The sequence below is a fragment of the Amblyomma americanum genome, chromosome 7 (genome assembly GCF_052857255.1).
Source record: "Amblyomma americanum isolate KBUSLIRL-KWMA chromosome 7, ASM5285725v1, whole genome shotgun sequence".
NCBI classification, from domain to species: domain Eukaryota; kingdom Metazoa; phylum Arthropoda; class Arachnida; order Ixodida; family Ixodidae; genus Amblyomma; species Amblyomma americanum.
In genome coordinates this window covers 2,569,588-2,712,957 of record NC_135503.1, presented here as the reverse complement: position 1 = coordinate 2,712,957, position 143,370 = coordinate 2,569,588, and the positions used below count along the sequence as shown (strand labels likewise).

The window sequence follows — 143,370 nt, the reverse complement described above, 5'->3', positions numbered from 1 at the left end:
TTTCGCTCTCTGAAAACAAAATTCGCTCATTCCTGAGCGCGGTGTGCTTTCAGGGGCCGCAAGGCATGCGCCAGCAACTGCTAAACCGTTGGTGGGCTTTCTTAGGCCGATATAAAAAACATACGCAATACCTACTCTTAACATTTTAGATTTTCTTTTAACCCGATGTACAAGTTCAGAATTAGCTCTTTTTTTCCTTAAGCAAATAACTGGAAAGTTAGTTAATTAGCACATAAAAATAACAAACTACCGACTGGGCCTTGCTCGTCTTAATAGCACTCACTTGGTCTCAGTAGCCTAGCTAGACACTGCCTCATTTTAAAAGCTTGGTTGCATATAGCTGGGGTATATAGGCTTTAAGTTGTGCTTTTTACGGCGCTTAAACAACTTATGCCGTCATGATTTCAGCAGTCTTGACTAGCCGAATAGCTTGAAGGCCCCGCCTGCCAGGGAACGGGGTCCGCGAGCCGCGATCTCGCCCGATGAGTGACACGTCCACGGTCAGCACAAAAAAAAAGCGGTTTATTCCGGACCAAAACAACGCTTCAAAAAGGCACATCATAGAACAAAGGAGCCAAGCCTGCGCTTCCTCTCGGGACAGAGCAAGGCTAAGGCTACAAGAAAACAGGCGCTACACGTGAGCGCGACAGAAAAAAAATTGGCGGTGGTTTAGCTCTGGTTAAACCTGGAGTGACGCGATAGCTGCAGCTGGCCGATTGGAACTTGCTCAGTCGGATTGCTAAGTCAGTCTTTCGCCGCTGCGTGTAGCGTTTCGCTGGGCGTCTCTCCTCCATCTTCGTCCCTGGATGTGAATTCACTCTCTCCCCCGTCTCCACTCCTCCCCCACTCGGTTTCGCCGGTGCGCCGCGCCGCCGGCAGCTGCCACGGTGGCCACGGCGCCGCCACGCTGAAGGCTCCAAATGCCATCGTAATGTAGGTGCGCGGCGCTCACACCAGCTGCGTGCTCTGACGTCACTCCGCGCATGCTCACAGCTGGCGCAGCGGTGGTGCCACGGCTCAGCGCGCAGCTATACGCTGACCTCGCGAATTGGCTGGCGTGGTGTAGATACCGCTACAAAAAAATACACAGTTGAAAAGAACTGTGCAGAAAGTGCAGTAAGACACGGATGAGAGCAAGCGGTAGTGATGCGGGCTTGAAACGCTACATGAAACCTGGCTGCTTGTGTAGCAGCCGCTCACGCCAAACGGCTATTCCATTCCGGTGCGGTGCCACCCCGCCGTCCGTGTACTACATCCTGCTGGCTCGCGCTGACCGCCGCCGAATCCGGGACCACGCTCTAGCAACGCTCCCGTAGGAATCCTCCGGCGCGCCGCTTCGCTGCCCTCATCAAGGCTTCACCGCAGTCATCTGGCGAGCAACAGTTCTGTCATGCGCAGTTGCGCTGGCTGCGCGCGCACCTAGATGACTGGAAGAGAGCGCGCGCAGCTTAAAGGGCTAAAAAAGGTGGGGAGGGGCGGGGCGTAGGGACCTACAAGCTTTCAACGTTTTTTTACAGACGGGGAATGTTATTTATCGGCCGTACAGCCTGAAAGAGACCAGCATCTTTAAAGCCACGAATTTAGAGCTCGGCCGCGGACGACCACCGTCGCCGCAGTTTCAGCTCGAGAAAGGATTGTCACGGCCCATCGACTACGGCTAGGCGTAACACGGCTATCTGCATTCCGCTCGTAGGAGGGACCTCGCTGAGCCAGCAGCACGCTTCACAGTGTTTATGGATCTCTCTTTAACCGCGATTTCGATGCCACGTGAATTTAACAGTTCAGCCGTAGTGGCGTCATTGCGACGAAATTTATTTGGACCTGAGGTCTGTACTAACCTCGCCGTCTCAACGTTCCCCAGCTGCTAACTCGTCGTTTGTTCATGAACGTATGGAGCCTATGGGGAGCGATAATAACAAAAATAACTCCCGGTTTCTTTGCCGTGTCCTGTGAAGAAATAGCGGCGACAGCAACACACATTGTTTGTACGCTATGCTGCATTCCAACCACACACAGCCGGACCCATCCAGGATGTCTGTCCCCGAACCGATTCTCCACGCAGAGTATAGCAAGTCAGCGAAATTGAACGCCTGCCGAATTATCTGCTTTTCACTGAAATAGCTTCACTTTCTCTCTCACGCATCCGAACCACTAGAATCCATCCTCCAGTGTGATTTAAAATTGTCCCATCTTGGAACACGTTCGCAGCACGAAAAAACGGGGACACGAAGAAAACACACACCGCAGTACGAATGCTGCACTTGCAACTTTGTTAGCTTTGTCATATGCTTTGTCAGCAGTTGCAGAGAGCCTGCTACAAAAGAAAAAGAGCATTGAAAAGCAAGATGAGCAAGATCAGAGGTTGGCTACTCCAGTAGTCTTCACAGAGTATCTGATAACTTTAAGAAAGTTGCAAAATGATACAATGTAAATGTGCTCTTCTCCGCGCTAAGCAAGCTATCACAAATTTGTTCAATGATGGCGAAAAAGGAAAAGCCGAATTTTACTATCAAGCACCACCTTTGATACACCCGTGCACTACCAAGATAGTTCACAGCATTCCACTCACTTGTATTTGGAGTGTACACAGGTCAAACCGGACGTTGTTTTAATCAGAGAGCCAAGGAACACTACGGTCAGGTCAAAGACTGGAAAGGTAGTAATCTTGCAATTCACTGCCGAGATTGCAAGTGTAAACCCATTTTTCGGAAAACTTAGTTTCTTGGGCGCGTAAAGGATCAGATTAAAAGAGAGAGAGAGAGTACTGCGGCGTATCAAATCAGAAAAGCGGGTGGTCAATGTGTCAGCACCCCATTCTTGTTTCTCCATGATAATGAAGTGGCTTTTTTGGACAAACACGGTTGACTGCCGCGAGGCGATAAGAGCGCTGAACTTAAGCTTAGCTTTTCTGACTAAAAATTTAGTTGCAAGTGCAGCATTCGTCCTGTCACGTGTTTTCTCTCGTCCGTGTTTTTTTTTTTTCGTGCTGCGAACGTGTTTGAAGATGGATCAACATCAATTAGCCCAAACATCGGCGTTGCTAAAATTGTTGTTTTTGTTTTTAACCGTTTTCACCTGGCCCTCAAAAAAAAAAGCATGGCTCTTGCTTGCTGAATCAGCCAGGCGGGGAGTAAATTTTACCAGTGCGCCAGACACACCACGCGTGAACTGAAGTCTAGAAAATTGACACTGCTACGATGCTTCCGAAAGTTCAGTCCTGTCTGATTATTTTGCAGTAGTTGTCGTCTCGGCGTTATGCGGCACTTTGTACGCCCACTTTCTTCTGTGCGTCCGGATGACGCGTAGCACTCTCAACCTGTTGCCGCTCTGTCTGGGCTCGCTACGCGCGTCATTTTTTTTCCTCGGATTTTTTTTTGCCTGTAATGGACCCTTTGCTCCGGCTCACTTTCCTCTGGCGTTGACCTCTTAATCCGCATTCATCATGAGCTGAGGTCGCACGCCGGCTGCGACTGTAACTGACCGCACGCTTGCGCATGCTGCGATGAAAGCAGCGTTTATTCGCCTCTCTGCGCAAGCGTCAGTGCCAGCACAAACAAACAAGCCGTGCCCGGCTTTCGGCAACAGATGATTAGCGTGGAGTAGGCTTGTTTATTCGAGCTCGAATGGCTGCCGCTCCTCCTCTTGCGCTCTTCGTTGCACATTATTCTTTCTTCGCACATTCTACGCCGACGACATATTACCCTGTGGTGCGAAATCGGATGCCCAGGGGATGTTGGAACGACCCTCCAGGAAGGCGTAGACACCATAGTGAATAACTAGCACAAAGCCGGAGTGCGACCTTCAGCAGAATAGTCGGAACTCCTTGTGACGAATCAAAGACAACTCGAATCTTTAGAAAACTCGAATCTAGAAAACTCGAATCTTTACTCAGCACCCCTGACAAAGCCGTTCCGGGCCTGTACATATACATCTCAAATGAGCGACTTGAACACATTGGCCTTTTTCTCGATCACTCTCGCCGAACTAGCGCAACACAAAGACAGGCAAGCAGCGCGCTCGTCTTGCACGGAGCAGGGATGCAACATTCTGAACCGAGCAGGCCTCATACCCCTCAGCCTGAAGCCAGTTAGCCAATGCCCTCAGCTACCGCGGAACATCGCATTTCCAAACGTGCGAAAAGCTTTACATCACACCTCCGTGACGGTCGACGTCAAGCACATGCTAACCACCACCGCAGAGCCAGCACATGTAGGACGATATACGCGGACGCCACACGGTCTAGTATGGGGTCATACGCGTATGCAATATATGTGCCAGGACAGACAGAACCAATCACCCGAACCGCTGGGCCACTTTCCAACCATGCCAACATAACCGCTCTAGAAACTCACACGATATACTGTGCCATACTGGAAGCATATTTGCTAGCTAAACACTAGACCACTAACATCAACATCTATACCGGCTCCAGCAAAGCTAACCGCATTATGCAACGCAGAAAGCTGGAAACCCACCTACATGACATTCTAGTAGAATCTGTATCATCATCATCATCATCATCATCATCATCATCATCATCATCATCATCATCATTATCATCATCATCATCATCATCATCATCATCAGCCTGACTGCACCCACTGCAGGGCAAATGCCTCTCCCATGTCTCTCCAATTAACCCTGTCGTTTGCCAGCCGCACCCACCCTATGCCTGCAAACTTCCTAATCTCATCCTCCCACCTAATCTTCTGCCGCCCCCTGCTACGCTTGCCTTCTCTTGGGAACCACTCCGTTACCCTTAAGGACCACCGGTTACCTTGCCTTCGCAGTGCATGACCTGCCCAAGCCCATTTCTTCCTCTTGGTTTCGACTAGGATGTCATTAACCCGCGTTTGTTCCCTCACCCACTCTGCCCGCTTCCGGTCGCTTAACGTTACACCTATCATTTTTCTTTCCATGGCTCGCTGCGTTGTCCCTAACTTAAGCTGAACCCTTTTCGTGAGCCTCCACGTTTCTGCCTCATAGGTCAGTACTGATAAGATACAGCTGTTGTACACTCTTCACTTGAGGGATATTGGCAAACTGCCATTCATGACCTGAGAGAGCCTGCCATATGCGCTCCACCCCATTCTTATGCTTCTAGTTATTTCCCGCTCATGATCCGGATCAGGTGTCACTACTTGCCCTAAGTAGACATTACTTTACCACTTCAAGCGCCTCGCTGCCAATTGTGGACTGCTGTTCCCAGCAACCACAATCCGAACATTAAAATCGCCCGGCGTTGGATACGTGCTCATGCTGGGATCGAGGGAAATGAGTTGGTTCATCAACAGGCCCGAGAAATCGATCCCGGGCGCCTTCGATCCCCTGGCTAAACCCAACGTCAATGGAAGACGCCTCAACAAAGCGCGAATACCTGAACACTACCAGAGCACCATGAAAAAAAAAAAACGCACAATTTTACCCTGACCTCACCCGTCACTGAACAAGCACAAGTATTTCGATAAGTACAAACCACGGTGTAAAAATATAGTATAGTATATTCTTACACCCTGGTTCAAACTAACATCCCCATCATCCCACTAATGCTCTACAACTTTGGATGGCGTGACACAGCTCACTGTTTCTACTGTGCAGAAATCAAGGCAGAAACAGAACACGTTCTGTGCCCATGCAACACTGCCATTAGCTCTCCTTATTTCTCTTACCCTCCCCCCTCCTTCCCGCAGTGCTTGGCTTCACTCGGGCTCGGCAGATCATTAGCGAGCCTTGGCGGAGCAAGCACTGTTCCTCACGGGGCCTTCAAATAAAGTTTTCCCTCCTCCTGCTTCTTCACTTGTGGCTTCACTAACGGCTGTCGCCGTAAAAGCATATCAAGAGCGGCAAGAATTAGACGAATGCATCATTAGTTATCAATAGCTTGGCACCAGTTTACCCTATTCTATGGGGTCTCCCCACTGAATCCAGGCCGATCCCCCGTCGTGGGTATGTGTCATGTGACGGAGTCACGGAGACAAGACGGAGTCACGGGTGTGAGGCACGCGAACCCAACACCGGATTTGCTCGTTTTACTGCAACAACGGCTGTCGCCGTAACATGCGCTGCCGCCTACCCGGTGGCTCGCGTTACTGGTGAACCGTGCACCACGCACGCGGAGAAAGGAACATCCGCTGCTTCAGAACGAAAAGAGAGAAAACTGTCGAGGGGCTCGCAGCCGGAAATAGTGCTTCTAGTTGTTCTGGGAAAGAAGTTTTTTATATAAGTAAAAACTGTCTCTTCACACCGCAAGGACACTTCGACATGGCGAAAAGAGCGTGTACCCGATTTTTTTTTCAGTTTTGTTCCCCTGAGGAGATATCAGCAGTAAGTGCGCGTGTATCTGCAGCCATAAAATAAACTTCATGGAACCCGTGACGCAATACTTATAACCCAGTACACGCGCGAAGTGTTGTGGCGAATAGGATCAACACGACACGTTTTCATGCACGCGATTTCGTCATGCTCCTGAGATGGGCCGGAGGATAGCAAGAAATATACACTTGCCGTAAAAGATAGCACCCAATGCACGGCGAGCACATTCTATGGCTCTTTTATTCGTTCCCTTTCTGCAGTACCATGATTGCAAACGCTATACCACGTGTCTTCTGATTTCGAAACGGCATCACCAGAAACAAACTATTTACACACCACATGGCAACCACTGCAGATAGTATTCGTTATTAAAATTACATCTACGCAATCGTGCTGGCTGTCAACTTGCCGACTTCTTAGCGTGCCATAAGCCATCTTCTCCAACCTTTCCCCCTGAACTGAGCAATAACGGTTGACTGAAATAATCTTTCTTTACGATTTTTACCATCTTGTTGCGAAAGAGAGGTTTTCTGGCTGGTGTGTCTGCGTCAAGCATGTACCCCATGCCTTCAAGCACAGGCTTAGCAAGCCTCAGTTCATCGTCAGCAGCCATCATTGCTTGTTCTTCCATAGTGCTCGGTTTCGCCCGGCCCTCGTCCTGACGGCGTTGCTGTTGCTCACGACTCTCCTTTGCCGTCTCAGCGCTTGATTTCCGGTCCGGGGTACGGGCGGGCAGCTTGAAGTTGGTATTGTCGTTGTCACTTCCATCGTAGCCGTTCGCAGGTGATGTCGTAGGAATGCGCTTTTTGGAAGGACACAATCCAGTTACGAGTTTCTTGCTCGCACATTTTCGGTCTTGGCTGGGCGGTTTTCTGGACTGACATGCTCCAGTTCTACATTTTCTGTGCGGATTCTTCATCTGCTCAAAGTGCCTGAAGATGGCCTCAGCTTTCGCGAGGGCAATCTGATTCAAGCGCGACTTTTCAACGGGCAGTGTGCAGTTGTCTCCTTGACATACTTGCAGGCTGCCGTCTAGGTCTGCTTCCCCGGCTTTGGTCGCAGCGGTGCCGTTAAACACATTGTCATGGCCACGTTCTCCACTTTCTGATACTGGAAGCGGTGGCGAACTGTTTCCATCCTCGAATGTCTTGAAGGTGCGCTTTGGTTCAGTGTATTTTTCTTGCTCCACAGAAACAATCTCTGAGGCTTCTTGTATGCGAGGGTAAAGGCCCGCTGCAGGGTTATTCGTCCCGTCGTAACCGTTGGCCGCAAGGGGGGAGTAGCTCACTTGGATGGCGTCCCTAACTGCCGGCGCTCTGTAACTTTCTGGGAGGACCGCCGTACCTTCTATGTATACTGGGTAAGTAGCGGCGTGGACTGCTGGAGAGGTTCCACCCTCCTGACGTGAGACGACCACCGCAGTGTCCACGGCGTAGGGATATGTGAACGGATGTTGGACCGCCTGGTTCGGATATCCGGGAACTTGATCTCTGACAACCTGCGCTGCCGGCTGCTGATGTACGATAGAGGTTGCACCGTTCCCTGAAAAGTGCCGGTAACCCGCAGATTGGAAACTTGGAGGCTGACTTGAAACCCGGAATACCGGCGAGCCCTGGTTCGAACCAAACGTGCCCAGGTAAGCACTTGGCAGCTTCTGACGGCTGTTTTCCTCTGTTTTCAGTAACTCCCTTGCGCTTTGGTCTTCAGAACTTCTAGTGTATGGTGTCCGGGCAGGGACCCCGGTTAACGAGCCAGGCTCGGTGGCACCGTTTCGCTCCGATCCGTAGTTTTCTCGACTTTGTGCAACACCGCCGCTCGTCGAGCTAGATGGAGGGGGTCCGCTATATTCGGGATGGTCGTGGTAAGGTTGTCCCCCATTTTCTGCGGTGTGCGCGTAAGGAACTGTTCCAGGAGTGTCGACGTTCGATGCTGGGCGGTATGCCGGCGTACCGTAATTCACATTAACCTGTGTGCCTTTATCTCCTGATTGTAACACAGGATTTATAGCTACAGCCTCAAAAGACCTTTCGTTATAAATCTGGCGGCCACTAGCAGGTCTTGGGCGGTATGTCGCTAGGCCATAAATGTTAGGAGCGTGGTGCTGGCTGTTGACGTTTATGTTTTGGGTTGTTCCACCGCGAACGTTCTCATGCAGGCCTTTCAGTACTTCAATGGGAACAAAATGCTTCTTTGGCGTCAGTTCAGAGTTTGCGGATCGGTCGCTTGGGACAGTTTCAGCACTTCGACCGGTGTCAACGAGCATGGGAATGTCTCTGGGCGGTTCAACATATCCTGCCGGCTGCAGAGCGCTGTCTTCGGAGTCTGCGTTATTAACTCGGAAATCCGATTGTGCATCAATGACTTGTCCGCCGATAGTGACCGAAGCAAGGTCAGGAACTTTGCTTAGGACCCGAATTCGGATGACCTTTTTACTTCTAGATGCATCACTGTTGTCTTCATCCGGATGCGTGGAATTTCCATTTTCGAGCTCTGCTACTTTATCTGTAGAGCTGGAAAGGTGATCACGTCGTCCTTCAGGGTATACGGAGGATCCCTCAACGCGGTATGTCTTTCCATAGGGGCTCTTCGCATTCTTGAGAATCTTTTCATGGTGCGCCGAATCGTGCACCCCGTGGCTGTAGTGCTCCTTTGCCTTCTTGATGTCGTCGTGTCCTTGCTTGTGGCCGTGTTGCCCATGAGAGTTGAGCCGATGTCCTCTCTCCTGATTGTCTACGCCGTACCCTTTGTCGTGGTGCTTATCTGGAATAAAATTCGCATGCAAAAATGAAGTGCCAGGCATTTGGCTGCTTCAAGCACTATGCCAATAAGGCACGTCAGCAAGAGACTAAATTTTGTGAGTGAATTGAACTACAAATAACAAATTTCAAGCTTTCAAAGTCAGGCATCGAATTCCAATAAAGCTCGCACAAGCGGTGAAGCGCAAAGCTGGGCGAGTCCAACCGGAGTCATGACGGAAGTAGCGTGAAAGACCAGGCGCTTGTGCCGTGTGATACTAACATTCCCATAGTCCTGGTCTTTCGTGCTACTTTCATCATGAGCTCACAGATGTAAGCTAATCTTCCATACTCCGTCCGAATTCCGTACTTAAATGTCACAAAAACAGATGCCCGCTGCGTCATTCGACGCCAATGTTAGGAAGTGTGCGTCCCGTCACAAAGAATCAATCGCTATGAGGGCATCAGGAAACTCCCACAAAAACTTTATATATTCGCTACCTCTGTCGACGTATTCCTTCTCTGCCACGATGCGGTATCCTCGTTCCCTCCATCCGGCGCGCTGGTGTCCTCTGTCCTTGTCGGTGAAGCCCTGGGACCCGGCCTGATGGTGGTACTCTTCGTGGTTCTGCGCGTCCTTCTGGGAGAATCCCCGGCTGCCGCCCTCCACGCCTTCTCTGCCACCTGTAGACGGTGCGCCGTGCACGTACACGGGCGCGTAGCCGACGCCCACGGCTTGCTGCACAGCCATGGGCAGAAACAACGTGCATAACACAGCAATGTGCAACAAATGCGGGCCCAAGCATCTGAAAAAGACAAATCCTAGAGCACTAACGCAGGTCGTCCCTCAGAGGTTCTCAACACGTGCCCTTTAAGACACGGCGCATCTGCACACGCGTTTTGTGGTGATTTCAGTCCGCGCTATCTCATATACGTACGTGGCTTCCCTGTGCGTAGCCGCCACCGAGGTGTCTCTGGTGGCTTTGGTGTCCCTGGGAGGCAAACCTGTCAACGCCCTTGATCGCATCGGTGCTTGTCTTGCTCTGGTGAGCTGCCTTAAGCTTGTCGTGCTCATCGTTCTTGAACTTTTCTGCGGTAAAAAGATATCAGACATTTGTACCCTTTGTAACATAGTTTACATGAGCCCGAGAGGACTGGGTCTAGTTAGGCATCGGGCTGATCAGAAGAAGGTGCTTCCCCCCCCCCCCCCCCCCCAAATTCGGCGACTGCTCGTTCACATCAACTCGATCTCAGCTAGTCAAGACTGGCGCGCTGTTTAACGCAGAGCAGTGCAATGCGAGCATGCAAAGACAGCCTCCAAGATCATGGCACGCAACCGCGTTCTCGGTGGCGCGACAGCGCCAGCACTAAATTGGCTCCCATTTTTCCTCTCCTCTCACGCTAACCCGCCCTTATATGCACCTTGCCGACCGAGAGACACCTACCGCATGCAACTGGGCTCATCCAGCACGACCAGATAGTAGCTTAGCCCGACGCACTAACATTTACATGACCCCAGCAGGCGATTTCGACCCGACAATCCAACTCGCGACTCGATATTGCCGCCTTCATGTAAACGCCCAGAACGTATAAAATTTTATACGGATTGCAGTACCTGTGTCTTGCAGCTACAGCTAATAAGGTGAGTACACAACCGGTCCTCGTTTTTCTTCAAGAGAACATTAAAGCTTTTCACATCGTCTAACTAGTTCATTGTACTCGACAAGAAATAATATTCAGCCGAAGGCGCAACAAACACTGCCATGATACTGCAGTTCTGTGCCATTTCAGCTACATCCGCCCGGAAGTGAGAGAGAGAGAGCTAAGCTCTTTGATGAAATGCAGGTAATTTAGCTTGTGCTGAAATAGGCTGACATGCTAAATAAGGTAAGAAGACGGACGAACATAGCGCTGTGTTCTTCCTTCCTCTCGCCCTTCTTCTTACCTTCTTTGGCCGCTGCGGTTGAAAACTATGAATTTAAATCTACAACGCCAACTAGCCCAACAGCTAACTTTATGCTACTCTGAGGTGGAGAGGGGTTTCGGGAGTGAAAAAAACGGAGAGAGTAGTGTGCAGAAAATGATAATAAACGAATTAAACAATGAATAAATATATGCGGTCACTGAAATATGCTGACAATGATGCACATGCCTGTGATGGACGACAGGGTGAATTCACGGCCTGGCGTATAGCGTCACAGGCGTTTAGTGCGAGAGAAAGCTTATTACCGGCGAATCAAAATTTACCAGCGCGTTTAAACCGCCGACATGCGAATCTTCGCATTCACGAACTTATTAAACACAGAGCTGTTTGCAAAAGTTCGCAAGTTTTCACTGCTGGCGTCCCAAACAGATACCAGCGAGCTTGCTATGGATTACTAATTGTTTCAGTGATATGTGCACAAAGGCAGCATAGAAAAGTTACAACGTAGATATGCTAGGACAGTGTCAGCAGTGAGCAGGTAAGTGAAGAAATTAAGAGTACCTCAATGTAATGATGTATAGTATACATACGCGTATAAGATTTGGAGTCTTCGGCTTTCATTTTTCGAAAATTCAAGGGACATTTTATATTTTTACAGCGATACATGTTAGGCGCCCGTCCCTGGCTTGCGCGTCGCCGTCGGCGTAACCGGTGGGTGCGTTAATGACATCCACCCGGTGGGTCAACCTGGGTCGCATAACCCAACGGGTGGCTCTGTTTGGAACAGTCGCCTGCTAGTACAAGGGTGCATCACTTGGCTATCGCTGGACCACGCGTTACATAGTCGAAACCGTCCTCTGAGTTGGTTCTTGGTTTGCTTTCAGGTAACAAAGCACAATTTTGGTTTCTTTTCCGCGGATATACTTTTCCATAGAACGATTACCGGTTGTTGTTGTTTTTTTTTGTTTGTTTTTTTGGGGTGGGGGTGTCATATGGGAAACGCCTGTGCGATCTAAAGTCACGTGTAGCTTCTCGAGCCTTAATTGTTAGCAACAACAGTTGACGTACCAGCAATTAATGCAAAGTGTTCGTGTTTTAAGCAATTGTTGCAATTTTGAATGCCCTCGTCGTAAAAAAAAGTAACACTGTAGAGCCTAACTGATTGAGCTCCAAGACAAAAGTGTAAGTAAATGTTCACTTCTAAAATCTACGCTGCGCAAAAATAAATACATGAGAAAAATAACAGGTGAAAACAACAGGCAGCCAACACGCGCAATTTCCTCGCTTAGGCAAGGGGAACTAGGAATATCTGTCTAATCTCTTTCATGCCGACAAAACTTAATCTGGTTGCAACAAATTCTTCTGATACAGTGCTCAAGCCTTCATTAGCGCAACGAACTTTCAAAGCAGCAAACACGTCAGAAGAACAAAGCTTCGGACCGGAAAGAAGGAAAAAAAACCCAGAGGGCCTTGGATCGCGCAATCCGAGTGATGACGGAAGCGAGGGAAAAGCCGATGAACAGTCGCGGAAGCCAGAACATTACACTTTTTGGAGGCTCTTTTAGAAACATCGATGTCCTTATGTATTTCTAAAGAATCGGAGCAATGCTCCCAAACCTTAACCGCACTACTTAATCCAACGGTCTCGCCCCTGGATTCTACACTAGGTTAATTTTCTCTTATCACCCGCTGCACTCGTACTCAAGAGCTGGCAAGCTGGGGCGTTCATCTCAAGAAAAGTGACCTTTTTCGTTTAAAACCAAATTTCAAAAATAAATTCGGCGTATGTTATTCTATTTTCGTTGGATTAAATCGAAAACTCCAATATACTGCTCGAGAGAGTATAAAAATGTCTTGCAGAATTCCCGTGATTGGGTCTTCATTCCAGGACTCCCGCGGCCTTTGCTGCCCGGCTAGCCCTGCTCAGCAAGCTAAAGCTGGTCCTCCGATTCCCACGTGGACCGCTCAGCCTTCCACTGCTCCTGAGCGGCGCTGTGGGCTGTGCGTGCTGCTTCTATTTCCTGGCAGGCCCATGCGACGTGGTAAACTATGGGACTCGTGTCCCTGTATTCAACTGCCAGAAGATGGCAATGCGGTCTGCTCACCCCTCTCGAAGTACTCGATCTCGGTGCGGACCCTGTACTTCCTCTCGGCCTGCCCGCCCTTGTCGTGGCCTCGTTCCTTGTGGACTCTGGCCCGGGCGTCCTCCACGTGCCGGTGCGCTCCGCCGGCGCTCTGACGGCCGTGCTGCTCGTGCTGGCGGCCCCGGCCGCCCGCTGCCCACTGGCCGTACCGATAGCCCTGGCTCTCGTGGTCACCGGGGCTGCAAAAGCGCGCGGCCTTTCTAGCAGGAGCTGGTACCGGTCCGGTACCGAGTGTTCAGGCACTGCATCGCGACCAAGTGGCTTTTCTTCCAGTTTTCTGTGCGTGCGCACTTCAGCCGCATAAGCCGTACAAATATCGGATCCCATCTCTGCTGCTGCTTAATTACGGCTTTGGTTTCAGGTAGCCCCCTGGAAAGACAAACAACTGTCTCCTAAAAAGATAAACCCGAATGTCACCAAGTGAGCACCGTTTGACCACATTCAGTGTCTGAAGTTTTCGTGGTCAGAAGCATTTGTCTTCCTCTGACGCTCTTTCAAATATCTGACGTAAGCGTTTGCCACCCAAGACGAATGACGACCTAATTGTCGCCGCACCGAGCACGCACCCTCTCTTGCCTTATGCAGAAAAAAAAAAGGTTTTTCGCTCACTGGCAGCCGCGCACAAAAATGTATTCCGTTGTGATTTTTATTCTCGTTTGCGCTAACCTTACCTTCGCTGAATGCCATGAAGGGAAACATGACCGTGCAAGCTCCCAGCTTCGGATGCCAAGTCCTGAGAACTGTTGGCAGGCGGATGTACAAAGATGAACTCCTTTTGCATTGTAGGCAGCGCTTCCCCTTTGAAAAAAAAAAGCACGCCGTTGGTCAGTACAGCGCAAAATTTTCTGTAACATCTTCGCATGAAAAAAACATTTCTGGTATTTGAAGTTTTCAATATGCGAGTAACATTAAAACCTGAAATGCTTTCTACAGCTACCATGCAGAACTTCGCGTGAGACCTCCCTGAACCGTGAGCGAATATCTTCCTGCCGATCCTTCATAGAAGCCCACATATCACGGTATATGACAGACCTGCTGTCACTAGCAACTAAAACGCAGTTCACGGCAAACAAGATACCTGGGGTGCTGCAAGATATTGTAGTGACCGCTAGCTAGCATGTCGAGAGATCTGTCTGACGCGAAGGAGCAGCGCCGCGTCACTCAAACGTCGAGGGACGGTTGTCGAAGTGGTGAAGGGCCGAGCACGCCTAACGCACAGAGAGGCCACTGCTACACTCCATCGACAGTCCAGTCTTTAGCGCAACAGAACAAATGCTCAGACGAGACGACCCTGCGGATGGCGCTTGGGCATCTGAGGATCATGATCACAGCAGTGTAGAACAACGGAAACTACACTCTCCTGCTTTATCGAACATAAAGCATTTCGTGATTGCAGCCTCCGTCGGGAACCGAGAAAGAGCTACAGTATTTCACGCAGTTCTTTTTTCTCATTCATACGAGCGCAAATGGTTCTTTACAGACGTCGGTTCAAGAAAGGATAGTGCCAGTATACGGGCAGTATTGTCGAGAATGAGAGGAGTGCAAACACTAGAAATGCAATCACAAAGAAAAGTTGAAGAAAAGAAATGAGATTACGTACCGCCTTCCAGCGGCGACTCGTAGACAGTGACGCTTAGAGTCGCATTGTCTTGCGCTCCCACCTTGAGCTCTTTGACGGCCTCCTTGATGACCGGTATTTTGTCCTGGCCGTTCAAGGAGCCGCGAGACAATGCCTCCAGGTAGGGAACCTGGTTCAATTTCTCCATCAGGTGCACCAGGTGGTTTAGAACACGCTCGCCTTCCTCGGGTATCGACGCTGCATTTGAGGATGTCGCGCCTTCTCGGGGTGCCCCGGGAGATGTGACATTTTCCATCCGGGAATTCGAGCTCACAGCTAGGACGGGCGACGAGAATGGCAGGCCAGCAGGAGTACTCGCTGGCGAACCCTGCGAAAGGGTTTAAGAGACATGCCCGTTAAATGTACTTGGACGCACAAGAGTGCAGCGTATACGCCACATGTAATATTCCATGCACAGAACACGGCCACTTTTACAGACTAGCGAAGCATTCTCGCTTGCTGTGTCTTGCATTTCACCATAAGCGTCAGACTAGAACTTTCTTCTCTAACGCTGTTATTGTCGCCAGTAATGAGCTCTACCTGTTAGCGCCACGCGTCCCATAAAATGAACTTAGTGTATATCCATCGCTATACTTCACTTGTAATAAAACTCCTCTCAGTTCTAATATCGCCCCGAGTGACACTAAAAAAAGAAATTCCCTCTTGTCCTGTCCATTTCGACCCTACAAGCATATGTAAGAATTTAATGCACTGCCGGACCAGCGCAGCACATTTCAGAACTACTCAGGTGGGGCTACTCGCACTTTTGGATCGGTCGACGTCTTGGATGCATGGACTCTTGCAGCTTTGCATGATTGATTCGGTGCCTTCCTGTCCGCTTCTGTTCTAGCGGGGCAGTGCACTCGGCTCTCGCGGTTTCTTTTGGGCCTCACAGCACCTTCGGGGGATTCCCTTCTTCCACCTAGGCAGAGGCTGGACTGCTGGACGACGTGCTGTCGCCTTCAGCCGCTCCTTTTCTTCAAACCAGCCTGCCGGTTCGTTGCCTGTCCATCGCGACTGTCACTGTTTCCAGCACCACGGACAACAAAGCCTACATCCGAGGGTTATGCCTAAAACATCGTTTAAACGCTGCCGAGGTTCAGTTGGTTCATAAAATTTGCAAGGTCTCGGGGAAGGGAGTCTTGTCAGTAAATCGTTTCGCATTGTTTAGAAGCAGAGCACCGTGTGAATTTTTCTCTCCGGCTTCGTCTTGCCTGCAAGAGCATGCTTTAAACTTCCTGTACATACGCACACCGCACAGGCGGGTTTCGCGTAGCAAACAGTGCTCCGCTGCACTCCGTCAAGTGACTGACCACATCAGCGCACCCGATCCTCCAGGTGCAGCACCTCACGTTTGCTCGCTCGCGCTGGGCGCGTACGCCTTCGCGAGGCCGGGAGTGCGGCGCCGTAGACCAGCCATGCGCAAAAAGTGGGTTTTGTTGCCCAAAGCCGTGGCTGTTTTCATCTGCCGGGGAACTCAAGCAGCCGTGACAGTTTTCGCTGACGGCGCGTGTCCCAAGCTTTTCATTCGTTTTCCCTGCGCGGACTCATTGGTGCCGTAATTTCCGTGCGCCCAGTGTCGGCTCGCAGTTCTTTTCGTGGCCCGCCTTTTGCTCGCATAGGATCCCTCTCAGCTGTCATGCGGAACAGGTTCGAGCAGCCGTGGGCCCCAACGGCGAGTCTGCATGCCGGTGCTATGTATACCTGCCACAGGACGGCAGCCATGGCAGAATTGTACGCCAGGCCTCCGGCATTGTACGGTTGCGAGCAACGCGCAAGTGCTTAAGACAGGCGAACTTGAAAGTATGACAGGCTGCGTAATAAATAGCCTTGAAGAGAGACAGAAAGTTGTGTGTTAAAAAGGCCGGCAAAGTCCTTCGTGTCCGCTAGGGCAACGCTCGGAAATAAGCTGTAACAAGGCGGAAAGAGACGAACGAATGGAAAAGCAGACAACCTGCTATGCCGTCAGCTGACAGAGGAGCCAAGAGAGGATATATCTACTTAAAATGCTCAGACTCAAGTGTGAGCACTGCTGAAAAGGTTGAGCATTTTGTAAATGAAAGCAGCTTTCCAAACCACGTTAACAAAACTGCGCATAACCGCTCTTCTGCTCATGACGGAAAGTAGTGCGAAGGGACTGCCGGACAGAAACGCAAGGAACGGCGCTCTGCTGTTGTGTATACGCTCTGCGATGCTGAAGCACCTGTATCAGTCGCCATAAGGATATACACAGAAGCGAACGTATAGCAAGTCATTCAAACTGCGGCATGAAACTGGAGGATTTAGGGCGCATAAGTGCGGCAAAATATGCCCAAATAAACGTACTTAACTTGCTAACCTATCGGTGTAGCACTGACGTGAGCCCACATTTTCAGGAGATGTCATGGTAAAAAAAATTGCGTTTCGGACTAATAAGGGACAGTAAGCAAGCAATAATGCGCTACGAAGACGAGAAAAATGCAGGCACGAATGACACAAGCAAGTCGCGTACTTCTACTTTAAAGCAAACAAGCCAAGCTTATTTGTTTGGTGTATATTTCGCTTCATTTTTGAATATTGAACACTTTCGAAGCCACTCCTCTTTGGGCCCTTTGCGTTTCTTGTCTTCGTGGCGGAGCATTGTATTTTTACTCTTTTGGACCAACTGGCCCGCCAAAATTTCCTGCTTGAAAAGTGACGCCAACGTTGCTTGTAAGCTTTGTGCACGCCCGCGCTAGCACCTGCGAGAACCTTTCAACGCCGGGCTGCGGAATAGATTACAGCGATGTTACATGCGACGTTGTTGAACGATTAACCAACCGGTCGAGTTGAAAATACGTGCTTTGAGACAAGTAACAGGGGCCGCACGCTTTGCATGATCTGCCACCCAGCTGCGAAGTTCCCACAGAGGGGAGAATATGAGCTCACCAGCGTGACGCAGAGAACGTCGGCGGCGACCAACAGGGCCAGCATCCCGAAGTAAGCGGTGCTGCATCGCCCGCGCAGCGGTGCTGTCGCGGCCAAGGGACGGAGCTGCGCAGGCGGGACCCTCGCGCCGAGCATGGCCGCTGCTCTAGACCTTGGCTGATTAGGGAGCGCGCTAACGCCGTCGAGGAAAGGGGGTTTTCTATTCGCCGGAGAGAGAGAGAGAATGGCCTTTTTGCGGCCCCTCCAACCGTGACAGGCACAGCACAGGGCTAGGCCACGGGAGTCTGCCTGCGCGCCATCGGAGGACTCAGACAACCTAGTCTGCTTAGGTCTGCTTTCACTCCAAGACTGTAATCACGTTAGGTGGAAAACGTGCTTGGCTAAAGTTGACTTCACAGGAAGAGAACTCCAGTGGTATTTCTGTTAATAACTTTGCAGCGTGACAATAGCCTATACGCACGCGCAAACTTGCTTCCATTTATAACGACGCGTGCTGTCTTTAAATGGGTGTGACTGATGAAGCGTACGCCAGCGAGCACAATGTTCCTCGTTTCGAAACACGAGAGAGCGAACGCACTTTCACCGCTGTCTGATGGGGCACCCCTCTCCCCCTCTCAGGAGGCGACACGACAATATTTTCATGTTCTGACCCCTTTAACGTACAACCTAGCGCATATACAGCATGGGTGCGACCATGCTGTCGTCAGCTGGCAACGCTCAGCTCTCCGCTGTTCCGCGAGGCGTGCAGCCCAGCTTCCTCGAGAATGGATTCGTATAGCCCTTCGTGCTCGGGCGGCTGCCGACCCTTAACGCGCTTCCGCGTCGACGAGTTCACACGGCTGGAGGTGTTGTGCCTTCGCAGCCTGGCTACCTTCGGCGCCACTGGTGAGAACGCCCGGACGAAGGCGTCCTCGGCGGCGCCAGGTCGGCGAGTCGCGCCCAGGCTTCGCGAGGCGGGCGCGCGCGCTCGAGAGGAACCGCTGCCGTTAGCGTGCAGGCTTACGTGTCCATCTGTTCGGTCTCCTGCCGTCACCTACCGGTCGAAGCCCCCCATTGTGGGAACAGGGCCAACGGTGCTCATCCTCGCGCTGCTGTCAGCACAGCAAGTGCGGTTCCAAGCACGAAGATCAAAATAATAGTAATAAAAAAACACCATCTCCCCGCACCCAGCCACGCTTAGGTGGCAAGGGTACTAGGTTTGTATTTAGAATTTAAATGTACGATTTCAAGCCCAAAGCTTTACTGCTCCCTTCGGCAGCTTGTTCGACGTGTGTTTCATATCACGTCACCACCATGACATCACTACGCTTCAGCTGCGCCGTGTTGCCGCGCAAGTGTTGCAGGGCTTGAGTCATAGCCTTGCAGTTGCTACTCTCTCTGCGGTTAGTATAAAAAATAAGAAAAATAAAGCAAGAAAATTGGGGTATACGTGGAAATCGAACCCAGGCCGCCGTCATGCGACATGATGTGACAAGATGACGCAAAATTTACTGAGTGATGACGTCACACCTTTGCTGAGTAACAATCGCTGCCACGTGCAGACACGAGAAATGATCTTGAAAGAAGTTAGGACGGCGCTAAAACGACAAAGACAAAGAGGCACGAACACAACAGGACGGGCGCCAACTTGCAACTGCAATAAACTTCAGTTGCAAGTTGGCGCCCGTCCTGTTGTGTTCGTGCCTCTTTGTCTTTGTCGTTTTAGCGCCGTCCTAACTTCTTTCAAGATATGAACCAACTAGCCCAAATCAAAGTACTTCACGAGAAATTATAGCGGCGCGCGGCGCTAAACCGCGTCCGCCGAAGCGACGACGCTGGTTTGAGCAACAGACATCGCAGGTGCAGACGAAATCCCAGTATGTCATCACTGGTTGACCTCAATGTGATGGCAGTAGTCCAGAATGCACCAGAAATTTGAGCAACCGTTCGTCGTACAGCATTCGGGGTGGTGTCGTAGCATTTCTCTTTGCACATACTTACATGTTCTAGTCAAGTTGCAGGTTAGCTTGCGACAGGGGTTCGGATCAATGACATATGCACCTTCAATTGCATGCTTTCTGAGACTACATTTCCCCCGAAGGTGCGAATGAGGTGTCCACCGCGACGTCGAGATGTGAAATTGGAAGCTTGCAACTGAAGGTGCACATGTCATCGGTCCGATCCCCTGTCGCAAGCAAGTAGTAGTAAAAACCACTTACTACTACTAGCTCGCGACAGGGGATCGGACCGATGACAAGTGCACCTTCAGTTGCAAGCTTTAAGGCGCGGTTCAGGTGTCCACCGAGATGTCGAGATTTGAGTGTTACTGCGCCCTCTCCTTTCCTCAAATCACATGTTTTCCCATTCCTCCACGTAACCAGACTTAAGTGCCCTTAGAATTTTTTATCCGTGAAGACAGGACGACGGCGATTCAGCTCCCGCCAAACAAAGCATCCAAAGTGTAAAAGGCATCAGTGTACGGCCCCCAGCACAGAACTGCTTTTCCCAATACTCACAAGCCTAGCGCCATCCCTGTTCCACTCTCCGACCAGCCGCCAGGCTCGCCCGAGTCGGGCATTTCAGGCCGGTGTGCGAAGGCGCTCCACGCGGAACTCGGGCAGCCCGCAGGACGACACGCGTCCGTTCCAAGTGCGTGACGCCAATCACTGCAGCAGGCGATCAGAACGAGAGGGATGCGCACCCTCGTAGTTCACGCGTTGCCGACTTCAGCTGCGAGCGACCCATGGATGCGTGTCCTGATTCGGAAGTTGCGCGTCGAACATTTGTGCAACTTTACTTTTTTTTCTCCATGCTGAGCATCCTTAGCGCCTCTGCCGCGAAGCTATCGAAGAAGCGCAGCGACTGTACGGCTCGCAGGGGTCTCGGGCATTGCCTTTTAATCGTGCCCACGACGCCGAGGAAATGCGAGGGGCGGTGGTGACGCCCGGCTGCACACACGTCGCTCTTTGAGTCTGCGCAAGGTGCAGAGGCTGGGGCCCAGCGCTTGTCTCTGCCGCGCGGCCATAGAGAGCAGATACTGACCAAACAGTCCAGCAGCAGGTGTTGCTGAGCAATTACGCCTCCTTTTCGGATTTGGATTTCCATTCGGACCGCAGTGGATCATCGCCGCTATGTTACGCTTAGGCACGCAGCGGCAGCGCCTCCGCAAACGAGGGGCAATGCATGCGGTGAATTTCAACCCTGTCGTGAGCAGCGCGGATACGATACCACTCCAATTATTCTATTTTTGTTCTTTTTTCTCTTCGTCATTGGCTCGACAAACTCATGCCCCGGCGCACGTTGGTATTTTAGAGCCTCGCGGCGTATAAGAACGGAACTGACCCGAAGAAGCGGAGCCATGCATTATATACCACCCCAGGTTTGCATGCACTGGCGCTTGGCACAGAGAGAAGTGCCGCCTTGCCTCGAAGTAACAGGAATTACTAGCGGCTTGTCTTGGATGTCCTTCGTCGACGGGCACAATTGTTTTCTTTTAACATTTCTGTTGTATTTACGCTGACTTGCTGTACTTAATTTTATACGGTAAATTATTTTAGAAGCATTGAGTAGCTGTTAGGTGAGTTGCTGGATGGCTTGTGAGTCTTTAAACGAGCACAGTCTGATTCGCCCTCACGAGGTGGTGACAAGGCGAGGAGAACGCGGGCTGTTCGTCCGAGCAAGTGACCAATGGCGACCCAAACGCAGGCGGCGGCCGGCACCGAGCCTTCCTTGTCTGAATCACGTAGCCCTCCGAGCTTGGACAGTCGCGAGAAAAGCTTCCGCGAAGCCTTCGCACTCCGACTGCAGCCACGGTGTGCAGAGGCTGCACACGTCGGTGTCCTCGACACAGTTAAGCGCCGGAATGGCGATCGCTTCCGCAGGCGGCCTCCTCGTCGCGGTGTGCACACTTCCGCTCTGACCACACATTTCCCGCGACGCATTCCTGCGCGGCCCGCGCTTGTTTCCAAACCTGGCAAGGCCGAATTCGCTCTTTCCTTCTAATTTCCAGCTGGCCACTTATAGTATATAGCGTACCCTTTTGTCGCACATTCCCTTGTAACGTAGCGCCGACGCGGTGGCTCAGTGGTTATGGCGCTCGGCTGCTGACCCGAAAGACGCGGGTGCGATCCCGTCCGCGGCGGTCGAATTTCGATGGAGGCGAAATGCTAGAGGCCCGTGTACTGTGCGATGTCAGCGCACGTTAAAGAACCTCAGGTGGTCGAAATCTCCGGAGCTGTTCACTATACGGCGTCCCTCATAGCCTGAGTCGCTTTGGGACGTTAAACCCCCATAAACCATAAACCAATTGTAACGTCATAAGCTTTGCCAAATAAACATTAATGGTAGCCAGTTAGCCGCCATTGATTGCTTAGGTATTTTATTTCCTGTGCGTTCTGCAGTTTTCGCCACTTGTGGTTGTTCATGTGTTACTGTCACGCCCAAATGTTCACACGACAGACAAACAATGCAATACATAAAATGCAACCTTTGACTTTTAGTGTTTTTAGCCGAAGATAATGTTGCAGAGCTGGCTATCAGACAGATGTCCATCCCAAAGCTCCTCTAATGATATCTAGAACGGAACCCGCTTAGGTCTCTTTATACGCGGCTGCGCACACAAGCCGCCAGTTCTGATCCCTAGTGTCACATGTAAAGTTTAGTTTACCTGCGCTAGACAAGTTGTATGAATCAATGTTTAATAATACGTATCAGCGCATTTCATTGTCTCCAAAACTTGGGCACACTGCATGTACTTCACATCTGTGGCATCAATGCCTGACATTTTTCGAAACTATTTTTTATATCTTTGTGCGTATTTTTGTTTTGTGACAACTTTGCATTGCTGTGCGCACTGTCTACCAGATGTAGCAGATTCGGGAACAACACAAATGAACAAATTTTATAACAAGAGCAAAGTAATAGTGCAAGCTTGAAAACAAATACAGGACTTTCCAGGAATGCTTACTATCACTATTATGAATTGTGCAAGACTATTCTGTTGTGGCAAAAGCTTCGTCGCTGTAGTAAGAAAACCTCAACGCGTGACAGACAGCTATGTTTTTGGCTTTCCGTCACCAGCGCTGAAAGGAATGCCGACACCAAATTTTGATTGCATGTTCTTTTTTTATTGTTACATAAGACGTCAGTGCACATGAATTTCTACGTGGTATTCGCCTATGAATAAAATTTTTTTTAGTCGTGTAGTATCGGTTTCAGTTGCAACAGTCGACCGTTGGCTGTGACGCCACAGTTCAACGTAGGTCACGTGAGGCGTAAAAAAAGCAGAGATATCGTTTTTTCTTGATATCGTCGTCATTCCGGCCCTTGGAGCCAGTGGCCTTAAGCGTTGCAGTGAATTAAACCCTCAGTGAAAACCTTCAGTGAAAACACTCAGTGAAAGCACTCGCTATCCCCGCTGCGTAACAAAAAAATGTGCCTCTGCTGAACCAAAGGAGAGTGCGATTGCTCTCGCAGTCGCCGAAGGCAACAGAGGCGGCAATCCCTGGTAATATTAATCTTGGACTCGCAGACTGCCTGTCGGAATTACCTGCCAGGCAGAATTGGCAAGAATGCTCTCCGCGTTCTCAGCCGACGGGGCTCAAGCGAAGAACAACATTCTGTCGTGTGGGCACCACGCAGACGACGCCATCGCTCGAAGACATAACCGAGCGACGGCTGATGCGTTGAGACTCGAGCCAGTTACCCAGACGAGCGGCGACATACTGGAGCGCCTTAGGGGACGGACTAAGGAGGATCTACCCACCACCCCATAGTCAACTAGCAGACTGTGTGTTGGAGGCACGTCCAGACAAAACACATATGCATGCTTAATTATTCTAAACACGATACACCCCACTACATACAGGCCACGGTGCGGAGAGACAGCCACACTGTACCACACCACATGGGGATGCAGTCAGTCCCGGTCATACACAAAGCCACGCCGGAGCAGTGGGACCGAGGTAGCGCTGTCCAGCTGGGAACCCGGTGATCAGCTTGCACTGGCCGAATGGGCCCAAGCTTCCGCTGCCGCCTCGGGAGTCCTGGACCTCCACCCATGAAGTCTCCCAAGACGCTATGAGCAGTGTTTCAACGTTTTGCGTTTCTCCCTCTCTCTCGCAAGGACTACTGGGAGTCTTTGCCCGGCGGCGCAGCCAATAGTAAGGTGGGGCGCAGCGCTGTCGTCTGCATCATTGTCTGCTGCGGATGCGCAAGCACGCTGTGACGGCGGCCAACGTCCGGCTTCTAAAAATGTGAAATAACGGCCTCTCCTAACTTTCACGCCTATACCGAACTTTGATGTCAAGCGATCGTTCAGTTTCTCAAGTCGAAAACGAAACTGCTTGAGAACAAAATGCAACAAATTGCTGCACAAGAGTCATTTCGACAGCTTTCTTGCTCAAATAGATAATTTACCAGCCTTATCCGAATACGACGTGCGATCCACTAACCCTACGCGGCCGCCACACATTCAACCACCATGGCCACCCCCGCTGTCAGGTATGTGGCACCTACCCTGCCAATTCATACATGTCCTATCCCCTATTCACCAGCATCAGCACCTCAGTTTCTCTTTCAGCCCATTATATATCCTTTTGTACCCGTTGACCAAGTTGTGTGGTTCAGGCTCTAAAATGGCCAGGTCCAGAGCGAATCATTTATATCCTTGGAAAATGTTCACCATTTTTCTCCTAATCAACCGCGAATTCTTCTTTGTCGTTTATTCATTCAAGTTCACACAATACGTAAACGCATTTTCCCCGTTTTCAAGCACTTTAATGCGTAATTTTGTCACCCTCTGAAAATCACCCGAGCCACCTGTCGCGGCACGCCGCACCCTGGAATTGTCGAATCAGAGGCAGGTCACTCTTTCGTGGCCACTCGGTGCGAACTGTCCCTGAATGGAGCGGGGCGGCCGGTCAGGGCACCTGGGCAGAGTCTCCCTTGTGGGCCGCTTGTGCGGCCAGCGTGGCTCGCGACTCCTTGACGACTTCGGGGAAGAGCTCGCAGAAGACGTTGTCCTCCAGGTTGAAGCGCAGGCTCTCGCGCGCCAGCTTCTGCTTCTGCTCGGCCGTGGTCTCGAGGCTCCCCAGCGTGGGCGTCTCGTCCACCATGAAGCTGAGCAGGCCGGTGAGGATGGAGGACATGGACCAGGACGGGTTCCACGTCTCCGGGTGGTAGTCGGATATGCTCAGGCACAGCCGGGTGTTGCACTGGAAGCGTCCGTTGGGCGTGATCAGGTAGATGGAGGGAGGCGAGAAGGGGAAGTCCGCGGGGAAGCGCAGCTTGCCGTGGTAGACGCCGCCCTCGAGCGGGGTCTTCTCGGGCCCCTTGACGGCGAAGTGCCACTCCAGGATGTCGGCCGGCAGCGGGTGCGCCGACACGTACGGCACGGGCTCGCGCAGCAGCTTGGCGTACTCGAGACGCAGGCGCTGCATCGCTGTCCGGCTGCCGCCACGATTCATGGCCACTCACGCACTGCACCTCCGCTTCTGCGGGGGAGGGAGAAAGGAACCGAAACTCACGCTCTGTCTCGTCGGCTAAGGCCGGCGCATTTCCCGGCTGCGCGCCTCACTGACGGGTCAGCGTGCAGTGACGCCAAGCATGGCGTCACGAGTGACAGCATAATGGACCCAAGATATTACTTATTTTTGGAAATATAGCAGAGTGCTTGCTTCACCTCTGCCACAGGTTGGCCCGGTATTGCACTGCTTCCGGGATCGGCCTGGGACATTATAGCGCGCGTCTTTTCTATCCTATCTTTCAACTCTCCTACTTTCAGCACGTGGTAGCGATTGTGGCCCTGCTTGAGCCAGCGGGCAGGCCTGTGCACTTTCTTTTTCATTCTTCCTGACAGCAGCAGCATAAGGACGCTACGCGCACTGTGCTTGACAAGACATACAGTTATGAGTGAAAAAATAAGTATATATTCAGTTCATGATGAAAAAATAGCGCAAAAGGTTTGGGTTGGTTTATGAGGGTTTAACGTCCCATAGCGACTCAGGCTATGAGGGACGCTGTAGTGAAGGGCTCCGGAAATTTCGACCACCTGGGGTTCTTTAACGTGCACTGGCAACGCACAGCACACGGGCCTCTAGAATTTCGCCTCCATCGAAATTCGGCCGCCGTGGCCGGGATCAAGCCCACGTCTTTCTGGCCAGCAGCCGAGCGCCATAACCACTTAGGCACCGCGGCGGCCAAAATAGCGCGAAACGAACACGAGGCACGTAAAGGGAGCGACGCCGGCAAGCGCTAACTCGCAACTGGGGTTTATTGCTGAAACACGCAAATTATACAAGTCACTTTTAAAAACACACAAAACAAGCATCCCCCTCTCCTCGGAAGCCCAAGTGAAAGGGAAAAAAAGCGAATTGTAAGCAGCACGTGTCATTCATTGCTGGGGAAGAATGAATTCAGCAAAAAGACCCGTTATCAAAAAAGGTATCCGTGCAATGCGGAGACTACACCGCGGAGTGTACTGCGGAGTGTACACCGCTTTTTACAACAACCTCCGTACTTTTCAGACATCGCGATCAGCTCGCAGGTGAGATTATGGAGCCAGACCATACAAGGAAATGTCAAAATCTGTGCGTCAGCGAGCCCTCTGTTACCATGGCAGACTGGGAAATTGATTTTTTAGTCTCCGCATTGCACTGATATCCTTTTCGATAATGGGTCTTTTTTGCTGAATTGATTCTTCCCCAGCGATGAGTGGCACGTGCTGCTTACAATTCCTTTTTTTTTCCTTTGGCTTGGGCTTCCGAGGAGAGGGGGCTGCTTGTTTTGTGTTTTTTTTTTCAAAATGACTTGTATAATTTGCGTGTTTCAGCAATAAACTCCAGTTGCGAGTTAGCGCTTGTCTGCGTCGTTCCCTTTCCGTGCCTAGTGTTTCTTTTGCGCTATTTTTTCATTATAAACGTTATCCAACTCGCCCACCTTTCGGCTTTGCTTAATATATTCCGTTCACCACCACGGACAGCCTTCGCTGAATCACGTGGTACACAGCGGGCGACTTTTTATACGAGACAGTAGCATTGTTGGGATGTTCTGAGGGTGCGAGACGAGTGCTTATGCTACCTATTCGTCCCGCGAACAACAAAAGAGTGCGTTTGAATGATGGAAATGTACAGCGCAAATAAAGACGAGGACACAAGGAAGACACATGGAACACACGAGCGCTGAATGCGGACGTGGCAAGCTTCAGAGTGATAAAAATCGGCCTATAGTACCGTAAGGCTGAACTGCATACGAGGCTGATTCCGGAGGCAAAGAAAAGATGCGATAATATTTCTCTCCGGCGAAGGCTTCAGTCGCGTGCATTTAAAAACTGTTCCCGGTGTCACTCGGGCCTCGAAAAGAAAGCATCGCGACCCCTGTTTCAGCCTGGCGCTGGGAGAACGGTGAAATAAATCTCTCGGCCCTGCTTTGCCCCAACATATGTTATGTTCCACTAATGGTGAAAACGCTCAAGATTAATTACGAGCGAGCGGCGAACAAAGGAAACGATCATGAGGTTTTAACTTCCCCATTAACCGACACATCGGCCACGAGGGACGCCGTAGTGAAGAGCTTGCGGATTGATTTAGACCACCTATACGGTTCTTTAAAGTGTGCCGGCATCGCACAGGACACGGGCGTTTTTGTATTTCGCCTCCAACGAAATACGGCCACAGCGGACAGGATCGAACCCGTGACCTTGGGAGAAGCAGCTGAACGCCAAAGCCGCTGATCCACCGCGGAGGGTCGCAAACAAAAGAAAGAATATACTAGGTCCAACATAAGGAGGCCATGTCGGAGCCATGTCGTGCGGCCCGCTTCAGCCAGGGATGTCATCTTCATTGGGGAAGTGCATGGCCAGGCACATCTTTTTTTTCTTTTCTGCGGGTACAGCGTACCTTTTTATCTTTCTTCCCGGTATGACAACGACCACAATCTCAGCACACCTTACTGGAAGGTCAGTGTCTTGGCATGCCTTGTGCAGTAATCGAGGGTTAGTATATTGCCGGATTTGAGTTCTGTTTGTCTTTAGCGACATGCCAGAATCACTGGCGGCATGAGGGTTGCGCTGCCCTGCATTTGTCGGTGTAGGTGACCGATAAATGATCTGAGAACTACACAGCTGTTTCGGAGCACCGCATACGGAACAGGCCAGCAATGACGGAACAGCAGCTGTTGCATTCGACACCTCGCCCCTGCACTTAGATGCCGAGTGTACCACTGAACCGCGCCTGTGTGCGCAGCTAAGTCAGTGCTGGGCGGCGCTTTTACTTTTTCCGTGAAGAACTAAAAAAATGTTCGCTTCATTCTTTACGTCTATCGTTTCCAGCCACTGGTCCGCGGGAGAGAAGTTCGTCGATGCGGCCCGCGAGGCAAGCTAAGTTGGAGGGAGCTGTGTTCTCGCGCGCCGACCCTTGCCTTCACGCATGGTGTGCTCGCCTTCGGCCTCGCACTCCACGGCAGCTTGCACAAGGAGTGCTAAAGAAGCGTGGCCATCGCCTCGTGAGTGCACTTATAGAAATAGGCGTATACCGAGTTACGTGCTCGCTGCCTCCTCGCTGAGGGACAAACGGCACCCTCTATCACTGTCTGGGTTGTTTGGGCAGCAGCAGGAATTCGGAAGTAGGCCCCAAAGCGACCATTCGCGGATCCTCCTATCCTATAGCAAATGTTTGACGGATAGACGATGTAACAAAAAAATTCTTGTTCTCTTTGCTCTTACACACGCGCGCACATCAGCGCCGTCTCATTGCTCGTCTCGTACAAATATTCCAAACTCGAGTCCGTAACTCTTTGTTGGCGGTAGCCACAGCTATCACTGTCGCGCGCGACAAGCGATATCACAGGTACTTTATTTTTATCGCTCATTGAACGGCAATATGATGGAGAAGTTCTGTTCACCTCGAACATTCTGCTTCAAAATTGGCAGGAACATAAATTAAATATCGTCACCTCTGCCTCACCCTGTGTAGTGCTGCGAAAGACTTGTTCTGCCTGGACCCCCTCTCTGCTTGAGCGAAGCAGATAAGGAAGAGGCCCCTCTACTTGCTCAACCAGCTTTACGTAGTGGTCGCAAGCTCAGATAAACTATCATCATCCTAACAGCCCAACTACGTCCTATAAAGGAGTAATTACTCATTGGCATCCACCCAAGGAAAGCTACACAGCTTCCATGGCAACTTCGCAGCTGAAGAAAAATTCGTCCTAGTCCGCGGGGTTCGAACCCGGGAACACCACCTCACCGGAGCAGTCGCTCTACCAATTCAGCTGCAGGACCGTATGCTAGCCGCCCTAATCAGCTCAGTTGTTAGAGCGACTACTCCGGTGAGGCGGTGGTGCGTGGTTAGAACCATTTTTAAACTACGAAGTTCCGGTGAAAACTGTAGTTTTCCTTTGCGGCCGTATGGCTGGGCTTGGGTGAATGCTAATGAGTAATTACTCCTTGATTACAAATCTACCCCGCCTTTGGGGATTCCCCAAAACATCGGACCAACTACGTCCAGCGCAGGACAAAGACCCTTAGTGATATCTCCTATTAAGCCTCCACTGCGCAATCTGCGACCACCCTGCCCCAGGAAACTGTCCAATCTCATCTGCCCAATCTATTTTCTACCGCCTTCTGCTGCGTTTACCTTCCCTTTGAATCCACTTAGCTGTCTACACATAGGGAGGATCGGGTATTTGCTGATACTGCATACAACAACCGCAGTAAGTGGGCTACGAAGGGGGGCCCACTGTGGGTCCCATGAGGGCAATGCAGAGGAGCCCCTGTGGGCTGAATGCGGGCGCTGCAACAGGGGCCCACATGGGCCTGAATTGGGCTGCTCACAAGCATGCCGATCAGTCCCATTTTGGACCCATATAGGCAGCCTATGTGGGGCTGACCTCATTTAGCCTGCATTCCGCAATGCAGGCAGCCCGCCCAGCTCCCTCATCGGTCGCACTTTGGAGAGGTGTGGGCAGCCCCTGAGGTCGAAAAATCGGTTAGCCCTTTCAGCACCACCATGGGACCGGCGCCGGTTCTACAGGGGCAAGCCAAATTTGGGCTTACCCACATTTTCCCCGCAGGGGGCCGATACAGGTAGTTTGGGGGCAGCCCCAGACCCAGCTGCTCTCATCGGATCCTGAGGACCCAACATCAAACATTAATTTTTCAATTTTTTATATGCTAGCCCAAACCAAGCAGCCCAAAATACTAGTGCGTGCGGGCAATGTAAGCTGCCCGCACCGACTCCATGTTATGCCTACTGTAGGCAGCTCGTGTGCACGCGTTTCGAAATACAATATTTTGGAGAATCGCAGATAGTTGGGTGCACAGTTATTCCTGAGTATATATGTTCTGGCCATTTTTCACAATTTACGTGAGTGCTAAAGCCATAACATAGTAATTTTTGTAATTGGGTGAAGATGCTCAGGCTTTTTTATACAAATCATCTATAAGAGCAGGTTGAAGCATGTATATTGGAAATTTGCGAAATGAAAGAAGGCATGCATTATACCATGCACTCACGTCGATGTGTGTAGCCCCGCTACGGCCAGTGTGGGACAAACTGCGTCATTGCATCGGCAGTCCTATTTGAGCTTGTCGCTTTTTCTCTCGCATAGAGCCCGCAATTATGTTTCATCAGCCTTCAAGTCGCCGACAAGACCGGGCACGCGCCTTCTGCGGCCTCGCTCCAGCCCATGTGGTACCTACAGCGGCTTTGCGTGGGCAGCCCGTGTTATAGGCTTGAGGATGTTATTTATTTGGCACCTGCTTTCAAATAACCGACGGGGGCCTATAGGCGGGCAGCAGGCGGGAACGCCTGTTTTCCAGCCCCGCTACGGCCGATTGCAGGACCCACAGCAGTTTGGTGTGGGCAGTCCCATTTCGACTTGAAGTTTTTCTCGCATAGAACCTACATTTATGCTGCATCTGCTTTCTAGTACTCTACAAAGGACCAATCTAGGCTGGGTGCAGGGAAGTGGTCTAAGGTAGCCCTATCAACACTGATATGGGACCCGTGTAGCATCAAAAAGGGCACGCCCAATCTGGGCTTGCCCACTTATTCCCCATCGGGGGCCGACGTAGGTATTTGAAGGGTTGTCCCAGCCCCACTTGCCTAAGTGGGACAAACAGGGGCCCCACATCGTGTGATACTTGGGAAGCTGCAAGTCCTATCTGGCATGGCATTTCATGTAAGCCACGTTCAAGGGTTGAAGCAGTCATGCCCTGTTTCCGACAGGAACGAGCTTCCTGGCAACGGCGCCTAACAGGGCTCGCAGACTGCAGAAACGGGTGGTCGGCGCTCAGACGAAAGCAAAGACGCGCTCATGCCGGGGAGCTTATATTTTTTTATGTGAAAGCTTTAGATGGCTCACAGATACGAAAACCCGGCCACGGTCAAAAAGTGGCGGTGTTGCAAACTCGCGATAGGTAGAAACGACGTGACGTTATTAAAGGCGGTAAAAAACAGTGTTAAACTAATCTTTGTGGTCCCAATGGCACCAATAACAAAAGAATAGGATAGAATTGAAATATGATTAGAATAGAACTAAAATGGAATTCGAATTGCGATGCTTTCGCATTAGTGGCAGGTACGTTTTCCCCTGGTAATTTTGTACATCACAAGAGAGGAGAAACTGCCTCAGCGAAAGACGACGAGCCAGTCGTACCAACGCACTGGCAAGAACTGGCCAGAGGATAGCGTGTGCATGATTCTAAGTGGGGTGCGTGAAGCCTCGGCGCCTCCTAGCTGGGCACGACTAGCTGTGCGGTTGCAGCGCAGAGACAAAGCGCATCTCTGTTTTCGGGCACAGTATGCAACAGCTGCAGGCACAAGAGCTGTAGACAAAGCAGTCGTGACCCCTAACTGGAAACAAACAAATGTACCGCAAAGAGGTTTCTGCTCCTAAATGCTTCCGTGCCCATCGGAATAAATGTGCAGGGCTAACTTCCACCGATTTCCCGCAAAAAGCAATGGCCTTCAAAGTTCCAAAGTTTGTTTCCATCTACAAATACAGATGGAGGAATCGTAGAAAAAAGCTGCCCTTCGGCAGCTTGACGAGTCTGCGATCCTAATGATCGGCACAAAAGCAGCAAACCCGAACAAAGTCGCTGAAGACGAAAGAGAGGCAACTGCACTCACGTGTTCCTGCACAGACCGCTGGCAGCTAGCTGCGCCGCAGGGCTAAGCACGTGCTCGGCGGAAGTGCGCCTCGTTGATCGCCATCACCGTCTGAAAAAGTGATTCGTTTAAGAACGCGGCCTCCGATGCGCTCAGGCTCATTGCGCCCCAGCGAGCGCGGCAAATTCGAATGGCCGGTGTCTCGAAGAACGAAGGTAACTGTGCCAATGACGACCAGGCATTTAAAGCGAGCGTTTATTACGCGCCCAAGAAACTGCGACGCTGCTTAACTTAAAGGCAGGTCCTGATATGGCGGCGGTCCTTAACGCTGGCGGCAGTTAAGTGTCTGCGAAATGCTTCCAGAAAAGCGTTACCCGGCTGCGAAGTACAGAAGCGAGTGCACAACAACAAAGAGAAAAGGAAACACAGGACCGCTTACCACGCAGGATGAGGCTGGGATGCTAGCTCTGCGCTCCCTGCTTGCGGCGCCTCGGGGGATGTGCGAACGTCCTTTTTCTCTCAACAGGAGACGCGCGCAGCGCGCGTGGCTCTTTGATATTCGAATAATGCGTGGCTCCTGCGAACGTGCAGACGGTGCCAATTATATCGCTGCTTGCTGCAACTGACTGCACTCGACACAGCGCGACATTCGTGGAATTTTCACACGGTCTTGACGGGGCATACTCCCATATTTTGGTGAGTAAAGCCTGATGACTCATCTTTGCTGTCTGATTTGGTCCCTTCAGTCCCTTAACTGCTCCTTTTCTTTTTTTTTTGTGCAAGCAATATCATATGAAAAGCATGCTAGTCTTTATTTCTTCACGCGGTCTAACTTGAAGCCTAAACTATGATACTTATTTATTTATCTGTTTATCTACTTACTTTTTTTACGTGCTGGTACCTCATGGCCCGCAGGGCATTATAGAGGAATGTTCTGCAGGGATAACGCTAGACAGAGGAAAATAGCTGCTGTGCACAAAAAGAATGAGAAGCAAAATAAAAACTAGGAAAATACATCAAAAGGAACATCAGGAAAACGCGAGTAAAAAAATGATAAGAATGCTAAAAATTCACTACAGAGAAACTATAACAATCATATCAACCACGAAAAACTTCAAGGTAAATAACATGATTATTAGCACAGATATTGATCTCAGTGGATTATAAACCTTCAGACGATAGTTTAGACCTGGTGATAAATGGTTTCGCTCGGACTATGCCTTTGGAATGAATGAATTTAGGCAGGACGTTGTGCAGGGCATTGATAGTTTATGGTTTGTGGCCCTTAACGCCCCAATGCGACTCAGGCTACGAGGGACGCTGTAGTGAAGGGCTCGAGAAATTTCGACCACCTGGTGTTCTTTAACGTGCAGTCGCATATCGCACAGTACACGGGCCTCTAGCATTTGGCCTCTATCGAAATGCGACCGCCGGTGGTGGTGGTGGAAACATTTATTGAAAAATACAGAGGGGGAGCAAACCCCCTAACATGGCACGAGGCAACCATTAGGGGGCTGTCCTTGCAGGGCAAAGGACAGCCCTTGGAGGGCTATCCGCTTCAGGGCGTCGGTAATTATCCGGCGCTGGTCAGCAGCAGCGGAGCTGGCCAGGAGAGTCTCCCAGTATGACTCCGGCGTGGTGGGGGATGGAGGGTGTGCGAAGGCAGGACATGTGAGGAGGACATGAAGGAAGTCTCCCGGTTTCCCGCACAGCTTACAAGAAAGGAATTGATCGGGGTAGCGGGCATGAAGGAGAATAGGGTAGGGAGCAGTTCGGGTCTGGAGTTGGCGCCAGTGGGAGGCCTGGGTTAAGGTTAGGGAGGGAGCCGGCGGTGCGTAAACGCGCCGGGTATCTCGGTAGTAGTTAAAAATATCTTTGAACGTAAGCAGACGCTCCTGGGATGGTGGAGGAGGTCCAACTCCGGGCCCGGAAAGTGAGACCTCGGGCGAGGAAGTGGACTTCCTCGTTACCCTGGTGGCCTGCGTGTGCGGGGGTCCAGATATGAGTTACGGGGTGGGTGGGGTGCCAGAAGCGTAGAAGCCGAGCCGCAGTGCGCGATATCAGGCCTTTGGCGAAATTGGATAGGGCGGATTTTGAGTCGGAGATAATTTTGGTTTCAAAGGTGGAGATGAGAGCGAGTGCAATAGCCGCTTCCTCTGCAATTTCCGATGAGTCTGTGGTGACGCATCCTGATGCGATTAGTCGGGCCTGATATTTAGCGACGGCGAGAACCAGGCGGGAGCCCGACGAGTACGCTGCCCCGTCCACGTAGGCTACCTCGGAACTGTTGCTGTAGAGCTTGTGCGGGGCTTTGGCGCGGGCTGCCCTGCGTTCTCCGTCGTGCTCGGGGTGCACGTTCTTAGGGATTGGAAGGATGATGAGATGGGAGCGTAGGTCTGGAGGTAGGGGGACCCCCTCGGTAGGATGGGTGATCGGGGTGATGCCTAGCTGACAGAGTAGAGTGCGGACTGCCGCGGTACTCGACAGGCGAGTCAGCTGTGCAGTTAGGGTGGCTTCTACCAGCTCCTCAAACGTATTGTTGGTACCGAGGTTGAGGAGCCGCGTAGCAGAGGTGCTGGGGGGTTAGGCAGAGGGCAACCTTCGTGCAGCTCCTGATTAGCGCGTTGATGCGGTCCCGCTCCTTTTGCGTTAGGGGGAGGTAGGGGAATGAGCACGCCGTGCGGTTCGTGATGTAGGCTTGGTTGAGGCGGAGAGTGTTCCGCTCTCGCAGACCCGCGCGCCGGTTCGCCACGCGCCGAACGAGACGGGTGGCTTGCTGGGCTTGGGTCTGGAGAGTTTGGATGGCGTTGCCATGCGCGCCGTGGGAGTGAAGGACGAGGCCCAGGATGCGAATCTTGGAGACCAGGGGAATGGGGTGGTTTCCTTGAGTGAGTGAGATGGGAGGTTTGGCGGGGTTGTGCGGTCTGGAGTGGTTGAAGAAGAGTTTTTATTTAGAAAGGGAGCGGGCTAGGCCGCCTGCGCGAGCGTATCAGTAGATGATGTTGAGGGCCGACCGTAGGTTGTGTTCCATGTCAGCATCACTGCCTCGATTAGCCCAGACAGTGATGTCAGCATAGAGGCTGAAATGTATGTCGGGTATTTGGGCGAGTTGGTGGGGGAGTTGGAGAAGGGCTTTATTAAAGAGGATAGGAGACAGTACAGCAACCTGAGGGGTTCCCCGTGCTCCCAGTGAGACACCGGATAGACGGTGGTCGCCCATGGTGAGTGGGGCTGTTCGTTCGGAGAGGAAATCGCGGACGTAATTGTACATCCGCGGGCGTGGAGGCCTTCTCTGCGTGGGTAACGTTGTCGAAAGTTTTGTTAGGTCGACGCCGAGGATAGCCTTGGTGTCGCCCGCGGGGGAGTCAAGGATGTGGTGCTTGAGTTGTAGAAAGACGTCCTGAGTGGATAAGCCCGGGCGGAAACCAAACATGCTCGAAGGCATAAGGTTGTTGTTCTCCAAATACCGGCTAAGCAGGGTCTGGAGAACGCGCTCCATGAGCTTGCCCACACACGACGTAAGAGAGATGGGACGGAAGTTAGCGGGGAGAAGTGGTTTGCCGGATTTGGGAATAAAGACGAGTTTGGCGTCTTTCCACTGAGGTGGGAGGGCGCCGCGCAGCCAGCATTCGTTGAAATAGTCGGTTAGGGCTTTGACGGAGGGAGAATCGAGGTTGTTGAGTGCCTTGTTGTGCCCTCCGTCGGGGCCAGGAGCTGAGGACGCTTTGAGGCGCTGAAGTTCTGGCCTCACTTCCGCCTCGGTGGTGGGTTGGTCGAGAAGGTCGTTGGGGGAACCTGTGTAGTCAGGGAGGTCTGCGGAGGGATATGCGGGGAAGTAGAGATCACGAACCTCCTCGAGGAGTTCCTGCGGAGAGGCCTCGGATGTGCGTATAGGCTTTATGAGGTTGTGTTTCTGGTGTGTCTTGGACTGAGTCGAATCAATGAGATGGCGGAATAGGTTCCAGGTCTGGGGGCAGGCTCATGCTGCCGTCCAGCTTGCTACAGAGAGATTCCCAATTTTGGCGAGACAGAGTTGCAGCATGCGTCTCAATCTCCTTGTTGAGCCGGGCCAGCCGGCGCCTGAGTGTTCTATTCCAGCGCTGAAGCCGCCACCTCCTTTCGAGAGCCGCCTTGGCCTCCCATAGGTGCAGGAGATGGGAATCCATCGCGTCTGCAGGGCAGTCCTCTGGGAGTTGGCGAGTCACGGCGTGGACGTCACGCTGGAGCTGGTCGCACCAAGTAGATATGTCTGAGATGGTGTGTATATAGTGCGGGCTGCTCGGGAGGTGCGGAACGAGTCCCACTTCGTGATGGTAGCATCACGAAAGGGTCTACGTATTGGGCCTGCTTGTGGGAGAATCTCGATAATGTAGTGGTCACTACCCAAATTCTCCTGGGTGTTACACCACGCAGCCTGAGGGAGGCGGAGGGGGAAGGTGAGGTCAGGAGTAGTGTCTGCGCAGACGCTGTTCCCGGTGCGAGTAGGGGTGGTGGGGTCTGTGAGGAGGGAGAAGCCGGCCTGCTGAGCTGCGGGCCATACCCTGCACCCCTTGGGGGTGTCGGCTGTGTAGCCCCAGGCCTTGTGCGGGGCGTTGAAGTCCCCTACAATCAGAAGGGAGCATTTGTGTGCGGCTCGCTTGGCAAGCGTGAATAGTCGGTCGAAGTCTTCCCGCAGGCACTTCGGGTGGCTGTATACGTTGATGATGAACAGACTAGTATCCCGAATGCACTGCGGCACGAGTTCGATGAGGAGATGATCTATTTCGGGGACTCTTAGGGGTTGGAGATAGTAGTTAGCGCACGGCGTACAAGAAATGCAACCCGAGCGGGTGTAGGAGAAAAGAGGACGATGGGCACGTACGTGGGTAGGAGGAGGGGATTGGAGGGCTCTTGCAGCGCAAGCACGTCGGGGCCGTCTGCCCGAGCTAGGAACTGGTGAAGCAGCCCCCGCTTGGAACCAAAGCCTCGACAGTTCCGCTGCCAGATGGTGTTTTCGATCCCCAGGTGGTCGAAAAGCACACGATGTCAGTGCACGTTAAACATCCCCAGGTGGTCGAAATTATTCCGGAGACCTCCACTAAAGTTGGTTTTAAGGTAAGGAAATGACGTCCGTCTCACATATCTCGGTGCACACCCGAATCGCGCCTTGAGAGAAGGAAAGTGAAATAAAATGGGTTTTAAGGAAAGTAAATGACTCTTGTCTCACATATCTTGGTGCACACCAGAACCGCGCCGTAAGCGAAAGAAAATGAAAGTTAGTTTTAAGAAAAGGAAACGATGCCTGTCTCACATTGCGCCATTTGCTTTCCCCTAAACAACTACTTTTTCAATTTGGCTTTCTGAAATTCTCTGCAGGGTTTGCGCGTCGTTTGGAATCGGAATTTATTTCATATTTCCGCATACAACGAGCAATAATGCAGTTGTAAATATCACGGAAGCTATATATTAAATATACTGTCTTGTGTGAGCGCCTTTAATGCCGTTTCGAAGAAAGCAAGATGTGTAACAAATAAAAAAAGTGCCTACTACTGGTCACAACGTAACGAGGGAGATGCAGCTTTAAGCTTTCGACCAAGGCTAACAAGCGCTAAAATGCCAGCAATTTTTTTTATATCGTTCCTTAGTACTCAGCAGTATTTCACGGTTAATCAGCTGTGCTGTCACATCTATTTCATCTGTACATGCGCGAGTGACGAGACGGTCACGTACTTGGGTTCCGCTTGATATAGACTGTGTTGCATTTTTATGAATAAACAGTTGGCCGTCTGCAGCCGTCGTGTTTTGTGGGGTCCTCGTTGCCTATGTCCTCGTCCTTTGCGCAGTTTTAACATTTCTCAGTTGGCGCATTCGGGTCAAAGTGGCGCAGGATAGGAGGCGAAACCAAAACGCGGCGTGGAGTGTCAAAGGCGTCATCTCAAGCGGCTGTCCAAGCGGAGAGGTTGAAGCTGCCGGCGTGTAGCGATGATCAAGGCGAAATTCAAAATGAAGCGGCGAAAGTACGAGCAGAGTGTGGTGAGGTGCCACTGCTTTTTCGACAAAGTGTATCAAGTGCTGTTTCGTACTGCACCAAATTATTCCTGAATGGGCTTTTATTCGTGGTGCGCGGTGCAGTTGACTTCCAGTCAAGCGCGTAGTTCTCGTTAGGCGTGCCTTTCGCGCTTGCAGCTGAAACGTGGCTTTGCTATGGAGTTGAGCTAAAAGCACGCCTGGAATGCAAGTGACACCCTAAAGCGATAAACATCACCCGCCATCGATGAGACGAGTCATTGGTCGCCTGCAACTCGAAACTGAAACTGCAGCAGCTGTATAACAGGTGGCTCTTCGAGTGCCAGGATTTCCGCGCCATCGTTTGCCTTTTCTTCGCTACCCGAAAATTCGGTTTTAAGATTACCCAACCTCAGCGCCATTCGACTACTGCTCCTTTAAGCTCCGAGGACAAGAACCAGATAAGAAGGTAGTGTTTCATTCACTTATCCCGTTGCCGCGGCAGGGTGAGACCTGCCTGCCTTTTCTTCGGTTTCTCTGTAATACACAACAGACAGCGGACTTTTCGGACATGCCGCCAAACTTCCGGTGGCTTCACTACGTCTACGGACGGCCGTTCTACATAGTCGCCGACCGCTATGCCCTGTTACAGTGTACTAGAATATTCTAGTTCACTGTATCCCTGTGCTGGCTGGCATTCCCGCCTCGGGAAGCGGGAATGCGGCATCCAACCACCTAGTGGAGATCAGGGGTCTCAGTGGTATAGACACATGGGCATAGAGCTTCTTACTATTAACTAGAGGGGAAAGCTTACGGCGCTGCACCTGAGCCACCATGGGCACTCAGAGCAGCATTGGCCGATGAGCTACTTGGTGCGGGACACTAGGTTTTTTTAGGGAACACAGAGTGGCATTACTAAGATATGCCATTTCTTCCACGGCGCACCCCTCGCGCAGACAGTTTGTTTCGCAGCCAATGTTCGCAGCTCCTTATACTTGCCGCTTGCTGGCGTGCCTATCGCGGACGTCGCTGTAACTAACGGCGCTGCAGTCGCGCTTTTCTACACATGTCGCGCGTCGCCCGCTACACCCTCGTAAAGACGGGCGGCGCCGCGCCCATACCTGCGTAAATTATTCTTTTTTTTCCGGCGTGAGCAATCAAGAATATGGCGTAACTGCTGTTGATACGTGGCGAAAAGCTGTTCCGCTTGGAGGGCTGTGTTCCTGGTCTTCAGGATGTGAAAGTGCTCCAGATCAGCATTGCAAGAGTGACGTACTGTGCTAGGTTCCTGGCATTCTGCATAAAGAGAGTGACGCCCGCAGAAGTGAGTGCCTTGTTTGGTGCTGTTCCGCCGTCGTGGGGGCATGTGAAACGCGTTTGCAAACTCTTAAGGTCAGAACTGTGGCGACAAGTAAGGCTATAAACCGACTGGCTACGAGCTGCATGCTTTGCGCGCTACCCGGAATATATCGCGCCAAGACGGTTTCATCACCTCAGAAGTGAAGCTGCAAGACTGACGGAAGTCTGGTGGAAGAAGAACTTGAAATGGATTGTTGGTAGCCAGCGCTGTGTTCGTCCTTCTTCTTTTCCGTCTTCTTTTCTTTGGCTATGTGCCGTTGCGCTGGAATACTATGAACGTGAATCAAGGTTAACAACTAGCCCAAGAACTGACTCTACTGAAATAATGAAGTTGCTGCACGAAAGAAAGCTTATTGATGTGTTTCCGAACCTTTCTATTGCTTTGCGAATGTACTACTTAAGCATACCCGCGGCAAACTGTGAGACCGAACGATCGTTTTACAAGTTGTCGCTGATAAAAAATCGCCTTCGTTGCAGCCTCCTTGACGACAAGGTGAACTCGCTTGCTATCATGTCCATTGAAAGTGACCTCCTCCGCGATCTATCCTTCGAACAGACTATATCTGATTTCGCCAAAGCGAAGGCGCGAAAGACGCCATTTTATAAAGAGGACTGTTTGCGCCATACATGAATAGTTCCAATAATTTCGTTGTGTCGCTTTCCAGCCTCCACGTTGCCAATGAAACGCTGAGCAGTGTAATTCAAGATAGGCAAATCTTCGTTGTTCGTCTCTTGTTTGTTCGTCTTGTGATATTTAGCGTGCTTATAAAGAACAGTATTTTTTTTTTTGATAGTGCCACGTTTACTTGGTGTCGCCCTTGCTTGCCTTACCTTTAACGAAAATATTTTCAAATAATGTTTTGTAATTACAGTTGTTGATTTTCATCTGTATGCTAGTGCATTTTTATGGTGTTTGTATTGCCTTAAGTATTGTATATATCTATTGCATATTTATAGAGTAGCGTGTACAACGATTACTGCAGTCTGATGCTTGCATTTTAATAAAGAATGTTTTGGATACAACCACGCGTCTCCTCACGGGATTAAACTTAGTGATACAAACAAAGCCTAGCTTCAGAAGCATCGACATCTGAGCTGTGTTGTCTTTTCTACGTTCTTGTTCGTCTTGAGTGCACTAAACTTTTTCTTAAAGCCTAGCTTTTGCTGAAAACAGAATGCAGATTAATCTCAAAGTGAACATATGTGTTGGTGTTTACAACAGCACGCGTTTCAAGAAAGTTTTGTTGTTTTCCTTATAATAATAAAAATAATAATGATCCCGTTGACCGCACTTCGCTCTTTTTAATTTGGTGGAATTAAAATGAAACATGGCATATTTCCAATAGCGTAGCAGGCGACGGCGGGGGGGGGGGTCTGTATAGCGAAAGGGGCCTGCATGCGCATTAGCCCAGGGCCCCCATTTTTCTTAATAAGGCCCTGTTCAGGAGCAACCGTCCGCGTGACCTGGTAATCCTTACAATGCATTGCCTTAGTTATCTTCTGATGCACATATCCTGCTAATGCTGATGATACTAATGTATTTTTCCATGGCAATTGTCTAATCACCCTAATGAAGAATGCCAATACATGGCTCGAAGAATTATCGACGTGGTTGCAGCATAGCCAGTTACGACTCAATACAGACAAAACCAACTACATTATCTTTCGGGCTAAAAACAAGGCGATTGACACTAAACTTAAACTAGTCTTCGAGGGGCAAACATTAAACCGTGTTAGCGCTCAGAAATTTCTGGGTGTACATTTCCACGAAAACTTGAACTGGACACACCACATAAACTATTTGACTATGGACCTCGCGAAAACTATTGGAATGCTTAATAGATTTAAGTTTATGCTCCCAGCGTTTTTCAAACGCCAGCTTTATTATACCATGATTAATTCAAGACTGCAATACTGCATACTAGTTTGGGGCACCACTACCACTGGTAATTTGGAACGTCTTCATATTCTTCAAAAGAAATGCATCCGATTCATAGAAAATGCAGCGTTGCGAGAACACACAGCTCCACTGTTCGTAAAAAATGAAATACTTGCAATTACAAGTATATTTCGACAGCGCTTGGCACTGAACATATTCACTCACATAAAAAGTAACCTAAATTCATTTCTTGGGAAGTACCGACGTCAAGAATGCGGCTATAACTTTAGGGCAAATTCATTTGTTAAGAAAAAAGTCAGAACTTCCTATGGTACACAATCGTTAGACTACCAGATTCCTGTCCTTTTAAATTTGTTTCCAGAGCTTATTGACATCGCAGTGAATGTACAGTCACCGTATACTTATAAAGCACGGATAAAAAAAGTACTCCTGGTAGAAAAAAAATGACCTGTCTCCTTGTTATCTCATTTAGGTTTGTGTTTCGTTTGTATTGCTGTGTTCCTTGTTAGATTCTTGAAATATGTCGATACAAATGTTGCTTCTTCAGGCTTTTTAACTCTGTAATAATTTTCTGGTTAGGAGCTAATCTTTTGTTGAGATAAATATTTATGCAACTGCGGTTCTTACCTTCTGACACAATAATAACTAACAGGTTGTGATGTAAGCTTTTTTTGTGAAGAAAATTTCTCTTGTTTTCTGTAGTACTTACGGTTTTAATTTCATATAATGCTTGTTCACAATGCTTCTGTTTTCTACACGTAATGAATGGTACAATATATTTTTTACAACGGCTTTTGTAGCATAGAGAGTGCAATGTATCTCGCCAGGAGGCGAGGCCTTGTCAGGCGTAGATGAAACGCCTTTTGCCTCGTCTTCCTTGGTAGAATAATCCTCTTTTAAACTCTCTTGCTCATGATGTATACTTGCTTTCTACCAGAAATAAAGTGAATTTGAATTTGAATTTGAATTTGAATTTGAATAGACAACCATTTCTTCTGGTCCGGCTCTTTCATATCCATGGTCGCCCAGGTCATCACTTTCACCCGAAAGATAGCTGATGCTAAGAAGCTTCTTGCACAGCTTTTCTTCCACAGCATTACAGAGCTCCGCAGCAGCCTTTGCCTTTTCTCCGAGGCTGTCATGCAGCGACACGAGGACACTTTCAGCGGCTCCAGAACAGTTCTCTTTCACTGCATTGTTCACAGGAGTGAACAGAGAAAAAAGACTATACATCTAGCTGAACTGTATGATCGTGAGATGGTCATCATCGGCGTGAAAAGAGTGAACAATGCCAAAGAATCTCAGAAAAAAAAAAGAAGAAAGCAGGCGAAAAGTTTGTTAGTAATTGCACCCGTTTAAAACTTTTTTTTTCTTCAGAACAGGCTGCCGCTTACACGCTGCTACTTCAAGAAAATTGCGCTCTTTAGAACAGGCTGCCGCTTACCCAGTGAACATTAAAACTCCTATGGACGTCCTACGGACGTTCAGAACGTCCGCAAAATGTCGAAGGGAGTTCCAGTGCCCATTGGGTTATACTCTGCTACTTCAAGAAAATTGAGCTATGTTCACCGTTTCATCATTATGCACCTCCAAGGGATCTTGGTTCAGCTTGGCCGTCAGCAAATAAGGCACACCTGCTTTGTGCAGCTCATCAATTATGTCTAAAGCCGACAGCAAGGTGACTCTTAGAGATTCTGTCGTTTCCTGGGAAGCAAATAGGAGCATGTTTCGATGTTGGTGGTTGTGCTCTGTTTCACCAAGTAGATGGAGGAAGTCCCCGATGACATGTCCCAAGAATACAATGATTACTCAGTCAAACCCTTGAGAAGCAAAAGTGTATATCACGATGAAAAACAACTCAAAGCCCTCCGACTGACATCACATTAAGCAAAAGTACCTGAATCTTCAGCGAGTTCACTCGGATCCCTTCCGCAGGGTGTTTTGTGTTCAGTGCACCGAAAAGATCGTTCATTCTTTTCGTGAAGGCCTCTGTTCCCTCCGTGTGAACGAGTCCAACACCATCTGCCCTGTAGACGTGCAGGCCAAGCAGTGCTCCGACTGAAGAGCTGCAGGGAAAGTAGTGTTTGATGACACCACTCCCAACACTGAACGCCTTGAAATTTACAAATCTTTGTGTATGTTCCCCTTGTAGCTAACCTGCACAGCAAGCTGCACGTTCATTCTCTGCAGGTTCGTCGGTTGTACATGAGCTGCCGCCAGTTTATAGACGACCTTTAGGTGTTTCATTTTCTCCGTCTCGAAGAGCAGTTGATAGTGACTGAAGTCAATATTGTAGTCTCCAGCCTGAAAGTATAGCTGAAGAAATAATCCGTCTCGAAGAGCAGTTGATAGTGATTGAAGTCAGTGTTGTAGTCTCCACTTGAAAGTATAGCTGAAGAAATAAGTCGCAAATACAGATTTTCATCTCGTTACCTTAAAAGAGCAGTGACCCCAAATTTTATTCGTGAGTTGCTTGTTTGGTATGATGTGCTGCATATGCTGCACATTAGAAAGCATGGACAGCCGCGTGCATTGCGTCAACAAGATGATGTTTCGGTTTTCGTTTTCAACAGCCGAACGGCGACTGTGACGTAACAGACGCGTTGAGGTCCAGGCATAGAAAAACTGCTGTGTGTTCGTTACCCTCGTCTATTAATTCGAACAAACTATTACGCAAGCCTGCTCAAGAGTTGGAATCCCAAAAAATGAATAAGCAGCGATTATACTGCAGTTTTTGCATGACTCACGTAACTTCAAACCGTCTGCTTGCTCGGCTGTGGAAACGAAACCGAAACAGCATGAGAGAAAAAAAAACAGTCAGATTATTGAGTTGGCGTAAGTGAATGCCATGTCATGACCCATGTATACTATTGTCTTGCGCACCATTCCGAATTAAAAAAAACATTTAAAAAATTAGTTTCTCTACTTCAGTTGACGTATTATTAATGGAAGTATGTTACTTCATGCATTCCTGCCATATCTGTGCTTGAGCAGATGGTTCCGCACACATTTGACGACGTGAGGAATGTCACACATAAAATGAAGGTACCTACCCTCAGGCAGACAAGGATGTTGAATCTTGTGACAAGGGGATGCAATGCTGCCACTGATTCCCATGTGCTGCCACATTGAACAATTATTTCCAGTACCATATATCGCTGACCACCGATGACAGCTAGTCGCTCCATACCTGTGCAGTTGGATAACTGCCTCCAACAAAAGTTGAGCCAAAATGTTTCCAGGCGCCGCTCCTTTCGTGGCAAAGGTGGCCATAGGTTGCACCCAGTTTTCAAGCACAGGCACAAAGATAAGAACAAGAGCATGGTCCGCAAGCTCTGTGCTTCCTTCTGAAATGTCACCGTAATCGCCAATGCCGTAAATCTTTTATGTCGATTTGCTGAAGTTGTACTCCTGGCGCAGTTTTATTTCATCTAATATCAGAGTGCCAGATCCCTGGCCACCCATTCTCCCACCTAACTGCTTTTCTATTGCTTCCAAACAAATGGATGGTTTGGTTTATGGGGGTTTAACGTTCCAAAGCGACTCATGCTATGAGGGACGCCGTAGTGAAGGGCTCCGGAAATCTCTACCACCTGAGGTTCTTTAACGTGCACTGACATCGCTCCAAACAAATGTAGTTGAACCCAAACTTGAAAGATATGACTTTAAGGACTTCAGTTAGACGACTCATATAGGGCAGAGGCATCATCTTCATGTCATAAATAAGCCTGTATAAGCTCGAGGGCTAAACAGTTTAACAACCACACAGCATTGTAGCGCATGCCACATGCTGACTTTGATTTTTAGCTGCTTTAATGATGTCATGAACGCCAGGCGCTGCAAAAGTGGGAGATCAACCAGTGCTCTTTCAATTCCATGATCTGTAACCTTTGAGAGCACTGCTTTCAGTGTCACGACCTCGCTCTGTTTTTTCTCCCGCGCGGCAGTTGCTCGACAAGCTTTCCTCTTCAAGTTCTGCAGCTTCTGGCCCTTTATAGGTGCTTACCTATCCTGTCTTCGAAAGCGCAAGCAACGCGCACAGATTAGCTACTTCGAAAAAACATAACGGTGTTTGTGATGAACAGCTTCCGACTTCGTCGGCTGTTCATAAAATTTTGTATTTAGCTCCGCACACATATTTAAGCCATCTGTTTCCATAAGAACGTTTTCAAGGTCAGTGACAGAACCTACAGTTTTGAACGGCTGCTTGTGCAGCTTGTTTTAGCCGTTCACGAAGCAGCTACCATCTTCTTCGACGACAACGGCCTTGGGAATCACTGGACAGCTTCCGCTAGCTTTCTGCAGTAGAAAACTACGCACACCTTCCCAGATTTCATCGCCCTGTATAATTTCATGCTGCCAGTCCACAGAGTCGCAGTCACCAGGTCGTCAATCGTCAGTTCAGTAGACGTAGTACTGGTTTCCGCCGAGCGGGAAAGAGGCATATCAGCTCATTCGGGATGACTGCCTCTACGCAAGGCTCGCCTGAGGAGGACGTACTGTCGCTGCAAGGATCTTTACACTTAGTCTGCATGACAGCAAGCGTTTTTGGTGACTTTCGCCTGTATTTCACAATTTTTGGCTTTGAGAATCGGCCTGGAAAGAGTCCAGGGACGGCACCGGGCACTAGCGCCCAGTTCCCACGGGTAATCCGGACCTCTCGCCCGTTCACAACGTGCTTGTACTCCTTGATAATATCTTCATGCTCAAAATGACGATCACATATCTTAGACGAGTGAGAGAGCCGTCTGTCCTTGCGATGAAACATCTGCTTCCACCTTTTAAATTCGCTTTCATCGCGAAGCGGTTTGAAAAAATGATGACCGGTGGCATCGTTCCTGTTAATTGCCGCTTGTGCAGCCGGGCGCAAAGCAGGATGGCATGTTTACCTCTCGCTTGAAGTCACCAAGTGCCCATATTTCACCACAAACACGTTTTCACAACACTAACAGCACCGTCACACGCAAAACCAGCTTGAAAATCTGACTAGTCTGTCGTAACTGCAGCGAGCGAAACTCCCGCGACAGCAGACGATGTAGAAAAGCTCGACTGCATCGCCACTAGTTCCCGCCATAGAGTTTCTTACATTAACTAGAGGGAAAGCTGGCGCCCCGCCTATGGGAGTTTGCATGGAGCTTCCTCGAGACCACCTGTACGACCATGGGCGCTCTAAGCATCATGGGGCGGAGAGCTACCGACTTCAGCACTACAACTTTTGACCAAAAAGTAATAAAAAATAAACGTTGTTCGATAATCAATAATGCACTAGCATTCAATATCCTGTCTATCAATTGCAACATACGAGCAGGAAAGCATGTAAATGTAGTTTGCCCAAAATAAGAAATGGCTGGCTCTCCTATTGGCCAAGTATTACAGACAACAAAAGCCAATATTTCGTGCTAACATGTGCACTTTTAAAAATAAATATATTTGCAGAAAAATTTTGTGGCTTTAACACTTTAAGAATTTTTTTAATGGCACTTCGGAAAACAAAAAAACCTTTTATTGGCGTAGTGTGCTGTTGCGTTTTCGCTACTATTTCTTTTGCGCACTACGTTTGCGCCAAAGTCGTCTCCGCCGTGGACGGAACGGGACATCTCAGTAGCGCCACTCTTTGCTCCTGGAAAAAAAAAACGACTTTCCGGCATCAAGTAGCTCATCGCCCCATTGTGCTTTGCGCGCCCATGGTGGCTCAGGTGCAGTGCGCCAGCTTTCCCTCTAGTTGATAGTAATGGCGATTTCCACTGGTCGTGCTGGAGCAGCTTTTCTTGCTCCGCGACGACGAATTCGAGTTCCGCTGGTCGACCTGGACCGACCGCGCGAATTTCGCTGGTTGTTTGGAGCAACTCCTTTCCATCGGAGCGCACTAGGTTGTTCCGCCGACCAGCGGCGGATCTCACCGGATCTTGTAGTAGGCGGCGATGTCGTCACTTCCGAAGCACACTTGTGATTTTTGGCTATTTTTAGCAAGACCTACTGAACTAAAGACCTGCTGCAAACTTTCGTTAACTTTTTGGCCGTTGAGGGCGCTTGGTTGACCTGTTTGTTTGTCATGATCGTCATCATCGTCTGCTTTTCACAAATGATTTCTCTCCTCTCACTGTCTCCCTGTGTATTTGTCCTGTCTTATTATTTTGAAACCTAGTAATGAACGATGCAAATGTGACATTTCTTTAAATCCTAGCGGTGAATATTCTGTTTGCGCGCATGCATGCCTGAGACTTTCTGGCATCTTTGCTGCGGCGGCTGCGTTTTTATGGAGGAAAAACGCTAAGGCGCCCGTGTGCTGTGCGATGTCAGTGCACGTTAAAGATCCCCAGGTGGTCGAAATTATTCCGGAGCCCTCCACTACGGGACCTCATTCTTCCTTTCTTCTTTCACTCTCTCCTTTATCCCTTCCCTTACGGCGCGGTTCAGGTGTCCAACGATATATGAGACAGATACTGCGCCATTTCCTTTCCCCCCAAAAACAAATTATTATTATTATGGCATCTTTGCTAAGACAATGGATAAATGATGAATACTCAAAACGTAGACAAATGGTAAACTACTGCATCCTTGAAGTCAAGTAACCGACGCCATCTTGCTCGCCGCCCGTAGGGCCCTTCCCTAGCGGCAAAAGGCATGAACTAGAAGGTGAGCGCTGGAGCAGTGCCATGTGTGTAGGTCTCTAGTTCAGTAGGTATTGATTTTTAGCGCGTGCAGGAATGTCAGCGGGGGACACTGAGCGCTGTTTCGCGCGCGCGCGTTTTGCGCGCGTATGCAGTCTTCGTCACTTGCATCATAGCGGTTACAACTCTCTATTATGGCATCGTACGGAATAGCAATAGCCCTGGCGTTGTCTGATGAGAGCTCGTCGGAATCAGGGTCCGCGATCTCGGACAGCAGCAGCGACAACGAAAAATACGTCTTCGAAGCATTTTTCAAGGAACACTTCGCAGAAGCCCCTGCGAAGGGCAATTTCCTCGTTGGAAATTGCCCCGTAAGCACTCTGCAGACATGCGATATATATTCATTTATGAACTTACCTAGAGCTTAACTGTGCTCCTCACTGCTTACGAGGTTCACTAAAATGCGGTGCACCTCAGGCGTAACATGAACAAAGCGACTGGTACGTTCCATAGCGAAAGAAGTGCCTGCCTCTCGACGTCTGCTTACGCGTATTTTGGCGCCAGAATTGCCAAACCTCAACTTCCGGAACCGGTACTTCCGCTGCGCGCCCTACATGTTCCGCTCACTGATCTCCACTAGGGGCTGAATGCCGCATCGGGCGCCCGAAAGTGAAGCCACCGGAAGTTGGGCGGCATGTCCCGGAAGTCAGCCTTTGGCAGTGCATGAAATCGGACGTCAGCAAGTTTTTTTTTTGCCCCGCCGCGGTGGCTCAGTGGTTAGGGCGCTCGACTACTGATCCGGAGTTCCCGGGTTCGAACCCGACCGCGGCGGCTGCGTTTTTATGGAGGAAAAACGCTGAGGCGCCCGTGTGCTGTGCGATGTCAGTGCACGTTAAAGATCCCCAGGTGGTCGAAATTATTCCGGAGCCCTCCACTACGGCACCTCTTCTTCCTTTCTTCTTTCACTCCCTCCTTTATCCCTTCCCTTACGGCGCGGTTCAGGTGTCCAACGATATATGAGACAGATACTGCGCCATTTCCTTTCCCCCCAAAAAACAATTATTATTATTATTATTATTATTATTATTATTATTATTATTATTATTATTATTATTATTATTATTATTATTATTATTATTATTATTATTATTATTATTAAGGTTTTTCAGTTTTAGTTTTCGTTTTCCACTTAGCATTTTGTCTTTTCGACGTACTCGTCTTTTTTCATGACAATGACTACCTGCTGCGCCATCAACTGCATGAAAAGAGCAGCAAAGTCCTCGGGAAAGACGTTTAAAAAATAAGGGTCCATTGCATCGCTATAGGACGACACCAGCAGACGACAGCACGTCGCTACACACAGTACGTACGGAGCCTCGTCTGCTCAGCTCTGTGTTGTCCCGTTGCGCTAGCGTCGCCAACTCTGCTCTTTGTTGTAATGCACGCTGTCGCGCCCTAAGCCAAAGTTATACCACCAGTGAGGGATAAAGTTAAGAAAGAATAGGGGGAAACCTTCATTAGGCAGCTGACTTTGCAGTGCACCATTTTACCGAATTATATTTAGACCGAATCGGAGCGAGGGCGAGGCCACAACCTGGTGAGGTGCCATCGGGGTTCTGCTGGTTCACATTAGCGTGTCCAAAAGGTATATGGTATATATGGTACTGCTTTTTCGACGGAGCGTATCAAGTACTGTTTCGTGCTGTAGCAAATTATGCCTGAATGGGCTGTTATTCGTGTGATACTTGGCACAGTTCACTTCAAACTGCGCTTGTCACATGCGCTGCTGCATTCGTCTTTCTCGTCAGTCGTTTCTCTCGTGCTGTGTAGGTGAAACGTGGCTCTGCTATTGAGTTAGATTAAAAGCACGCCTGGAAGGTAAATGACACACTAAAGCGATAAACATCACCTGCCGTCGATTAGAAGAGACATCGTCCGCCACCAACCCGAAACTGAAACAGTGGCAGTTCGAGTTTCAGGATTTCCGCGCCATTGTCTTTTCTTTGCAACATGAAAATTTGTTTTTAAGATGACCTGGACTCGTCGTCATTCCACTACTTCCCCTAGTTACGCTCGGAAGACAAGAACCAGATCAGAAAATAGTGTTTAATACACGTACCCCTTCGCCGCGAAATGGTGAGACCTGCATTGTTTTCTTCGGTTTCTCTGAAATTACAGGGTTCCCCAAACAATGCACACATTTCTCGCGTTGAGCTTGCTCATTCCTTTGATATTACAGTAGACGTCACACGAAAACAACGCGAAAAACTGAGAACGAACTTCCGGCGGCTTCACTTGCGCCCACTTCGGAAAGCGGGAATGCGACATCGAACCACCTAATGGAGATCAGTGATAGAAAACGAAACCGAAACGACATGACAGAAAAATTTGATTTTACAATATTTAGCGGTAGTAGGCTTCTACCATGCGGTGACTAATACATAGCAGTGTCTTCTGCATCACTGTAGAGAAGAAGAAATGCCACCAAAATTAGGTTTGTATACTCCTGTAGTTTCGCGAACTTCTGAAGTGTTCATCCAAATCCAAATCCACATGGGGAAAAAGTGTGGTGTGGTCGTGTGCTGCTAGTACGAACATAGTACATTGTAGGTCATGCAAGTAGACATTAATACGGTAAAGTGGTTCAGAGGCGTGATAAATTCAGGGTAGAAGGTCTTTAGTAGTGTTCCGTCATGCTCTACCCTGCGCCAGCTGTGCTACTGAAGTTGGTGAGCAGTGTATAGTCATTGCACTCTTGATTCACGCCACGACGTGCAGCCGATGCGTGTCCGCAATGTTCCGGATTTGGCGATCCTGTGCTATTGTGGAGTGCGTGCTACTCCCACAACTGCGTGTACTGCACGGAAAGATCCATCGCGAGCTCGACAACGAATATTTTCACGGAGTTTTAGAAAACTTACCCGACCTGAAAGGCAGCGTGATGCCACAACCAAACAAGAACATCGTGCGTGAATTTCTCGATGCTTCTTACGCTGCTGTAGGCATCTCCGCACGTCGATTCGCCGAAAACTCTCTGCGGGCGGATGCACGCAGTTGCATCGAAAGCAAGTACCTCAAACCGCTCATAGCGGACGTCGTCGCAGACCTGCCGGCGACGTCTTACGAAGGCTTGAAGTGCGTTCTTATTAGCCTTTGCTTGTGGCCGCAGACAGAGTCGACTACGACTCCACAATTTAAACTACTGTGGAACGCACTTGATCGCGAGTGCAGCGTACGATGCGCTGAATTGGACAAACGGCGTCAGCTCCTACTAGCAGACTGTTTCTATCACCTTAAACTAAGCAGGATCACGAACTACAACAGAACCATGCTTCGCGTGTTAGGACGTGTTATCGGCAAGTTGAAAGCGCAAGAAGTGGTCCAGTACTTGTACTACACAAACCTGCAGCGTTGGATGGTCCGAGAGGTAAAACGTGCCATTGAAGAAAAGCTGCTCTCCTGTTTCAATGAGCTTAGCATTGCAGAAGTAGGCATAGCTTGCCAAAGCTTCTTCAAATGCCAAGAGGCAATTGGGGAAAAGAATTTACTTGATTGCATTGTGAAGTCACTGGAGAGGAACGCTGCAAAAGGAGACAGCCCCGTTGTGGGCGCAATTGCAAAAGCACTTCGCTACAGTCGGTCAGGCCACGACACATCCCTATGGCAGAACGCTCTTGCAGCATGCGAGCCATGCGCGAGGAACTGGACTCCCTCCACAGTAGCGCAAGTAACTACACTGGCTACAGCATTGAAGAGCTACTACCCTGGACTTCTGGATGTTGCATTGCAACACATTGGGGTGAAGTTGACAACAGTTCGGCTCAAGGAAATAACAAGGACACTGAGAGCTGTAGCACTGTTCAATCATGACTGTGATGGAATAGAAAGGCACCTTGAGTCCATCTTACAAGAACTATCTAGCTGTCACAGGAAGTCCGAGATAGAAGCTCATCACCACACATTTGTGTCAGCCATGTGGTACCTGGCAGTTATCGGCATATATTCAGATGGCCTCCTTGCAATGGCACTGAACGATGATCAGATGCGAGGCAGCCCTAAGCACATGGATGTCAGTTTTCATGCAGAGGCACTTCAGAGTTCAGTGCAGATTGAACACCCACAGTACATGGGTCCATGGCTGAGTGAGCAGACACTTGAAAGCCTGCGGACTGAACGGCACTTAATAGGGCGAGACCTTGACCAGAAAACGACTGGGCTGGTCCGCACGGAGAGGGCTACATTGGAAATTGCAAACCGCTTGCGAGCACAGTATGGCGATGTTTGCCATGTCACACGTGCACTATCCCACCATCACTACCCAGATATCCTACTCTCAGTAGAGAAACCTGGTGGAGAGCTGAGAGTCTCTAAATGCAAACTTGGCCGTGTTCGCACCGCATGGAAGCCACAGGAAGAAGGCAGTGCCATTCCTTGTGCCATAGTTGTGCATGGGCCAGGGTCATACAGCACCAATTGTGGCAAGCTTTTGGGCATTGAGAACATGAAGCTGCGACAGCTTTCCCGCATAGGATTCCAAGTAATTGAAGTGCCCCATTTTCGTCTCTCACAGATGTCAAGATCGGCATTTGACCACTGGATTGAGCTGCAGTTGCAGGCTGTGCAGCAGGTGTCTGCAGAATAAAACAACCTGTGTAGGCACCAAGGAGCAGTTTTTACATGCATGGTCAGAGGCTTCTGAGCGTATTGGTTGGGGACTTGCAAACTCGATCTATCCTTGCTTGCCAAAGCAACACAACAGCAGTGCACCTCTCACAACACACACACTGACAAAACAGTACACAAGTCATTTTGCAGAATTATTTATTGTCCTTGCCTTTTAAATGTACAATGCTGTGAAAGAATTTTACAATGATCACTGCTCAGCAGACTGGCTTCCCACGCAAAAACAGCCAAGTTAATCTGGCACATGCAAACACCACAAGCACTTGCAGGCAATGCCAAGTTCCACTCTGCTTTGAGCTAATATAAGCACAGTTTTCACAAGATGCATAAAATCATAAGCAACTATTCGTGTAAAACCGTTAATGACTTTCATAAAATCTTTTACAGAAAGACTAAGTAACAGCTAAATTCGGAGAATAAAAGAAACGTCCCAACAGATAAAATCCTGTGCCATTCAATTGCAAATTTGTTATTTGAATGGGTTGTGTGTGAACTGGAAGTTTGTAAGTGGAACTTAAAGGGATAGTGAATAAAAACCTGCTGCAGAGATTTCTGCTCCAAATATAGCTGTGGCACTGAGAGTGACTAAAACAACTCTTTCGAAACAAATGACCAGAAAGTAGTTAACGTAAGATGTGACTTCAGCCTTATCAGTCGCAGGCTATTGCCAGCATGAATCGCATGCAACTGAATGTGTTTGGCATGGTTTTGCTTCATTGTACAGTCCATTTCGTTCAGCTTCCTTAGGTTCATGCTTCCAGATCCTCTGTCTGCATCTCGTGGCTGTATACCTTGGGTGACCATTTGCCCAATTCGGTCAAAATTAGTCGGAAATCACGAACTTTAGTAGCTATTGTGAACCAAAAAAAGCAACATTTTGCAGCAACTGTACCGGTAGCGCCATCTCGAGCCTGCCAGAGAAACGAGAGGGCAGGGATTCCTTTACTGCACACTGCAAAGCCAGCTTGCCTAAGGTGCTGCTGAGGGTAGGCATGAGCTTGCGCCCACCATTTCGTAACCAGGTGCTCTGATAGCGGCCCGGCAGCCACTCACAGAACGGCCAAAATACAGCCATCTGCTTAAAAATAACCAGAATGGTCACTGTATCCTTGGCTAATCGCATCTTACAAATGAAAATCTAGCCCTTTCTCAGTATTTCCAGATTTTTATTCAGTCTCCCTTTAAAAAATGATGGTATGCTATGCATGATGAGTCAACTAAAAGCTCTAGCTTTGTCCATGACAGCTAAAGCCCAATCACCGATCTGCAGTGATTAAAACTAGTAATGTCTCGCAGAAGGGCGACAAAGTACTGCTCCAATATATACCCAATGAGCCAAGTCCAGTGTAGCCAAATCCCATTTTTGACTAGGCCACTCCATTGCAACCAATTTTTCCTTGCACTAGTCTCTCCAGGCCTGTGAGCATTATCTCCACACAGAACCACAAGACAACTACAACATATCGCATCACCTTAGACAAGAAATTGAGGGGACATAAGCTACGCCTTAACGGTATGACGCGACAGCGTTAATGGGTCCCTTCAGCAGCCCGAGATCCTCTGCGTATTAGTTCCCAGACACTGATACGTAGCGCTTAACCTACCGTTAAGAGTAGAATATGATAGCATAAGAGATCCCTCCCATGCAACACTATTACTAGACCAATCTTAGAATATGCAGTAATTATCTGGGACCCTTTTACAAAGGTAAACATAAACTTGAAAGAATCCAAAAGAAAGCAGTAAGGTTTATATATAACACTTACAGGCGAGCATCAGTCAGTGACCTCCACAAAAAAAGCGGCTTACCCTCTATTCCTCACAGAAACCGCATATGTCCCTCAAAGTTTTTCTTTCAATTAATTAAGAACAATTTCAAAGTTGACACCTCCAATATCCTTACTTATTCCTCGGGGTACCAAACTAGAAATCGCCATTCTCTTTCCATAACACACTTATATTCGCGAGTTAATTGTTTTAAATACTCTTTTTCCAAGGACCATCACTGATTGGGATAACCTCGCGGATGATGTCAGGCAGATGTCATTGCATTTGGGAAGAGCACTTGAAATGATTGTTGTTTACGACCTTGCCGCGGTATTTTCTTGCTGAATTTCTATGTGCAATTCTGTTTTGTTTGTAAGTGTCTATTTCTGTATGTGAAAACAATGTTTCCCACCTGCTATGATCTTGTGTACAAGATCGCAGTATCCATAAATGAAAAATAAATAAAAGTACTCCCTCTCTGCTGCCCAGGTTCTGCCTACATGCCGAATTGGCCACCCTCTACATTCATAGATTTCTGGCAGTCCCCATGCCACACCTGGCACGTTGGTGCAGCGGTTCAGCGATGCACCACTGCACCGGCAAGTGGCTCCTCCAAACCCGGGTTGCTCAGTTCTCTTCCTGAGCAACTGCCATAATGGACAGTTTGTTCACAATCTGGCGGGCAGGCTGCCACCTGCTACGATAGGGAGGCTGTGATGATGTCAAGAGGTCCCATGACCTAGGTGGGAGACTGCTTCTCGGGGTTTTTTCACCCACGCCGCTGCTGCCAGGCTTTCCTGCTGAACGGGACCCTTCAAGCCATCACGTTAAAACCGGGTTTATACTTCCGCAGCAAGGAGGCGGCAGTGTGGCACGAGCTCACGCCCCCAACAATCACGAATGACCTTTCACAGTGGAAGGAATCATAACCTACCATGAAGTGCACACAATTCAAGCCATCAGACTGGGTGTTACCCAGCACAAAAGTACAGTGGGCCACTTGTTACACTACGAAGCCAGAGAGCCTGGGCGTCCTATACAGTAGTACCAATCCTTTTTCTGGCGCCAAACACAAAGTACAATCTTTGCCTAGAAGTGATGATACCACTTTGCAACTGGCCCCGTCACTATGGTGGGCCTCCTACAGCCCCCCTGGCACATACCAAGGACCCAAAGGGAGTGAGGTGCCGTCCACTGCATTAAGGGTGCCACGGGAGCCCGAATACAGAAGGCCTTGAACTGTGGTGATACGCAAAGTAGCATGCGGTCCTCACACTGCAACAGTCTACTGCTGGAATGCGTCTGCTACAGTCAAGAACACGGAGGTAGCCTCCACACAAGAGATGCAGCCGCCGAGGCAGGTCACCACTTCTCTGTCATCTGGAGAGTTGCACGAGTGCTAAACATTCAAAACTATCCATACAGTGACCTGCCTCTGCAGTTATGTGCAACTGTGATGCAATACATATGTATACTTGCTACCACCTACAGCAGCAGGTTGTAAGGGGATACATGTTTTTGCGCCTCTCCTGCCTTAAAGCCAGACACATGATGAGCCAGTTACTCCTAACAGTTTTCATGAAACATATGCAAACTGGAGACCTGCTTACTGCATTTGTCTAGCTTTTGTCTTAACATGCGAACCAGCAAAAATAGTGCAGTTTGTGCGAACTACAGCTTTCCCTTTGCCACGACATCACGGCAACACTTTCACAGCATATTTTTCTTATTTTTTTGAACCTAAGAATTTTCCAGTGTTCGGTTGATGGGGCTTAACGCCCGCCAAAGTGACTCAGGCTATGAGGGACGCCAAAGTGGAGGGCACCGGATAATTTTGACCACCTGGCGGTAGTTTAATGTGCACCAACATCGCACTAGCATTTCCTCTCCATTGAAATGCGACCGCCGTGGCCATATTTAGGGTCATCAGTCGAACACCATAACCACCGAGCCACTGTTACTGCTAATTTGACAGCGTGTTGTCTTTTTAGTAGCTAGTAAGCACTGTCATCACGTTATTTATGAAATCAGATCAAGAGCTTCAAAACAGATGCCATTCAGAAACCTGACCACTGATGCCATAAAGCTTGCTCGTGTGGCATGGCTATTAATCGACCCTTTTTGAAAAATATATAGACTCGTACCAGCAGGCAAGTGAAAAATGTCACTGGGATCAAATAAAAAATAAAAGCCAGCCTGGCGCTGTTTGGCAAATCCATATGGTGTCGAGCAAATGCCTCCCACTCACTGGCAAATTAAGTGGAATTACCTCAACTACAGCGCATCTGACTGAGCAGACGCATCAAGGGAGTGCCGACTAGCAACCACATTTATTGAATGGCCAGCATGCTTTTTATACGACCAGAAAGGAGAAACACGCAAAAACATGCACGGAAGGAACTAGGGACAATAGATAACTAACACGCATGAAATTTCACAATCAAGATAGCAGATTTTTTTTTTTTTCAGAACAATGTTACTGAAAGTGCACTTATACGTTCTGCAATCTTACTATCATATGTGCCTCCACTATCTATCGTTAGTGCCTAGCGGTTTATTGGTACGATGCTGCATTCTGTGTACATTGGTTCACAAAGTTTGCTATCATTATCTTCTACTTTGGAGTCTCTGCAGAGTTTGGCTAAATGGCCTTAAGTGGCCACACATGCGACATAGTCACAATGATCTTTTAATCTGATTAAAACAGCAGCCAGTCTGGCTAATGTACTTCTTCCCACAAGACAAGGGCAAGAAATAAACACCTTTTTGGCACAGAACAAAACTATCAATGTGTCTAACTGAATACACCCGTGCAGTTCACAATTCCTGCCACTGACCTTTTTGCACATGCTAGACAATTTTTTAGGTGCTGAAAAGACATCAACTCCCACATAGTTTCAAATTCTTCTGAGGCTGTGGGAAACCTGATGAAGGTATGGCACAATAACAACCTTTCTTTTCTCTCTTTGCCTAATGGAGCAGCTAGTGTTCCGATCTTCTTCTAAGTTTTTTCTGCAAAGCAGGAGATAATGAAACAAAACTCCATGAACCAATGCACTATGATGCACCAGCAAGAGATACTGGAGGCACATATGATAGCAAGATTGCAGGACGATCGTACACTGAAACCTTGTTACAGCGAACTTGTAGAAAATCGTAAAATAGTTCGATATAGCCGAAATTAGCAATACAAAATTTTGCCAGGAATTTGCGCTGAAGAAGCTAAATTTAGTCAGCAAAAAAAGGCAACTGGGAGAGACCTCTTCCGTAGCTTTAGCACCATTTTGAAGCCGCTTGCGGCGCTTAAGGAGCCCGCAATAAACAGAGCGGCAAACACTAGTTAGGTTCGCTTCGTCACACAGCACGCAGCAGGTCAAAGACCAGCTACGGCGGCTTCCTTGCATTGCAGCGGTATCGCGTAAAAAATTGAATGCCATGGGCAAAAGCTCTCACGCTGCTGGAAAGCTACAACAACTGACTGTGTTGCTGGTTCCAGGGCACTATTGACTGGTGCAAGAGGTGCAAACGAGTGTCGCCCACCTGGCTACCAGCTGTTCTAGCGGCTATATCTTCTGCAGCGCCGTTGGCAACTGCCATGTGAACCATGGCACGAATTCTTGCCGCTCCTCCACCAGTCACCCACGTAGTGAGGCAAAGCCTGCCACCTGCCAAATGAGCGGGCACAGCTTGGCACTCGGCAGCTCGATATATCCGTTTTATGGAAAACCGCGTTCGCTAAATAGATTAAGAAATGCATGTGTCCGTTAAGAATATAAGAGAACAGTTTGAAATAGCCAATGATTCGTAAGTAAAATCTGCGTTCGTTGTAACGAGGTTTGACTGTATAAGCGGATCCTCAGTAGCATTGTCCCAAAAAGAAATCAAGTATCTTGATTGTGACATCTGACATGTTTTTGTGAGTTTTTCCTTTCTGGTCACCAATGGGTTAAAAGGGCCTACAGGCCATCCAATAATGTTAGTTGTCAGTCGGCACACTGTTGTGTGTCTTCTGTGTTCCGTCAAATGGGTTGTAGTTATGGAAGTCAAAAGCCAACATGCCCAACACATCGCAGAGTGGAATTACCCAAACCATGCACTCCTTGCCCTGAAGCTAAGTCCTAAGTCAAAACACAACAATGACAATACGCTACTGCCATTCTTCCACAAGCACCCAAGCAACAAAACTTCCCGCTTTAAAAACCAGTACCAAGCTAAATGAGGTTTTCAGGAAAATGGAATAAAAATCCTGCCAGACTGCCTGCCACAGGACATTAAAAGAAAAAGGGGGATCTGAGATGAAAAAATCTCGCTTGCCTAGAAACAAAATATAAGATGAGGATGAGCAACGATGAAGGAGCCCCACAATAGCTGCCTCTGCCCGCTTAAGAGAGAACATGCGGCAGGGGAGAGGCAAGGATTACACTGCGGTCACGTAATCAGGGAAGATGGGCTGTCGGTCGAGGTCACATTCTTTCGATTGCTTTTGGCCTTGGCTGCCATCTGTTTCTGCAGCGTCAGGAGCTTGTTCTGAAAACAAGTTCAAGCACAAATTAGGGCACTTGTGTATCCCACAAAGCAACAGCGATGAGCTTCCTTTCTGAAGCACCTGTTGATAAAGAAAAGCAGACACTGAGGACAACTCCATCCCATTTATCTTCTTGGTGAAAATCAATTCTGAGGATTTTTCTGGCTATGCTGCTAAAAAAATTGCACTTAAAAATTTCCTGCTACTTGATTCAAACTCGTGACATCTACATTCCTCGAGTCCCTCCTTGAGTGGAGGAAAAACTTGAAGTAGCAGTGGCATTACACTGACTGCCGCACCGCTTGTAAACATGGTGGATGTTGCATTGTTTGTTTGCTGTGCGGACTTCGTTCTGCCTGCAGACCAAGCTTTTCATAGATACAATGCAGATGCAGTGGGGTATGCACCAAAGCGTCATCTGACAGACAGCCTCAATCCATTCAACCAGTAATTTCTGGCACGTTACTGTTTTATAGTACGACCGTGGCTAGCCTTGTGATATCCCTGCCACTTATGCCCGCACACGCATAACCATAATCAGTCCCGACTGTAGTGCTGTGGTTGATCGCAGCACTGCATTTCTCCAGAGCAGGCACATTTCAAGCCAACAGTGGAATCCTGTGCAACAATGCTCACGCAGGAACAGTTGGTTGATCATATTTGGAAACGCAGTAGTGCATACGTTTCCAAATATGAAACTTGTGCAATGTTCCACAGTGCATATCACGGCTAATTGCGAGCGAGCGCTGCACGGTGGATTCCACAAATGACAGCATGATTGCAGGGAACAGCGCACAGAAAAATCTCGTTTATCCAGATCTAGTCAACTTGAAAATCTGGTTAACTCAGACTCGCGGCGCAGTTCCGGCAAAACTTTTTACAGTTCAATGGTGTCAGATACTCGTTAGCTCGGAGGCATTTAGTTGCGTTGCGCACTGGTTAACTCAGATAACCCTGGAGAGGGCTATTGCAACTCCGAGCTTCAGAATGCGCATAAACTGCTGACCCTATCCTCTGGCATACTGGCAATATGTTATTGATTTTTTCGGTTAAATTTGATCTTTCACAATTCCTGATTTTTCAGACGTTTTTGCGGCCTGTAGAGAGTCCGCAAAATCGGTTTGTCCACTGTAATCCAACACTGTGAAAAATCCATTAACTTACAAAATCACTTTGCGCAAAAGACTGGCTTTACAAATCGCAAATTCTGCTGCACCCCACGCTCTGCTTCCAAGAGGTACAAGAGTTTATCTGAGTCATGCTTTCGTCATGTCTGCACCACTTCATGTCACAATACCAGACAGAGCGACGTGGCCACAGGGAATACCACAAACGAACGCTTGCGCCACGCAAAGCAAGACAAATCCGTTTCCATAAGCAGCAATGCTGGAAACCCATGGGAAGAGGCGGGCAGAAGTGAGTGCTTGAATGCACCCCTGCCTCGCACAACGAGTGCGGTTGCCTAAGCCATGACGGAGCTGCAGGTGCCCAGTTTTCAACACGGCTGCGTGCCTTCTTTGTTAGCCACCTTGATAGGAATGAAAAGAGTACCATTATCTTGAGTGGCAATGATGAACAATTAGCCCATGTGAGTTTACACTAGGCCAAAAAAAAAAAAAAAACTTTGGTTAGAAAAATGATCTCCGCAGTATTGCTGGCGTCGATTTTAGTGCGAAAAAATTTAACTTTTGAACTCCATAGAGTCCGAAGTATCAGTCATGAATATGTACATAATATGAGGTGCAAGAATGTTTTTCAACAAAGTATGAAATATTGGTGTCCAAAAAATTGGTCGGCTATTATATAAATGTGGTGTAGTTCAACAAATTTTTGCATTTGCAGTTTTTGCTCTTTGCATCTTGAGTTAATTCGAAAATCTGCCTCATTTAAACATTTCTTTTGATCTGATAAAGCAATGATTACAGTCTCCAACCGATTTTTCGGACTCAGCGGGACCCGGAAAATGGTCCAAATAATTAGTCCAAAAAATCCATGTAGTAAAAGAAAAACTTTTCTGCGAAAAACTGGCTTTAATAGAAGTTGCGAAATTCGCTGTGTCCCATGTTCCGCTAGCAAGCGATATATCAGACTATCTGAGCCACAGTTATGCTTTTGTCATGACTGCACCACCTCAGGTCACCATACCAGACAGTGCGACACAGCCACAGGTCTACCGCAAACGAATGCATACGCCATGCGAAGCAAGAACAGTCACAGTCAATTTGCATGGGCAGCAATGCTCGCAAAGAGCAAGGTAACCCACAGGAAGATGTGAGCGCCTCAGAGTGCACACGCCCACACCCCCCATCCCTCCTCCCACATCCACTGGCCCGACCCGGGTGTCCGCGGGTGGCGTCGTCCAAGCTGTGGCAGACTCTGCAGCTATCCCATTTTCAACACGGTCGCAAGCTCTTTGTAGACCACCTCGTATGAAAACGAGGGAAACCAATAGCGAAGCCTATCCAAGCCAGTCGGTCCAATTCACTCCCGTCAGCGCCCGCTGAGTCCTTTTAAATCCAAGACTGCGCCTTTGACGGCGGCGGGGGGTTGGTTGTGGCAGTGATGCCCGCTTGCGTCTATACTTGGCCAAAAACATGAACTTTCAGTGGAAACGCGATCTCCACGGTATTGCTGGAGTCCAAATTAGTCCGAAAAATCGAACTCTTTGACTCCACAGAGCCCAAATTTAGGTTGCAAAAATGTACAGGTTCCCAACAGGGGCATGACTATTCCTTAGCGAAGTCCGAAATATCACACAAGTCTGAATTATTGGAGTCTGAAAAATCAGACTGCTACTGTACATTCTACTGCATTAGCAACATTTGCACACAACTGAACTACAGTGCTTGACCTCAGCTGCAGACATCTGTGCATCAAAGGTTGTGCTTGCAGTGACAGTTGAAACAGGGCATGCTGGTTTAGAGCATACGAACTTCAACTAGCAGTGAGAACCACCACCATGTCGTCGCTCTCAATAAGAGTGAAAGGAGGCAATAGAAAGACCTCTCACCATAAGTTCCTGCACAACTTCAGAGTGCTTCTTTTGCTCCGCTTGGAGTTTTGTTCGAGCATTGCGCTCATCCGAAGACATGTGGGCCTTCAGCTCTGCAATCTGGAAAAAACATTACATCAGCATTTACTTTCTGGTGTAAACAAAAGCCCGAGGTTAGGTTTAAGGGGGTAACGTCCCAAAGCGACTCAGGCTATGAGGGATGCTGTAGTGAAAGGCTCCGAACATTTCGACCACCTGGGGTATTTTAATGTGCATTGACCATCGAAATTCGACGGCTGCAGCCAGGATCGAATCCGCGTCTGTCAGGTCAGCTGCCAAGCGCCATAACCACTGAGCCACCACGGAAGTCAAAAACAAAAGCCCGAGACTTCACTGCAATAATTTCTGCCCACAGTAAAACCTCATTGATTCAAGTCATTGGGACAGAAAAAAATTGGAATTATTTGGGTTTTCTAATTATCCAATCATACCAAGGAAATGGGGCCCAAAGCAAGAAATTTTGTTGTGCCAATGTGGTACCATTATTGGTTGAACTTGCTATTTATTACCTTAAGTAATCGGATGACAGTAATTTAGCCCTCTAACCAAAGCAGATCACATAAAGAAACTACACATGGTGGTTGCATGCAGTCAACCAGTCACAAGTAGAGCTCAAAACTCATCCTGTGGAAGCCTAAAGAGCCATGCATCCTGCAATCGATGGACACCACGCATAACTTGGGCGCAGGCACCTGGCAAGCGCAGATGTGTGCGCAGAGCTTGTATATGCTCGCATCCACCACCGCACGCTGCGCAGGTGTTTATGAGAATCTGGGCTTTGGATGCGCACGAAGTGCAGTGTCATCCCAGAGGAGGTATGCTCAACCAAAAACACACAAAATTCTTTGTACAAACACAGTACAGGGCACAGGACAAGTGCCCTGTACCCCGTATTGTGTGTGTCCTGTGCCCTGTATCGTGTGTGTAAATGTGCGTTTTTCTTTCACACAACTTTACCATGAAGTCATTCACCAACTAGCCCGACAGCATGTTCTGCTTAAAGGTGCACTTCGAATTATTGTTTTGTGCGGCCGATTTCCCTAATTAAATCGTATTAAACGTCCCGGCTCCCGCCTTTTTTGAAAACAACGGGGTAAGTGGGCGGAGTCAACCAACGCATGGAGTGCCTTTCAGACATTTCAGACAGTCCAGTGGTGGCTTTGCTTTCGCTTTTATTTTGTTTTTAGGTTTCTGTGAATAAACAGTTTCAGTCGCAGACAATATAGCAGCAAATTAGGCCCACAGAAATAAAAATACATGTGGACTCTGATTAACGAATCACTCTGCCAATGGCAGAGCGGCAAGCCGCCACAGGACTGGCTGACGCATCGGTTGACTCCTACTTACCGCGTTGAGTTAAAAAAAAGGTAGGAGCCGGGACGTTTCATCTGATTTAATCAAATCAATAGGCCACACAGGACAATAATTCGAAGTTTCTAAGAACGCCCGGAAAGTGCAGATAGAGTTCCCGTGGTATAAAGATGAGTTCAGATTCCTGTTTAGTGCACCTTTAAAGGGACTATGCAATAAATTAATTGGGATTACGTAAAGCAGACGAGACATAGGCATTCGATCACTCGTCACCCCAGTGCAAGAATTTTTGAGCTAGCATCAATAACAGCGATGATACAACGATTAAACATTGCACTCCTCCTCTCCCCCCTCAACTCGTACACGAGGAGCACCAGAAAAAAATAAAAGGAAACAGCTCTGCGACTGGGCCCCGCCCATGAATACGTCATCCGCTGACGTTTACTTTGCAACTTCCGGTTTTCGCTCCTAGCCCCCCAGCAGCAGCGTCGGTTGCGTGGCGGCATCTCTCCGATCTCTTCGCCTTCCTGGATTGCGGCGCGCGTCAAGTTTCTTTGCTTGTCATCTGTGGTAATTAGCAGTAATAAACCCGGACCTCGAGGTGCAACTGCTCGCTTTTACGGCCGCGATGGGCATCGAGCGCTATGCGTGCGCATGAACAGCTGTGCGAGTGGCTTTGGAACTCCCGACAGAAGGAAGCGGCAGAGGAAAATTGTAACCATATGCGCGAAGGCAATGCACTGGCTCACGCTTGCCAGAGAGGGTCGCGCGGCGGCACGAGCAGACGATTTTCACGGCTACTGGAAGTGTGCCCGTGACGTCGTGGCTGCCGTGGCTCCAGCGAATGAGAGCGTATGGTGGCCTGGCGACGCCATGGGTAGTGTGACGTCTTTCTTTCACGATTTTAGTTCCAAAATCGGTCACTACGAGCACACCAATCGGCCCGCAAATTTTAAAAAACACAGTTTTTAAAAGTTCATAATAAATTGCCGGCTCAGTTCTGAAGACTCACACTTGGTGTGAATGCTTCTTGGCATCATTTCTAAGCATTGAAAACATTTACAAGTGACTTTATTCGTTGCATAGTCCCTTTAAGCATATTTGTGGAGTTCCTTCACTGCAAAACCCAATAAGTGAGCGCACTTGCAAAAGCCAGTGTTGTGGCAGGCTCCAGTTTAGATTTGAGGTGTGCTTGGTCGGTCTTGAGGGCTGTTTGGCCCTCTCTTGTAGTTAGCGTAGCCCAAGACACGAGAATGTTACCTCGAATGGCTAGTATTTTGCACTTCCTGCCAGACGCTGGTAACTCCACTCACTCATGATGTCGCCACATATGGAACACCGCAAGCTCAACTGTACAGCAGCCCTGTATTGACGAGTGCTTTTCTTAATGGACACGTCGCCAACACGGTTTTTTTGAGCAGCTGGTAGATTGCCGATAGATCGTTAACTGTATACCGTGTTTACTCGAATCTAGGCCAGCCACGATTCTAAGCTGACACCCAGAAGTTGAAGGCCAAATAAAAAGAAAAAAGCTTTTATCCAATGTACAGCGGCTGAAAAAAACATAAGAACGACACCAGGGAAGCACGCAAATGGCATTTATTTCCATGAATCTGCTCCTGCTCACTCATCCTCGTCATCGCTGACCTCATCGCTGACCTCATCACTGTCCTCTTCACTGTCCTCTTCATACAGCGCATAACCGTCTTGTGTCACCAAATGCACTGGAAATGCTGCATTTTCGGAATGTACGCGCAACCAAGCTTTCTGGCGTCATCCTAGGCTGCGGCAATACAGCTAGCTACAATTCCTAACGACGCGTGCTTGATGGGGCCTGTTGGGGTTAAGTCGCGCATTTCACTGGTCCTGTAAAAATGCCTCGCTATCTTTCTAGCGCTCTCACTTCGGCCTGTAGTAGCACTTCTGTGGTCACTCAAAGCGTCTCTGATCTCCGCAATTTCATGAACTTTGCCAGTGCTGATCCCCCCTTGGAATAGCAGCCTTCGGGCCTGTGAAGAACCTCCTCACTGCAGAGCAAGAAAAAAGTTCATCACGCTGCTCCCTCCAACGGCGAGCATTCTTTTTGTCCATGCCAAAGTCCCTATCGGCTTTTCAGATTTGAAGACTGCTTTTCAGCGAGCAACTTTTCACATGAGGATGGCACTACAATGACACCGTCTACTTGGTGACAAGATGTTGGTAAAAAGCCGAAAGTGAATAACTTTCAATGCCGCGGAATGTGCTCATGCCACCACACGACGAGAAAACAGCCAAAATGGCAGCCAATGCTCATGTGTGCTTTTATTGGCTTCAGCTATGGACAGTAATGGCTACAGTGCTGTCTTCTTTTGGTGTTTCGTGAGGGCGCCACCTGCACGGTACTTTTGTTTAGTTTTTATGTGTTGTCATATTTTACGAGTGATGACAAACTTCTCGACTCTAAACAGATCTAAGAGTTTCGTACCTCACGTTTATAAAAAAACTATCGGCCTAGATTCTAATAAACATGGTATGTTGCCACTGCCACTGCCGGTGAGCCCGCGTCGCCTCGCACATTGCGGACAGTCTGCAGATGGTGCTCAGTCTCAGATATGCAGTAAAACCTCGTTAGATTGAAGTAATTAGGACCGTGAGAAATATTCGAATTAATTGATTTTTCTAATTAACCAACCATAGCGAAAAAATGCACCCAGGCAAAAAATTTTCTTGCGGTAACGCGGCACCTTTACTGGACGAAATTTAGGATTACAGTATATTGCTGCTTAAAAGTCGAACGTCGAATTCGTAGCCTTTGCTGGCCAAAAAGAAGGTTGACTCCAAATATACCCTCCTATACCCTACCCCTGTTTTGCGTGCTTCGTCCCGCCGCCGCATTGTTTTGTAGTTTGCCGTGGGATAGCATCATGGCGCTTGTGAAGTTTTTCAGAACAACATACGCATAACGCACAAAGATGCAATCACAAGGACAGCAGTCCGAAGCAAGTGGAGATCAAAAGCGAAAAAGCGGCGTTCCACTCTGCCACTACATCCATGTGTGGCCCGATTGACAAGTGGCATACTGAACTGCAAACGGTCCTGCAGTTTCGGATTCCAGCGCGATACACACCTTGGAGGTTACCGGAATCGCAAGTTTGCCCTCACGCTACCTATTGCTCGTCTGAGGAAATAACTGCCAGTGTGAACGAGCCAAATAAATGGTGAATTCGAATTGTCGTCGATGGAACAGATTTGCTGACCGATTAGCTTTTTTGATGCACTTCATGCATCCTACTGAGAATGGGCACCGGCACGGGACACGTACTACCTGGAGGCCGTCCAAAACTACCTTAGACCCCGCAAGTAGGCTGGCTCTGCGTTTAAGTTAACTCCGAACTTTAGGATGGTCTTTATTTTTTTGAAGACAGGTTAACTTATACCTCGAACCACGGTGCACTACTGAAAGAAGCGGCGCAGGCCGTCACTGCGCACAGTCAACTTGTTGCGGGCATGTAAAAGGAATGGTTATATCACAGGATACACATTGATGCTGTAAGGGGTGAAAAGTGCATCAATGCCGCATGCAGTGCCTCTGTAGACGCTGCCTTGACCATGGCCAGGCTGGAAAAAAGCGATGAGCGCACGAACCACTGCCTCCAATCCGGCCGTGCCTTGAAACGTTGGGAGTATGTTACTTTGAAATTGGTATCCATGCCTGCATTGCAGTGAAGCACATCCCCTCTACTGCAGGCGTGTGCTTCAGCTGTCCACAAACTGTTCCAAATTTGTTTTTGTGCTGAGAGTACGGGAGCTGGGGCGGTTCGCATATCGAGCATCGGCCTTACTAATCGCATTGCTCTGCACTGCCACTGCGCGGCTCCGAGCGACCGTTGCTTCATTGGTCAGCAGCACAATCTGGATTGGACATCCTTGCACAGCAGTTTAGATCTTCGAAATAACTAGGCTGGTGCACGCCACTGCTTGGAATTAACCGGTCAAATTTAGAAACTACACAAGACTGCAGAAATTTTTAGAATTATCCGGGATTTTGAATTACTCGAGTGTAAGTCGACCCCCCCAAATCGCATGTCCGAAAAAAAAAAAAAACACCAATGGAGCGCTTCAAAAACGAAAATTTATTGCATAGATGGGCTATTCATCCTCACTTGAGTCATCTTCAGTGGTACTGCTGTCGTCGTCGCCGCTGCGATCCCACAGCACATCGTCCTCCATGGAAAGCCCGCACTTCCTGAATGACCGCACCACGACATCGCGTGGAACGGCCGCCCAAGCGGAAATCACCCACCTGCATCACCGCGAGTCGCGGAGCTTGAGGTAGTGTCTATGGAAGGCGAGAACTTTCTCCTCGTAAGCAGCAGGCAGCTTCTGGCATACACTAGTACGCCGACGAAGAGAGAAGCCAGCCCTCTTCATAAATTTCTAAGCCCAAGCCCTGCTGGCTTTGAAGTCTGTTCGGAGTATTCCAGCTTCCGCAGCAAAGACCCGGGCTTGTTGCGTGATCATTTCGCATGTCACTGGAAGGGACCGATCACGTATTTCGGTGACATACGCTGTAAGCTTGACCTCCAGCTCCAGAAAGCGTCCCGACTTCGGCCCACGGAAACCTATTCGCTTGGAGTCGCAATCAAAATATTTGTCTCGCTGCTTCTGCCACTCCCGCAACAACCGTTCAGAAATGTCGAACTTGCGGCCCGCCATGCAGTTGTTGGTTTCTTCGGCGTAAATGACGGCCTCCCTCTTAAGAAACGCTGCAGTGAATGAGCGCCGAATGCTTTTCGAACCTGGAGAGCTTATGGCGAAGCACGCGGCCGGCAGTCGAGTCAAAAGCACCAACTCCAAGCACCCCCAAACAAAGTGTGATCGGTGTTGGGGCGTTGGCTCTTCCAGCAAACATCGGCATTCCCCAGAAGTGCCGCTGTTACGTATTGCGCAACCAACTGAAATAGCAGCTCTTCCATCAGCTAGCAACACTCCCGGGTGCTGGCGCAGACTCCGCGATTGGAACAGCGGGACAGCGGCCCTTCCCGCGAGTGAAATGAAATGAAATTGGTTTTGGGGGAAAGGAAGTGGCGCAGTATTTGTCTCAAATATCGGCGGAAACCCAGTTGTAAGGGAAGAGATAAAGGAGGGAGTGAAAGAAGAAAGAAGAACGAGGTGCCATAGTGAAGGGCTCCCGAATAATTTCAACCACCTGGGGATCTTTAACCTGCTGTACTGACATCGCTCAGCACACGGGCGCCTTTGCGTTTCGCTTCCATCGAAACGCTGCCGCCGCGGTCGGGTTCTAACCCGGGTATCTTGTTCAGTAGCACTGAACCATCGCGGTGGGTAACGGTGTGCGCAGTAAAAATAAAAAATGAAAAATCCTGGCCAAAAATCCCGCGGAATACCTGAATGCTATGCTTGGAGCCGTAGAGCAAACAAAAACTTCTAACATCGCAGTAGCGTCCCTGATAGATTGTTTTTCTTGCTTTTATTGGCAGTTCAAGGTTTCGTTTCGATTGTAAGTCGACCCTCCCACTTTGGAATTTTAAATTTCAAAAAAAGGGTCGACTTACAATCGTGTAAATACGGTACCGAGGTTTTACTGTAGAAGATAGCCTGGCAATTCGGGCATCTGCTTGGAGTCGTTCAAGCTCTTCAGGGCTCAAAGACCTATCAATGCATGTTCGTTGCTGGCTGCTGCCCATGCCATCAGAATTGGCCACAGAATCAGCCTTTGCACTTTCAACCGTCTCCAATGTCTCACTCCGGCCTGCTTCGAGTGCTGCTGGACGTTCCTGCATTGCATCACAACTCTTTAGACTCCTTTTTATCATCTTTTTCCAAACTTGTGCATACTGAGGAAATTGCGGTACAGTCGAGACATGGTCCGCTTCTGAAATCTCACCGACACTTTTCAAAATGGCTACACCTCAGCTGGCAGCAGGAAGCCAAACAAAATTCGTTGGTGCGAAGGCGAAAGCTGTTTGCGACTCATTGCACTGATTTGAATTTGCCGCGGTTGAATTCACTTTTCATGACAGAGGAGAACAGCAGCTGGCGCAAACATGGCAGAGGAAGCGGTGACGTCATGCTGCGCATCGGCAGTTGTTGCTTGGCGCTGGATTCAACGTGCTTTCATCTGATGCAATGTCATCAAGCACGTTTTCTCGTCTTTGGTCAATTTTTACCCAAATTATAGAACTTTCGGTCATCTTAATGTCACGTGACCTAGGCGGCGATGTAACGGATGGACGGTCACCGTGAGTATGAGCCATAAAAGGCTATCACCTTAAAATGGCGTGGGTCAAAGAGAAGCACCAATTTTGACACATGGCAGCCGCAGTGGCTCAGTAATTATGGCGCTCGACTGCTAACCCAAAATACACAGGTTCTATCCCGGCCGCGGCAGTCGCATTTCGATTAAGGCAAAATGCTAGAGGCTCGTCCACTGTGAGATGTCAATGCACGTCAAAGAACCCTAGGTGGTCACAATTTCTGGAGCCCTTCACTATGGAGTCCCTCAAAGCCTGAGTTGCTCTGGGGCGTTAAACCCCCATAAACCATAAACATGATGGTCAATGTACCAAGGGTAAAGCGGGGTTTTATGTTTTGCTTTTCTTTTTTTATGGCTAATAAAGCAATGCTGCATGTGCAGCTACAGTGGAAAGAGGAAAAGACGCTCTTTCAAACGAGATAAAGATTGTGGCATTCTGACGAGTCACTTGAAAATGGTGCAAGGCACAAAATGAGCATCCCTGAAGTACATTTAGGAGATTTTCGGTTAAAATACAGCTGCTATTTCTTGAAAAATATGGGTTTTTCCACCTTGAAACTTCACTCATATTTGAGGTATGACATCGCTGTCATGAGTAACACAAAACTGAAAAATCAGTCTCTTTTTGAGATTATTTGGCTACAAAGACCTGAGTTAAGGGGGGTCACCCCTTTTAGAACTATTTTCTTTATTTATGAACAGATTTACATCAAATTTTCCCTGTTTCGACACTTCCATGTGCTGATTCCAAAACTGCAAAGTTTTCTCTTGCAGCAGACAGTTTTAGATTTATCGTGGAAAGTATGTCTTTTGTTTGGAGGAAGCTTGGTTAATACACAAAAGATCTTACGGAGAAGATTTCTATTTATAAATGATCTAGAGTCACCAAGGAGTGCAGTAAGGCATAAATGAGCATTCCAGGATGACTTGGACGAAAGTTGCAGCTGGCCAAACTTGAGAGGGAAAAAGCTCATTTTGATGACTGACACGGATTTATTTTGAAAAATTTCTTAAGGAAGCAGTGGTTTAAAATTAGCATTACTGCCCAACCTGTGCATTTATCTTTCTAGAACAATAAGAATTGTAGTAATAGCTGATATACAACCGGAGATATCGCTCCTCCAAAATTCTGAATGTGCCGAAAATGCAGTTTTGAAAAATCTGGGAAAAACGTTTTTGGCATATTTTTGTGGTGCCAAGGCTAACTAAAAATGACTGAAATGTGTTCTGGCTGGTTTCTGAGTGGAAACATCATTTCCTGTCGACCTAATTGTGCTTGCAACAAGGAAATTGCTAGAGAACAGATGGCATGGGGTGGAGGCTGGAACCTGAGCTGAGTGCCTTTGCAATGAAACCTCCCCGAAGTTGCGGCATGCGATTGTATAACGACGGCGCTGTGATTGCAGTCAGCCCCTAACAGACGATACCAGTGATACGTGCTCTTTGCTCATGTTGCCCCTCAAAACATTGAGAAGCAAGTTCATTTCGTCAAGGTTTCCGATTCCGCACGTTGCGGGACGCTGTTTCGTGACAGCCGCCGGCGCCGCACTACCAGCGTTATCGGGAAGTTAGATCTATTGCGCCGTTGCTGGCTGTCCACAAAAGCTGCTTAGGTATCGCTTCATCTGCACTATCACGATTACGATTACAATACGAAGCCCAATGGGCTTCATATCTCAAGCCATCAAGCCATTGTGGAGCGTCGCTGATTGTAGACACCAGGATGCGATGATGCAGTGTACCCAGCGCGCTTCGTATCTCTATCTTTTGCTCCCTATTAGTGCTTTCAGCCTAATGCTTGCGCAAATCGAAATATTTCACACTTAGCTGCCAAAGAACCTCACATGGCCGTAGCAGCGGGACGGCGCGACTCACTCAAAATGGCGCTGGGCTGCAAGCGGTAGACTCCGCCAGGCAGCCAAAAGTCGCCATTTTGGTCACGTGATTTGAAAAGCCAATAGCAGAGCGCGTTTTGTTCAATTTTGTTTGCTTGTTTGTTGCTTCCACGGCCTGATCATGGTTGCCAGCCGGAACACGGGAATAGCCTGAAACGCGACCTCTCAAATGAAACCAAAATGGCGCCGGTGGAGTGTATATTTCTCGAACTGCGGGGGATCAAAGTTCGGTGCGATTAGACCTCAATTTAAAAGGCTGCACGCACCGTTTCACATCTTTAAACGCTATAACGTACGAATTAGGTGGCATTTTTCAATGAAAATTCGTAGATAGCTGCGCAATGACCTCAGGATTGCAAAAATGAAAACATCAAAAATACAATTTTTTGACCAATTTTCAGCCACAAAGAGCTGTGTCCCACCTTAACAGAGTTTGAATTATTGAGGTTTTACTAAGTTAAGGTGGGCCACGGCTCTTTGCGGCCGAAAATTCGTAGGTAGTAGTTGGCAGGTAATAGAAATGAAATGTGCAGTTTCTAATACGAACCGCATCTTTCCAAATTTAAATGGGCAGTGAAAACAGACCACAATCATGAATTCCGATTTATAAAGGCTGTAGATTCAATGCAGCAGGGCAAGTTTTGTTCTTATGTAGTGAGAGGCTTTCTCCAGACACCACTGCTGACACTATGCCATCCATGGCTAACCAAAGGCTTACGATTATTACAATAGTTTACATGTTGTTTTGTCCAGTTTGTACCAACCTTTTACACTTCTGAGAAAAAAACATGAAAGGTGCCACTTCTAGCTCAAGACACTAAAAAAAAAGGATGTACAAATCTGTTTTATACACAAAGGCACAATGTTCCCAAACTAACGTGTGAGCTAAGAAAATGCCACATTACAAAATATATAATTAGTTCACTTAAGACATTCTCACAGACACTCAGCAAGCAGGCATTTTTACATCCCCAGTAAAAGCTTGTTAATTCGAACCGACGCCCGGGTCCCGGTACAACCCTTTGTATTTCAAGGGGGGAAAACTCCAAATAATTCGAACAAGTCGGCATCCACTATGGTAAATTAGAACTAGGAGCCACTAGCTGATACAACTACTCGTAGATAGAAGCTGACCCATGGCGAGTAAAACACGCTCCAAATTTACTAGACATGTAAAGCAATGAAAAAGAAAAAAAAAAGTCGAGTGCATGAGGCTCGCGGAGCCCGTCCTCTGGTCCATGCCAAAGCAGGTTCTAGCTGCTGATGCTTCAGTGCGAGCCATTCCAGGTGTTGTTGTGCAGCGGTCATCACTGGGTCACGATCACGTGGTGTACACAACGCAGTTCCATGGTTCAGCTGCCGCAGTGCCGCGAGCTACATGGACAGCAGTGTGGAGCCCTTGCGTGACACCGATATAATTGAGGCCGCATGCTCTCAGCAGATGCCGCAGGGCTCACGTGTGGTGAGGACCGCTGACAGTGATGAGTCCGATGGCGGCGACGAGCCTCTGCGACTGTCAAGTGCGTGTGAAGTAGCATCGGCACTCGATGTTGCAGAATACCATTTCACTGTCAATGAGAACTTTGAGGTTGCAATCAACTCTGACGCTGCAATGAGAACTCTGAAGTTGCAATGAGAACTCTGATGTTGCGCAGGAGCTTTGGGTAAGCGGCAGATGATGCTGATGGAGTCGCGGCAGAATAAACGCAAGCAAATGCACTTCACTGATTACTTTTAACTTTGACAACTCTTCCCCATAAATAAACATATTTTGGAGCATAAATAGCGTCATATATTCCAGCACTAAAGCTCGCTGCTTACGCGGATGCATTCCAGTATTTGTTTCTGACACATACTGGCTGATCGATTTATTTCATTTGCCAATAGGACAGCATGAACTTAATTCTCAGAGTAGCCCGCCACAAACGTGTAGTAGTGCCTTGCTCGCGATAACGAGTCTAGATGTGACTGCTTCGGGTTCTACTCGTGCGGCGGGGTGCAATGACCGCTCGTTCTTGCACCAATTCGATAATTCAAACTTCAATTAATTCGAACAATTTTCCGGTCCCCTTTGAGTTCAAATTAAAGAGCTTTTACTATAATTATATAACGAAGAGCTACTCAAGGGCCAGGAAAAGAACCCATCTTGCAAAGAAAGCCAATATGACCGATAGTCAATTCTCAATTTGAAAATAGAGTTTGAAGATAATTCTTTTTGATGCACTTCACGCTGATGGCAGCAATGCTTAGTGTGAAATGACTGGCAACTTGAATTAAAGGGGGACACAGCTCTTTGCGGTTGCGGCCGAAAACTGGTCAAAAAATCGAATTTTTGATACAGTAAAACCTCGTTACTACGAACCTCAGATTAACGAAATTTTCAGATTTACGAATTTTTTTAAAATCCCCGCCAAAATGCCTATATTTTAAATGTAAAAAACTTTCACTACAACGAATTTCAAATTACCGAATATTTCAGAATAACGTTTGTAATTTAATCTTGCAATCATCGCAGGACGCTTCGTTATTGCGAAGTTCCGTCAAAGTTTCGTACCAAATCCCTGAAGCTGACGCCTATCATCATCATCCGAAGCAGCAGCTATGCACTGGGGAACCCGTTGCAACGGATACAGCCCCAGCGGCATCGGGATCAACGCTAGTGTCGCGTTGAGTGAATATAGGCTAGGCGGCGCAAGCTGCCGCCCGATACAAAGGGTAAGGCCATTATCATCCATCCAGCGTGTGGTCGCATACTGCGCCGTAGTCTTAAGCCTATTCAGTGCAGTGTCACCACGTCGACAGCGAACGGTAGGATCTGCAAAGTTATCGGCGCTGTGATTGTGTTGTGCATTAGCTTTGCTGACAATGAGTTCTCCTGGCCCCCGCGTTAAAAAGAAGCGACGCCAGTTTTCGCTTAAAGAAAAAGCGGACATTCTGTTGCAGCTGAATGTTGGAAAAAAGCAAGTGGACTTGTGCAGGGAGCTTGACATCACACAGTCAACAAATACAACGACGCTCAAAGATCGGGACAAGATCATAAAACTACATCGAGAGTCGCTCCCTCAAGAAAACGTCTGCGGCTGGGCAACTACCGTGGACAGCGACTTTCGAATTATGTGGACAGCGACAGCGTGGCGGCTACATCCGCGGAGCTCACCACCGAAGACATCGTGAATCAAGTGCATGAGCAAGAAGAATGTAGTAGCGACGAAGACGATGCCGACACTGGATCAGCGCACGAAGAGGAAGAGATTGTTTCCGGCTCGGATGTCCTAGTCTTTCTAGAAAAGACCCAATCATTCCTCGGGCGCTGAAAAGATGTCCCCGATGACGTGCACAGGAAGGTCGAGGATGTGGAGGCGTTCGTCCTGCAGCGCTTGTCTACTCGCCAGAAGAAGATAACAGACTTCTTCAAGCAATAAATTGTAGTTAAACTGTGCCCAGCGTTATCGTTTATTATTTACTTACCAATACATAAATCTGCTGCAAAGGTATGTACGTAATTTTAGTTCTTGTGGTGCATTACTGACATGAAAATAAAGGTTTTTCAGTACTACGATATTTCAAAATGAATTAAATTCGGCGGTCCCGTGAAGTTCGTTGTAACGAGATTCTACTGTATTTCCATTTTCACGATCCCGAGGTCATTGTGCAGCTATCTACGAATTTTCGTTGAGAAATACGGCCTAATTCATATGTTAGAGCGTTCCAAAGACATGAAACCGCGTGCATGGCCTTTAAGTTGAGGTCTAATCACTCCAAACCTTGATTGCCCGCAGTCCATCAGCACCATTTTGGTTTTGTCTGAAAGGTCGCGATTTAGGCTATTCCTATATTCCAGTTGGCAACCATGAGCAAGCCCTGGAAGTGGTAAAGAAACAAAGTTGGGGAAAACGCATGCTGTTATTAGTTTTCCCAAATCACGTGACCAAAAATGGCAACTTTTGGAAGGCTGGCAGCATCGGCCGCTTGGTCGCGCCGTACCACTGCCACGGCCAAGTGGGGTTCGTCGGGCACTAAGGGCGAAATATTTCGACTTGCGCAAGGCTTCAGCTAAACGCACCAAAAATGAGCGAAAGTAGAGATACGAAGCACGCTAGGTACGCTGCATTGTCGCATCCTGGTGTCTACAATCAGCGACAACGCTCCACGATGGCCCGATAACGCCATAACCAGCGGTGCTTAGCACAGCAACGAGGAGTGAATACGTGTCCTGAGGGAGTGAATGTTAGAGATCTGAAACGTATTGGGTTTGCTGCATCGTCGCATCCAGTTTTCTACAAACAGACCGATAACTCCGATGACCCGATAACGCAGCCACGTACAGACAGCGTAATCATGACTGTGAAGACAGTGATATCTAAGCAGCTTTCGTTGACAGCCAGCAACTGCACAATAGATCGAGCTTTCCAGTAAACCTGGTGGTGTGATGCCAGCGGCGGTCGTGAAACAGCGTCTCGCAACATGCAAAATCGGAAACCTTGACGAACAAACTTGCTTCTGAATGTTTTGAGGTGCAAGATGAACAAAGAGTTTTGTTAGAGGCTGACTGCGATCACAGCATCGTTGCGAGATACAATTGTGTGCTGCAACTTCGGGGAGGTCACAGTGCAAAGGCACTGTCTCGGGTTCCAGCCTCCAGACCATGCCATCTGTTCGCTGGCAATCTCCTTGTTGCAAGTGCAATTATGTCAACGGGAAATGGTGCTTCCACACCAGAAACCGGCCAGAACTCATTTCAGTGATTTCTAGTTAGCCTTGATACTACAGAAATATGCGATATCTCCAGTTCTATATCAGCTATTACTACAATTCTTTTTGTGCTAGAATGATAAATGCACAGGTTGTACAATAATACTAGTTTTAAACCACTGCTTCCTTAGGAAAGTTTTCAAATATCCTTTGTCTCAGTCATCAAAATGAGCTTATTCTCTGTCTAGTTTGACCACCTGTAACTTTCGTCCAGGTCGTTCTAGAATGCTCATTTATGCCTTACTGCACTCCTTGATGACTCAGATGATTTACAAATAAAATCTTCTCCACAAGACTATCTTTATTAACCAAGCTTCCTTCAAACAAAAGACAAACTTTCCAAGAAAAATCTAAAACTGCCTGCTACAAGAGGAAACCGTTTGCAGTTTTGGAATCAGCACATGGAAATTTGGAGTAAATCTGTCCATAAAGAAAATAGTTCTAAGAGGGGTGTCCCCCCTTAAGTTACAATGTAGAGTGCAATGCCTACAAGGCCTAAGAGTGCAAGGTGAAAAGAAGAAAACAGCCAGTCTGGCCAGTGTAATTACAAAAATGAACTGGTTACAGTGGGTTGGGGAACAATCCATGGGGTATGCAAAGGAACTGAGCTGTGCGGCACATGACACTACAACTGCCCTCGACTGCAGCTACAGCAACCGCTCTTTGGTTCAACACCACCACTTAAGAGAATCTTTTAGTGCGACCAATAGCCAGTTGACTTTGCTCGGAAGCTCCGCTTCAGTTTTGTGGTCTCGATTGGTACTATGTGGCATATAACCTGTCGCACCTGCTTGTCCTTGGCGAGCAGCTGCTGGTCCTTCAGGGTAAGCTGCTTCTGCAGAGAAGACACCTGCTCTCGCAACTGGGTCAGTACCACCACATGGTCGCTGCTGGTAGGGTCCAAGAGGCCACTGGCCTCTGGAGTGCTCCTCAAAGGAGTGCTCCCATTGGCCAACTTTGCTGCAGGGTCCAGCCGTGGCCTTTTACTGCTGCCATGCTCACTGCCAACCCTAGAACACGGGAGCAAGCAAGGTGTGACAAGAAGGGCAAGAGAATTCAATACTCGACTCCACAACATATACAGTAAAACCTTGTTCACATGTTCCTGGTTCGTACACTGAAAATTGCGGACATTAAAAATGTCCTATAGAGTTGCACTATATTTCTCCTGGTTAATAGAATCCTGGAAAACACATTTCCCAACTATTATGTTAAAAAATTTTGACAAATTGTGGTCGTATAATACATTTACTGACCAACCACACTTGTGTAAACATGCAAATGGGCCGAATGTGAAAGCACACAACATGAAAATCTGAAATGCAGCAGCAGTCACCTGCCGTGGTGGCTTCTCTGCAGTGCCTCGATGCAAGGTGGCGAAGCACCACCACCAACAACGAAAATAAAAACTGCACGCTTGCATTCGTGACCGCCGTTTTTGCGGCATGCGACATGAACGCTGATGTTTATTCGCGGTACATGAGGGCAACGGGGCAAAGCATCTAACTACAACGATGCGCCGACATATGAGCAGGCCGGGTCTGGGGAACGCAGAAACACTGCTGCGACAATCAGCTGCCTTGATGGCTTCCTAGCAGTACTTGTGCTAGGTGGCGAAGCGTCCGAAAATGACGAGGAAGAGATTTCAGTTACTTTTGTCATTGCTGTCGATGGACCGGACGGGTTACGCGGTTCCTTCCGGGCTTAGGACAGCAAAAACACGGTCTAAATTCTGCAAGCACCAGAAAAGGGTTTGTTCAGATTTTGTGCCAAGAAATACGAATCGACATTTTTATGAAGTCAGTTACTGTCTCTGTACCTCATTGAACAATTTTATATCTCGAATTTAGGCTGTTTGGATCATAGGTTTTCATAGATAGTATGTTTATACAACAGTTTTTACAAGTTTATACAAGTTTTACTGTACAAGACATTCAACCCAAGTTTAAGGTAGTACAAAATTTTTTCTGCAGATATGAAAGCAGTACCGTTAGCAGTCACCCGAAGCATTTAGGACCCCCATTTTTTTTTTCTTAAAGCACAACTAGCCAAGAAGGAATCACAGTGGGAGCTCATTGATTTGAACTTAGCACCAATTCAAATTTTTGGACTAGTTATACTGTCCAACGTAGCTCATTATTCCCTGCTGAAATCTGCGTAAAACAGCCTACTAGCACACATGCAAATTATTTTTGCCACTGAATTCGAACAGAGCAGCACCAGCAAATTACTCAGCTTGAGCTGCCAGTTGCTCTCCCAGGTGAAAAACAGGCGGTGCGAAAACAAACTTAAACACGGCAACTTCCAGGGCAGGCGTAGCACCAGGATCGGAAACCATCAAGCAGAAACATTAATGGGAAGCTGAAACAATGTTTTGGGAATTCAACAAGATTCAAGAGTTCGAATGCACAATGTTTCTTCTGGGTAAATCTTACCAAGTATTTCTGCACTAGTATATTTAAAATGGTAACGGAGTCGCCAGTTGTCTTGCACTTCCCCCCGCAGTGTTCGAAGAGTGCAGAGAAGCTCAGTGAGGATGACATGGACAGCGAAATTTCAAATTTCCTCCGCCTTCACGTCCATAACTTGCAGCACGCACTGCAGGATTTACTACTAAGGAGTTCGGTTCTCTTCCTTGCAAGGAAGAGATTTTGCATTAAATATGTACTTGTTGCCATTTCGGAACTGTAACGGGCAACGTCCTTACGTTAACATTTTTCGGTAACGTGAAGTGCTCTCGACGACCCTTGTTGCGGCTCACATGCATGCCAGAAAACACCTACCTTTGGCGACGCAACCAACCAGTAAAAAAACAGAATAGCCATAAAGTACAAAACACGCGCACGAACACGCATTCACACATTTGCCTTCACCTACCTCCCCTTCCCAAACCACTCAAACACACAACTCTCTAAAGAATGGAAGCATACAGAGCATTTTGGAACATCACATTTTTCAGAATTACTGTAAATTTGTTGAGAGCTCAGCTATGTTTTCTTTGTGAAGTTATAATTGATGAAGTGTCATTTTGTATTTAATGTCACATTCAGAAAATGGCTTCACCATGTACCACAGGGTTAGAACCCATCACATGCAATTATTCTACAGGCAACTTTAGGCCACTATAACATTAAGCTCCTGCACATTTGTGCAAATTATTCTCATTAAATCAGGATTTCACGTAAAATCTTGTTTGGGCTAGAAGTTTTATGTGAACTGTGAGGTTTAAAAAATTGCTATCGTAAGTTCTTAGGGCGAAGACTAATTAAAATTAATAGCCATGAAGTAACGGAAAAGTAACATGCGGTACTTTTTTTCGGTAACGGTAACGATAACGCGTTACCTTTTTTGTACGCAACGTAGGGCGGCAACGCATTCCTTTTTTTTTTTTAGCGTTAACGAGTAACATATTTAGTTGCTTTTTTCGGTAACACCTACAACACTGGTTACAGATAACCTTGTCTACTATACCATCTCTTATATATCGAATTACCGATATATCAAACTATTTCACAACCCCGCTAGAGTTCCGATATATGGAGGTTCGACTGCAATCGCTCATTAAATTTCACGTACAGTTCACTGCCACAATGCCTTCGGCAACAATGCTCACCAGGCGACAACTGCCGTTAGGCTTTGGTTATGTTGTCTTCATCGCATGACTGCGATGTGCCAGATGTGGCGCGGAAAATTAGTAAGATGCAGGCCGCTCTCAGCCATACCCCATGTTCATCTCGTCATACGGTTTCAAAGCACTAGCGCTACCAGCAGGTGCCCAAGGCTGTGCACCCAATCCGTCTCTATGTGCAGTTTGATATATCGAACGACTGGCGAAAATTCAGTTCAATATATTGCGCGACTTTCCTGCATTCTTACAGAGGATTTTAATCTGTGTTTGAGATAGCCAATAATTAGAAGTATACGGGTTCGATATATCAGGGCTCATTCGTATTAGAAATTAGTGAACCATCTCCCTAGTTAACATGATTCACTTTTTTTCTCATGTACGTCAACAGCCATATCACTAATCCGCTAAAGATATCTTTATATTTCAAAAAGCCTATTTTTAAAAAATTAGCGGCGAGCTTTGCTAGAACATCTAGCATGTATTCTGAATCTAATATATTTACCCCTTTCAAGTACGACCTGGACAACTTTATTTGGACTTGTAAATAGTGTAAATATGACTATTCCCTATGTCCTTTCTTGCTATCCCCTCACCTCTTTCGTTTCTCTTCTTCATACTGCCTTCTATCCTTTATTTCTGCTGCCCCAGCTCAGGTGCCGCCGATACAGTGATGGCAGATGCCGGGGTGAGCAAAAATCTTTTAACTTCCTTTTTATTATATTTTTCGATTAAACACTTACTATTACCCCTTTCAAGCAGTTTAATACAGTTTAAGTTTTGTTCATCTTGTGAAACGATGTTAGCCATCAGCATGTAGTTACAGGTTATCAAATGTATACGCCACTGACAATTCGAAGGCATAAATCGACTGATGTCGATGTGATCTGTCCTTTATGTTGCCAGTCTGGTAATGATTCCAGGAGGCCTACTCAGAGCAGAGCTCAGCTTTATGACCCATCAGGTGCACCACCCAATGTTTGAATTTTACTTGCTTTGACTACCTACCAGAAAACAAAGTGCACCCATCGACTGCTTGGCTCCAACTGTGAGTAGCTCTGACTACTGTAAAGCCTGCCATGATGGTTACAAAAATGTTTGCGGTTGAAAATCTGCCCATAACCTGTAGCTGGTTAACATTCACTGCATGGTGAGAAAAAACAAATGTTTCCTGCCAAAAATGCTTTCCCAAGAACAAAGATAATCTCACAAGGCAAGAATGCATGCATGTAGCATGCCAGCCACAAAGACAAGAGACGGATAGATGTAATCTCCGTGGAATGCTACATGCATTTACTGTAAAAACCCCTGTATAATATACGAGGTTTTTCCCCATATGTAGCGTCGTTAAATTTCCGGCTCGTACTATATGCGGATCCGAACAAAAATTTTCGAAGTTGCTCGAAGTTTTGGTTTCGTTATTGCGGCGTGGCTACAGCTTGGCTTCGTTACTCTCGACAAACGACGTCACGATGTCGTTTCTTTGTTGTTGATCTGTTGGGTGTGCCGGGGAGTCTTGGAGTGCCGTGTGCCTGTTGACAACGCACGTGCTCGCATGTAAGCCACGCTTTGTGATGTGGCTGTTTTTTTAGGAGCAAGATGTCAGGGTCTCAAAAACGGTACTCAGCTGCTTTCACGTGAAAAGTGATTTTAGCTGCGGTGAACATCGGCAACAGTGCGGCCCGGGAGGCAGTCTGGTGTCGTCGAGGGAAGCATTCGTGGATGGCGACGACAAAGAGAAGCCCTTTTCGCGTGCAGCGAAACGCGACGAAGCTTTTGCAGCCGTAAGAATGGCGCATTCACAGAAATTAACTTAGCCTGACGGAGTTCGTACAGCAACAGCGAGCCACGCATCTAGCTGTGAGCATGGAGCTTATGCAGGCAAAAGCTAGAGCTTGCAAAAAAAAAGGGATACCGGGCTCTGCCTTCAAAGCGAGCAAGCACTGGATCCATCGCTACGTGTGCCGTGCTGGCTTTTCACTACTGCAACGGACCTCGATTTCACAGAAGATGCCTGAAGTGTCCGAAGAGCAGCTTGTGAGTTTTCAGCGCCATGTTATTTCTTTTCGCAAGTCAAAGAACTTTCTGTTGGGCTAAACAGGCAATGCCGATCAGACGCCGGTTTACCTGGACATGCCATAGACTCTCACCGTGCATGAGAAGGGGTCTAAAAAAGTTAGTGTCCGGTGCACTGGCAACAAGAAGTCGCGAGTTACAGTCATGTTATCGTGCACGGCAGATGGCCGCAAGCTCCCCCCTTACGCGATCTTCAAGCGGAAAACAATGCTGAAAGGTGAGGAGCTGCCGAAAAATGTCATCGCGAGATGTCATGAGAAAGGGTGGATGAATGAGGATCTAGTCTTGGAATGGGTAAAGTCCGTGTGGTGTAGGCGACCTGGTGCACTGCTATCTCCGCCGTCCATCCTTGTGCTCGATGCGTTTTGTTGTCATTTGGCCGACTTATTGAAGAGGCTGCTACGCGACTGCGGCACTGAACTCGTTGTGATTCTGGGTGGGATGATGTCACAACTACAGCCCCTTGATGTTTATGTAAACAAACCCTTCAAGGGCGCAGTCAAGCGGTGCTACGTAGAGGATGCGCTCAGGTGAGCCTGCAGTGACGCCAACCAGGCGGCAAAAGCGGGCTTCACCTGCCACGGTGTGCAAATGGATCATAGACTTGTGGGCGGCCATCCCAGAAGATCTCGTGCATTTCTTTTAAGAAGAGAGGCATCTCGGACGCCCTCGATGGCACGGAAAATGAATACATTTGGGATGACTTGTTGGACAAAGAAATGTCCGAAGAAAGTGCTGCTGAAGATGAAAGTGACTGAAGTAAAGTGCAGGATGCGATTTGAATAAATGTCTTCTCCGAGCTTTCGTCACTTGTATTATACACGGGTAAAGCCTTTTCCATTTCGCGTCTCTAGAACATCACCTCGTACTATATTCGGGTTCGTATTATATGCAGGTTCTTAAGGTATTACGGTCAACACAACCAACTAGCCCAAAAGCATTATTGAACTCATAAGGCAGCAGTATCATGATTGAGAAGGGACGGCTGTTCTGCACACTGCTACAACTGCTGTCAAGCAATACTGTTCTCTTAAATACCAATGTACCCTTTTGAGAACCGTCTGTGCTTAGGGAACTTGAGGATAGTGTATTTTTATGGCACAAAGGCATCTGCGGCCAAAGAGTGCCATGGCAGAAGGTATTTTCTTTTGCTCAAGGTAAGGTCAAACACCCATTTCCCAAGCATTTCACCTTTTTTAAGCTGAGCACCAGGCCAGGGGAAGCTTGTACACACGGGGGATTGAACCCCGCACCTCCTGCATGCGGGGCGGATGCTCAACCACTAGGCCACCGCTGCGGTTCTTTAAGGAACTTAATTTTATGTCTATTTTAAAGCACCTCAAATGGGCATGCCTATGATTTTAATTCCAGCCAGTCACAGGTTTAGTGAGCGCTACTGCAGTCTTGCAGACAGACAGGCACCCACTGCTTAGTAGCCACAGGAAGCCTGGTGTCAATGAAGGGGCATGCTAAACGGACCCTTTCGTCAAAGCACTCATGGCTTTTGAGGCTTGACCTCTTTGCCTTGCTATTGGGAGGTGCAGGAGCAGGCATCTGGTGCTTCCCACAGAGCCCCTGCCAAGCCCACCCAGCAGTACATCACACCACACTTTTCTCACTTTCTTGAGACAAAACCAGCCAGTAGCGGTGCACTGAAAGAACCAAGGCCACACATAAAGGTGAGCATTTGAATGAAAGCTCCAGAGCCCCTCAATATGACAGTACACGAAAAAGGACTGTGTGGTGCCACTCACTTGTGGTTGGAAAGTGAGGAAGAAGAGTGTGAGTGCTTGCGATGGTGGTGGTGGTTCTGGCTGGAAGAGGAAGTGGCATTGGTGGGCCCCCCACCAGAGCCTGACGATGACCGGTGGTGGTGATGGTGGCTGTGGTGATGGTGGTGGTGGCTGTGGTGCGGTGCCGAGGTGGCCTTACCCAGGGCGGAGTGGCGCATCGGGTCGTTCTGCTTGGCCTTGGCCAGGGCCCTCTTGTATGACAGCGTGCACAGCCAGCACAGCAGCTTGCCATCAACCTGCAGGTCCATCCGCACAACGAAGTCAAGCGAGACATTTCTGACGGCACATACTGCAGCACAAGCTGCATGTCATGTTTGCAATGGTGCAGCTGAAGTACAGTCGCGAGTAAAAAATATTAGCACAAATCACTGGCGATCAGAATTTGTATATCTCACCACGTGACGCTGCGGTTTGCAGACCTGCCTATCAGGCCATTTCCATATTTGCAGCATAGGGAGGGACGGCAGGAAGTAAGCTTCATGAAGCATGCCATCGCCCGAGCGTCGAAGTGCCGACCCTACGTGACTGTGCATGCGGCATTTTTTTTGGCTCTTATTATGAGCAAAGATGGCACCATTTTTATTACAGTTGTTTTATGTCCGTGATGGTTTGTCAAAAGGAACTCGCGGGAACAACATATGATAGCGCTGCTTTTAGCCAGTATTACACAAGCTCGAAAAACAGTTTATTTTCCCGATGCAACTAACTCAGACAAGTCACTTTGTTCGGAAAGTGTAGTAACAATATTAACAGGAGCACTACCCATCAATTCAGGCCCCTCAATTCAGGAAAAGAAGTAAGGAGGATAGCCAGCTCGCTGCCGTGATGTGAGAGCAAACACGTTGTTGCACTAATGGCTTGCATAGGCCCCACCGACCATCACAACGCTTTGCAGGCACTCACGGAAGGAGTCAAACAGGTTGCTTGCAAGGTCAGGAAGAGCCTGCAGCCTGCTCCATTCCTCTTGAACTGCCGCCCAAAGGATATCTGGCGATGACTCGTGCAGCTGCCTTTTAGCTAGTCGCTTTATCATTAACCCCCATATAATATTATATTCAAATCTGCTCCCTTGGGAGGCCATGGCAGCTCCTGGATGCAGAGCTGTTCAAGCAGTTACCAAGCTCAGCGCGGCTGAGGCTGCCCGCAAAAATAACTGCCAAACAAGAAAAAAAAACTATTCTATTCTTCACCAGTTGCCTGCGGAAGCAAGGCTGTGCTAAAAAAAAGAGGGCGAGACAGAAAAATAAATTTTGCTGGGCCGTGACAGTCCGCTGAACTCCCCTAATACTGTAGAATGGGAATGGCCCGGCACCCTCGTTATCAGCCTCTTCGTCACCCGCAGCGCCACGCGTTGTTATTCCAGCGCTCCGGAGTTCCGTCATGTGTGCTAATCTTTTTTGCTCGAGACTGTACAAAGACCACATCAAGAGTCACAAATTTCACCCAAGCTATCCAGGCAGGATGCCTGTGATATTTATGCGTTCACTTTTAAGTAATTCAATTTTGCTAAAGGTAATAAAAAAGGATGTATTTGAATCATGACCACTACATGACCAGTGCAGTGAAGCATAAGAAACAAGCATGAAGCAGCCCTCACTCCATATGCTTTTGTGGTAATAAACAGTGAAATAGTAGTCAACGTAACAGCACAAAAATAAGAATGCAAACTGAGATCATGTAAAATTCTCGCAAAAGATATTTCTCCAGTCATAACATGTACAGCAGCTCATCTTTAAGCAAATGCAAACTTAGGGTACAGGACAGCCATAAGCTGTTTTGGCACTAGTGCACCAACACATTACATATGGCCTAGAAAAAATTGGAGAGGGCACTTAAGCGCTGCCTTAAGGGTATGACGTAATAGCGTAATGGGTCAATTCCTATCAGTACCTTAGCAGAGATACAAGTTACTTTTCCCTGCAAACCTCAGTTGAAGTCGAGCGTCCTCGTACCAATTATGAAAGGGAATTGTGGAATATCAAACTATATGTTCATCTGTAATGCTCACCCTAAATTAATTGATATTGCAAAGAAAAGTAAAATGTCTTGCAAATTTAAGCAGAATGCTGGAATTTCATTCCCTGGATGATTTTGCAATGCGCGTTCTTGCAATCTTTTCTTTTTTTTCTTCATACTCCCATCTTGAACAAAGCATGCTCTTCACTGCTTGCCTTTTAATTCACTGACCAACTTTTTTTTTACTTTGCTTTGCTTTTTGCACAGCACTGTTACATTCTAGTTTGAAGATTACAATTGTGAATGCAAAATGTAATTATGTTTTAATATATCCATTTAGTTTAGTACAACATTTTGGACAATGTCACTTGTTGTGTACCTGCTGCTGACATGCCACTGCTGCTGCACCGTCAGCACCCTGTGAGGCCGGGGCCTAGTCGGGAGGACATGCTCCCTCCTTTTCGGCCTGCCACAAGGGCAAGAACTTTGTATTACTCAATAAAAAAAATATATATATATATGCAGGAGGTCATTCCCTACTTTGCATCCATAGACCTCTAGGAGTCCCCATACCCCTGCTGGCACAGTGGAGCAGCGGTTAAGCGATGCACCACTGCCATGCCATGACATGTGCTCCCAGTGGTGGGCCTTGTGCGGCCCAGGTTGCTCTTCCCGAGCGACCAATCGTAAATATATCTGCCACCTACTACAGTGAGCAGTTTGCTCACTATCCGGTGGGCAGGTTGTGATGACGCCGCGAGATCATGTGACCTAGGTTGCTTTCTAGCAACCACCTGACAGAGCCTTGACAGTGATTTTTAGCTCGCAATGCCAACACCATATCTTCTAGGCAACGGGGCCTGTAACGTTAACCATTTCTATAGGGAGCCAAGAGGGCCAGCTTAAACAACTGACCTATTGCATCAAGGGCTGCTGCAACTAAGTACATGAACCCACTTCCAGAGAAAATACACTGAGAGGAACACTAATTCTGCATTTAATGCGGAGCTGCCACGTGTAAACATGCACCATGGGCATGATATGCTTGGTGGAATGTACCCTCAGACTGCCCTTCCTGGCTGCACGAAAGTAAAACAAAGTAATACCTAAAGGCGTTGAGGACACAACCCTAGAACACGTGGTACGCAAAGCTCGAGCACACTTCCAAGCAAAATCAACAGGCACTGTACGCATGTCAGCTGTCACATACCTTTCGGCGACTGTCATCTTTGCGGTCAAAAGCGCAGCGCTGCTTGCACTGCTCGCAGTTCACAGGTGGGCCATATCTCTTTTCAGAGTTGGTACAGCGCTGGCACTTGTTGCCAATAAAGGCAGCGATGATGTTGCAGTATTCACAGGCAGTGGGCTAATGTCAAGGAGAAGAAGAAGAGGGACACATGACTGCACGGCAAAGGGCGCATCACAGGAGCGAATTTCCTCTTCTGCGCTTCAGAGCTACTCACCTTTCCGTATGCCTTGACATTCTGCTCGCACTTTTTGCAGATGGTGGATGTACTGCCCTTGCTGCATCAAAGATAGAGAGTTAGGGCACCACGATGAACAACACATGCTGCAGGCTTTACGGTTATTGTTCTGTGCACCTGCAAACCTTAGCAGCTTCCCCAAATATATATGCAAGCTCTAGAACACAGCAAAAATTGGTGTCTGCTACTAAAAAAAAATTCCAACCCAAAATTCAAATATTAACAAGCATGTAATTTTGATAACACAGTATAACCGTAAGCCACTCTCTTCACACTTCGCAGTTCACTGTTCATCTATTTACCATAGCACTCCGTAGTGCAAAGTAACGCGGCTGTTAATACTTCTGGTGAACCACTCAACTTGCCATACTCCCAACAATTTACATTCTGAAGTATCTAATTTCTCGTTTATGCACACCCTTGGCTCCACACCCCCCCCCATAGAGAAAGTCTATCAAAAATAAGAAAATGGCAATAGGAAGCTGTACAGATCAACATGAAAAAACTCACTTTTCTTGCTGAAACTCTGTGCGGCAATAGGTGCACTTGACAATGGGGAAGGCGCCCCGGCAGTCCTGTAGAAAAATTTGCCCATTAAATCACAGCCATGCAAAGCAGCAAAAACTGATGTGGAGGCACAGCTCAGACTGAGAAACAGTGGGACAGGGTTGAAGCAGGAAAACTGCTCTTCGTATTATGTTTTAACCACACTGTATCAGGCATACTGCCATGGCCTTCCAGTACAATTCTGTGGATGCAATGTCGCATCACCATCTCTGTTCTACTTCCCTGCTACTGAATGTAGTTGCATGCAAGGAGATTGCCTGGTGTGTGTGTGCAGAACATTGCCTACCAAATTTCCAGTCACAAGAACAGGTTTGCCAGTCAAGTGAAACTGTCACCAGGGCAGCACGATAGCTAAACTTTCCTACGTTACAATATGCCCAATTCCATTAATTTTATTCTATTATGATTACCCAGAAAGTCGTAGATCTGCCTAGTTTTCAACAGGTGTCAAAGCAGTGGTGGACAGCAACTACATATCCACTAAAATGGGTCCAGTGGAAGGGTGTGTGTGGGAAAAAAAGGACAGGACACGCACAGACCTGAGAAGTTCCCAAAATGAGCAGTGCCTCCACAAACTTCAGCTCACAATGACAGTGATGCATAAGCCCTTTTTTTATTATTTTTGTAAGATGCACACTGGACTGCTTTGTGTGTTGTTTTTCCCCTCTTATCAAGTATTTGACATAACCTGAGATCATAGCAAAGATAACTGTTTTTATTAGGCCAGTTACTATATTTACAAAAGACATACACCCGAGTGCAGTCACAAAAAATAAACAGCGTTCGGAGAAAAATCTTATTTGAAAACTCCACTTTGACCAAGAGCATGAATTGGGGACCTCTCTCTCTCTAAACTGACCAGGAAGCGAAGAGTTAATGGCATAAGGCTAAATCAATCAACAACTTCAAGCAGGGACAATGTATCCAATGCACTCCAGAGAAATCCCAAGGCAGGGTTGATTATAAAGGAGGTAATTGCCACTGTCAACCTGAGCATGGCCACATGGTTACAATTACCGTGGTATGGCCCTGCTCAGGTCTATGGCAATGGTAGTTACACCCTACTTCAAAAGCTACTCTGGAATTCCCGTAACCACATTGGGCCGTGCTTACCAAACGACTTTTAAATAAAAAAGGGCAAGCTTGCTTTGAAGGTCTGTTCCTGACCCGATAAAATTATTAAAAATTTGCTCAGTTTATTAATAGTGATTCCCACATGCTCTCTTACACATAACAGACAAGGTAGCAATGTGACAAGGGTGCTGAAAAAGACTGCTCTGCACGCTAGACAGCGTGTGGGATGTAGAGTTCCATGAAGAAAAAAAAATGCACCTTCCTGCATAGCGTTGTGCATGCTTACAGCTGTTGACAGGGTTCCGTGTTAGTCATATTAGTGCTAGAGAAGGTGCACCCAGAAAGCTGCACGACCTCAAAGCGACACCAGAAGAGTGCAGCTCATTCATGACGCCTGCTAAGAAGAGATTCAAAACAACACACAACCATGATCCAGCAGCCCCACAGTAATAATAAGGCCAATGTAGAATTCGGGCATTTTCTTACCTTTGTTGAGAGGCAGTGAGCTCTTTAGAGTGGAGGCACTCTTCATGGTGGACTCAACAGACTGTGAGAAGGAGAAGACACAAAGGCACGACACCACAGAAAGCATGAGACTCCGTGCCCTGCTCTAATGGCACTAACAGCTTAGTTGTGAGCTGCACACAAACTGGCCATGACACAGGTGAAATGCCAGCAAAAAGCTTCCTTTCAGCACAATCCTTATTACACCAAGTGATAAGCCTTTTCGCTTTAACATCGGCAGCCTTCACAGTTTTTCAGGCACTAACAAGGCCAACACTAGAAATGCACAGTTTTTCCCCCAAATACATTCTCTACAGACACTTAAAGGTGCACTAAAGATGAATCTGAACTCTAGCTACACGTTCTGGGCATTCTTAGAAACTTCGCATTATTGTCCTGTGCGGCCGATTGCCCTCATTAAATCGGATTAGTCCCAGATCCTGCCTTTTTTTGAACTCAACGCGGTAGGTAGGCGTAGTTAACCAACGCGTGGAGTGCCTTTCAGCCACTCCAGTGGCGGCTCCGCTTTCGCTTTTATGTTGTTTTTTTAGGTTACTGTGAATAAACAGTTTCAGTCACAGACAATATATTTGCTAATCAGGCCTACGGAAATAAAAATAGAGGTGGACTCTGATTAATGTATCACCCTGCATTGCCGCCACAGGGCTGGCTGACGCGTTGGTGACTCCTCCTACCTACCGCGTTGAGTTAAAAAAAAATAAGGCGGGAGCTGAGATGTTTAATCCAATTTAATTAGGGCAATCGGCCGTGCAGGACAATAATTCGAAGCTTCTAAGAATGCCCGGAATGTGTAGATAGAGTTCCCAAGATAAAAAAAAGAGTTCAGATTCCTCTTTAGTGCACCGTTAAGTTTTGGCAGCATGGCCAGTTCCAAGGGCAATGCAATCTCTGAACTCAAGATGTTTTGCTTTGCAGCAAATACCACACATTTACAAAAGTTGCTACATTATCTGCACTGCATGCAACATGTCTTGAGTAGCGGTGTTTGAAAATGCAATGAAGACGCAAGCCGGGAGAGTTGTTAGCTATGAAAATATAGAATGCTGCAGCATCAGCAACCCTGAACAAGCGCTCGCAACTACAGCTGGCACAATATAACAATTCTTTTCATTCTATTCTATAGCAGATCCCAGCAAAACAGAGGGTGAAAGGAAATACAACTGGAATGCAATCATTATCATACTGACTGAGAATGTGATAATGCAACATGACATTTATGCATAGCCTCCAATAATCACTGACCTTATAGAGAAAAGTGAAATGTTTCACTGAGTAGAAATGTGCCAAATATGCGAGCAAAGTTCAATGCAATGAATCATGGAATGCATAACATGTCAGCAACTTTTGCATTATCGTGAAGTGTGCCTACACGTTTCGTAGTGCTCCAGCAACCTTCTCGTGCGATGTGGATGTTTTAACTGTGTACAATTTATTGACTGTGTAAAAACAAAACTGAAGTTTGTTAGGACATTCTTGGAATGCAACCATCCACTTTTGTCCCCAATTTCACCACAACCCTTACAATGACACCTGGAAGTATAGTTGCTTTCACACGTACTGGGTGTTACAGGTGTATAATTTATCCACACAAGGAGTGAAACCACTTCTTTCAATGACACAAAGGAGGCGACAACATCCACTGAAGGCAAATGTAGCTAGCTATTGTCCAAAGGCACAATACACTCATCACATGGCAACAAGAACAAGACATTCATGAAGGGCCGCATGATAGCATTCACAATGCCATTTGTAATTTAATGAAGACAAAAATTCACAAATTGAATTCAAGACAGAAGTTCACAAATTGAACGTCTGCCATAGTTCTTACTAGGATAGATGAGAATACTTTCCATGAAGCGTTTAGTCAAGCACTCTGTAGGCTTGCAGCGACAAGCACCATTTTCACCAATGCTTAAAAGGTGAATAGGCTTTCCTGCCCCAAAGCAACACTCTGGTCTGCAAGGCTTGCCATAGTAAAGAGATATCTGTGTAGCAAGCCAACATGGGAAAGGTTTACAGCAACCTTACCAAATTAACTAAAGCAATGACAATACAATAAGAGAATGTCATTTTAAGCAATAAAATTTTAGTACTGGATTTTGACACTACTGATGGCATTTAAAGGTCATGTGAAATTTTCAGCCATTTCCTGGCATCACCACAACCTATAATGACATTGAAGTTGCAGGCTCCAAACAAGGCACATAAGGCAGCGGCATTAAGCAATTAGTACACACTTCTTGCTTGCATGTAGCACATACATTCCAAAGCTGCGCATAAGTACTATATATGAGTAGTGCAATTAGCCATGCAAGGTCATATGTGGTGCGCTTGCTTGATCATACAAGCTTCCTTCGCCCCACAAAAAGAGCAAACAGAGAGGCCGACGGCACGAACGCCTTCAGATTTCATTTAATCATTGGGTAGAAAGGACAACATCTAGTGCTCAGCCACACGGACAAATGCAATGGCCAATCAGAGAGACCAGTGCAAGTGGCTGGAGTCAGTACAAAAATATCTCCATGTATAGCGCGGGTGAAGCTTGGCACAAATAGTGGTGCCCAGGTGACGCATCAAACTGTCAAGGCCCACAACTGACTCTGGCATCACTTGACTGGAGTGTCCTGTGAACCACAAATGAGCACGCAAACACCACACACACTTTCAGGACGGCAGCTGGCGGTCACTGAAATGCTGGGCTGGTCCTCCTCTTTTCACAGTCATAGCATGGGGGTGCGCTGTTGCTTAGTTTCTTGTCTGGCCTAGCACTAGTCTCCTTGATTGCAATGCACTGCTCTCTTCCATTCCTGATGGGGCGTAGATGCTTCAACAGTTCTCCAGTCTGGCTTCCCAGACATTTTTTGTTTGTCAGGGCTTTTTTCTTCCAGTGTGCTTACTGGTTCTGAAGTTTAGGTACTTGGCTTAGCCTCTCCTTTTCGAATTGGTTTGACCACTGGGCTTCCCTGCTTTATGAGCCAGCACCACCCCTAGCACTGCAGTCTTGCACATTCCACTTTGATATATCGACTTTCCTGTGGATATCCACTTCCGGCAGCATGGCGAATCTACGAGCATCCCACGGCACACACTTTTTGCAAGCATCTGTCGTGGTATCCTCATGAGGCTGCTGCGGCTGCTGTTATGCGATGCTCCTCACCACCACGTCAAGTGATCCTCCTCTTCACCTTGTTCAACCATTGCGTTAGCCTCTCAATCTCCCCTGCCCACGACGAGCAAGCCGAACAAAAATTTGGTGTCTGCTCCTTTAATGGCACTCTGCACACATGCGGTCACACAACAAAAATCTTTTCTGAATAACAATATTGATGGTGCAAAGAGTTCCACCTGGGACAAATGTGAACATGATAATCAGCTTTAATCCTATATTGAGCATGAACTATGCTGTCTCAAGAGACTAAATGACACCAAACAAAGAAGGTGCAATTATATTGCAGTTTCTTCATGCCACACGTGAAAAGTAGAGGGCTTCCACCATCACAACGACCATTTAGCTGTTAAAACCGAAAATTGAAAAAACATGAGAATGTCACATGGCACATCGTCTTATGCATCATTACAAAGAAGAAAACACTCAATTAAAAATTTGGCCTCCATACTACTGTAAGTGCCGGTCATCAGTGTCGTTCCATTCGGGGAATTGTTCCCAAAAGGGAACTAGAGTAAAATTTCATGAAAAGGGAAGTTTTTCTAGGAAATTTTAGAAAGCAAAATGGTCTCGGTTCTTTCAAATTGATGGTGTTTTCAAGTTTCTGCAGGGTAAAAGGGTATCACAGCAATTTCATTACCAATGCACTACTCCAAAATTTATGTGAAGAGTACCTCGGTGGGAGTGAACTGGAAGCATGGAACGAGCTTAGCCGAATGGAGGCACATGTTTTCGGAAGATTAATTGAGAAAAACCGCTGAAGCTATAATATTTGCCTTGCTCTTATCTCTAAGTATATATTTCTGTGTGCTGCTAGGACTTTGCCATTTAGGCCGGCTGAGAACTCCGCTCATCATGGATGGCTATAACAAACGCTAAATTATTTTAAGGTTAAAGCACTCATACCCTCGCCAACACTGATCAAGAATTTTGTCATTTTTGCGTCTTGTCATCTTGCAAGCCGCGGTGGCACGGTCAGATCAGCTTCGCAGGCCGCTACGCGAGAGCTATCGGTATCGGTGCAGCCGAAAACGCCTCGTGTTAACCTGCGGCACACTCTCGCGCTGTGCACTGCACACAGTCTTTCTTAGCCCACTAATACTAGATATAAAACTAATATTCATGCCCTCAGCTATGTGGTGTAGTGACAGATGTGCGCTGCCGGCATTGACGTGAAAAAGTTGTGGCAGGAACACGGCACTACAACAATACATGCTCGCGTTCACAAAACTGCGGCAGAAGTGCAGCACAGGAGCATAGGCCACCGGCGTACTTTAGGCACTGGCATTGATAAAGAAGACGCACCCGTGCTTTCGCACTAAATCGGTTTAGCCAAGTTAAAACCCCCGACTTTTTACCAACACCACCAATACATCCCATGCCAAAACAAATGCAAACCCTGGTATTTTAGTGTTCCTGTGCGTCTATCCTCTTCTGTCCCGTTCCTTTAGTGCTGCGTTCCTTCATAATGCTCAGTCACCAACTCACTCAACAACATGCCTTAATGCAGCAACTTTCAATACGACTGGAGCACTAAAATCCCTATTCTCCACTAAACTATGTCAATAACCGTGCACTATTCCATTACCACTGCATTACACCCAAATTTATGCGAAATTATCTTTGTTGAAGTAAACCGTATGAAACTCGCTGAGCCGCAGAGACACGCGGGGCTGAATTTCTTTTTTAAGGCGAAAGCCTTTGACTCATCGCTGTCCGTCCAACAGTGAAATCTGTCACACTATAGCTGTCAATCAAATGACGTGAACTCGATAAGAAAAAATATTTGTGCATGGCGGGATTTGAACCATCGTCCTTCCATTCCGAAGCTGTGCGTGCTAACAACTATGCTACTTCCTGCCAAAGCATATGTAGTTCTTGTCAGGGACACTTTATTTTTCGTTCTTTTCATGGTCCCACAATAATTTTTGTCTAGCCTGTTGTGTCTTCAGCAGTGCGGGCAGGGGAACATTATTTTTCTTTCTTTTTCTCTGCGAACACTAATATATGTCTAGCGTAAGGACGCTGGAGAGTTTGCGGAAAGGCGTAAAATCAGACAGACGCCTCGCAAACTCCCTCCAGTGTCTCCAACATTTAGAATTCACAAACAATTGTGTACTTAACATCTTAACCACATAGCAGTGACACAAGCAGCAACACCGCACTAAAGGCTTTCACATCACCACACTTTAGGTCAACAAAGTGCCCCCCGAATTTTATTTTTTACAAATTTTTGTGCACCGCCTTGTTTGGTATTTAAAACAAAATGCATGGCAATACAGGTGAGCCAGCCAATATGCAATCTCAGATCAAATGGAGCAATGTCTTGCATGTCAAGTTGGTAGAGGACAGCAGTGTTTGCTGAATGCCATTACAACACTTCCATAACCTTAAAGGTGTACTAAAGAGGAATCTGAACTCGTCTTTTTACCAAGGGAACTCGATCTACACGTTCCGAACATTCTTATAAACTTCAAATTATTGTCCTGTGCGGCCGATTTCCCCAATTTAAATCGGATTAAACGTCCCGGCTCCCGCCTTTTTTTTTAAACTCAAAGCTGAAGGTAGGAGGAGTCAACCAACACGTGAAGTGCCTTTTAGCCAGCCCCGTGGCGGCTTAGCTTTCGCTTTTATTTTGTTTTTTTCAGGTTTCTGTGAATAAATAGTTTGTCGCAGACAACATAGCCGCAAATAAGGCCCACGGAAATAAAAATATGCGCGGACTCTGATTTACGTATCACTTTGCCGATGCCAGAGCTTAAGAAAGTAATGAGTTGCATTATTTTCTTAAGGCATGAAATGCATTTAGGTCCCATTCTCGGAAAATTCAGGCAAACATCGTTTGGAAACCACAGCGAACTTAGTCAAACCCGAAATCGCTGAACAATCCTAAAATTTTCCTATCTTAATGGTATCCAGCAGAAAAAAAAAGAAACTTGGGCCACAAAGGGATCCAAACCAGCACTGGCACAAACAGGGCAGCTTTGTTTCCAGACACCTTGACACCTCGGCCACAACTGCAACCTCTCGTGCTGAGTGCTCTAGATGGAAGTCTCTCATGCCATTGTTGTAAGTCATTTTCCTAATCTTTCATTCGATGGTTCTGTGCTCCCAGATGCTCAGATGTAGTAATGCTGCTACCGTGGCCATGCAATGGAGGCAGTCGAGATAGAAAGGCTTGCCTATGTCGCCATTCACACCAAGGTGGCCATATTAGTCATCAAAAGGTGCACGAAAGAGCACTCTGAGAAAATTCTTTTTCACTTTTAACTGTTTTTTTGGGCTTCTGTTGATAAACTTCCAGCCACAAATTGAGCCCGTGTAAGATCAGAATATGTGTGGACTATTTGCTTTCACCACTCAACCTCATCGTTCTGTGATGGCCAATGAAAATACTACAATCCATGAAAACGTAACTCTTTTTGGACACGATAAGTAACAATTTGAATAAGACCGCTACATATTTGTTGTTCAGTGAACTGAAATAACAAGCCCGAACAAGTGCTTCAGAACTGTTTTCTCCCTGTTTACTCCATGGGTGATGCACCAGACTGTCTGCTCCAGCTGAACACAGTCCAGCCAGCAACCCAAGCAATTTTTGACAATCGCTCAGTGTATTACTTTGCCAATGGCAGAGCAGCAAGCCACCATACGATTGGCTGAAAGGCACTCCGCGCTTGCTTTTCCCCATGGCAACCATGCCGGTTGACTCCTCCTACTTTCCGCAGCAAGTTAAAAGCGAAAGGTAGGAGCCAGGAGATTTAATCAGAATTAAAAGGGAAATCAACCACACAGAATAATTTGAAGTTTCTAAGTATCCTAGGAGTGCGTAGGTCCCGCAATAAGGCAAACTCGAAATCCTCTGTAGTGGACCTTTAAGGCAAAAGATAGACAACCAAGCACTATAGTACGTTAAGCAACGAAAGTAGTGAATAACGCTGAGAGTACTGACTAGTGTGAAAAAGATAAGGGGCTAAATGCGGTGGCGAGCACGGGTATCAACTGCGCTGTTCAGATGAAAGAGCTGGGAAAGGAACCACTGAGGCTATGCACACTGCCCATGTTGAATAGAAGAGGGTTCCAGCAGACAAGGGACCTGGCCAACACCCGAGCATAGCTACTGCCATCTATTCATCATCATCAGCCTGACTACTCCCATAGCAGGGCGCCTTGCTGCAATGCATTTCATGCGTACAGCTACTCTCTATGATAAGACAGACAATTTTTTTTCTTTCCTAGTGCATGCGTTGATTATCCTATGAAGGCCTTTGGTACAGTGCGCAAAAATGGTACAGTACCTGCCACACCACCGAAGCAAAGGTCCAAAACACTCACACCTTACCACCACATGTGCTAACAGTGGGTGAACCATGTACCAGTTTTGCAACCAATGTGAACATGCCACGTACAACTACTACAGTTGGCAAGAAATACAGCGAATCCTTTATGCAGCAAAAGTTTGTTACTTTTTAGGATTGCAGAGGAAGTTACACTCAAAATGGTACTAATCGTAAGCAGTTCCAAAAGAAGCCCAAACGTTTTCATCCATTACTTTCTGTAGCAAAAAAGTGTTCGGAGCTGAGTCAAACAAAAAAAATCATGCAGGCTTACTGAAACAATGAAAAATCACATGATATACAAACTTCTCACTGCCTACCACTGCAGCCCCCTGTACACATACTGCCATAAGCCTGCACAGTGGCAGCAATTATGCAGGGTTTGCTGCATCTCCTGCCACAGTTCATGGTGCCCTGCACTGGATCTCCAGTGCATGAGCACACCTCCACCACGGTCCTCAATTCTGCTGTGTGCAGGCTGCCTTTAAGCACCTTTGCACCGGCTTAACAGACACTGATGGTTTCCTTCGCCTACTCTGTGAGACATCTCACCCTTTCTTCGTCTCAGCCTGCCCCATAACCATACCCTCCAATCCTAAGAACAAAGTGACCGACCACGGAGAGCTGGGGTCGGTCACTGGAGAGTTCTCTCCTGCCACAGATGATACGCATTTGCATTGCCTAGGCTTCAAGAAAAAAATCAGCAGCATGGCCAAACAATACATCAGCATAGTTGATTGCTTTCAACCGCTATACTGAGACTATGATAATTTTGCGGCACTTCTGTATCCTATTTGGAAAACTAAAATATGCCCACTACTGACACAAATCAAACCTATCTAAAGCAGAATACAAAAAAGAGCATGATGCTCCCGAGTGGCCTACAAGGTTCTTTAATATGTTCCAATTCCAGTGAAACTAATTAAGTAAATCAACAAATGAAAAGCCCTATCCTCAGGGAACGTTCCCCGCTTTTTCCTTCTCCTCGCAATTACATAAGGATTATAAAAGCATGAAACTGCCTCGCAGACAGCCGGCGGTCTATCGGCCTGAACTGCACTGACAATATAAACCGCAGCATGGGTGAATGAACGAAAAATACAAGCTGAGATATCGGTTGACCGAGTTTCACACAGCATGGCGAAACTACTGCAATGTGCAGCCCACCGCTGGACTTACTCGATGCTGCCAATTAGGCGACTAAGCGACAGCAATCCTCGGCCCCGATCAAAGCGCGCAATGCTATGTACCTCAGCGCACTTCGCCGATTTCTACGTAGCAGCCAGCTGGTTACCGGACGGCCCATCAGCGGAAAGTGCCGCCATTATGACTCATGCACGTCAAACTAGCTGCGGAAGCGAGTCGTCCAAGGAGACTCGCCTACAAGCTTGCATGCATACCACGCCCTCCTCCCAGCGATACGCTGAATTGTAGCAACTCCTCCTTACTGTTACATAAGAATGGAGAGAAATGAACTGACGCAGCTATCCACATAACATGGTATTGCGCAAACAGTATGGAAGAGTGGGAAGCTTTCAACTACGTCACTTCATTAATAATGATCAGACCAACACGCACAAATACGGAGCACACGAAGCAGAATCATGGTTTCCCCTGGCATTCAAAACAAATAAATTGAGGTGCATCCGCTAGCACCCCTTGGTCGCATCAGCATTAAGCCTAACGCGAAATCCAGACACTACCTCCCAACGAGCAGCTCCTTTGAAACAATGTTCCCCTGCCCTTGTGGCAGACTATATGCAGTATCGCTCGTCAAGTTTGCATACAGTGGTTCTAAGAACAAGAAACTAGAGCACTGTTCACCTACTTTACAAAGCTGCTGCCCTTGAGAAAGTTCTTCGAAAGGATGACGTGCGTTGCATCTTGTGCATGCGAACAACGCCGAGGCCATATAAACGGCTGAATACTGTAAATGAACGAACAAATGTGGCGTCTGCAGGACCACACAAACAATAATTAGTCGCTTTCGCCAGTCCACTACGCCTCGCCAAACGGTCAAACGTCAGGAGCGTCCTCCGTATACCTTTTCTCCAATAACAGAAGTGAACTGTGCCACTAAAAAGAACGCACAAGATACCATAGTGAATAGGTGGCGCTAGTAGAGAGACAATTTCTTTTTTTTAAAGATAATGGAAGTTTTTTAGATGTGGGTCAGTCTCTGTGTTCGCAGTAGCACTCCATGTAGCTAACTGAGAGCGGTTCAGAAACGTTGTGGGGATTCTAGTCAGTTTTCAGCGTTTGTCAAGAATATAATCTTGAGGCTCATGAGGAACACGCAGTGGCGGCACAGCCATGTTGAAAAGGTAGTATCCAGATGTGTTAATGGCAACGAGACTTGTAAATAATCCCAGTAGCTTGATGATCAGTCCAGGAACAGCCTGTAAGAAAGTGACAGTGTTACAAGAAGTTGTAAGTGAATAGAAACAAATGTGACAAGAAGACTTTATAGTGTGTAACAAACCATGTCAGTTGTCCTGATAAACTTCTCTGCATAGACGATCTCGTTGCAGACGCAGGAACGTGGATACATAATGGATAACGTTCCAGCGTGGTACACGGCGAGAACGAAGTATAGTGGGTGAACTTGCATTATGTCGGCCTTCAAGAATATAAAAGGAAAAAGAAATAACTTCGATCAGCTGCACAGACTCAATATGCATGAGCATAATGCGCTACCATTCTCATACTCAGATACATTTCCTTGTTACGTTACGGCATTTTCAATCAGCTGTGGTTTAACTACTGCTTAACCTGGTTAGACAGCGAAAGCTGTGGTGTATCAGGCAAGTAGACGCGGCTTGGCGTCTCTAACGTTGAGTGCGTTCCGCCCCCATCCTGGCAGGTGGCAGTTAAATTAATCATTGATCGCGATAGGTTGGCCACCCTGTGAACTCTGCGGCCTGCTGCTGCAGTGTCGCATGTCTGCCACAACGTTGTCAGGGCTAATGCATGCAGCCCGTGCACACCTTTCTCTCACCACCGTGTAGTGGGCCTTTACACCACGTGACGCTTGTAAAAAAGCGGCAGTATAACTGCTGATATATCATTTGTCATCATTCAGCTGTTGAAGAAGGCTGGTTTTAGAGTTGTAGTGAATTAAAAATACCTATCAGCATTTCTATTTCAGTTTTTTTTTCGTGCCTTGTCACAGCCATCGTACGGCTGATGAAACCGGAACTGACACAGCATGGCACCCCTTCTTCCTTTCTTCTTTCACTCCCTCCTTTATCCCTTCCCTTACGGCGCGGTTCAGGTGTTCAACGATATATGAGACAGATACTGCGCAATTTCCTTTCCCCCCAAACCAATTATTATTATTATTATTACAGCATGAGAAAATAAATTTAATCTTAAGTTATTTAGTGCTCATAGGTGAATTATCAAACTGTAGAAGAACTGCAGATTGGGCTAGTTGGTGTTGATGCATAGTGGTGGTTTAACAGCGCAAACAAACAAAGACCAAGTAAGAGACGAGACACACAAACCAGCGCTGAACTTACAACTGATTTTTTTATTAGGAAGAAGCACGTCATATATACACACACGGAAAACAGCGCACTTGCGAAATGTCAACAAGACTCCTAGTGCTAGTACATGGTACAAACCGCTTTAAAAGTACGTGTGCATCAGCAGAACCGCTACCCACTATGTAGCATATTGATTTCTCGAAGCGATAATGTAACAGATGGCGTACTCACGCACCCTTCACTTTTTCTGATAATATGAAATGCCTCAGCTACTTCTCTGGTGCGCTGGTCAGAATGAGCGAACAGGACATCAGTATCATCAAAAAACAGCGTGCATTTGCACGTGAAACAATGCTTAGCTAGGTTAGTTTCTTTCTTCCTTAAAGAATTAGTGTGCTCCATGAGCAGCACGTTCGCGCAGCGGCCAGTCTGGCCTATGTATGTAAGGCCACAGGACATGGGAATTTGATACTCTACGCCAGTCTTACAGGGAACATATCTATTTTCATGATTTATGCTGCAGGCATTTCTTCTGCGCCCTTCATGCCTTCTTTGAATTGTCGCCCCATCTCTTTCTAGCTTGTTAGGTGCAGAGAACAGAACGTTTACCCCATGCTTGCTCCCCACCCTTTACTGCCATGTCTAAGCATCCCGTAACGATACCACTTATTACAAGCTTTGAATGAAAGGACCTGTAATTTAAAAGAGGCTTTTTACTCCTAGGGGAATACTGCCAACAGACATGGTTGAGTTCGAAAGACAATTTTAAATCGAGAAATTGCAAGACTTTCCTCAGGGACTTCATGTGTGAACCTCAGGCCCGGCCCATTCCATGCAAAAACATCAAGAACATTTGACACAAATTCGGGAATCACGGACCTAGCCAGCACTAGGTAATCGTACACATAACGAAAAATGTGTATGCAACAACCGGCTAGATCAGTCTCAACTTTCATATCAACCCGGCTTAGATAAATGTTACTGAGAATGGGAGCTACCCTGGCACCTATGCACACACCCGATTTTTGCATATATAAAGTCGACCATCCTACTCTACAAGGTGTTACTCAGGTAGTAAGATAACAATTCCAGAAAGGATCCTATTGTGATTCCACACTAATTTTGGAACACGCCTTCATTGTTGTCCTGCGTAATACATTGCTGAACATACTGGATTAGTTCCAAGTGTGGAAGAGAATAAAACAAATCAACTACATCTACGTTAAAGCCATCACATAGCGCCGGGCTCTCATTTCGGAGGAAACCAGCTACTGCCTCAGAATTAGGTACGAGAAACGGATCCTTTACGCGAAGTGACGACAAATGTTTGCAAAGATAGGTAGATACAACCAACTGCCAAGAATTGTGCTTAGAGACGATTGCCCGGAAAGGAACGTTAGGCTTGTGCGTCTTAGCACTAAAGAAAATTTCTAGCACCGAGGGTCCAGCTTCCTTCACTTTCTTTGCTATAACTTCTAACTTAAACTTCCGAAGTAAAGTCACCGCCTTCTGCGCTCTGCGCCGGATTCTTAGTGACACTTTTGAAGTTCTTCATAACTGTTTCATGGGCCTTTTCAGAAAACTGATACTCTGACATTACTACAAAGGAAATCTCCTTATCCGACTGGACTGTGTGCAAGCGGTTATCGTACCGATAGTTGACTAATGAGCGAAACTGCTTAGACTTCCCCTTCGAACTAACGCATCTAGAAACAACATCATTGCACTCTGACTCGCACTTAGGTCTATCTGCAGCTAGGGCTACACTCATTTCCTGTGGCCTTACATACATAGGCCAGACTGGCCGCTGCGTTAACGTGCGGCTCATGGAGCACGCTAATACTTTAAGGAAGAAAGAAACTAACCTAGCTAAGCATTGTTTCACGTGCAGATGCACGCCGTTTTTTTGATGATACTGATGTCCTGTTCGCTCATTCTGACCAGCGCACTAGAGAAGTAGCTGAGGCATTTCATATCAGAAAAAGTGAAGGGTGCGTGAGTACGCCACCTGTTACATTATCGCTTCGATAATCAATATGCTACATAGTGGGTAGCGGTTCTGCTGATGCACACGTACTTTTAAAGCGGTTTGTACCATGTACTAGCACTAGGAGTCTTGTTGACATTTCGCAAGTGCGCTGTTTTTCGTGTGTGTATATATGCCGTGCTTCTTTCTAATAAAAAAATCAGTTGTAAGTTCAGCGCTGGTTTGTGTGTCCCGTCTCTTACTTGGTCTGTGTGTGTTTGCGCTGTTGAACCACCACTATATGAATTATCACGCGGTGATCCATGCATTTTGATCTCTAACACATCATTCGAAAGAAGAAAAGAAGCAACTAAAATTAGCTGCGGACAGTTCTCTGTTGCTTCGTAATATCAAACAAAACCAGCAGGAAACCTACGGGTTAGCTGTTGGTTGAAACGGTCCCGGTAAGGCACTATTGGATCTACTGAACCGGAAGGAAGCCAAGTGGTATTCTGCTGGTGCAAACATTCCCAGTATAGGCACCAACTGGTTTCAGAGTGAAAGCTCTGCTACTCGAGGTACAGCTCGAAGTTTCGCCTTGCTTTGCGCGTTTGACCTTGAAGCCCGACCAAGGTCAAATCAAGCACACACCCGCAGCACTAACAATGTGGGACTATGTGCCTTACTGTGCACAGCCATGATATGCCTGCATGATATTGGTCATAGCTAATGACCAGAAACCACGTTACCGATGACCGGTGGTCACTTGACCTTTAACTTTGATCTCTGACCTTGACTTTTCACTCCCTCCCTTATCCCTTCCCATACGGCGTGGTTCAGGTGTCCAACGATATATGAGACAGATACTGCGCCATTTCCTTTCCCCCAAAAAACCAATTATTATTATTATTATTATTTTACAGCCGAGATTCGCATCGGCTAAAGTGACGCCATGCGATGACGTAGCAATGACGTCACACAATTCGCATAAATACCGCTGGCTTTGCATTCGCTCGTCTACTCAGCCGGGATGAACCTCAGCCAATTCTTTTGTCGGGATCTGCTGCTCCAGCTGGAAGCATACTGATCAATCGCGCCTTTCAAGAGTAACGCATAGATCTAGCCCAGCTGGGACTCCGGTTCCACATGGGAAGTTTTCGACACTACGTAGTGAAGTACTTCACTAGCAACCCTAAAAAAGCCGATGGGTCTTTGTAGCCTCTACAGTCGACCCTTCACCTCTGAGATGAATTAGATACAGTGTGGCTACGGGAAGGTCACGTGGTACAAAAGTTTAAAAAATTTTCTTAAAGCGACTGTGCAATAAATTGAGATTACGTAAAGCAGACGAGAGATAGGCATTTCATCACTCGTCACCCCAACGCAAGAATTTTCAAGCTAGCATCAATAACAGCAAGATATAAACCATTAAAAATTACGCTCCTCCTCTCCCCCCTCAACTCGTACACGCGGGGCACCGGACAAAAATAAAGAAAACAGTTCTGGGACTGGGCCCCGCCCATGAATAGGTCATCCGCTGACGAGGCGCGACTGCTCGCTCTTACGGCCGCGATGGGCATCGAGCCCTATGCGTTCACGCCGTATACGTCACGCCGTACCGGCTGAACGCCAACGACGACAGTAGCGACTCGGCGAGCCACTGCGAGTGGCTCCAGAACTCCCGACAGAAGGAGGCGGCAGAGGAAAATTGAAACGATATGCGCGAAGGCAATGCCCTGGCTCGCGCTTGCCCAAGAGGGTCGCGCGGCGGCAGGAGCAGACGATTTTCACAGCTACCGGAAGTGTGCCTGTGACGTCGTGGCTGCCGTGGCTCCAGCGAATGACAGGGTGTGGTGGCCTGGCGACGTCATGGGTACAGTGACGTCTTTTTTCACGATTTTAGTTTCAAAACTGGTCACTACGAGCACACATATCGGCCCGCGAATTTAAAAAAATAACACGGTTTTTAAAAATTCATGATAAATTGCCGGCTCAGTTCCGAAGACTCATACTTAGTGTGAATGCTTCTTAGCATCATTTCTAAGCATTGATAAAATTTACATGCGACTTTTTATTCATTGCATAGTCCCTCACTAGCACCATTAGACGAAATTCCGTCGGAACAGTTGTTGATGACGAGATAGTCCCAAAAAGATGGCGTCGCAACAGCCGTCATCTACAGACGGATACAATTTAAGCCAGCAGTGAAGTTCCGCCCATATTCGTGGCAACCGCACAGAATTCCTCCACCACAGAGTAGTAGCCGGCTGTAAAAGTTCACTCGTTACCTGAACAGAAATCGTATCACACGAACAAATTATCAGCTAAAATTTTTTTATGTATTCGGCTTGTTTGATATAGATAAGCATTAAAAAGCTCTTCTGGAATTTAAAGTTTTGTTTGCTTCTTCATACTTTAGAAAAGGGCAAATGAATTGTTTGGAGCCGTGGCCGACGGCTAGTAAAGTGGTCCAAGTGCAATTAAGCAGGCATTGTATAAATATAAGGATACAAAACCAAAATATTCAATATGAAATATGAAAAACGGTAGTTCAGCGAAACACTAAGCAGGGCAAGTTGGTGCATATATCTTCTGATATTCTACAATAAGTGTTGGGAGTAGCTCATGTCCCATCGTTCTCCTATTCTGTGCACTTGAATTCTAGAAGGATGTCATAGGGAGTATATTACATAAAATATTCGGGATGGATAATACTGCATACCTGAGAACAACACGTTCTATATACATGGGAGATACAACTTGTAACTAAAAATACTTATCCCTCCAGTTACAATTCTTGAAAACGAGATATAGGGGACAAAATGTTTCTTCACTAGGGCAGAAAAATTTTGGTCGGTTTTCAGTTCCAATGATGGTAAGCTATTCTATATCTTTGTGCCTCTAAATTGAAGCCGCCGATACCCATGCATAGACATTGTTTGTTGGGGGCAAATTAAAGTTTCCTGGCACCACATTTGTGTTGGTGCGGGATGAGGAGTAGAATAATGATGCATGGATAGGATGGTTGTTTATGAGGACACTATTTACGGTAATGGCCATAGTTACTTCACGCAGTTTGTCAAAGGCTAATACCTGTAATTTATGAAACAATACCTTGCTTGGGTGGTCCTAGCTGGAGTTAGTAAGTATTCGCAACGCTCGTTTTTGTAACTTCCTTATTGGTTGAAGATACGCCATGTAAGTCCATCCCTAAGAGTCGATACAATATGATAAGTGGTTAGAATAAACCCAATTATAACATTCGTAACACCTTATGTCAAAATAATTTCTTGCTTGTGACAGCCAGAAAATAGCTTCGCGCAAACTGAGTTGACGTGCGCAAGTATTCGCAACGCTCGTTTTTGTAACTTCCTTATTGGTTGAAGATACGCCATGTAAGTCCATCCCTAAGAGTCGATACAATATGATAAGTGGTTAGAATAAACCCAATTATAACATTCGTAACACCTTATGTCAAAATAATTTCTTGCTTGTGACAGCCAGAAAATAGCTTCGCGCAAACTGAGTTGACGTGCGCAAGCCAATTCAAGTTATTAATTACTATGCAAAGGTACTTGAATGAAACAACTCTTCAAATTCATTTAGTTAGTTTAGATTTATGGGATTTAACGCCCCAAAGCGACTCAGGTTGTGAGGGACGCCATAGTGGAGAGCTTCATGGAAAGTTTCGACCACCTGAGGTTCTTTAACGTGCACTGACATTGCACAGCACACGGGCGCCTTAGTGTTTTGCCTCCATAAAAACGCAGCCGCCGTGGTCGGGTTCGAACCCGGGAACTCCGGATCAGTAGTCGAGCGCCCTAACCGCAGAACCACCGAGGCGTGTTCCCAAGTGTTCTCAATTCAGGCCTCGGGATACCTCCTGTAAACAGGCGGTGAATAGCATTGGCGAGATCGTGTCTCCTTGACTGAGGCCCTTCCTTATTGGAATTTGGAATTTTAATGCTGACTTTATGGAGGGCTGCGCTAGTTGCGCAGTTATATATATATATATATATATATATATATATATATATATATATATATATATATATATATATATATATATATATATATATATATATATATATATATATATATATATATATCCAGTATTTTGACATAAGGCTCTTCTACACCCTGATCACGCAATGCCTGTACGACTGCTGAGGTTTCCACTGAATCGAATGTTTTCTCGTAATAAGTGAAGACTATATATAGAGGTTGGTTATATTCTGCGCATTTCTCTATCACCTGATTGATAGCGTGAATATGATCTATTGTGGAATATCCTTTATGAAAGCCTGCCTGATCATTTCGTTGATTGAAGTCAAAGGTTGCTCTCACTCTATTAGCGATTGCCTTAGTGCATACCTTGTATGCAACGGATAGTAAGCTGATCGGTCTGTAATTTTTCACGTCCTTGGCATCTCCTTTGTTATGAATTAAGATAATGTTTGCATTATTCCAAGCTTCCGGTAAGGTCGAGGTCGTAAGGCATTGCGTATACAGGGTGGCTGGTTTTTCTAGCACGATCTCCCCTCCGTCCTTCAACAGATCTGCTGTTACCTGATCCTCCCCAGCTGCTTTTCCCCTTTCCATTGATCATAAGGCTTTCTTTACTTCCTCTTTCGTTACTGGCGGGATGACGCATTGCTGTACGGTACTGTATCTCTCATTAATGTTCTGATTAAATTGGCTACTGTGCAGATTTGTGTAGAACTCTTCGACAACTTTAACTATCTTATTACTATATTGCTAATGACATTGCCCTCCTTGTCACTTAAGATATACATCTGGTTTTTACCTATGCCTAGTTTCCTCTTCACCGCTTCAAGGCTACTTCCTTTCTTTATAGCGTGCTCTATTCTCTCCATATTAAACTTCCTTATGTCGGCTACCTTGCGCTTATTTATTAACTTTGATAGTCCTGCCGGTTCTATTCTGTCCGTAGGGTTAGACGCCCTCATGCTTTGGCGTTTCTTAATGAGATCTTTCGTCACCTGGAGATAGCTTGCCGGCATCCTGTCGAGCCGTCCTACCGCCTGCTTCTACTGCGCACTCCGTAATGATAGCTGTCATATTGTCGTTCACTGTATGGACATCGAGATCGTCTTCCCGAGTAAAAGCCGAACATCCGTTTTGCAGCGATATCCTGCATTCCTATACTTTCCCTCTTACCTCTAACTCGTTAATGGACTTCCTCTTCACTAACTTCCTACGTTCCCTCTTCAAGCCTATAGGCTAATTCGAGACCTTACCATTCTACAGCGCACCTTTCCGAGGACGGCCACAGGCTGCCAGGCTGAGCGCGCAGTATGAAGTCGATTTCATTTTCAGTCTCACTAGCATATGCTCGTAAGTTAACAATCACTGTAGTAACTGCTGCTTTTCGAAGTTGCATCCCACTGCAGCCACCGAAGCGGCGAGTGCGACGACGGCGTGCAGAGCAGGAGCAGTCACCTCCTCTCCTCTTTCTCACAAGTACTCAAAAAGGCCACTTTTGCACATCTGCTGCACCAACACGTCGCAATCAAAGTCATTTCAGGGTCCCTTTGAGCGTAATAGGACTGTCTGGAAAACAAACTCATGTTTGGCTACGAGCGTCGGGAAGGCTATTAACAGGTCAGAGGTTAGCGGGAGGTAGGCAGTGTTCTGTATCGGTCAGGCGGCCTGATAAGATTGCACCAGCAACGACGTGTGCCTGACGGGCAGGCAGCGTTATCTATAAAAGCACGCTGCTGCCTCGAATAAAGAGCTTTTTGCGTTGCTGCCACTAAAGCGCCTGTCTGCTGCTTAGAACATAACAGGTAGAAACTGAGTTATCACATGTCTATATTTGTCCACACCAATGTGTCACGCCTATCAAGATTGACTGTCATAGAGTTCCACTACTCGGACTCAGACGTTCAGTTACCCGGATGTATCTTTACAACAAAGTGTTTCCGGTAAATTCTAAAATTTGCTCTCATGAATTTTGCCCAGTCATGTCTCGGTTAAAAAGTCGATCAAAAAATGGCTGGGGTTCAACATGGCTTGAACCTAGTTATACGAGCGAAAGCTCTGTTAAGCATGGTGAGACACGGTTCTCTTGGTTTGAATATTTCATTATTGCACATCAAAGGCTTCATCAGTCTCGCTTTGGCTTGACTAAGGTGAAAATTGTCGTCTGTAAAGTAATCGCTTGCAGTTATAACTGGGTTTACTCTGAGGTTAGAACTAGGTGGCGCGTGATGTCCACTGACTCAAATCAAATGTCAAGATCAAGGGTCAAGGTCAAAATTCAAGTTCAGGTACTGAATGGTCATAGTCATATGGTCACGTGGTCATAATACCATAGCTTTGACATACCACCACACAGTTAAGTTTGATTTGACCTTGTGAGGCATTGAAGGTCATTGTTTCATCCACATTGAAATCGGAAGTTTTACACAGAGGATTAGCGCTTTCGCTCTACAAATATAACACATTGTGACCAGCAAAGCCGAACAGCTGCGAGCGCGGAGGAACGCTCGAAGCCATTCAGCTTCTGGCCAATGTTTAAAAATTTTCTAAAATCGTATGTGAAACACACTGTATACTTCTAATGTTGATCTCTACTGTTGATACGCTGGGGTATCTTTTTCGCATTAAGCTAGACTTCTTATGTTTGCATTGAGAGGGCGCCAGGGTGAGTAGTTGCAAGTGACCGCTTCCATTAACGACGAACTTGAATCGAGAAGGCTCGCTGTTTCTTTCAACGAAAGCAAAAAAAAAAGCACTTTGTGCACGGGACTGCCCCGTGAAACTACGAATGCCCCTGGCGCCCACCAACGTGTTCCATGGCTGAACCGACTGTGCCAGTGCGTGACGTTTCGCTCACCAGATGGGCGACATAAGGGGAGAAGATGGCGACCACCACCGTGTTCTGGCAGAGCTCGCACATCACCGACGTGACGAGGGAGAGAACGATCTGGACGTGCAGGGGCCGAGGCAGCGAGTGCTCGTACACTTCGTCCCTCATCAGCTGCTGCAGGCCGGACGACTGCACAGGGGGTACACTTCGTTATGAACTCTACAAAGAAGGCAGGAAGAGCGACAACGAAAACGAGGATACTTCAGGCGTCCTAGGTCCCTGTGAGAAACACGCGCAAATTCGCGGAGCGCATTGGCTCACGCCGAACGACGCTGCAACCACAGAGCCAAAGGCGGCGGGCCTCTTGGTGGAGATCGTTTACGACGACGACTGCATAGTTATTTTGGGGAGGTCGCGCTGGACGTACGCGGTTCGTTCAGGCGCCGGCTGCAGCAATACGTTTCTTCGTCGCCGCAGACGATGCGAATATCCGACTTTTTTGATCGATTCCGACAAGCACCTTGAACAAATGTAGGATAAAACAACTTTGCCGGGCAAATAACATTTCTGTGCGAATTTTGAGCTACAACATACCACTTGTTTAGCTAAGAGAAGCATTCTACGGCGCGCGTTTATTTGCGCAACAGTTTGTATAAAAGGACCACTTCAAATCTAAAGCGTAGGGCTTGCTGCAACCCGCTGCACTATACACTTTACAAGCAGCCACACTGGCGGACATGCTGGAAAACTGGCGCTAGACTCGCTAAGGTTACGAATGCCAGTCATCCGTTTGCAAGTAATTAACCTAATTTACCAGCAATTTTACACTTGGAGGTGCGCTTGTAGAAGGAATTACTTTCGTCATAAAAAAGTAAGGCAAGACATCAGGCAGACAAGAACACAACAGGAAGTTTGGTTCAAAGAAGTGGTTTGACAATTTTTGTTTGGGTTGTCAAGCTGAGTTGACAGAGAGGCCGGGGCATCACGTGGTCTGTGTGTTGATGGCAGGGGTGGGACTGCGGCTCAGTTGTCGCGGTAGCCCGAACACGGTACTTTTCATGACGACCATACACGATTTTGTGTCAGTATCCTACGTGCAGTTTACAAAACTACTTAACCAATTACCGGCTCTAAGCGGGTGATGACAGTGAACAGGCATTGCTTAGGTTGCAGGCGACGTTGAGGTGGTGCTTTCCGATCTGCAGACGCGCTTAAGCTAGCGGGAAAATGCCTCAAATCACAAAACGGTGTGGCTTATCCAACAATACCCCCGTCTCAGCACGCCCCTTGCTTGCCTACTTAATTTTCAACTTTGACTGAGTGTAACTTTACTCAACAGCCGCAGCTAGCAATGCCTTTCATGCCACTGATTTTTTCGGTTAGAATTGAATTTTAGATACTGAACCCAGTGTACTTGGTTTTTTTTTCTTGTTTTGGCCAACCGAAAAGTCCGACCCCTAGTTATAATAATAATAATAATAATAATAATAATAATAATAATAATAATAATAATAATAATAATAATAATAATAATAATAATAATAATAATTGGTTTTGGGGGAAAGGAAATGGCGCAGTATCTGTCTCATATATCGTTGAACACCAGAACCGCGCCGTAAGATAAGGGGTAAAGGAGGGAGTGAAAGAAGAAAGGAAGGAAGAGGTGCCGTAGTGGAGGGCTCCGGAATACTTTCGACCACGTGAGGATCTTTAACGTGCACTGACATCGCACAGCACACGAGCGCCTTAGCGTTTTCTCTCCATAAAAACGCAGCCGCCGCGGTCGGCTTCGAACCCGGAAACTCCGGATCAGTAGCCGAGCGCGGTAACCACTGAGCCACCGCGGCGGGCCCTAGTTATAATCCTATATCGCGTTTCTGTCTGACCCCGTCGATTACACTGTACAGTGCGGCGACGTCAATTCGACCTCGCGCTACTACCTCAGAAGATTAGCAAAATGCCATTCTCGGTCCTCTGGCCACTTTTAAACCAATTGGGGGGGGCACTATATATGTAGTCCGGCGTTTAATGCGCAGCTTTCCTGGACATCAGCAACTAGCGCCACCTGTTGGCCGTCCGTAGCGAAACCGGCGTAACTGAAAGGAATTATATGAAGTTTTTATTTTGAGAACACTAGAGAACCGGAGAGATTCCGCCTGAACATGGTGATTACAATTGCCGATTTTTCCTCCTCGGTGCAGAACCTTACCTATAAAATGCTCACTGTGTTCACATAAACTATATTTGACGGCCATAGAAAATCAGTGGGGTGAACCGAACATTCAAAAAGTCACGCGGTGATTTTGAGAGTGAAGTGCCATGTGGCACGAGTTGGCAGCCGTGCAAGCTAGCGTTATTTGTACAACTTTTACTGGGCATGACACATACGTGGCTGACAAAGTTTCTGGCTACCAATAAAAAAATAAAAGTGCAATTCGCGAATACGAAATCAAATGAAGAGCGTTAGTTAAGTTGCATTGTCCTGTATATACTGTACGTTATTAATTATTAACGATGATTATTAACGTGCGACTTCGTTATACCTGAGGCTCAAATTCGTTATATCCGAATTTAACTCCCAGGTTCCAAATTCGGAAAAGCGGAACGCCAGCATAGGTGGTAAGCTGGCCGCTATGCCGGCCCGAGAACTGCGCGCTCGCGTTCACGTGATGGGGGTTACATTTTGCACGACGCTGCAGCGATTTGATCACATGACCGGCCGCCATCTTGAAATCTCGGACAGACAAGAAACTTTCGAGTGCGAGTAGTAAGAGCTAACGCTCTTCAAAACAAACATTCGACAACCGTCGGTCATCGGCCAATTTTGCCTGGGCACCGCCGACTTACTCTAAAGTAGCTGCTGAGCAGCACGCAGGTGTTGGCCAGCAGCAGTGTGTACCAGGGCATGCTGTTGTTCAGCTCAGCCCACGTCAGCAGCCGGTGGCCGCGATCGCACTGAAGGATGGACTCGGACGGGAACACGAACAGCACGATCGTGAACGCCACCCACAGTGCACTGTGTGTGCTGAGATTGCGTGCAAAAAAAGCCACAGACGATCACTGCGATTCATGCAGCGGCGCAAGGGTTAGTCCGTCTTTCATTTGCGTCTCCTGTACTCAGCTTTATAGCAGCTAGACGACGACAAGATCATCATACCCCCCCCCCACACACACACACTTAAAGTGCAGAACCTAGCCGCCAGCTTCAGGAAATATGAAATTTTCTTAGGGCTCAAAAACAGGCCATGACGGTACAGTTCGTGGTTCACGTAAGCGAAATCCTCCTCCCCCTGCGGAGGTTGAGTGCGCCGCAGCGGTGCCCCGGTGTGCGTGTGGTGACGGCTGGTCGGGGCCCTCGGATCGCGCGAAGCTCGAACCCGCGGTGTTTGAAGGCCCTCCGATACTTCTGCGCATCTGTAGTGTGGCATATTTACTTATTGTTTAGTTTCACGAAGAAGACGCGCATACTACTTCATCCACGTAAGCTTCACGCCCCGTCCCAGGCAGTTCGCCCGCTGTCACTAGTGTATTTACCTCATCAAGAGCCTCTATCGCTGAACATGTATTTTCTCATCAGCGGCCGAGTAAGGACGGATGCTGCAGCTATACATTATAAAAATCGGGGAGGAAGGATATCCCCTCCCCGCCTTTTTTTCTGTTTATGCAAGGCCCGGCTTGCACTTACATGGTGAACCCAGTGCGTTGGCTGAGACCTTCTGTGAATTCAGTGCCCAAGAAGAGCAGGGCGCTCAGTAGGGCGTAGTTCAAGAGTACACCACCCTCGTGCAATCTGAAAAAGGAGTAGACGTTTTAGAGTGACCACAGCATTTCGCAGGCTGCACGTGGCGTGAAGAACTGGGAGCACGCAGCATGCAGATATAAGCAATCGATTCTCCTTGCGCCCTTCTACACTGTTCCTTACACTTTGACATGCGCTGACCAGCTCGAAACACCACCTCGCTGGTTTAAATATGAACGAGGAAAAGGACAAACACAAATTTACAACTTTATTTATTGAACGAACGCTTCCCGCCTAGGGGAAGACTCGCGCCTGCTGAATTTGGTGATAGAATTTATTACTACTGCTGCTTATTTATTGATCAATCCCGTGTGGCACAGAAATGGGTTCATTCAAAAGTGTAGGGGATTATGCTCTTTCATGCCGTGTCTCCTGTTAGCAATCCGCTGTATGAGGCGCACTGTTCGTTGTGCGCAGTACTCCATCTTAGTTATTGCATCACCGTTGTACCCCTTGCTTTGTATCACCACAACTAGAATATTGATTTTTTTCAGAACCTGAGGGCTCTCCGCCTCTTGCGCTTGTAATTTGATGTTAGGGATGGTTCTAGTTTGTCTCTGATCCAGAAGTCGATAAAAAAAAATGGCAGTGGCTTAGCTCGGCTATGCCAGGATATACATAGCGAAAGCTAAGGTATAGCGTGGTTAGCCTTGGTTAATCTTGATTGCAAGTCCAGGTTAGTCTGGTTGCTTAGCTATGTTGTAGCGTTAAAGACGACACAACTGTGGTTGCGGCGCACGCGAGCTCTCCTTTTCAATCCTCCGACATGATATCAGGCATGTGGCGCAGCTGTCGAAGCGAGCGGAGGCGAGCGCAATAACGAGGAACGCGGTGTGACGTCATACCAAACGGCAGCGGCGGCGAGACACGTGGTGTGACGTCATGCCAGATGGCGCGGCGAGCGCGCAAAGCACAGTAACCGTCTCACATATCTCGGTGGACACCTGAAACGCGCCGTAAAGGAAGGGGTAAAGCAAGGAGGGAAAGAAGAAAGCGCGGTTCAGGTGTCCGCCGAGATAAGTGAGGAGTGCGTTGTGACATCATGTGCCTCCTCGGAGTGCGGCCACGGCGAAATCGCAAGTTCGCGGCCAGTAAGGCTTTCGCTTTAAAACTGAAAAGTGAAAGTTTCATTTTGAGGAAAGGCGCTGCGCTGCGCAGCGGCGGAATACCTGTGGCTCGGTGCTACTAGTATAGATCCGGGCGAGGCGCGCGTTGTGACGTCATGTGCCTCCTCGGAGTATCGCCCCGGCGAAATCGCTATTTGCAGCCAGTAAAGCTTTAACTTTAAAAGAAGTTAGAGCCCTGCGGTGAAAGCGAAACTCTAAGCGTTTCAGCGTTTCAATGCACCCGTGTGCTGTGCAATGTTAGTGCACGTTAAAGATCCCCAGGTAGTCGAAATTATTTCGGAGCCCCCACTACGGCACATACTTTTTTCCTTTCTTCTTTCACTCCCTCCTTTATCCCTTCCCTTAAGGCGCGGTTCAGGTGTCCGCCGATATGAGACAGATACTGCGCCATTTCCTTTCCCCAAAAAACAATTTTCATTTTCATTTATGCGCTGAGCATTGCAAGCCCCTGCGGCTGGCATAGTTTTCGGCCTCACTGATAGCCCTCTGTAGCGTAAGTTCAATGTGCGTGTCGTTTCCACAGGTCATCCACATGATGATGTCGTCGCATACATGCAGAAGTTCAAGCCATCTATCCCCTCCGGTCTCATCGGTAGCCTGATCATGGCCACTTCGAAGAGAAGGGGGGAAAGTGCCGGCTGGTACTGTGGCTGGTGCAGGCCTTTGTAGTTAGTCGTTATCTCGTACACTGCCCCCCCCCCCCCCCCTTGGATCTTAGTCGCAGACGGTGCACGAAGCAAGCTCTATGGGGTTGCCCATCCCTACATCCACTCACGGCCTTCTAGAGCCTAAAAAATTACTGAAGCAGTAAGAAAGCCCCAAATCGAACGCTTAGCTGGGACCACAACCGGCAGGCCATTTTTGACAAACTCCATCTGAGTCGAGACAACAGAACAACCGCCAAAGTCGACGTGCCGGGAGAAATTCAGAACAATATAATCGTACCACCAATACCCAGGAGTATGCATCCCGCTCATCACTCAGTGCGTCGAGCCAAACGGACAGAGGCGCTCGAGAAACGCTTCCGCTCCTACAAATACGAGGACGTGGTCTACGTGGATGCCGCTGAGTATGGTAAGAGCACGATGACCGTCGCGGTCGTCAATAATAACTCCTCAAAATAAATGCCTCCATACTGTCGGGTAACATAGAGACTGCAGAGGAAGCTGCCATAGCACTGGCTTGTGTAGGCACAAAAGCGAGGTATATCATCAGTGACTCAAAATTTGCCATACCAAATTTAAACAGGGGCCGGGTCTCCCACTTCCCCCTCCCCCGACGACCCCGATGACGAACACAATTCTAAGCCGTCATGTAACAGACCGGAAAATTACACTAAAGTCTGGACACCAGCACATGCATCCCTGCCTGGTAGTGAGACGACCCACGAGTTCGCCCGAGGCTGTTCCTTCCGGTCGGAACGCCAGCGAGATGGTTTTCATAGGCAGGGATGGCATGGTGGGATACAGAGAAATTACACAGCACTATCGTTTGCAACGAGCTAGGCTTCCTTGAGCGGATAGATCCTTGACCAGATACTAAGCCATCAAATGGGGCCGGTTATAAACTTACACCTTTCCAGACCCGGGCCTTTGGAGTCTTATGTGCCCGGAGAAATTTTCAGAAAGATGCGCAAACTGCGAACTTAGGGCAACCTTGGACCACATAATATGGGAATGTCCTCAAGCCCTCCCCCCCCCCTTCCCCCCCCCCCCCCCCCCACACCCCCAACTTCCGGGAGGGACGAGGCATAAAGACGAAAGACCAATCGGAGGCCTTACTGCTCAGCTCCGGCCCGGCGACTCAGCTACAACTCGACCGACTGGCCGAAGCCGCCGCCGAGACTCAAGACCTTTCGGACGTCGTCTAGGCGGGTAGACCTCTAGCTACCCTGCTTCTTTTGGACAATGATAGTTTTTCTATCCTATTCTATCAAAAGTGTACAGTTGCTTGTGTTGCTGCTAACCAGCTAAGCTTCACTCTGGCAGAGCATATTGTCACCGAGAACCAGTAGAGTGTTTAAAGAAGAGCTTTAGTCAAGGCACTAGCAGTGAAGGCACAGCCCAGCCAAACGACACGCGAGCGGGTGGGGGGTTACGAGGAAGAGAGGCGGGCGTCGGTGAACCTTATCCAACCGCATAGCTGCGCCAACAGTGTGCAGTGTTCTATGCGAAGTAATTCGTCGGAGGCTGCCTCGCGCTTTCGAGAGCGTGACCATGCGAGACATTCCGCTGAACTTTTCAAAGATCGCTGAGATCGCTTATGCTGGTGGCTGGGTCGTGCGTATTTCCCGGGGGTCACTTTCACTCTACCCCAGCTGTTTCGGGCGGTAAAAATTGAGGCCGTCGCCAGCCTCACTACCGTTGTGGTCTAAGCATGTTGAGAGCTTGTGAGCAGTAGCGCGGTGGAAGCAAGAAGGGAAAGCTGCAGTCTAGCGGCACGCATCAAGGGGTTGCGCCACACTAGGGGCGCGCGTAGCATCTGCCACTCACTTCAGTGGGCCCAGAGCCTCGACCTGCTCGTCGATGGCCTTCCTGAGGTCCTCGTTGATGTACTCCCGATATTTCGACGCCACCCTGTTCAAAGAAAAAAAGGTGAACCAGCATTTACTTAAGCATAACTGCAGCGCGAAAAAAAAAACACAGGGAAGAAAACACTAAAGTCACGGACAGACGCTGCACTCACAACGGATTTATTTCACCGATGCGTGGGAAATATAAATGCTCCGGCGCACATTCGTACAGAATACGGAAGGAGAGAACGACACGTGCCAGCGACAACTTAGAACTTTTTACATCGTGCGATACATCTTACCTTTCGGCTGAGAAAAGGTCGTATTCCGACCTGTACCCTTTTGTGCGCTGTAGTTATGCCTCAGCTAAGCAACCAACTTAAAAATTAACTTAAAATTGGTATTCCGGGAAAGGAAACGGCGCAGTGTCTGTCTCACATCTCGGCGGACACCTAAACCGCGCCGCAAGGGAAGGGATAAAGGAGGGACTGAGAGAAGAAAGGAAGAAAGAGGTGACGTAGTGGAGGTCTCCGCAATAATTTCGACCACCTGGGGATCTTTAACGTGCACTGAGATCGCACAGCACACGGGCGCCTTAGCGTTTCGATGCGGCCGCGGTCGGGTTCGAACACGGGTACTCAGGATCAGTAGCCGAGCGCCGTAACTACTGAGCCACTGCGGAGGGTGCAACCGACTTGCCCAAAAGTTTGTTCTACTAAAGCCGTGTTTAATGCTGGCATTTTATATACAGGGCATTGTACTGGAAATATCTCGACTAACTAGCCACTCTCACTTGTCTTTGTTAAAATGGTAACAGACACACACAGAACAATGACAGCAACTTCGGTGAAACATCGCGTGGCACTTCCTAACTATCAAAAAACAAACAAATCTCATCTACTTGACCACCACCGTTCGCAAACTGTTCAAGCCAGACTCTTCTTCGATCTTCAGCAAAGGGACTGACCAAATATGAACATTACAAACCAAACACGGCTAGAAGGTATCACATCAAGAGCGTAATGAGCAAGGTCTCGACTACGGCGTGCGAAACACGTCTCTGGAAGCTACCGCTCCCTTTTTTTCGCATCGTATTCCCTCCCCATACATTAACCCCAGCTCTGATACCCCGCTACAGCTCGAGTCTCAAGTGAATGGCACACAGACAGGAAGAACGAACTCGCGCATGGATAAAGGACGCTGGAGAAATGACGGCACAGCGCTGGTCTTAACTGAGTCCAATTGTCGTGTCAAGCCACATTAGAGACCTTTAGAATGCGGCGCCCTTACCTGCTAGGGGTATAGAGGAAATACGGGGTGCCAGTGCGCACGCCCAGAACAATAACGCCCCTCCCTCCGGTTAATGTCCAGTGCACTGGCTATTCCCGTATGCCCCTTGCAAACCGATAAGGTCAGCCTATATTCAAAAATCTCTACAAACCGGCTCACGAGTCACAGCTGTGCTCTTCACTTTACATGGTCCCCTCCGTTACCGAGTTGCAAGAAATCTCTAAGAAGGTCGCGCGAGCATTTCAGCAATACTTTTTCAGGCTGTGTATTCTTGGTTTTGTCGCTGGCATACAAACGGACGTGCCCTCCTCAGTGGGGCAAATGACAGGTGCGACTACACCACTCACACCAGCTGGATGGCGTTCAGATAGTTCAGTCAGTTCAGCGGTTGACCAGGAAGTCAGCTTATGCGGATGCTGCGGTGCTGTTACCCGCAATAGTCGCGCGTGCAGCTGTTGTGACTTGCAATATTCTGACAGGTTTTGGTAAGATTTGGTTAAGACATCGGCGGTCACGAAGCGTACGAATACTTTTCCCGACTCCTTTGGCAGTGGTCGCACTCACGGCCTGCCGAGTGCGAGGAAGTGCAGAACCGCCCAAGTGACGCCGAGCAGCATGAAGCAGAGCGGGAGGTGGAAGACGCACCACGCCAGCGGGCTTATCCTCATCTGGTAGTATTCCCTGCAGCGAATAACGGCGGCCCTTGGTTTACCAGGGAGAGTGGCTCCTGCACGCAGGTACTCAACTCTTGGAGAAATCCGACCAGGTAGTAGTTGATGACATGCCCCGACAGTAGGCCCATGCCTCCCAACGTTGCGCAGAAGCCAACGCCGATCAGGCTGGTCTGCCGCATACGGTCCAGCTTCCTGCGGGCGGTGGTGCGAAGCTATGCTGAGAATGCGGGGACGAAGCTCGCCTTCTACTTACGTGAATTCTTCGGCCAGCTCCTCCGTGATAGGGATGTTGTCTGAAAGAGAAGACAGCGCGCAAACGGTAGAACCAATGCACTGCAGGGCTACAGACCCGCACAGAAACAAGAGACAAAATGTATAGACAAGCTTGGCCGAGACGCGTAGACGGCAGCTGTCACAACAAATGAGATGAGCCAAGTGAAGCTGTTTTTACACAAGGCAGTCGCTCGCATACATACACACGGGAGCCACCGTATGTGCCAAGCTCACAAACGCACTTATTCAGTGGCCACCAAAAGCCTCCTCTGAGTGATTCATGGTAGCCACATATGATTTTACTGCTGATGGCACTGATGGATCAGTAGGGCAAGACACTTTTCGAGGGAGCTGTCTTGCTGAGTGCCGTCAGGACTTTTCCTGCACCCGCATCTTTCTGGGCAAGGTCCCTAGCGTACTGTGTGGCGAGCTTTCAAGCACGAAGGTGGAGAACTAGTGAGGAGTGCCTGTTTACAGTTACTTATTCAGAACACGCCAAGTACAATGATGAAGCCCTAAGCACGTGACCAAACGTTGCGCCTGCTAGAGCTTTGTTCGTTTAAGCTCGTGGTGCTGCAAAACTAGAACGCTTATACAGGCAACAAATTTTGGAACGATGTGCTCTTCTCGCTCTGCGGGTGAGCAGGCGCGCGGTAGAGAAGGGAGGGAGTACACGCTTTCCGACGGACGAGCACCCAAACGGCTGCGCCCCCCTGCCCAAACGGGAGCACCGCACAAGCGGACACTGGTTGGCCGAAAGGGACGGCGGGCAAATGGGCCGAAATCGGCGATGGCCGGCTATGGTCATAGAGAGCAGACACCGAGCCCGGCGAGCCGCCACAGAGAATGCCCGCTAGGGAAACACTTCCTTCCTTTGTTGTCGCCACCTCGCCCCGTCATCCGCCAGACCAAGACAATCTTAGCAGCCAGCGGTCTTTTTGGGAAAGCCTAATAAACGTTGGGCACCGGGCAAATCGTCTTGCTCTGTGTTGTTGCCTTCTTCGCTGTGACGCCGTAAAGACAAGGCAGCCGCCCGTGGCGTGCGCTACCGCGAGCTCGGAGTTCGTGGCCTCAGAGGAGGTTAAACGGCCTATTAATAATAATTGGTTTTGGGGGAAAGGAAATGGCGCAGTATCTGTCTCATATATCGTTGGACACCTGAACCGCGCCGTAAGGGAGGGGATAAAGGAGGGAGTGAAAGAAGAAAGGAAGAAGAGGTGTCGTAGTGGAGGGCTCCGGAATAATTTCGACCACCTGGGGATCTTTAACGTGCACTGACATCGCACAGCACACGGGCGCCTTAGCGTTTTTCCTCCATAAAAACGCAGCCGCCGCTTAAAGTTCGGCCACGCAGGCGCCACGGAATGTAACGCCCCACGGTTCAAACTACAACGTCCGAGGCTGTCGTTGCGATGGAAAAGAATACGGGCTGTCGCGTGCTTTTGTTCAGCTTTGGGTTCGAACGTGTTTCAACAGCAATGTCTGGCTTCATGCACTTTGAAGAGTTGCTGATGTACATCCACCATAAAAGGTAAATGGAATCAGCTTACTTGAATCCAAAGCATAATTGTAGAAATTTATTAGTGCGCTGTGCAATTTGCACAGTCAAAATTAGGCTGCATATACCTGTTCAAAGATGCATGCAATGAGGGCGATGAAGTTTAATTTTTTTTGCTAATATTGCCTTCCATTTACTTTTGACGGCAACTATATATATATATATATATATATATATATATATATATATATATATATATATATATATATATATATATATATATATATATATATATATATATGGGCATGTTCAGATAAGAACGGTAATCGAAGTCCCATGACCATTTTTTGTTTTCAATTATATTTTTATATGTGATGGGTAAATGTGTCCACACAAAGGAATGAACCTTAGTTTTGCAAGGAACTTTGTAGTTTTCTCGGAAAAAAATCGTATGTCACAAGAGGTGGAGAATGTCGTTTTTGCCACTTCGCAAAGTTGCAAGTTTGGAGCATCACTGTATGCACAATAAATTGTTTCCGCGCGTAGCTATTTTTTCAGTGCTTTATTACAACTTGCACTATACGAAAAAAATAAAAAACGTTTTCTTGCTGTGTCAGTCTTCTGAGTAAAAAATCGCAAACTTCGCTTCCGGAGCTGTGCGGTGCCAAAAAGGCACTTTTCAGGGCAGCCTTAGGGCAAAATGCGTAAAGATCTCCCAACTGCACCTTTTTCTCTGTATTTTTCAGCTACTTTTAATCACTTCAGGCAAGTTTGTAGCTCTACACTTGACCTATGTTTTTCAATATGGCCTCAAAATTGGCAGAAGTTCAAAAACGTCAAAAAAGTGACAACTTTGACTTGAATTTAAAAAAAACATCATCATCGAATTTTATTAAAAAATGCCCTAATAATACTCAACATTTCATAATTCTAAGGCTTTAAAAAAGTATTGCATTATATTGTTTTAAAGTATGGAAATAAATACAAAACGGACTTTATGATTTCAATCCCTACGACTGCTCAGTATTCCCTCTTAGAATGCGCAATCGTCAGAAGCTGGTTTTAGTATTGGTATTTTGTAAGTAAATTTTAAACGCTACAGTTGCTGAGTTCATAAGAGTAATTTGTAAGCATTTTTTTTCTATTACAATCAAAGGTCTAAAGCTCCTATTCGCTTTCGTACTGTTCTAACGGTGGGACCTAAATTACTGTAAGCATATTCCAACACGTTATTTTGGAGTGACGTGTGTGTAGGAGTAGTTTATGCAAACAATTAATGCACCCGTCGCACTTTCAAGGTGACTTTAACTGCTACCGCCGCTCCAGGGATGAACCGCGCTTTGCAGCCGCTCCTATAGCTATATAACGCCCGGCGCGACCCTGAAATTCACAGCATCATGTGTGCCGCCGCCGCACCGAGGCTTTAGCCGCCGCTATCATCTTTTCATCGCAACGCACCGAACGCCTAGCAGTTATGCCTCAGCCTTCGACCTTCGACCGAGATAACCCTTGTGAGCGGATGTTGTTCGGATCTCGAATTTTGTGTGTCGTTTTCCAGGCCTGGTAGACCCGGTGGGGTCGTTTTCTGTACTCACGTGTTTTCTCTGCGCTGGAGCGCTCCCTCGACAAGCATACTTGGTATATCAGTCTCAGCTCGTACGCCAGACCGAAAGAACATCAGTGTCGACGGTGGGCAGCCTGTGTTAAAAATCCATTCATCTGTCCATCTCCTCTTTTTGGAAAAGCAGCTCTGGGCCCTGCATCCGTCACCTGCTCTTCTGTCTCGCGATAATCTCCGGAAGCGGTGAGCTTTTGCATTCATGAAGAGATTTCCGCGGCGAACGTTTTGTGTCGACTACTCAAAAAGGCACAAACAGAGAATTGAAAAAGGACGTAATTTTCGCAGTGTAAAGACACTCAATGTCGCTGCTCTCAAAAAAGTCCTACTTCCCGAAGAAGCTCTCCGAGTACGAGAAAGTGACTTCATCTGTCAGAATTGTTACCGTCGGTTCAAGGAAGACATAGATAATATGCAGGCAGAGTCAACGAAACATTAGAAGAATTCCGCCCTGGGGAAGAAATCGTAGAAAATTTAAATTCAAGTGTCAGCCTTACCTCCGAAATCTCGCCCCTAAAGCCACCGAGCGCTCTAAAAAAACGCCTCAGACTTTCCTATGCAAAGCGAAAGCAGGAAGAGGTGGCAAGAGCTATGGTGACGAAAATACGATCGGGGATACAGGCAGCATATAATGTCCCAGAGACTTCGCGTGCGTCAGAAGAAAAGTGTGCGCAATGCAGCAGTTGGGAGGACAACCTACATGCTGCCTACAATAGGTGCACGTCCTTTCAAGAGCGTTGCCAGCTACTGACACTGCTACCACGCAACCTAACCGTGAAATATGTGCAGGAAGTTATTCCAGAGGCAACGAGGTACGTTATCCAAAAATCGAAGAAGATGGTGGATGAGGAAGGCGTATGGTCAACACAGGAGAGATATACAAGATGTAAACTACAACCGGAAGACATTACCACCGTTTTAGAATATTACACCATGGATGAACTCGATTGCTCTAGACAGACTCCGAACAAAAAGGATGTTGTGAGAATCGAGAAGGAAGGAAAGAAAGAATGGATACCTAAACGCTTCATGACGCGGTCCTTGCGAGAAGCATTCCGCCTCTACAAGCAAGCTCACCCTGCCTCCCAGGTTGGCCTCACAAAATTCATATCCTTGCGTCCTAAGTGGGTGAAATGCTCGCCACAGTGGCAAGTGTGTGTTTGTGTGTGCTGTGCAAACTTTCAGTTGTGCCTCGTGGGACTGCAGAACGCGTCCGGAAGGTCGCTTTCTCCCGAATATATGCAGAGCCTCTGCGTATGCCAGGAACCTACTGCGTCGTGTTTCCTTAGGAATTGTGAGCACTGTCCACAAGATGGCATTTTCACTTCGGAAAATTTTGAAATGAGCAGCGAGGACGAGGTGTTGATTGCTTCATGGGAATACGGTGAGCTCGTTAAAAAGACTCTGACCGCTTCATCATTTATGAGAGAATGTCTAAGAATGACCATGAAATGGATTCCCCACAACTATATTAGATCTGTGCAAGCAAGAGCAATACATGAAGAAAAACACAGCTGCAAGAGAGGTGCAATTGTTTTGTATTTTGATTTCGCCGAAAACTGGACAGTTGTGCTTCCAGACGCAGTACAAGCTTACCATTGGCAGAAAAAGCAGGTGACCGTGTTTACCTGCGTTGTCACGTCAAGAAAATCGACTCGGAACTACGCCGTAATTTCCGACGATATGTCTCATGATTCAGCTCATGCATGCTTGGCTCTGTCAAAAATCAAAGCACACCTCGAAGACAACGCGCCAATCTACACCAAGATAACATATGTGAGCGACGGGGCTCCCGCTCACTTCAAGAATAAATATCAGCTTCATGAGCTACAGCGCAGTGAATGTCGAGAGACGAAATGGATGTTTTCGGCCACTGGACACGGCAAAAATGCTTGCGACGGCGTTGGTGGGCTTGTCAAACATCGAGCATCACACCACAACTTGCGGAAGCCTGCAAGTGAGTCCATACAAACAGCCAGCGGCTTCGTAGACGCAATTAAAGGAACGCTAAAGAACATCACCATTCTGGAGCTCCCACAGAGGGAGCTTGCAGACTTTCGCGAAACGAAGAAGGAAGAATAGAAAATGGCAAAGAAAGTGCCTGGAGTTCAGACGCTCCATATGTGGAAGTACGTTCAAACAAATGAAGGCAGTGCATCCTACGTGGCCTCCACCGCTGCTTCGGAATGGAATAAAACTGTGATCTGGTTTGTGCTTCGTGCTGGACAATATACTGTGCGCATACCGACTTCAACTGCTGCCGTTAATTTCTTGTTACGATTTTCTGAATTGCAATCTGCATATAAAGCGGCATCCCATTTGTAAATTGCGTTCCTATTAAAACTCCTCCTGATTAAAAATCTCGCAGATAAATTGTTCCTCTCAGAAGACGACGTTCTGTCTCCTGACATTGCCCTGTAGAACCTTTGAACACAGAGGTAAACAGATGCAGGTACGGAAACGTCGGCTTCAGAAATACATTAATATAAATTTTTATATATAAAATTTTTTCTAGGAACCCACAAATTATCTAATATTTTTAAAAAATCGATTACATACCAATGTACCTTACGATGATAAATTAGAGAATACAAAAAAAAAAAACGTTTGACCGCCAGCAGTCAGTTCATCAGGTGAAATAACGAATTTATTCCCATTTTGACGCATTAAGAACGCCGCTAACAAGCGAGTAGAAGCTGTACAAACATTCAGGATGGTTCGCATATTGTGGTAATTGAAATGTAACCACGTTCAGTGAGTGCTAAATCAAATTTCTGACAGTTACTATTTCTAAGAGGCAGTAATAAGCAATTCTAGGTAACAAAAACATGAACTCAGTTTTGCATTTATTTTTATACTTTAAAACAAAATAATGCAACACTTTTTTGTGTTTTAAAATTATCGAGTATTGAGTATTATTAGGGCATTTTTTAATAAAATTCGATGATGATGTTTTTTTTTAAATTCAAGTCAAAGTTGTCACTTTTTTGAAGTTTTTGAACTTCTGCCAATTTTGAGGCCATATTGAAAAATATAGGTCAAGTGTACAGGTACAAAACTTGCCTGAAGTGATTAAAAGTAGCTGAAAAATACAGAGAAAAAGATTCAGTCGGGAGATCTTTACGCATTTTGCCCTAAGGCTGCCCTGAAAAGTGCCTTTTTGGCACCGCACAGCTCCGGAAGCGAAGTTTGCGATTTTTTACTCAGAAGGCTGACACAGCAAGAAAACGTTTTTTATATTAATCGTATAGTGCAAATTGTAATAAAGTGCTGAAAAAATACTTATGCGCGAAAACAACTTATTGTGCATGCAGTGATGCTCCAAACTTGCAACTTTGCGAAGTGGCAAAAACGACATACTCCACCTCTTGTGACATACAATTTTTTTCCGAGAAAACCATGAAGTTCCTTGCAAAACTAAGGTTCATTCCTTTGTGTGGACACATTTACCCATCACATATAAAAATTTAATTGAAAACAAAAAATGGTCATGGGACCTCGATTACCGTTCTTATCTGAACATGCCCATATATATATATATATATACATATATATATATATATATATATATATATATATATATATATATATATATATATAGTATAGAAAGATAAACGTATTTGGTTGCTAGAGGCAAAAATTCAAAGTTGAAAACGCTTCATTTAGCCATAGATTTATTTTGAGTCGACGTTTCGGACAGAGCCTGTCCTTTCTCAAGACTGAAGTTACTGGTGTCTTCTTCCTCTTCTTAAGGAGTTGGCACTGGCACACATGTACGACACATGAACAAAAGAAACAAACGGTGGCAAAAAATACTAGAAAAGATACAGATAGAAAGGGAAAAAAGGGGGAACAAATAAAAAAGAAAAACGTGTTGTACCCCGCCGCCCACCCCGAAGCCGCGGGGAGCCGACCCCGGACGAGGGAAAAAAAAAAAAAGGAAAACACGGAGCGGGAGAGGATAATGGCTACCCATCAAGGCAACAGAGCGGCGGCGTGTAAGGTGGACAGCCATTTAGCCGCCACACGACACTGGCATGAGCTCGGATGTTTCACTGCTGTGTGTCTGGGTGTTTTCATGCACAGTGCACGTTTGTTTAGTTAAGCTCACGGCGCCGCTGATTCGGCCTTGGCTCTGGCTGCCGAAGTGGTTCAAGATGACGGAAGCTCCGACCCTGTCTGCATTTTATTCTGTTTATTTGTTTACTCTTTGTGTACGGGGCACGCGAGTGCACGCGTCTTTAACTTTTGTGTGTAGGGCGATCCCGCCACCGTCTGCTCCTGTCCACCTTACACGCCGCCGCTCTGTTGCCTTGATGGGTAGCCATTATCCTCTCCCGCTCCGTGTTTTCCTTTTTTTTTTGTTTTCCTCGTCCGGGGTCGGCTCCCCGCGGCTTCGGGGTGGGCGGCGGGGTACAACACGTTTTTCTTTTTTATTTGTTCCCCCTTTTTTCCCTTTCTATCTGTATCTTTTCTAGTATTCTTTGCCACCGTTTGTTTCTTTTGTTCATGTGTCGTACATGTGTGCCAGTGCCAACTCCTTAAGAAGAGGAAGACCCCTGTAACTTCAGTCTTGAGAAAGGACAGGCTCTGTCCGAAACGTCGACTCAAAATAAATCTATGGCTAAATATATATATATATATATATATATATATATATATATATATATATATATATATATATATATATATATATATATATATATATATATGCACACCGGGTTCCTCACGATGTGCGGATTATAGCTGCCGTCTAGCGAAATGCAACGCAGCGAGGTCACCTCGGCGTGCACCAGCAAACCTTAACGCGATCCGAAATAGTGGATCGAGGAAATGTCCTGCGGGAGGCGCGTTTCGCTCTGACAGGCCTCAACGTGGGGTAAAAGATTTGAGAAGTGGTGCGCGCACCTTCTCCGCTGGTGCTGGAGTTGAGGTTGAGGTCTCGGAAGGAGGAGTCCTGTGTCATGCGTACGTATGTGTTCCTCTGGATGATGCCGAACGTCTCGTTTACCACGGACACCGTGGCCAGGGTGGCGATCGCGTTGTCCACCCAGAAGGAAATGGCCATCGCCACAGCCATCAGCGTGAACATGCCCAGCTCGATGCCGTACGCCACGTGGCGAAGCGACCACAGCGCCAGCCGGTGGCAGAGGCCGCTGGTCGTGGTCGCCGCCGTGTACACCAGCTGGCCGAAGCACGTGAAGAAGAGCTCCTGCGCCGCCAGTTTGATTGACAGCTTCGTCCACGTAGTGAAAGAAAAGCGCCGAGGAGCCACGGAATCACTTTTTTCGTCGGCAGAAAATAGCACCGTAAAATGTCACCACCACGTGCCGTGACGCGGCAGCAGATTCTCGTTCGTGACCATCATTATCATTATATCCACAGAGAATGCTACAACACGCCTCACGAACAAAACCTTGAATGGTGAGGAATTACGGGAGTGCACGGCGCGCAACTTTTGAGGACAGGCGTTTAGAAAGAATATCTCTCTGGGACTTTGCAGGCGCAAGGTTACGACTGAGATGAAAATGCTCAGAAGAGCTCGCATTCGTTTCTGGCACGCGTTTTGCCGCTGTTTTTGCGCCGTCGCATCTGCGGGTCCCCTGCGCCGTGGCATCTACCGGAGGGCACGCCTTGCAACGGAAGCTCTCGCAAGAGCAGAACGTATGCCCACAGCGTTCCCCATTCAAGTTGGCGCAGAGCTAGGCCTAAAGCTGGGGCGCTTCGGAAAAAGCCGCACGTCCCAGATCTGTTTGTCGCTCAAACCATAGCATATGTGACAATGTACTTCGTGCAGTGATTTACGAAGTAAGTTCACGGTGGATGACAAAGGAAATAAGGCGAGCCCATGGGTGCAAACATCAAGTATGTGTTTACGCTACGGCTTGTAAACGGTGTACTGGATTGTAAGACCTCTAAGGCTAACGCTGGGCGTTTGCGGCGCACCCACCGGAATTAAAAAAAAATTGGAGGACGCTTAAGCTTTGTCTTTAAGAGTGAGACGCGACAGCGTGTTGCAGCGTTGCCAAGGGGTGCGCGGAACGCCATCGCCCGTTCGGCGCGACGCGTGGCCCGTTGAACAATTTAAGGAGAGGACGCCTGTCTCATATCTCGGCGGACGCCCGAACCGGACCGCAAGGGAAGGAAAATGAAAATTGGTTTTAAGGAAAGGAAATGACGCCTGTCTCACAATTCTCGCTGGACACCCGTAATGCACCATAAGGGAAGGAAACTCCTTTCCCTTACGGTGCGGTTCAGGTGTCCACCGAGCTGCGCCATTTTTCGCTCACGGCCAACGCCGCCGACGACACCGGCTTTTCTGCGACACGAGCTCCCTAACGCTGTAGCGTTAAAAAATTCTGGAACACTCTTGAAGGCACGGCCTTTAGCATCCGCGTCCCAGAGCACGGCCCAGGTCCCCTCTCCTTTGCGAGTGGAGAGGCAGTTCAGGATGGTTCGGGCCCTACAGAAGGAACGTAGTGCGGAGCCTACTCTTTTAAAGCGAAAGCTTTAGCTTTCGAACTTGAGATTTCGCTGCGGCGGTGCTCCGAGGGGGCAGAGACAGAGCCGTTGCCTAGCAACCGCCGCAGCTGGTCGGACGCCGCTAAAGCCCCTCAATGAAGCAAAAGTATTTTTTATTTTATTTAATTGGTTTTTGGGGAAAGGAAGAAAATGGCGCAGTATCTGTCTCATATATCGTTGGACAGCTGAACCGCGCCGTAAGGGAAGGGACCAAGGAGGGAGTGAAAGAAAAAATGAAGAAGAGGTGCCGTAGTGGAGGGCTCCGGAATAATTTCGACCACCTGGGGATCTTTAACGTGCACTGACATCGCACAGCACACGGGCGCCTTAGCGTTTTTCCTCCATAAAAACGCAGCCGCCGCGGTCGGGTTCGAACCCGGGAACTCCGGATCAGTAGCCGAGTGCCCTAACCACTGAGCCACCGCGGCGGATAGCAGAAGTAACGCAAAGCTTTGAACTTTCCGGCTACCCTCATCTTCTAGCGCGCCGCCGGATCACCGTGCCTCCCATTGGCCCAGGCACCGTGGTTACTTGTTAGCGTGCGCTTTTTCGCTCCGCAGCCGACGCCGGCGCCATTGTCGGGGTAGAAATCGGGCTTCGTTTTATTTTTGTGCGACAGAGTTTTGGCGGGAAGCGTTTCTCCAGCTTTGACGGCGTCTACGAGCTACCGCGACGCCGCGTTTCTGATGCGCTTACGGGGGCAACGACCGAGGAGGCAGTGGGAAAAGTCGCTGAAAGATTTCGCTTCGTAAGATCGGCCAGGAAAACATTGATAATGTGTTGGATGCACGTCTTTACGATGTGAGTGGCCGTTCTTCAGTTGTAGCGTTATTTTTTTCCGGAGGATTTTCGTGAAGCGCAAGCGACAGCAGTGTTAATGCCGTTTAGCACGGTTGTAGTAGCATTCGTTCGTTCGCGGTCTACGAAAGCCGTTCTTCTCATTGTCTTAGCCCAGCCGTTCACGCTGCTGGCTCTGCTAAGCTCTGAAGGTGTAGGCTTGATGTCACGGGCATTACCTGGCGCAATGGTTTGGTTCTAGTCGGAATCATCCGCGGGCTGCACTCAAAATTTGCGCTCGATGTTGTTTGAGCTTCGCTGTTTGTGCTGCTCGCGGTGGAGGTCTAGCTTTCATTCTGGGCTCATCGCGAATCGCTGGACTTATTTGTTTTCTTGCAGTTGGACTCCCTCCCTCACGAACTCGATACTAAATACGAGTCCTCACTGTTTGAGCGATGTTCATGCTGCTCGCGGTGCAGGTCTAGCTTTCATGTTGCGCACATTGCTTACTGTATTTTTTCTGGTAGGGTTGATGCCAAAATCGGTCGTTACTGTGCCTAGACACAGTAACGGCAGCTATCGCTTGAATACTCCATGTCAGCGTGGATAATACTTGAGAATGCAAGCGAAGACCGCCGGCCGTTAAACGTAGATGCAAATATTTTCTCCTTGTGTTTTTAATTTTCGCGTCAAACAACTTCCTAAATGAACAACGTTTTCCTTCAAACAGGGCTGAGTAAATTCAGGTTTTGGTTTTTACCGCTTGAATTTTCTTCCGCGCTGCTACTATCGAAAGTGATTAATTAACCGTGGCAGTCGAGGCTGCTGCGCGTTATGGATGGGAATTACACCAGAGAAGGCAATGTTCTCTCCTCAGCCATTATTGCATATACTGACCGAAGACGAGAATCACCTAAACAAACAGCATTCTAGTGAGTCATGCAGAGCAGTAGTTCCGCGCGAAGGAGTGGCTAAAAGCCTTTTTTTTTTATTGCTGCTACTCAACCAAAACAATTAACCCAACACCAAAATTGTTCTCACAGCCGTGTTACAGTGGGCAGCTAGGGCACCGTATTCGACTACTTGCAAACAAGAAAAAGGGGCTACCAGCAGTCAAATCTATTTAACGTTTGCTTGCGAGGTGTTCAAGATATTGTAACTCCTAAATAATCACTCTGCATTGAGAAAAAAAAAAACACGAGTAGGCGCCTACGCACAGCCGACTGCACGAGCACGTGCACCTTTGAAAGAATAGATTATGGCAGCATTACACCGCCATCCATTCAAATAAAGCCTAGGCCGCAAGTCGTCGTATGTCAGTCCACTTCCTCTTGGTGGAGTTAATTTTGAACAAGATTGGGCAAAAGACGCCGGTTTTTTTCGAAAAACAACACACCGAGGATGTTCACTTCCGCGCCACGAGCTCGATCGCGCATGCTACTTCTGCCGTGTGCACCGCAGTCAAAGCGATCAATAATAATAATAATAATAATAATAATAATAATAATAATAATAATAATAATAATAATAATAATAATAATAATAATTGTTTTTTGGGGAAACGAAATGGCGCAGTATCTGTCTCATATATCGTTGGACACCTGAACCGCGCCGTAAGGGAAGGGATAAGGGAGGGAGTGAAAGAGGGAAGGAAGAAGGAGGTGCCGTAGTGGAGGGCTCCGGAATAATTTCGACCACCTGGGGATCTTTAACGTGCACTGACATCGCACAGCACACGGGCGCCTTAGCGTTTTTCCTCCATAAAAACGCAGCCGCCGCGGTCGGGTTCGAAACCGGGAACTCCGGATCAGTAGTCGAGCGCCCTAACCACTGAGCCACCGCGGCGGGTCAAAGCGATCGCAGTGCAGTAATTTCGGATAAAGCCGTGCAACATGGGTTGGGGCGGTTGTTTGGGTTACCATAATATTTTATCTCCCATGTCATGATCTCATTGTGGCTGACTCGAAGACAGAACATGCTACATACAATTTATTCAGGTGCGCGATCCATTGCGCGCCACTTCCGCCGTGTGCACCGCAAGCAAAGCGATCACAGAACAAAAAAATATTCGACAATGAAGCGCAACCTTGCTGACGGCAGTTATCTGAATACTTAAATTTGTAATCTCCTATGCCATGATCCCATTTCGACTGCAGCCAAGGCAAAAAACGCACGCGCGGTCTACTGGGGGCCAAAGCGCGAGCATTGGGAGTGTCTGCTAGCATCCCCCGGCCTAGGTGCGCGCTCGCCGCGCCATCTGGCATGACGTCACACCGTGCGCCTCGCCGCGGAGGCCGCGGAGCCTCCCTTACCCGCCCTTACGCGCTTAGCAGCTAACCAACGTATTCGGTGGCGGCATTTATGGGAGCCACTGAAACCACCGCACACTCATTGCATGACCAAAAAAAAAAAAACCTGCGTCGAGGCTGGCAATCGAACCAGGGCCTGCGGCGTTTAAGGCGGAGACGGTACCACTCCGCTACGACGGCTCTAGGTTAGAGCGTGAACAAAAGCGCATCTAGTGAATGCACGGGTTTCATATATTAACCCTTCCGATGCAGAAGTTGCCGCGCTTTCGCTGCGTATATCCTGGCCTAACAGAGCCAGGCCATCAGCAATTTTTTTTTTCTCACAGCCTGCTAATGCAGGGAGTGTTGCGTAGAGTGTTGGCAGGCATCGTCGAGGAGCGAAGACGACAACCCCGGCTTATGGAAAGTCGTCAGCTTAGCCTTGTTAGCTGAGTGCAAAGCTTGCGTTTCTTGTGTTTCTCAAGTGTCGCTATTAAGTACATTTTCTCTGTCCCTCCGTCAAGGCTGGTCGACATGTAAGCGACTGAGACCCCACAGCGAAAAATTCCCAACTTGTTGAAACGTAGCCGTGACGACTCGAAAGATGGTCGTCCGCCGCGGCGGGAGGAATCGCCAGTGTTTTCGCTTGGATGTGAAACAGGCTTCGAATGTCGTCGCTTGGGGGCTGCGCAAGTGACCTCGTTGTCGGTAATCACGTCCCGCGGTCTGTGCAAGATCTGTTTCGTGCAAGGCTGTCTGCTGAGAGTTCTGCACCAAATCACGTGTGCCTCGTAGAAACGAGAGAAAAAGAATGACTTTGCTCTGGAGCAGCGAGCGAGGCTCCTTTCACACCGTCGCAAAACGAGTGCAGCAAGGAAATAGCGTACCGTGAAGTAGTTGTTGCAGACCTCGGACATGGTGTCGATCTCAAGCAGCGGGATATAGACGAACGGCAGGAAGCTGGCCACGCCCGGGTGCACGGTGCCGAACAGCAGCTGCTGGTACGTCACCAGCAGCACAAAGAGGCAGCGAAGACTCTGCAGAGAACCGACGGAAGAGCGTCAAGGCTGGTCCACATGTAAGCGACTGAGACGCCTCAGCGAAAAATTTCCAACTTGTTGAAACGTCGCCGCGACGACTAGAAGCATGTTTTTCCGCCGCAGCGGGAGGAATCATTAATGTTTTCGCTCGAATGTGAAACAGGCTTCGAATGTCGTCGCCTGGGGACTGCGCATGCGACCTCGTTGTCGGTAATCACGTCCCGCGGTCTGTGCAAGGTGTGTTTCGGCTGCTGCTGTTTTGGTGAAGCGCGACGAGGGTATATTGCGCTATTTCAACTCCCCGAGACGCACCACCAGAGCTCGTCTAAAATGTTTTTATCGCCGTTGAGTCCCAGATAACTGTACCCATTGCACACAGAACGACGTAGTAAAAACAGCTAATCACCGTAGAATGCGGACGGAGCTCAAGTTTGATGCCAACGCTATAAAGGGTCCCTTAAAAGGGTGTCTGAAGTTGGCTATTATACGCTTGCATTATGTAGAGTATAGGCCACTGAGCGTTTATGTCGCGCACAAGACCTCCAACGCGAGCCGACCATGTACAATATATTTTTAAACATTCGCGCTCCTTCGCCTTGGGGCGACCTGCGTTGCCAGACTTTCACCCGAATCCGCGTGCAATGCGTTATGCAGCGCCCGTTACGTCAGCAGCCGAGGGCTATGATTGGTTCGTCGTGGAAACTCTTTCTCACGCCCCCCAACTACCATGGCCGCGGCCAGAAGCTCCTCACCCCCCGGTGGACTCTCGCGCGCGTCGGCAGCCGGCGGAAGGAGCGTGCAAAAGTGACGAGAGGAGAGAGCAAGGAGCGAAATCCCACCGAAATTCAAATATTACTATACATAATACAACTTCCACGAAACGCATTAAAATATTCTTGCAGGAGGATATTTGGGAAGCGGCGTCCGTTAACGTCCTACAATATTGCTGAGAGCCCCTATCACAGCCCCTTTAATGTGCGGACTCGCTTCTTAAGTGCCAGCGCCTAGAGATGCATCGTGCAGAAGGATCTGAAGTGCGCCCCTGCCCCCTTTGAATAGATGGTTGGCCCATGCAGACAGTTTCCCTCGCATACCTCCGTTCAAAGCAGGACAGACGTCAGGGCCACGGCGTTACTGCGCATGCGCGGAGCGGCCGTTGCCACCCACCAAGGAGGGTGTTAGCTCGGAAAAGCCTGAACAAAAGCATGCGCGCTCGCACCGAGTGGAGGCGGCTGGCGTACCTTATCACCGACTTTGATGAGCGGTGTGCAGAAGAGGGGCGCCGAGTAGCCGGCCATCATGCGGAGTATGTACGTGGCTCGCTTGAACCAGCTCACGTAGATCGGATCCAGCGCCTCCGACATTGCCTCACTGCAACGTATGTTCCCAAAATATGCAAGGGCAGTTTGCGCTGTTCCTTGCAGACAACGGGCCAGAAACAAAAAGACAACAAAGCGCACGTACAGTGAAATTGATCAGTTTCATGTCCACCAGAGCGACGTCTTCGCTCATCGCAAAAGCTCACCCTCTTTGCGCATGGCGCTCCTATGTTTAACCAGACGTGGGAGGGTCGAGGGCGTGTAGTGAGGTTGAGTCAGCCTGCTTTGAAGCACTTAAAACATAAAGCTGCGCTGGTGCCTAACTATAACAGCGAGATATAATTACTAGTGTGTGAGAACAAACAAACAAAAAACTACAAGCGATCATTCCGTTGCTATCTCTTGGAAGGAACTTAGAAGCGGAGGCTACCGGTGCACATGCGTTTTTAGTTAGTTCCATATGTGTTTGGGTATGAGTCTGTATGTGTGCATTTCTGATAGTAAAGGCTGGGGCTTCTCGGAGTGGAATAGCGCTATTAAGGGGCCATGACATGGTTCTTCATATTGCAGTTTTGTACTTAACTAAATAATGCAAGAGCCTATCGTTCAATTTAAAAAATTTGGATGCCCTGGACGGACTGTATATTCCAGAAAACGCGACAGAGATCACACCAATCATATACGAATAACATGGTGCCAATAATATAGCAGAGGCCAATCGATATCTGTTTCCTCAACAATCAAGACGAGCGCCACGAAAAATTCCAATTTCCCACGGATCACTAGGCTGGCGTGCTGTGCTGAAGGATTCCGAAAACAAAACAAGGAAAACGCATTTTACTTCGCAAAGCTAAAAAAAAAAAATGTTCGAGCGACCGCCGTACCCGGCGTGCATGCAAGCAGCTCAAAGCAGCGAACAGCGCGCAGCAGACGACGCGGGGCGGATGTGCGCATGCCAACGTGTGCGTGCCACGGCTGTTCTCGCTTGATATGGGCAGTTGGAAAACAGCCGTGGCGCGCCAGTGAGAGGCGCGAATCCACGCGGTCCGAGGCCGTCTAGGCGGTGGCGCTGCGGTCGGTTTAGGGTGGGCGCATCGTCTCCTACTCTGGCTCGCGTGCGTACAAAGACGTATTTGAGGAGTACAAAAGCAGTGACGTCTTGATCTCTTTTGTATTAATGAAATAAAACATGTTAGTGGCACTCAAAGCCATAACTAGCCGGGCAGGTTAAAGACGCGTTCGCAAACGGCTGCTCGCCACGTTGTGACTTCCTAGCTGTGCAAACTTTCAGGGAGTCGATATAGTGGTGGAGGAGGAGGAGGAGGATAAACTTCATTTTCATCGACCAAAGTAGCAGTTGGTGTGGGGTTAGAGCGCCATCAAGTGGCCATGAGCCCGTGGCGTTCGGCGACTTCTAGGGCTCTTGTAACAACCCGGATCTGAGTGTCCGAGTCGGAACTGAGCAATGCGGCCTCCCACTGGTCTGGATTCGAGAGTTGCAAGCCTCGCGGTTTGCCCCGCCGCGGTGGCTCAGTGGTTAGGGCGCTCGACAACTGATCCGGAGTTACCGGGTTCGGACCCGACCGCGGCGGCTGCGTTTTTATGGAGGAAAAACGCTAAGGCGCCCGTGTGCTGTGCGATGTCAGCGGACGTTAAAGATCCCCAGGTTGTTGAAATGCATACTGAAGAAGTTGGCGCGGAAAAACGAGGACAAGCGAGACAAACAAAGACGAGCGCTCGTCTTTGTTTGTCTCGCTTGTCCTCGTTTTTCCGCGCCAACTTCAGTATGCATCCCCAGGTGGTCGAAATTATTCCGGAGACCTCCACTACGGCACCTCTTTCTTCCTCTCTTCTTTCACTCCCTCCCTTATCCCTTCCCTTACGGCGCGGTTCAGGTGTCCAACGATATATGAGACATACTGCGCCATTTCCTTTCCCCCAAAACCAATCATTATTATTATTAAGCATCGCGGTACCTGCTGCGGTGGCTCAGTGGTTAGGGCGCTCTACTACTGATCCGGAGCTCCCGGGTTCGAACCCGACCGCGGCGGCTGCGTTTTATGCGTTGCATATTGCAATCACTCAGTTCAGCCCTTGGGCGCGGCCGGGCAGCCACCAAACCACGTGACGTGACGTCACGACAGCCGGAGGAAAAGCTAGGCCCCAACTCGCGCGGCCGCAGCCACCACCTGACTCCCGCTCCTCCCGCTAGGGGCGCTGCTCTATGATTGACGTCACGGCATATGTATAAAAGAGCTGCGCTCCTTCGCCGGGACAGTCTTATACCCCTGTCACACGGGCATTTCGGGGGCCCTCGAACCGATAGTCTATCCACTCAAAGGCGATCGAGCGCTGCTACACGGGCAGTTTCAATGGCGATCGAGTCAATAGCCTATCGAGTCAACGGAGCAGCACGGAACTCCATCGAGATATGCAACACATTCTTGGCTTAACCAAGCTAAGCCTGGCCAGGCTTATTTATGGAGGAAAAACGCTAAGGCGCCCGTGTGCTGTGCGATATCGGTGCACATTAAAGATCCCCAGGTGGTCGAAATTATTCCGGAGCCCTCCACTGCGGCATCTCTCTCTTTCTTTTTTACTTTCGCTCCCTCCTTTATCCCTTCCCTTACGGCGCGGTTCAGGTTGGTTGGTTGTGAAACTTAATTTCCAGCGGATATAGAGGAGCGACACGAAGTCGCCCCCCGCTTAAACGGCGGCCGCTATCCCTTGGGCAGCGGCGGCGTCTTCAGCCAGCTGGAGGAGCTTGATCTGTATCCCCGGGTCGGGGCTGAGCAATAGAGTCAGGTGCCCAACGATATATGAGACAGATACTGCGCCATTTCCTTTCCCACAAAAACCAATTATTATTATTAGCCTCGCGCAGGGGAGTCCTGGGGCAAACCCAGAGTATGTGGGATAGAGTGGCATGTTGACCACATAGTTGACAGGAGGGAGAGTAGACTCCAGGGTATATGCGGGCATATATCGCGGGTTTGGGGAAGGTGTTCGTTTGGACTTGCCTCCACGCAACCTCTTGGGGTTTGGTTAGAGGAATATGTGCGGGGGAATACAGAAGGCTACCTAAGCGGTAGTGCATGGTTATGTCATGAAATGTAACCATACGATCTCTCGCCGTCCGCAGGACGGGCGACACGACATCCCGGTCGACGAATCCTCGGGCATAATTGCGGGCCGTATTGTTTTACAGGCGTAGTTTTTTTCTTGATCTCTTGATAGTGGAGGAATGCTGTGCTCCGTAATGTAAGCTTAAAAGATGGTTGTTCGGGCTTCTTTTACATGCATGTCGGGGCAAGTTAGTTTCGTTAGCCTCCTAAAAGCCGGTTATGGCGGCTTCTAAACGTTAGATATCGTATTTTGCAAGGCGATTTTACGAAATAAATGGGAGTTAATTTCCACCCAGGACGACGCTGCGAAATTCATTAGGCGTTTCATTTGCTTTTGGGAATGTCAATCACTCAATCTTATTCCCGAACACAGCTGTTAAAAGAAGCCGAGAGAAAACCTCCTAATAAGGTGCTTCTCTGCTGCAGTCGGGGCTGCAAGGTGAGCACTAAAGCACTTCGCGAAATTTAGTGCCGTTACTGCGATTACAGCCATGACGAAGCGGAGCTGCAAACATGTTATCAAGCCAAACTACGAGGGGGCAATTAAGCGCCATGTCGTGTTTCTTCGATTTCATCATGTGGAACCACGGAAAGCAGAGCTGTCAGTTTCGGCCGAGGTCTACACCCAAAAGCTCAACACAGAGCATCCTGCACTCTCGCACCCCAAGTGTAGAGAAAAAAATGAAAACTGGTTGTTGGGGAAAGGAAATGGCGCAATATCTGTCTCATATATCGCTGGACAGCTGAACCGCGCCGTAAGGGAAGGAATAAAGGAGGGAGGGAAAGAAGAAAAGAGATGCCCTAGTGGAGGCCTCCGGAATAATTTCGACCACCTGGGTATCTTTAACGTGCACTGACATCGCACAGCACACGGGCGCCTTTGCGTTTCGACTCCATTAAAACGCGGCCGCCGCGGTCGGATTCGAACCCTGGTACTCCGGCTTAGTAGCCGAGCGCCCTAACCACTCGGCCACCGCTGCGGGTTGGTGTAGAGCGCACGCGAATTTATCAATACGTAGACGAAATGCAAACAGTGCGCCATTTACTTTCCCAAAAACCAATATTCAATTTAACATCAACAGCAACGCTCGGCTAGAAGCAGCCGCACCCTACGCAGACGATGCGAGGCGCGAGCCAGCGTAGAACAGTTATGCAGCAAACTGACCACGTAACCAAGCACGGCCAATGGGCGTGGTACTGTCACAACCCTAGAGATGGCGCTCGCATCTCTGAGATTAAAGCGGCGACGGGACTGGGCCGTATCTCCGGAACATGTTTTCCATCTGTCTTTATCTGAAAACTTTGGCATCAACGTTTTTAGATAAGGGTACTTGGAAAACAAATACAGAAGAGATCAAGACACAAACTACGCCTGTACTCCTTAAATACGTTTTGTACGTATGCGACCCACCGTCCGCTGCGTTCCTGAGTAGCAGACGATGTGCCTATTCTAAACCGACTGCAGTGCCACCGCCTAGCGGCGATCACGGTAGCGCGGCGATAGCGTGGATCCGCGCCGCTCCCTGGAAAAATGAAAATTGAAGCGCCCGTGTGCTGTGCGATGTCAGTGCACATTAAAGATCCCCAGGTGGTCGAAAGTATTCCGGAGCCCTCCACTACGGCACCTCTCTCTTCCTTTCTTCTTTCACTCCCTCCTTTGTCCCTTCCCTTACGGCGCGGTTCAGATGTCCAACAATATATGAGACAGATACTGCGCCATTTCCTTTCCCCAAAACCAATTATTATTATTAAACGCGCTTCGTCTGTCTGTGTTCACGTCGTCCTGTACCACTTAGCGCGATTTCCTCATTATGAAACACCAACTAGACCCCGCTCTTGACGTGATGGAAATTGGTTTTTGGGGAAGGAAATGGCGCAGTATCTGTCTCACATTTCGGCGGACACCTGAACCGCGCCGTATGAGAGTGAATAAAGGAGGGATTGAGAAAAAAGGTAGAAAGAGGTGCCGTAGTGGAGGGCTCCGGGATAATTTCGACCACCTGGGGATCTTTAACGTGCACTGACATCGCACAGCACACGGGCGCTTTTGCGTTCCGCCTCCATCGAAACGCGCCGCGGCTGTTTTCCAACTGCCCTTATCTATAAACGTTCATCATCATCAAAACTTCTATTGCCACCGAAATGAAACTCATTTTTGGACTCCCCGGCACGCAGGCCTAAGGGAGCCCTACTCAGGAGCCTCGCAAACTAAGGTCATGGCGAAGATACATTGTCACTTCACGGCCTCAGCCGTCGGGTGGGTGGCTTGGTGCTGTTGAGCGGGGTCCTCGCTCCGCTGCAGGGTCTCCCAGACTTCTCTATCTTCGGCGCCCGGGCGCCAACACATTCGCATACTACGTGGATACTCATGCACCCCGAGTATAACAAGGAGAGGCGAGAACATAGGGCTAAGGCCTACGAGAGGATGATCTATAAACGTTGATACATGCCTTTGTGACTTCGGCGATCAGAGGTTGCCAGATCTGCAAGCTGCCTCGCGAGTGAAACGAAAGTAATTCATTAAAAAAAATATCTACCGCACCAAATTAACAGAAACTTCTGTGAATTGGAATTCGCCGCGTTGGGAATTAAATACAATAAGGAATATAGGCCCCAAAATAGACTGTCATAGCCCCTTTAAGCCTATCGTGCAGGCTCACCAGCTGAACATGGACCGACGTTTGCTTAATCGTACCAGTTGGATTTAAAAGATGTCAAGTTTCTACCCGAAAATCCGACCCGACCGGCTTTTGACGGTGTTCACCACAACATTTATTGTATTGTCTGGTGCATGGCTTGACTGTGCCTAGAACAAGACTGCCCTGTGATAATTTAAGTGCATGCTCCCCCTCTTGTGTGTTGTGGGGACCGTCGTCGTTATTTTAGAAAATAATCAATAACGCGATACAACAGTCTATCGTGCTCACGTAAAAGCGCACGTGGCACGTACTGAGCGCCATCGCTGGCCCGAGCGACTGCGCATTAGAAACATTAAAATTAGGTTTTCCAGCGGCAGGTGTTAAGGCCATGTTTACCGCTGATGCGGCGTCGTTGTCGTCGTCGTAACACACCAGGCGGCGTCACGCATGATGTGATGACAGTGTGCCACGCCGATTATTCAGAACGCGGTTCGAACACAAAGACGACATTCGTGACGGAACAAGTTCCTTGCTCCCCCTCATCCTCGCTATGTCTCTTGTGGGTTGCCCACTTTATATGGATGGACAACACTCCAACTGGCATCGGAATTTCGCGCTATCCCGAGCATGCGAGAATTGCCACGCATTCAATAAAGCTTTCAATCAATTCCGCAGGTAAGCATGCAGTCAGCGTTTTAGTACGTCTCACGAGTAAGGCACTAATTTTGCGATCTCGGCGAATATAGCATTGCTCCTCGAGCCAGCTTTCGATTTTGCCTGTACACGTAGGGCTGGTAAGGACTTCCCAAACAATTCACAGCTTATTTCGGCAGGCGCCCAATTGGAGTCTGGGAGGCCTAGGCTACACAGTCAGGGTAGGTACCCATAAAACCGCTCGCAGGTGAGAGGCGAAAGAAGCGTGTCGGGAGGCGCCGATTCGAGGCGCGTTCAACAGAACGTTCCTCGTGTGATGCGCGGTATAGTGATGTAGGCTACGCTGTCGCAGCAGATTAACCTGAAGGTTTGCATCACCTAGAGAAGCGGGAAATTATGACAGGCCTTATTCGTTCGAAACACGGCGTTCACGCCCGGATATTTCGGACAGTGTTTCGTGGCCTCACCGTTTGTCGACGTCGCCGAGGAACACACTAGCCGGCTGTTCAGGCGTGGTAGATGTGGACAAGCGAGGCAGGAGCTCTGGGCGCGGAAGAGCAGGCGAGGCAGGGAGGGCACAGCCGGCTCTGGAACGTTTCTTCTTCTTCTGGCTCGCGCCTGGAACGTGGCGCCAGGCGAGGATGCCTTCATTTTTATGAGCAGACTGAGTGAGTTAGAAAAACGTTTAATGCATAAAGGAAATCGTAGTTAGTTGGGTGGATCCTCATTCCAGGAGCCCATTGGCTTTTGCCGCCGCTCTTGCCTGGTTCACCAGAGAAGGCTGGTCTTCCAAATGTGAGCTGCACAGCAGCGCCTCCCAGTCCTTACTCCTTGGGTTATTGGTTCCTGGATTAACTGGATTGTTCTGGCATGCCCATACCATGCGGTATAAGTTAGCCAATTCACCGCAATAGGCGCAGTGCCGATCGTACGACCCGGTTTCGAACCCGACCGCAGCGGCTGCGTTTTTATGGAGGCAAAACGCTAAGGCGCCCGTGTGCTGTGCGATGTCAGAGCTCGTTAAAGATCCCCAGGTGGTCGAAATTATTCCGGAGCCCTCCACTACGGCACCTCTTTCTTTCACCCCCTCATTTATCCTTTCCCTTACGGCGCGATTCAGGTGTCCAACGATATATGAGACAGATACTGCGCCACTTCCTTTCCCCAAGAAGCCATTTATTATTATTATTATTATTATTATTATTATTATTACTATTATTATTATTATTATTATTATTATTATTATTATTATTATTATTATCGCACGAATTTAGAATCATATCACTATGGCACCTCTTTCTTCTTTTAGTCCCTCCTTTATCCCTTCCCTTATGCCACGGTTCAGGTGTCCGCCGATATGTGAGACAGATACTGCGCCATTTTCTTTAATAATAATAATAATTGGTTTTTTGGGGAAAGGAAATGGCGCAGTATCTGTCTTACATATCGGCGTACGCCTGAAAGGCGCCGTATGGGAAGGGATAAATGAGGGACTAAGAGAAGAAAAAACGAGAGGTGCCGTAGTGGAGGGCTCCGGAATAATTTCGACCATCTGGGGATCTTAAAGTGCACTCACATCACACAGCACACAGGCGCCTTAGCGCTTCGCCTCCACCGAAACGCGGTCGCCGCAGTCCGGTTCGAACCCGGGTACCTTTCTCCAAAAACCAATATTCATATAGCTGAACTTGACTGGGTTGTATATAAGCATTTGGCTGCAATTTCCTTAGGATGTCCCCTTGCTACTTGTTTAGTTTTGTAGCGAGATCTGCACTACGCTAGTTAGAGCCGCGTTTCGCGTGGTCAGCCGTAGCCAGAACTGCGCATGCGCTGTTACCGTGGCAACCAGCTGCGCCGTTCTACAGGAGTTCGCCTCTTCGCTGCGCTGGTCTCCAGCGCTGTTCCGATGCGTGACGTCACGCCACAGTACCTCGCATGCGCTGTTACCAAGGCAAGCAGCTGCGCCGTTCCGCCGGTGTTGCAGTTGCGTCTTGCTATGGAGCTTGACGTATAAAAACCGTGAAGGTATGCGCATTGCTAGGTGGATGGTGGCTTCCTGGCCCTACGGGGCTGGGATCAAGGAGCTCTCACCAATGCGGCGAGGTGCTGACCGCGGCATCTTCGTCGGCTACGAGAAGATGCTTCGGACGACCCCGAAATAGTTACTTGGCGTCATAGGGGCAGACCAAGATTATGAAGAGGGTCTAATAGTTTCAGGTAGGATGTAGTGGCTGAGCCATATACTACGCACTCGTAGTTTGGCTTTTAGCGTACCAGAAAGCGATAGATTTCCAAAAAGCGTGCTCTATCAGACCTCCACCGTTTTCGTGAAAACACGTTTAGGATGCTGAGGGCTTGAGAAATTTTCTTAAGGTTGTTTATGTGTTGTTGAAATGTGAGTTTCTTGTAAAAAGTCACACCTATAAATCTGTGTTCTTGTTTAATAGTGCGATTTGGTTCAAGTATAAATTAGGATCGAACTGTAGGCCCCGTCACAATGAGAACGCAACAGCTGCTGTTTTTGGAGGGGAAAACTTAAATACATTTCTGTCGGCCGAAGCAGCCAATTTATTTACTGTAATTTGTATCAGTCTCTCACATGTAGATATGCTTGAGGAAGTGCGCGCTATTTGTAGGTCATCTACTTAAACCGAATACATTATGGACTTCGGGATTATTTTAGGTAAAGGAATTTATTTTCAGAATAAACAGTGTCGTGCTCAGATTACAACCCTGGGTTAGCGCGTTCTTTTGGATGAAATTCACGGAGAGAGTTGCTCCCAGGCGGACTCGGAATGTGTGGTAAGCCAGGAAGTCATTCTAGCAGTTCGGCATCCTGCCGCGGATACCTAAGTCTGCTAGGTCACGGAGGGTGCTGAACTTCCACGTGGTGTCTTCTTTCTTTCTTTCCTTCTTTCTTTCCGTCTTTCCTTCTTTCTTTCTTTCCTTCTTTCTTTCTTTCCTTCTTTCTTTCCTTCTTTCTTTCTTTCCTTCCTTCTTTCCTTCCTTCTTTCCTTCCTTCTTTTCTTCTTTCCTTCTTTCCTTCCTTCTTTCTTTCTTTCTTTCTTTCTTGCAACAACAGACAGACAGACAGAAATATAGCGGTCCCATAACGGGACAGTTTTCCGTCCCCGTTATATTTTTAGGTGAGAGAGAAAGGAATGGTAGGGCACAACCAATTTTATGGCCGCCATCTTTGATACGAGAAACCGAAACTACGCCGTCATTTAGTCCCCTGACGTCATACTGGCATGGTTGGAGAAATTAGGGCTACCCCTGGGCACACAAAAAGACAAGGCAGAAACAACATCCGGGTAAGACGCAGACACATGGACCCAAGTATACACCATGAAAGACAAGCCAAAGCCCGAGCATTCAGCAGGGAATTCAGCGTCAATCCCAGCATAGTCTACACGGACGCAGCAAAATACCGATGCCAATGCAGAACGATCGCCGTTGTAACAGGCGAAGGAGGCAAAGAAATAACCAGCGCAACGATAAAC

At 47.9% G+C, this 143,370-nt stretch overlaps 4 protein-coding genes and 2 pseudogenes across 7 annotated transcripts; 1 reads left to right on the top strand and 5 right to left on the bottom strand.

Annotated features, from left to right (window-relative positions):
* Positions 1 to 6,534: 6,534 nt before the first annotated feature.
* Positions 6,535 to 17,781, bottom strand: LOC144096901 (uncharacterized). Its single transcript, XM_077629723.1, has 7 exons — positions 17,641 to 17,781; positions 14,716 to 15,061; positions 13,787 to 13,913; positions 13,077 to 13,294; positions 9,986 to 10,137; positions 9,549 to 9,786; positions 6,535 to 9,072 (listed from the first exon to the last, which is right to left on the bottom strand). The coding sequence occupies exons 1-7, from the start codon at positions 17,773 to 17,775 to the stop codon at positions 6,713 to 6,715; spliced, it is 3,576 nt and encodes a 1,191-aa protein (XP_077485849.1). The 5' UTR covers positions 17,776 to 17,781; the 3' UTR covers positions 6,535 to 6,712.
* Positions 17,782 to 24,326: 6,545 nt separating this feature from the next.
* LOC144098273 (ubiquitin-conjugating enzyme E2 J2 pseudogene) lies at positions 24,327 to 42,988 on the bottom strand (annotated as a pseudogene). 2 transcript variants are annotated; one of them, XR_013307155.1, is made up of 4 exons: positions 42,866 to 42,988; positions 32,164 to 32,301; positions 31,746 to 31,835; positions 24,327 to 25,112 (listed from the first exon to the last, which is right to left on the bottom strand). The product of XR_013307155.1 is annotated as a ubiquitin-conjugating enzyme E2 J2 pseudogene, transcript variant X1 (transcript). The 2 variants fall into 2 exon arrangements; XR_013307156.1 differs by lacking the exons at positions 31,746 to 31,835; positions 42,866 to 42,988.
* Positions 29,335 to 48,587, bottom strand: LOC144096916 (uncharacterized; annotated as a pseudogene). The gene is made up of 5 exons (XR_013306869.1): positions 43,126 to 48,587; positions 42,814 to 43,034; positions 42,554 to 42,776; positions 42,006 to 42,268; positions 29,335 to 29,405 (listed from the first exon to the last, which is right to left on the bottom strand). The product of XR_013306869.1 is annotated as an uncharacterized LOC144096916 (transcript).
* Positions 48,588 to 49,900: 1,313 nt separating this feature from the next.
* LOC144098270 (uncharacterized) lies at positions 49,901 to 52,239 on the top strand. The gene has a single exon (XM_077630780.1). It carries the CDS (start codon positions 50,374 to 50,376, stop codon positions 52,219 to 52,221), a length of 1,848 nt encoding a protein of 615 aa, XP_077486906.1. The 5' UTR covers positions 49,901 to 50,373; the 3' UTR covers positions 52,222 to 52,239.
* A 144-nt stretch (positions 52,240 to 52,383) lies between these two features.
* On the bottom strand, positions 52,384 to 98,492 carry LOC144098271 (protein FAM76B-like). Its single transcript, XM_077630781.1, has 8 exons — positions 98,252 to 98,492; positions 87,265 to 87,329; positions 86,734 to 86,794; positions 86,481 to 86,636; positions 83,276 to 83,550; positions 76,608 to 76,830; positions 61,565 to 61,666; positions 52,384 to 58,556 (listed from the first exon to the last, which is right to left on the bottom strand). Exons 1-8 carry the CDS (start codon positions 98,333 to 98,335, stop codon positions 58,458 to 58,460), a joined length of 1,065 nt encoding a protein of 354 aa, XP_077486907.1. The 5' UTR covers positions 98,336 to 98,492; the 3' UTR covers positions 52,384 to 58,457.
* A 106-nt stretch (positions 98,493 to 98,598) lies between these two features.
* LOC144098269 (Na(+)/citrate cotransporter-like) lies at positions 98,599 to 140,438 on the bottom strand. The gene is made up of 13 exons (XM_077630779.1): positions 140,335 to 140,438; positions 133,372 to 133,501; positions 131,978 to 132,127; positions 126,412 to 126,715; positions 118,368 to 118,407; positions 118,187 to 118,306; positions 118,005 to 118,121; positions 116,131 to 116,214; positions 112,398 to 112,502; positions 111,560 to 111,737; positions 108,740 to 108,901; positions 98,906 to 99,043; positions 98,599 to 98,822 (listed from the first exon to the last, which is right to left on the bottom strand). Exons 2-13 carry the CDS (start codon positions 133,492 to 133,494, stop codon positions 98,676 to 98,678), a joined length of 1,668 nt encoding a protein of 555 aa, XP_077486905.1. The 5' UTR covers positions 133,495 to 133,501; positions 140,335 to 140,438; the 3' UTR covers positions 98,599 to 98,675.
* Between the last annotated feature and the right edge of the window lie 2,932 nt (positions 140,439 to 143,370).

What these genes read in the sequence shown, in the direction of transcription:
- LOC144098271 (XM_077630781.1), bottom strand. Translation starts at nt 98,335, where the DNA reads ATGGCCTCGGCGTTGTTCGCATGCACAAGATGCAACGCACGTCATCCT. An exon ending in AAGGGCAGCAGCTTTGTAAA is followed by an intron (nt 87,330 to 98,251) that starts GTAGGTGAACAG and finishes ATTTTTCTACAG; the next exon opens with GACTGCCGGGGCGCCTTCCC. An exon ending in AAGATGACAGTCGCCGAAAG is followed by an intron (nt 83,551 to 86,480) that starts GTATGTGACAGC and finishes ATGGACCTGCAG; the next exon opens with GTTGATGGCAAGCTGCTGTG.
- LOC144098269 (XM_077630779.1), bottom strand. Translation starts at nt 133,494, where the DNA reads ATGTCGGAGGCGCTGGATCCGATCTACGTGAGCTGGTTCAAGCGAGCC. An exon ending in TGCTCAGCAGCTACTTTAGA is followed by an intron (nt 108,902 to 111,559) that starts GTAAGTCGGCGG and finishes CCCCCTGTGCAG; the next exon opens with TCGTCCGGCCTGCAGCAGCT. An exon ending in CCCCTTATGTCGCCCATCTG is followed by an intron (nt 99,044 to 108,739) that starts GTGAGCGAAACG and finishes ATATTCTTGAAG; the next exon opens with GCCGACATAATGCAAGTTCA.
- LOC144096901 (XM_077629723.1), bottom strand. Translation starts at nt 17,775, where the DNA reads ATGCTCGGCGCGAGGGTCCCGCCTGCGCAGCTCCGTCCCTTGGCCGCG. An exon ending in ACGTTCTCTGCGTCACGCTG is followed by an intron (nt 15,062 to 17,640) that starts GTGAGCTCATAT and finishes ACCCTTTCGCAG; the next exon opens with GGTTCGCCAGCGAGTACTCC. An exon ending in GAAGGAATACGTCGACAGAG is followed by an intron (nt 9,073 to 9,548) that starts GTAGCGAATATA and finishes ATTTTATTCCAG; the next exon opens with ATAAGCACCACGACAAAGGG.
- LOC144098270 (XM_077630780.1), top strand. Translation starts at nt 50,374, where the DNA reads ATGTTCCGGATTTGGCGATCCTGTGCTATTGTGGAGTGCGTGCTACTC.